We start from the raw sequence: 111641 nt of genomic DNA on the forward strand, positions 1-111641 counted from the left end.
CTATTGCATCAAATTATTTTCATTGAATTTACCATAAAATACATCTTGGTGTATTTATTTGGTATTGTAGATCTTAATATATTTTTCTATAAAGTTAGCTAAAGTTAAAAAGGTGAAAGGATCGATGGACCAAGAAGGGGGGTGAATTGGGCCTTTTTCAATTTCTAAAACAAGGTAAAGCAACCTTAACCTATGCAAAGCTAGAAAGACACCAATTCACCAACCGGGTAACTAAACTACCTACGCAAGCTAGGATAGATAAAAAGAGGTAAAGCCTAGCAAGGTAGAGCTAACTAGTGATCCCTAAATCAAGCACATGAATGAATTGCATGAAAGATAATGCTTGAATAAGTAAAAAGGGACAAGAGACAACCGGATTTTTTTCCGTGGTATCGATGTGTTGGCACACACCCCTAATCCACGTTGTGACACTCACAAAGAGTATTGTCACCTCCCAAGTCACCAAGACGAGGGCGCTCACTAAGAGTCTCCGTTCACCATCCCGGTGTGGTGGAGATCAAGCCACGTACAATCTTCTTCTCCGGGCTCCCACAATCCTTGGCAAGCTCCGCGAGAATCACCTCGATCACCAAGATCGCCTAGGTGATGCCAATCACCAAGAGTAACAAGGTAAGGCCTTCACTTGAGCAAGAACCGATCACCAAGAACGGATGCACACATGCTTCTCTCTACTCAAGTCCTTAATCTTGCTTCTTGAATGATTGAATGAACAAGTATATAAAATGATGAAGCTCAAAGTGGCTCTTGACTATAGTATGAGTGTTTGGATGTTGCCTGGTGTCAAGAGTGGTAAAATGACCCATTGGAGGGGTATATATAGGCAGCTCACACGAATAGAGCCGTTGGAGAAAAAGCTGCCAGAAAACTGCGTAGCGCCGGTTAATCCGACGTCCATCCAATAGTCATCGTCGGTTTAACTGGTGAATGTAAACTACCCCTTCTAAAAACTAGCCGTTACAGCTTGGGCAGATTAACCGTCGTATCATCGGTTTAACCGGTGAGTGTAGTCATCCATTGATCAACTGGAAAACCACGTCTCTGGACAACTGCACCGACGTTCAATTTCAAATATCATCGGTTTAACCGGTGTATTGACTTATTCAGACTCTGCTGACCTCGTTTAACCGACGTATAGAAAGGTTGAGGCGTCGGTTAAACCGGTGTTAAGGGTTTTTCCTGATTTTGCCTTTTTCTGATTTGAGTCTTGAATGAAATCCAAATATTCTTGAGATATAAGTTGAGAACCACTTATTTGAGCTTCTAGAAACCTGAGTGACCATTGTGTGCATCCATTTTCAAATGACCATGTCCATGCTCAAGTTACTAAGCCTAAACCCCTCTTAATAGTGCGATCACTACAAAACTATAAAACCTATACTAACCTAAGCGTCCTTCTCAACCTTATGACACTTAGGACTAGAAGGATCCTTAGTCTTGACATATTATTGAGTTGAATGTCGAGATCGCCTTTTTGAATAATGAAAATTAGGAGCCTCTTTTGACATATAACCAAATGAGCGATAATGATCTATAAAGCTGCACAAACTCATTAGTCACAATAATGGTTGTCATTAATCACCGAAACATACCTTGAGGGCCTAGATGCTTACAATCTCCCCCTTTTTGGTGATTGATGACAACATAAACATAAATAACGAGAGAGCGAGAAAGATAAGGCAAGGATAGTCACAAGCAAACTCGGGAAAAGAGAATCAAAGAACTCAGCGGCTCAAACGAAATCCATAGATATGTCTCGAAAACTCAACATGCTCAAATGACAAATGTACATATCCATGAACTAATACCAAATATGATACAATATGAAACAACAAAGTCCTGATCACGAGCTCTCTCTAATGCTACCCTCCCCCTGACTCTCACTCCCTCTCCCCCTTTGGCATCAAAGCACAAAAAGGAGCGAGCTACGGATCCAGCTGACGAGGTACTGCAAGGAAGCGATCTGGGTCATCGTCGTCGTCGTCGGACGGTGGATCCTCAGTGACGGACGGTAGCTGCTGATCTGAAGGGCCTGCTGGCGCTGAGCTGACTGGAGGAGTAGCGGTCGTCGAGGCTCTGGTGCTAGCACTGCCGGGAAGAGGATCCGTGGAAGTAGTAGCCGGCTCAGCAGAAGATGTGTCAACATCTGAAGTAGTAAGAGCTGATGCTGCCGGCTGTGATGACTGCTGAAGCAAGGAAACCTCTCCGCCTCCCCCTGAAGGTAGTGGCTGTGGTACGACGGGGAGGCCGACTGACTGCACAACTGGAGGTGACTCCTGGAAGAGTGAAGTCGCTGGTAGTGGAGAGAAGGATGGACGACCTGCAGACCCGAGTAGTGCGGACAACGAAAACATGATCTCCGGGGTCGCGGAAGAAGCTGGAGCAGTAGAGGTTGGAGCTGGTGTGACTGCAAGTGGAGGTGCTCCAACGCTCTGAAGGCCTGGCTGACCCGGCTGCTGCGGGGCGAGTCCGGTGTGAGAGTATAGCTGTGAGATCATCCCGAACATCGCCATCATGCCCTGCTGCATCTGCTGAAACTGAGCGTCTGTCCTCTGAGATACTCTGTCAATGAGGCCGACAAAACGCTCCTCTGTAGCAGCTCGCTCTCGGGCGGCCTCTCTCTGTATCGCGGCAAGCTGGGCCTCATGGGCTCTCCTGGCCTCCTCCTGTGCGCGACGGTCCTCTCTCTGCTGTGTGACCAGCTGCTGCAGAAGTGCGGTGAGCTCAGACGGCTGAGACACCTGTGACTCAGAAACTGTAGCGGCAGCAGCTGTCACTGGAGCTGGCTCTCCGGATCCCCCTGCCTCATGATCATGACTGGCTGGGGCTGGCGCAGGGAAGTACTCCTCATCCTCGGAGGAGTCTGACTCAAGATCAGACCAATGAATCTCATCCTCTCCTCCTGGAAGCTGTGCCTCAGCGGCTAGCAATGCCTCATCCTCCTAGGCCACTCGGGCCTTTACCTCGGGTGCCAACTGTGCCATAGCAGCTCGATCGGCCTGTCTGCCTCTCCTCCTGTCTGAGGGTGCTGTCGGACGGTAGACTGGAAACCATGGAACCTCGTCCTGTCTGTAAACTGCACTGACGGGGGACTCAGCTGGCACAATCATAGAACAAATGAAGCTGATCCAGTGAGCATATGGAAACTGACGCACGACACCCATCCCGTCAGTGATGACATCCTCAATCTCAGCCAAAATGAAGTCAACAACGTCGAACGGCTCGTGAGTAAGGATGTGAAGAAGCAGTAGCTGCTGCAGACCTGTGAACCCCTCTGGATAGCCACTCCTCGGGAGCAAAGTCCTCCGAAGTGCCATGTGAACAGCGTAAGCCTCTGGGGTCAGTAGGCTAGGGACTCTGGCGTAGGAGGCCGGGAAGGGCTGGCGGAAGCACTGAGAGATCGCCTCGTGTGAAGGTGCAATCCCGCCAATCATAGCCCTGCGTGGTGGATCTGCATCACCGTAGACCATCTCGTGCAGAGAGACGTCAACCAAGTCAACTCTAAGAATCCCTGCAAGTGTCGCTCTGGACAAACCAAAGACCTGGCCTCCAAACATGAAATGTACAGCTCTGCGCTCTGGGGCTATCCAAGCTGTGGCATAGAAAACCCTGACCCAGTCCTCGATATATCTGTTCCTCTCAATCGAAAGCAACCTGGGCAGTCCCCTGAAATGAGCAAAGTGCTCCCTGACATCTGCTCCCCCTGCGGCTGTCCTCAGTGAAACCCAGTCAAGTACCCTGTGCGGGAAGATCCTGTGGCCCCGCCTCTGGTAGGTCTCGTAGAAACTGGCCTGAAGAAGTGTCCAGAATCTACGATCGACCCTGCTGTCACGTGTCACGGGGAACCACTCCTCCTCCTGTACACTCCACCTGAGCCTCTTGACCTTCGCCGCATTGGCCTTGGTCAAGTTCTGGAGCAGCACACCTGGCTCCAGACGCACGACAGTGTCCATCCGGAACACTGCGCGCTCGGCCGCTAGGGCCTCGGATCGACGAGCTGCTGCTGCTGCTGCGGTGGACCTGCGAGACTCCTGTGGCTGGTGACCTCCTCGCGTCCTCGGTCCGGTGCGACGCTCGGTCGCTGGCGAAGCGTCGCCTGCGGGGGACGTCTGCCGGGTGCGGCCAGAACGTCGTAGAGCTGGTGACTGAGTGCTCTGCCCCTGTGACTGCTCGGACTCCGCTGTCTCTGTATCTGAATCCGACTCTGCAGCTGAAGGTGACTCATCTGACTTTGCTGCTGCTGCTGTCGCGGCTCTGGTGGCCCTGGCACCTCTGACTCGGCCCATGCCTCTGCCTCTGCCTCTGCCCCTGGCTGGCGTGTCCCTGATGGCGAACGGACGAGCACGGCCTGATGCCTGCTCCTCGGCGGCCTTAGCCACCATCTCGGCCCTCTTGGCCTCTCTCGCTGCGCGAGTCCGCTTGCGAGCGGGCTCCTCGACCACGATCTCCTTACCCTTCCTCTTATCACGACCCATCTCGATCACCTGACAGTGACAAGAATGCGGCGCTGCGAACTAGGGCTAGCGAAAGGGAGCGCGGCGTGAATGCGTGAGAATGGTGCAATGCGCGTGTGCGGCGGCACGGTGGAGGTGCAGTGCAGTGGTTACGCACGGGCGCAGGCGGCAGCGGCGGCTACGTGAAAAACGGTGACGGCGGCGGTGTGGAAGGCGGTGACTGTGGCGCCGGGCGACTGAAGGTGAACGAGCAACGCAATGTGGGAGAAACAGTGCGGGCGCAAGCGGCGGCGGCGCGGAAAGCGGTGGCGGTGGCGCGATGGGCGGCGCAAAAATGCAGCTGCGCGCGGGCGTCGCAGGGCGAGGTCGACGGCGGCACGGCGGTGGTGGTGAGCAGGTGGCGGACGTCGACACGCACGGGCGGCGAGCGGGCGGCGGACGGCGGTGGTGTGTAGGAGACGGCGAAGGCGAGGGGTCGAGCGGGTAACGAAAGCGAGTGAGGGGTTGAGAGCGGTCAAGAGAGTAATATGACATGTGGACCCCGCAGATTTTCTTATCGCCGGTTGATCCGACGCTTAGGTTTTGAACGCCGGTTGATTGCGTCGGTGTAGTTTACCAGGAACCCTGCCAAAACTGTATCTGTACGCCGGTTGCACCGATGTTTCCACAAATGAACTCGTCGGTTGAACGATGCAAATAACAGTTGATTTTCAGGTCAAATTTGTGATCTGTTCACCGGTTGATCCGATGCTGCAAACTTTGTATACACCGGTTGAACGCTTGAAATGTCTGAGCTGAACCTGAAACTTAGTAACGTCGGTTAAACCGATGGGTGTAGATCCATTGAACGTCGGTTTAACCGGTGAACCCAAAAACACTCTCTCAGCTCTCTCTTCTATGCTAAGTCCAATGAACTTATAAAATTCAAATAAACTCAAGTTAATGGACTTGCATAGGCGACTTTACCCCTCAAAATAAATAAGATAGCTTCCTAGCTTAAATAATTTTCTTTTCAAAATCAAGAAGAAGTCGCAAGAGTGACAAAGCGCCAAATTAAAATGTATGAGCTATGTCGAAGGAATATTGAAGAAAGAAAGCTTCAAACTCACCATGACATTGCGCACTAGGCAATAACGCACCTAACACTTTACTCTTTTCACTTCTCATGAATTAAGATCTTGCACGTAAAACAAGTCTCATTTTCATCAAGTGATCTCCTTTGTGACCCTTACGCATGCAATGATAATGCAAGCTACAACCACATGCAAAGGAAAGGTAAACATGAAGTGCATATCTATATGACAAGAAATGTATAGCGAGAATGTAAGTTCTACTTGTCAAGTTTGATCCCATGGAAAGCTTCATCATGATGAGCCTTTCTACAAGCCTATAGGAAAACAAGTGGACCACCACCTCTAGCTAAACCCTTGCTCATCACTATCTTACCATGGTTAGACAAGTGTCCTATATGTATGCATTTTTTTATATGACATGGCAAATTACATGACGTTTGCCGCATCTAACACATTAAGCTCATTTCTTAGCTTAATAAAGGTACTCTCATCTAAAGGTTTTGTGAAAATATCCGCCAATTGCTCTTCGGATCTCACACCTTGAAGGGAAATGTCCCCCTTGGCTTCGTGATCACGCAAGAAGTGATGGCGAATATCAATGTGCTTTGTGCGAGAGTGTTGAACCGGATTCTTGGCAATTTTTACGGCACTTTCATTGTCACAAAGGAGTGGTATCCTGTCTAGTTTCACACCATAGTCCAAAAGGGTTTGCTTCATATATAGAATTTGGGCACAACATGCACCGGCTGCTATATATTCTGCTTCCGCGGTGGACAAAGCCACGGAATTTTGCTTCTTACTCGACCAAGAAACTAGAGAACGCCCAAGCAAGTGGCAACCCCCGGAGGTACTCTTGCGATCCACACGGCTTCCGGCAAAGTCCGAATCCGAGTATCCCAAGAGATCTAAGCTAGCGCCTTTGGGGTACCACAAGCCTATGCTAGGAGTGTGCTTGAGATACCGAAGGATTCTATTCACAGCCGAAAGGTGTGATTCCTTAGGGTTAGCTTGAAAACGGGCACACAAGCACACACTAAACATTATATCGGGCCTAGATGCGGTAAGGTAAAGCAAAGACCCTATCATAGAACGATAGAGGGATTGATCAACTGGTTTACCGTCCACATCCAAGTCGAGATGCCCATTTGTAGCCATAGGTGTCTTAATTGGCTTGCATTCATCCATCTTGAACTTCTTCAAGATATCTTTAGTATATTTTTCTTGATAGATGAATGTCCCTTCCTTCATTTGTTTGACTTGAAAATCAAGGAAGAAAGTCAATTCGCCAATCATGGACATCTCGAATTCGCTAGATATCATGGTAGCAAACTCATGACTTAGTAAATCATTAGTTGAGCCAAAGATAATATCGTCAACATAAATTTGACAAATGAAAAGATCCCCGTTGACGTATTTTGTGAACAAAGTGGTGTCCACCCTCCCGATCTTGAAGCCTTGCATGAATAGGAAGTCACGAAGCCTCTCATACCAAGCACTTGGAGCTTGTTTGAGTCCATAGAGTGCCTTGTGCAATCTATAAACATGGTTAGTATTTCTCGGATCTTCAAACCCGGGAGGTTGCTCAACATAAACAAGTTCGTTAATAAAACCATTTAAGAAAGCACTTTTCACATCCATTTGATATAACTTAATATTATGATGTGAAGAGTAAGCAAGAAGGATGCGGATAGCTTCAAGTCTTGCGACCGGAGCAAAAGTTTCACCAAAATCCAAACCTTCGACTTGAGAAAACCCTTTTGCCACAAGTCTTGCTTTGTTGCGCACCACCACCCCATGTTCATCTTGCTTGTTTCGGAAGACCCACTTTGTGCCGATGATGTTCTTGTCTTTCGGAGGAGCTTCGAGAACCCAAACTTCATTGCGGGTGAAATTGTTCAATTCTTCTTGCATGGCCATCACCCAATCCGAGTCCTCAAGTGCTTCCTCTATGCTAGTAGGTTCAATACAAGAAACAAACGAGTGATGTTCGCAAAATGAAGCATGCTTAGAGCGAGTTTTTACTCCTTTGGAAGGACTACCAATGATTTGACCAATTGGATGATCCTTGGAGATGCGACCATGCTTCACTAGCGGTATTTGCGTGGATGCTTGTTGGGGTGGATCATGGGTGACTTGTGCTTGTGGTGGAATATTTTGCTCTTCTTGTTCTTGGACTTGGGGTGTTGGCGTTGACACATTTTCTTGAGGTGGTGGATCAACTTTATCTTGATCTTCATCCACTTTGGGTGCCGTGGAGGTGTTTGGTAAAGATAAGGAAGTTCCTCCCCCTTGATCATTGTCTTCATGCACCTCCTCCGGCTTGATATCTCCAATGGACATCTTCTTTCAGGCTTCTTCAATCTCTTCATCCCCTACATTTTCATAGCCAACAACCTCCTCTTGGGAGCCATTAGATTCATCAAACTCCACATCACATGTTTCTTCAACTAACCCGGAGGTTTGATTGAATACTCTATATGCTTTGGAGTTTGATGCATAACCAAGAAAGAAACCTTCATCACATCTACTTTCAAACTTACCGAGCCTTTTCTTCTTATAGATGAAACATTTGCAACCAAAGACTCGAAAGTATGATATATTTGGTTTCCTCCCGGTGATGAGCTCATATGGAGTTTTGTTGAGGAGTCGGTGAGGATACACTCGGTTGGATGCATGACACGCCGTGTTGATTGCTTCCGCCCAAAACTTCTCGGATGTGCCATAATCATCCAATATTGCTCTTGCAAGGGTGATGAGTGTCTTGTTCTTTCTTTCCACCACTCCATTTTGTTGAGGCATGTAGGTGGCGGAAAACTCATGTTTGACTCCTTCTTCATCGCACCATTCTTCAATCTTCATATTTTTGAACTCGGTGCCGTTGTCACTCCGGATCTTCACGATTGGGGAATTATATTCCCTTTGAGTTTTTCTTGCAAATGTCTTGAAGATTTCCGGAGTTTCACCCTTATCGCCTAGAAACATGACCCAAGTGTAGCGTAAAAAATCATCAACAATTACTAGGCAATAGAGGTTACCACCAATGCTCTTGTATGAAGTTGGACCAAAGAGATCCATGTGTAGTAGCTCGAGCGGCTTGGAGGTAGACAACATCGTCTTGATAGGATGATGTGTTGCAACTTACTTCCCGGCTTGACATGCTTTGCATAGCTTATTCTTGTCAAAAGTGACGTCCTTTATGCCAGTTGTAAGCATCTAGGCCCTCAAGGTATGTTTCGGTGATTAATGACAACCATTATTGTGAGTAATGAGTTTGTGCAGCTTTATAGATCATTATCGCTCATTTGGTTATATGTCAAAAGAGGCCCCTAATTCACTTTATTCAAAAAGTCGATCTCGGCATTCAACTTAATAATATGTCAAGACTAAGGATCTTTCTAGTCCTAAGTGTCATAAGGTTGAGAAGGACACTTAGGTTAGTATAGATTTTATAGTTTTGTAGTGATCGCACTATAAAGAGGGGTTTAGGCTTAGTAACTTGAGCATCGACATGGTCATTTGAAAATGGATGCACACAATGGTCACTCAGGTTTCTAGAAGCTCAAATAAGTGGTTCTCAACTTATATCTCAAGAATATTTGGATTTCATTCAAGACTCAAATCAGAAAAAGGAAATCAGGAAAAATCCTTAACACCGGTTTAACCGACGATTAAACTTTTCTATACGTCGGTTAAACAAAGTCAGCAGAGTCTGGACAAGTCCATACACCGGTTAAACCGACGATATTTGAATTTAACGTCGGTGCAGTTGTCCAGAGACTTGGTTTTTCAGTTGATCAGTGGACAACTACACTCACCGGTTAAACCGATGCTACGACGGTTAATCTGCCCAAGCTGTAACGGCTAGTTTTTAGAAGGGGTAGTTTACATTCACCGGTTAAACCGACGATGACTATTGGAGGGACGTCGGATTAACCGGCGCTACGCAGTTTTCTGGCAGCTTTTTCTCCAACGGCTCTATTCGTGTGAGCTGCCTATATATACCCCTCCAATGGGTCATTCTACGACTCTTGACACTAGGGCAACATCCAAACACTCATACTATAGTCAAGAGCCATTTTGAGCTTCATCATTTCACACACTTGTTCATTCAATCATTCAAGAAGCAAGATTAAGGACTTGAGTAGAGAGAAGCTTGTGTGCATCCGTTCTTGGTGATCGGTTCTTGCTCAAGTGAAGGCCTTAGCTTGTTACTCTTGGTGATTGGCATCACCTAGGCGATCTTGGTGATCGAGGTGATTCTCGCGGAGCTTGCCAAGGATTGTGGGAGCCCGGAGAAGAAGATTGTACGTGGCTTGATCTCCACCACACCGGGATGGTGAACGGAGACTCTTAGTGAGCGCCCTCGTCTTGGTGACTTGGGAGGTGACAATACTATTTGTGAGTGTCACAACGTGGATTAGGGGTGTGTGCCAACACATCGATACCACGGGAAAAAATCCGGTTGTCTCTTGTCCCTTATTACTTATTCAAGCATTATCTTTCATGCAATTCATTCATGTGCTAGATTTAGGGATCACTAGTTAGCTCTACCTTGCTAAGGCTTTACCTCTTTTTATCTATCCTAGCTTGCGTAGGTAGTTTAGTTACCCGGTTGGTGAATTGGTGTCTTTCTAGCTTTGCATAGGTTAAGGTTGCTTTACCTTGTTTTAGAAATTGAAAAAGGCCCAATTCACCCCTCCTCTTGGTCCATCGATCCTTTCAATTGGTATCAGAGCCAGGTTGCTCATTTGGATTATTAGGCTTCACCGCCTAGAGCTATGGCCAAGATGGGTGGTTCGCCGCCTCACTTCGAGGGCAAGAACTTTGCTTATTGGAAAGTTCGCATGGCCGCATACCTTGATGCGATTGCCCCCGAAGTGTGGTCGGCAACTAAAGTCGGGTTCACCGAAACTCCCAACCCCGAACAATTAAAATGGAATGCTAAAGCTAGAAATGCAATTTTCGAAGCTATTAGCGAGGAAGTCTTTACTAGAGTAAATGGCATGGACTTAGTAAGTGATATTTGGAAGGAGCTCATTGAAATTCATGAAGGTTCCACCAAAGTTCGTGAGCAAAAATATCACTTGTTTAGAGCTAAGTATGATTCATTTAAAATGCTAGCTCATGAAAATTGCAATGATATGTACTCTCGCTTGAATGTCATTGTCAAGGACATTAATGCACTTGAAATATCCAAAATTGACAGTGCATCCATCAATCGCAAGATCCTCATGCTCCTCCCGAAGCCCAAGTATAACATCATCAATGCTATGCTTCAAAAGGAGGATCTTGACACAATGGAAGTAGGAGAATTTGTGGGCGAAATTCGCGCTCATGAAATGAGCATTCTTGGTATGTCCGAAGAGCCAACTTCAAGCAAGTCAATTGCTCTAAAGACCAAGACAAAAAAATCCCGCAAGCTCAAGATGGTCAAACAAGACTCAAGCTCAAGCAATGAAGAAGATGATCATCATGAGAGCTCATCCGATGTTGAAGATAATGGAGAACTTGCTCTCATGATGAGAAAGTTCACACGCTTGAATGAGAAGATCAATAAGAAGGGTTTCCACTTTGACTCCAAAAAGAGAATGTTCCGGCCAATGGATGTCAAGAACAAGATTTGCTACAATTGTGGCAAAAAAGGTCACATCCGTCCAAATTGCTCCAAGCCGGACAAAAGAAATAAGGATAACAAGAGCAAGCATCGCCATGATTCGAGCGATGATGAAGAAGAGGAGAGGAAGAACAAAAACAAGAGATTTGGGAAGAAGAAGACCCATGACAAGAAGACCAAGCTTTTCCCAAAGAAGAAAGGGCACACCAAGAAAAGTTTCTTGATGGAAAAACAAGAGTGGGTGACCGATGTCTCATCAAGCGAAGACTCAAGTGATGAAGAAGACATCATCACCATCGCCCTCACCAATAAAGAACCATCTCTACCTCCGCCTCCTATGTGCCTCATGGCAAAAGGTAACACCAAGGTATGTGAGGTAGACAGTGAAATGATAGTGATGAAGAGCTTGATCCTAATGAATTCACTAACCTCATCAATGAGTATACATCCGTCATCAAGAGGGAAAAGGGCAAAGTCAAAATTCTTGAGAGCACTCATGCCAAGTTAGAGCTTGCCCATTCTGACTTACTTGGTAAGTACAATGACTTGCTCAAAAAGCACAATGAGTCACTTGTACTTGCTAAGCAAGTTGAAGAAAGCCACAAAAAGCTCAAACAAGAGCATAGGGAGTTGGCTCACAAGTATCAAGAACTTGAATTTGCTTATGAAGTTATTGACCCAAGTCTTGAGAAATTTGCTCATGAAAAAGCCAACGCTTCTACTTCATGTGATGACCTACTCATTGATGCATATGCCACTAATGTTGTGCCCAAGCTTGCTCCTTCTAGGGAAAAGGAATTGATGGATCAAGTGGCAAGCCTCAAGAGTAGTGTGGAGAAACTCTCAAGAGGAGAATACATCCACAAGGAGATTCTCTTCAACAATGCCCGTGACTATGGCAAGAGAGGTCTTGGTTCATTTTCGGAGCCAAACATGGCTACAACTCCTTCTCCGGAGATCAAGACAAGCTTCATCAAGGAAGTGGGTTCATATTGCCAACATTGCCAAGTCACCGGGCACCACACTAGGGAGTGCACTTTGCCATCACATCCTCTTCCTAAATTACCCTAGAATTATTCATCAATGTTCCAAAATAACCATTTTCTCTTGAGTAAAGTGAAGGGCAAGGTGAAAGCCAAGTTCGTTGGCAAAATTGCTAAGGAGTCGAAGAAGAAGCTCCCCAAGCAACTTTGGGTCTCAAAAGCTCTTGTCACACATGTGCAAGGCCCAAAGCTCGTTTGGGTTCCTAAAACTCAAAAATGAATTCTCATGTGTGTAGGTGAAGTACAAAGCCGGTGGAAAATATTGGATACTTGATAGCGGTTGCTCTCAACACATGACCGGCAATGATAGCATGTTCACCTCTCTTGAAGACCCCGGCGATCATGAACATGTCACCTATGGTGATAACTCAAAGGGGAAATTCTTAGGTTTGGGTAGAATTGCAATTTCAAAAGATTTATCCATTTCAAATGTTTTGTTTGTAGAAGCACTTAGTTTTAATCTTATTTCTATTGCATAATTATGTGATCTTGGACTAACGTGTGCCTTTGACAAGAATGGTGTTGTAGTGACTCATGAAAAAGACAAGTCATTGGTATTCACGGGGTTTAGGCATGGCAATATCTATTTGGTGGATTTCTCTTCAAAGCAAACAAGCACCATGACTTGCCTCTTCACCAAGTCGTCTCTTGGGTGGCTTTGGCATAGAAGAATTGCTCATATTGGCATGAGCAACCTCAAGAAAGCCCACAAGAAAGGGATGATCACCGGCATAAAGGACGTCACTTTTGACAAGAACAAGCTATGCAAAGCATGTCAAGCCGGGAAGCAAGTTGCAACACATCATCCTATCAAGACGATGTTGTCTACCTCCAAGCCGCTCGAGCTACTACACATGGATCTCTTTGGTCCAACTTCATACAAGAGCATTGGTGGTAACCTCTATTGTCTAGTAATTGTTAATGATTTTTCACGTTACACTTGGGTCATGTTTCTAGGCGATAAGGGTGAAACTCCGGAAATCTTCAAGTCATTTGCAAGAAAAGCTCAAAGGGAATACAATTCCCCAATCGTGAAGATTCGGAGCGATAACGGGACCGAGTTCAAAAATATGAAAATTGAAGAATGGTGCGATGAAGAAGGAGTCAAACATGAGTTTTCCGCCACCTACACGCCTCAACAAAATGGAGTGGTGGAAAGAAAGAACAAGACACTCATCACCCTAGCAAGAGCAATGTTGGATGATTATGGCACGTCCGAGAAGTTTTGGGCGGAAGCAATCAACACGGCGTGTCTTGCATCCAACCGAGTGTATCCTTACCGACTCCTCAAGAAAACTTCATATGAGCTCATCACCGGGAGGAAACCAAATATATCATACTTTCGAGTCTTTGGTTGCAAATGTTTCATCTATAAGAAGAAAAGGTTCGGTAAGTTTGAAAGTAGATGTGATGAAGGTTTCTTTTTTGGTTATGCATCAAACTCCAAAGCATATAGAGTATTCAATCAAACCTCCGGGTTAGTTGAAGAAACATGTGATGTGGAGTTTGATGAATCTAATGGCTCCCAAGAGGAGGTTGTTGGCTATGAAAATGTAGGGGATGAAGAGATTGAAGAAGCCTTAAAGAAGATGTCCATTGGAGATATCAAGCCGGAGGAGGTGCATGAAGACAATGATCAAGGGGGAGGAACTTCCTTATCTTTGCCAAACACCTCCACGGCACCCCAAGTGGATGAAGATCAAGATAAAGTTGATCCACCACCTCAAGAAAATGTGTCAACGCCAACACCCCAAGTCCAAGAACAAGAAGAGCAAAATGTTCCACCACAAGCACAAGTCACCCATGATCCACCCCAACAAGCATCCACGCAAATACCGCTAGTGAAGCATGGTCGCATCTCCAAGGATCATCCAATTGGTCAAATCATTGGTAGTCCTTCCAAAGGAGTAAGAACTCGCTCTAAGTATGCTTCATTTTGCGAACATCACTCGTTTGTTTCTTGTATTGAATCCACTAGCATAGAGGAAGCACTTGAGGACTCGGATTGGGTGATGGCCATGCAAGAAGAGTTGAACAATTTCACCCGCAATGAAGTTTGGGTCCTCGAAGCTCCTCCGAAAGATAAGAACATCATCGGCACAAAGTGGGTCTTCCGAAACAAGCAAGATGAACATGGGGTGGTGGTGCGCAACAAAGCAAGACTTGTGGCAAAAGGGTTTTCTCAAGTCGAAGGGTTGGATTTTGGTGAAACTTTTGCTCCGGTCGCAAGACTTGAAGCTATCCGCATCCTTCTTGCTTACTCTTCACATCATAACATTAAGTTATATCAAATGGATGTGAAAAGTGCATTCTTAAATGGCTTTATTAACGAACTTGTTTATGTTGAGCAACCTCCCGGGTTTGAAGATCCGAGGAATCCTAACCATGTTTGTAGGTTGCACAAGGCACTCTATGGGCTCAAACAAGCTCCAAGGGCTTGGTATGAGAGGCTTCGTGACTTCCTAATCATGCAATGCTTCAAGATCGGGAGGGTGGACACCACTTTGTTCACAAAAGACGTCAACGGGGATCTTTTCATTTGTCAAATTTATGTTGACGATATTATCTTTGGCTCAACTAATGATTTACTAAGCCATGAGTTTCCTACCATGATGTTTAGGGAATTCGAGATGTCCATGATTGGCGAATTGACTTTCTTCCTTAGTTTTCAAGTCAAACAAATGAAGGAAGGGACATTCATCTATCAAGAAAAATATATTAAAGATATCTTGAAGAAGTTCAAGATGGATGAATGCAAGCCAATTAAGACACCTATGGCTACAAATGGGCATCTCGACTTGGATGTGGACGGTAAACCAGTTGATCAATCCCTCTATCGTTCTATAATAGGGTCTTTGCTTTACCTTACCGCATCTAGGCCCGACATAATGTTTAGTGTGTGCTTGTGTGCCCGTTTTCAAGCTAACCCTAAGGAATCACACCTTTCTACTGTGAATAGGATCCTCCGGTATCTCATGCACGCTCCTAGCGTAGGCTTGTGGTACCCCAAAGGCGCTAGCTTAGATCTCTTGGGATACTCGGATTCAGATTTTGCCGGAAGCCGTGTGGATCGCAAGAGTACCTCCGGGGGCTGCCACTTGCTTGGGCGTTCTCTAGTTTCTTGGTCGAGTAAGAAGCAAAATTACGTGGCTTTGTCCACCGCGGAAGCGGAATATATAGCAGCCGGTGCATGTTGTGCCCAAATTCTATATATGAAGCAAACCCTTTTGGACTTTGGTGTGAAACTAGGAAGAATACCACTCCTTTGTGACAATGAAAGTGCCGTAAAAATTGCCAAGAATCCTGTTCAACACTCTCGCACAAAGCACATTGATATTCGCCATCACTTCTTGCGTGATCACGAAGCTAAGGGGGACATTTTCCTTCAAGGTGTGAGATCCGAGGAGCAATTGGCGGATATTTTCACAAAACCTTTAGACGAGAGTACCTTTGTTAGGCTAAGGAATGAGCTTAATGTGTTAGATGCGGCAAACGTCATGTAAGCTGCCATGTCATATAGAAAAATGCATACATATAGGACTCTTGTCTAACCATGGTAAGATAGTGATGAGCAAGGGTTTAGCTAGAGGTGGTGGTCCACTTGTTTTCCTCTAGTCTTGTAGAAAGGCTCATCATGATGAAGCTTTCCATGGGATCAAACTTGACAAGTAGAACTTAAACTCTCGCTATGCATTTCTTGTCATATAGATGTGCACTTCATGTTTACCTTTCCTTTGCATGTGGTTGTAGCTTGCATTATCATTGCATGCGTAAGGGTCACAAAGGAGATCACTTGATAAAAATGAGATTTGTTTTATATACAAGATCTTAATTTATAAAAAGTGAAAAGAGTAAAGTGTTAGGTGCGTTATTGCCTAGTGAGCAATGTCGTGATGAGCATGAAGCTTTCTTTCTTCAATATTCCTACGACATAGCTCCTACATTTTAATTTGGCGCTTTGTCTCTCTTGCGACTTCTCCTTGATTTTGAAAAGAAAAATTATTTAAGCTAGGAAGCTATCTTATTTATTTTGAGGGGTAAAGTCGCCTATGCAAGTCCATTAACTTGAGTTTATTTGAATTTTATAAGTTCATTGGACTTAGCATAGAAGAGAGAGCTGAGAGAGTGTTTTTAGGTTCACCGGTTAAACCGACGTTCAATGGATCTAGACCCATCAGTTTAACCGGCGTTACTAAGTTTCAGGTTCAGCTCAGACATTTCAAGCGTTCAACTGGTGTATACAATGTTTGCAGCATCGGATCAACCGGTGAACAGATCACAAATTTGACCTGAAAATCAACTGTTATTTGCATCGTTCAACCGACGAGATCATTTGTGGAAACATCGGTGCAACCGGCGTACAGATACAGATTTGGCAGGGTTCCTGGTAAACTACACCGACGCAATCAACCGGCGTTCAAAACCTAAGCGTCGGATCAACCGGCGATAAGAAAATCTGCGGGGTCCACATATCATATTACTTTCTTGACCACTCACGACCAACCGCTCGTCTTCAGTTTTTCACCGCCCCCTCACCTTCGCCCTTACCGCCGTCGCTTCCGCCACCGCGCTGCGCCGTCGGCCGCCGTCACTCCGCCGCCCGTAGCGCCGCCGCGTGTTGCGCCGTCGCTCGCGCATTCTCGCGCCATCTGCCACCCGCGCAACCACACCACCGCCATTCACGCGCCGCCGCCGTCTGTTGCCCGCGCAAAATCGCGCCGCCGCCGCCTGCACTAGCGCACAACCACCGCCTTGCAGCTCCACCGCGCGCCACCTGCACAGCATTGCGCCATTCGCACTCCGTGCACCGCCCTCGCGCCATCACGCCATCGCCACTGCCACCTAGTGCCGTCCACGCACAACCGCGCCGCGTGTCTGTTACTGTCGGTGATCGAGATGGGTCGTGACAAGAGAAAGGGAAAGGAGATCGTGGTTGAGGAGCCCGCTCGCAAGTGGACTCGTGCAGCAAGAGAGGCCGAGAGGGCCGAGATGGTGGCTAAGGCCGCCGAGGAGCAGGCATCAGGCCGTGCTCGTCCGTTTGCCATCAGGGATATGCCAGCCAGAGGCAGAGGCAGAGGCAGAGGCATGGGCAGAGTCCGAGGTGCCAGGGCCACCAGAGCCACGACAGCAGCAGCAGCAGAGTCACATCAGTCACATTCAGCGGCAGAGTCGGATTCAGATTCAGATACAGAGCAGTCCGAGCAGTCTCAGGGGCAGGATACACTGGGGTCACCGATTCCACGATGCTCTGGCCGCACTTGGCAGACGTCCGCAGCAGGTGACACTTCACCAGCGACCGAGCGTCGCACTGGACCGAGGACGCGAGGAGGTCACCAGCCACAGGAGCCTCGCAGGTCCACCGCAGCAGCAGCAGCAGCAGCTCGTCGAGCCGAGGCCCAAGCGGCCGAGCGCGCAGTGTTCCGGATGGACACTGTCGTGCGTCGGGAGCCAGGTGTGCTACTCCAGAACTTGACCAAGGCCAATGCGGCGAAGGTCAAGAGGCTCAGGTGGAGTGTACAGGAGGAGGAGTGGTTCCCGGTGACACGTGACAGCAGGGTCGATCGTAGATTCTGGACACTTCTTCAGGCCAGTTTCTACGAGACCTATCAGAGGCGGGGCCACAGGATTTTCCCTCACAGAGTACTTGACTGGGTATCTTTGAGGACAGCTGCAGGGGGAGCCGATGTCAGGGAGCACTTTGCTCACTTCAGGGATCTGCCCAGGTTGCTTTCGATTGAGCGGAACAGATATATTGAGGACTGGGTCAGAGTCTTTTATGCCACAGCATGGATTGCCCCAGAGCGCAGAGCAGTACATTTCATGTTTGGAGGCCAGGTCTTTGGTTTGTCCAGAGCGACACTTGCAGGGATTCTTGGAGTTGACCTAGTTGACGTCTCTCTGCACGAGATGGTCTACGGTGATGCAGATCCACCACGTAGGGCTATGATTGGCGGAATTGCACCTTCTCACGAGGCGATCTCTCAGTGTTTCCGTCAGCCATTCCCTGCTTCCTACGCCAGAGTCCCTAGCCTGCTGACCCCAGAGGCTTACGCAGTTCACATGGCACTCCGGAGGACTTTGCTCCCGAGGAGTGGCTACCCAGAGGGGTTCACAGGTCTGCTTCTGCAGCAGCTACTGCTTCTTCACATCCTTACTCACGAGCCGTTCGACATTGTTGACTTCATTTTGGCTGAGATTGAGGATGTCATCACTGACGGGATGGGTGTCGTGCGTCAGTTTCCATATGCTCACTGGATCAGCTTCATTTGTTCTATGATTGTGCCAGCTGAGTCACCCGTCAGTGCAGTCTACAGACAGGATGAGGTTCCATAGTTTCCAGTCTACCGTCCGACAGCACCCTCAGACCGGAGGAGAGGCAGGCAGGCTGATAGAGCTGCCAGCACCTCCACTTGCAGTCACACCAGCTCCAGCCCCCACTGCTCCAGCTTCTTCCGCGACCCCTGAGATCATGTTCTCGTTGTCCGCACTACTCGGGTCTGCAGGTCGTCCATCCTTCTCGCCACTGCCAGCGACTTCACTCTTTCAGGAGTCACCTCCAGCAGTGCAGTCAGTCGGCCTCCCCGTTGTACCACAGCCACTACATTCAGGGGGAGGCGGAGAGGTGTCCTTGCTTCAGCAGTCGTCACAGCCAGCAGCGTCAGCACTTACTACTTCAGATATTGACACGTCTTCTGCTGAGCCGGCTACTACTTCCACGGACCCTCTTCCTGGCAGTGCCAGCACACAAGCCTCCACCACAGCTACTCCTCCAGTCAGCTCAGCGCCTGCCGGCAGTTCTGATCAGCAGCTCCCGTCCGTCACCGAGCATCCACCGTCCGACGACGACGATGATGATGACCCAGATCGTTTCCTCGCCGTCCCGCGACAGCCGGATCAGTAGCTCGCCTTTTTGGGTGCTTTGATGCCAAAGGGGGAGAGGGAGTGAGAGTCAGGGAGAGGGTAGCATTAGAGAGAGCTCGTGATCAGGACTTTGATATTTTGTATCTCATTTGATGTTAGTTCATGGATACGTACATTTGTCACTTGAGTATGCATGCTGCATTTTGAGACATATCTATAGATTTCTTTTGAGCCGTTGAGCTCTTTGGTTCTTTTCTTTCGAGGTTGCTTGTGTTTTATCGTGCCTTATCTTTCACGCTCTCTCGTTATTTATGTTTATGTTGTCATCAATCACCAAAAAGGGGGAGATTGTAAGCATCTAGGCCCTCAAGGTATGTTTCGGTGATTAATGACAACCATTATTGTGACTAATGAGTTTGTGCAGCTTTATAGATCATTATCGCTCATTTGGTTATATGTCAAAAGAGGCCCCTAATTCACTTTATTCAAAAAGGTGATCTCGGCATTCAACTTAATAATATGTCAAGACTAAGGATCTTTCTAGTCCTAAGTGTCATAAGGTTGAGAAGGACACTTAGGTTAGTATAGATTTTATAGTTTTGTAGTGATCGCACTATAAAGAGGGGTTTAGGCTTAGTAACTTGAGCATCGACATGGTCATTTGAAAATGGATGCACACAATGGTCACTCAGGTTTCTAGAAGCTCAAATAAGTGGTTCTCAACTTATATCTCAAGAATATTTGGATTTCATTCAAGACTCAAATCAGAAAAAGGAAATCAGGAAAAATCCTTAACACCGGTTTAACCGACGATTAAACTTTTCTATACGTCGGTTAAACAAAGTCAGCAGAGTCTGGACAAGTCCATACACCGGTTAAACCGACGATATTTGAATTTAACGTCGGTGCAGTTGTCCAGAGACTTGGTTTTTCAGTTGATCAGTGGACAACTACACTCACCGGTTAAACCGATGCTACGACGGTTAATCTGCCCAAGCTGTAACGGCTAGTTTTTAGAAGGGGTAGTTTACATTCACCGGTTAAACCGACGATGACTATTGGAGGGACGTCGGATTAACCGGCGCTACGCAGTTTTCTGGCAGCTTTTTCTCCAACGGCTCTATTCGTGTGAGCTGCCTATATATACCCCTCCAATGGGTCATTCTACGACTCTTGACACTAGGGCAACATCCAAACACTCATACTATAGTCAAGAGCCATTTTGAGCTTCATCATTTCACACACTTGTTCATTCAATCATTCAAGAAGCAAGATTAAGGACTTGAGTAGAGAGAAGCTTGTGTGCATCCGTTCTTGGTGATCGGTTCTTGCTCAAGTGAAGGCCTTAGCTTGTTACTCTTGGTGATTGGCATCACCTAGGCGATCTTGGTGATCGAGGTGATTCTCGCGGAGCTTGCCAAGTATTGTGGGAGCCCGGAGAAGAAGATTGTACGTGGCTTGATCTCCACCACACCGGGATGGTGAACGGAGACTCTTAGTGAGCGCCCTCGTCTTGGTGACTTGGGAGGTGACAATACTATTTGTGAGTGTCACAACGTGGATTAGGGGTGTGTGCCAACACATCGATACCACGGGAAAAAATCCGGTTGTCTCTTGTCCCTTATTACTTATTCAAGCATTATCTTTCATACAATTCATTCATGTGCTAGATTTAGGGATCACTAGTTAGCTCTACCTTGCTAAGGCTTTACCTCTTTTTATCTATCCTAGCTTGCGTAGGTAGTTTAGTTACCCGGTTGGTGAATTGGTGCCTTTCTAGTTTTGCATAGGTTAACATTGCTTTATCTTGTTTTAGAAATTGAAAAATGCCCAATTCACCCCCCCTCTTGGTCCATCGATCCTTTCACCGGTGATCATCCCTCTCTTGTGGGCTTTCTTGAGGTTGCTCATGGCAATATGAGCAATTCTTCTATGCCAAAGCCACCCAAGAGACGACTTGGTGAAGAGACAAGTCATGGTGCTTGTTTGCTTTGAAGAGAAATCCACCAAATAGATATTGCCATGCCTAAACCCCGTGAATACCAATGACTTGTCTTTTTCATGAGTCACTACAACACCATTCTTGTCAAAGGCACACGTTAGTCCAAGATCACATAATTGTGCAATAGAAATAAGATTAAAACTAAGTGCTTCTACAAACAAAACATTTGAAATGGATAAATCTTTTGAAATTGCAATTCTACCCAAACCTAAGACTTTCCCCTTTGAGTTATCACCATAGGTGACATGTTCATGATCGCCGGGATCTTCAAGAGAGGTGAACATGCTATCATTGCCGGTCATGTGTTGAGAGCAACCGCTATCAAGTATCCAATATTTTCCACCGGCTTTGTACTTCACCTACACACATGAGAATTCATTTTTGAGTTTTAGGAACCCAAACGAGCTTTGGGCCTTGCACATGTGTGACAAGAGCTTTTGAGACCCAAAGTTGCTTGGGGAGCTTTTTCTTCGACTGCTTAGCAATTTTGCCAATGAACTTGGCTTTCACCTTGCCCTTCACTTTACTCAAGAGAAAATGGTTATTTTGGAACATTGATGAATAATTCTTGGGTAATTTAGGAAGAGGACGTGATGGCAAAGTGCACTCCCTAGTGTGGTGCCCGGTGACTTGGCAATGTTGGCAATATGAACCCACTTCCTTGATGAAGCTTGTCTTGATCTCCGGAGAAGGAGTTGTAGCCATGTTTGGCTCCGAAAATGAACCAAGACCTCTCTTGCCATAGTCACGGGCATTGTTGAAGAGAATCTCCTTGTGGATGTATTCTCCTCTTGAGAGTTTCTCCACACTACTCTTGAGGCTTGCCACTTGATCCATCAATTCCTTTTCCCTAGAAGGAGCAAGCTTGGGCACAACATTAGTGGCATATGCATCAATGAGTAGGTCATCACATGAAATAGAAGCGTTGGCCTTTTCATGAGCAAATTTCTCAAGACTTGGGTCAATAACTTCATAAGCAAATTCAAGTTCTTGATACTTGTGAGCCAACTCCCTATGCTCTTGTTTGAGATTTTTGTGGCTTTCTTCAACTTGCTTAACAAGTACAAGTGACTCATTGTGCTTTTTGAGCAAGTCATTGTACTTACCAAGTAAGTCAGAATGGGCAAGCTCTAACTTGGCATGAGTGCTCTCAAGAATTTTGACTTTGCCCTTTTCCCTCTTGATGATGGATGTATACTCATTGATGAGGTTAGTGAATTCATTAGGATCAAGCTCTTCATCACTATCATTTCACTGTCTACCTCACATACCTTGGTGTTACCTTTTGCCATGAGGCACATAGGAGGCGGAGGTAGAGATGGTTCTTTATTGGTGAGGGCGATGGTGATGATGTCTTCTTCATCACTTGAGTCTTCGCTTGATGAGACATCGGTCACCCACTCTTGTTTTTCCATCAAGAAACTTTTCTTGGTGTGCCCTTTCTTCTTTGGGAAAAGCTTGGTCTTCTTGTCATGGGTCTTCTTCTTCCCAAATCTCTTGTTTTTGTTCTTCCTCTCCTCTTCTTCATCATCGCTCGAATCATGGCGATGCTTGCTCTTGTTATCCTTATTTCTTTTGTCCGGCTTGGAGCAATTTGGACGGATGTGACCTTTTTCGCCACAATTGTAGCAAATCTTGTTCTTGACATCCATTGGCCGGAACATTCTCTTTTTGGAGTCAAAGTGGAAACCCTTCTTATTGATCTTCTCATTCAAGCGTGTGAACTTTCTCATCATGAGAGCAAGTTCTCCATCATCTTCAACATCGGATGAGCTCTCATGATGATCATCTTCTTCATTGCTTGAGCTTGAGTCTTGTTTGACCATCTTGAGCTTGCGGGATTTTTTTGTCTTGGTCTTTAGAGCAATTGACTTGCTTGAAGTTGGCTCTTCGGACATACCAAGAATGCTCATTTCATGAGCGCGAATTTCGCCCACAAGTTCTCCTACTTCCATTGTGTCAAGATCCTCCTTTTGAAGCATAGCATTGATGATGTTATACTTGGGCTTCGGGAGGAGCATGAGGATCTTGCGATTGATGGATGCACTGTCAATTTTGGATATTTCAAGTGCATTAATGTCCTTGACAATGACATTCAAGCGAGAGTACATATCATTGCAATTTTCATGAGCTAGCATTTTAAATAAATCATACTTAGCTCTAAACAAGTGATATTTTTGCTCACGAACTTTGGTGGAATCTTCATGAATTTCAATGAGCTCCTTCCAAATATCACTTACTAAGTCCATGCCATTTACTCTAGTAAAGACTTCCTCGCTAATAGCTTCGAAAATTGCATTTCTAGCTTTAGCATTCCATTTTAATTGTTCGGGGTTGGGAGTTTCGGTGAACCCGACTTTAGTTGCCGACCACACTTCGGGGGCAATCGCATCAAGGTATGCGGCCATGCGAACTTTCCAATAAGCAAAGTTCTTGCCCTCGAAGTGAGGCGGCGAACCACCCATCTTGGCCATAGCTCTAGGCGGTGAAGCCTAATGATCCAAATGAGCAACCTGGCTCTGATACCAATTGAAAGGATCGATGGACCAAGAGGAGGGGTGAATTGGGCCTTTTTCAATTTCTAAAACAAGATAAAGCAACCTTAACCTATGCAAAGCTAGAAAGACACCAATTCACCAACCGGGTAACTAAACTACCTACGCAAGCTAGGATAGATAAAAAGAGGTAAAGCCTAGCAAGGTAGAGCTAACTAGTGATCCCTAAATCAAGCACATGAATGAATTGTATGAAAGATAATGCTTGAATAAGTAATAAGGGACAAGAGACAACCGGATTTTTTCCCGTGGTATCGATGTGTTGGCACACACCCCTAATCCACGTTGTGACACTCACAAAGAGTATTGTCACCTCCCAAGTCACCAAGACGAGGGCGCTCACTAAGAGTCTCCGTTCACCATCCCGGTGTGGTGGAGATCAAGCCACGTACAATCTTCTTCTCCGGGCTCCCACAATCTTTGGCAAGCTCCGCGAGAATCACCTCGATCACCAAGATCGCCTAGGTGATGCCAATCACCAAGAGTAACAAGCTAAGGCTTTCACTTGAGCAAGAACCGATCACCAAGAACGGATGCACACATGCTTCTCTCTACTCAAGTCCTTAATCTTGCTTCTTGAATGATTGAATGAACAAGTATATAAAATGATGAAGCTCAAAGTGGCTCTTGACTATAGTATGAGTGTTTGGATGTTGCCTGGTGTCAAGAGTGGTAAAATGACCCATTGGAGGGGTATATATAGGCAGCTCACACGAATAGAGCCGTTGGAGAAAAAGCTGCCAGAAAACTGCGTAGCGCCGGTTAATCCGACGTCCATCCAATAGTCATCGTCGGTTTAACCGGTGAATGTAAACTACCCCTTCTGAAAACTAGCCGTTACAGCTTGGGCAGATTAACCGTCGTATCTTCGGTTTAACCGGTGAGTGTAGTCATCCATTGATCAACTGAAAAACCACGTCTCTGGACAACTGCACCGACGTCCAATTTCAAATATCATCGGTTTAACCGGTGTATTGACTTGTTCAGACTCTGCTGACCTCGTTTAACCGACGTATAGAAAGGTTGAGGCGTCGGTTAAACCGGTGTTAAGGGTTTTTCCTGATTTTGCCTTTTTCTGATTTGAGTCTTGAATGAAATCCAAATATTCTTGAGATATAAGTTGAGAACCACTTATTTGAGCTTCTAGAAATCTGAGTGACCATTGTGTGCATCCATTTTCAAATGACCATGTCCATGCTCAAGTTACTAAGGCTAAACCCCTCTTAATAGTGCGATCACTACAAAACTATAAAACCTATACTAACCTAAGCGTCCTTCTCAACCTTATGACACTTAGGACTAGAAGGATCCTTAGTCTTGACATATTATTGAGTTGAATGTCGAGATCGCCTTTTTGAATAATGAAAATTAGGGGCCTCTTTTGACATATAACCAAATGAGCGATAATGATATATAAAGCTGCACAAACTCATTAGTCACAATAATGGTTGTCATTAATCACCGAAACATACCTTGAGGGCCTAGATGCTTACAAAAGGCATAACTTAGGATATAACTAAAGTTTTTTATAATTTGGAATAAGGGAATATATATTATTAAAAAATACTCACATCCTATTGAGTAAGAGCTAAATCCCTCATTACCTACTGTAATTGACGGTGGGGTTAGTCCCACATATCAATAGACACATCATCACATCGATGGTTTATAAGGGATTAAGAATTTTCTTTATCGCATATAAGAAAACTCCGTGTATGCATAGCTTGTCTTAGAAGGTTGCTGCTTGGATTTCTGCATTATTACACATATTATAATGTGTATAATGAAATAATCTACAACAATTACTTTTATTCAAATTACGGCCATGGTACTACCTCGCCCACCATCCTCGTCTGTGATGGGAATGATTTCCATCACCTGAAGATGGTCCACGAAAAGCAGCCCACGAACTACTCTTCCTCTTCCTCGCCCATTATCCTCGTCTCTGACGGCTCCACTAGATCATGTATGCTTGAGAAACTGAAGAGTCGATAATATATATCTGGAAAATTAGTTGCTTAAGCATATATGATCTAATGAGTATGAAATTTTTACTACAGCTCAAGCATATAATGATTATCCCACCATAATAATTTCACCATAATTGGACTATGGAAACTATATCTATGAATTAATTACAGAAAAGTATATATCTAAAAGTACAACAATTTTTTTTCTAAATTATATCATATCATATGTTCATTGCATAGATCTATTCATGTGGAGTCCAAAAAAATTGGATTTTCCATTTTATGATTCTTTTGTGATTTACTATAATTTTTTAATGAGTCAACCAAAATAAATATAAAAGAAAAGGAGAAAAACCACTGAGAGAAACTGGCCAGCAAGTCATGTGTTTGGTATCGTGAGTCCGAGAAATCCAGGCGAATGGTTTCATTGTCTACGGAGGAAACGCGGATTCGTCCTAACGTACAGGGAGGTAAAAAAAAACTTTTTTTCTTTTTTCCAGAGCGGTGTGGGCAAGTAAGTAATAAGCCCAACGGCTGAGCAGAGACGTGGCTAGCCCATAACAATCGTTCCAGTGACTTGCCTAGTGGGAAATATTTTTCTACAGAAATATTGCTACAGAAATATTTTTTACCTGACTTTATTATATGTATGTATGTAGTATCAACATAAGTTACCAAATTGTCTATACATAAACTGGTACTTTTCTCCTATATAAGTTATTACGCTGTCTACAAATAAGTTTGTAATTGCGTTAAAGGTGTCGCATGTCCTTTTATAAATTGATACCACTAAGTTGTCATAGTTAGAACATAAGTTAAATGCGCTGCTTGACATACAAGTTATTACGGTATACAGCATAAGTTGCTTCATGTCTATGCATAATTTTTCTAGACAAGTTTCTTTCTCTAAAATACAACATAAGTTGCTACATGTTTTTTATACAAGTTAGTACTATACATTTAATACAAGTTGCTAGCCGCATAAAATAACTTTAAAACATATCACATATGGATCTTGTTTCGTAGATCATGTTGCAAGGAATGCAATGGTGTAAACGGATTTAAAAATGGATGCTTGACGAGAGAATAATGCTCATTTGAAGAGAATTGAGAATAGGACATACTATGCTCGCTGATGTCAGCGGTGATGTCACTGAAAATGACGTCTATGCATGGCGAAAGCATTTCGTGGATACAGCGCTTCTCTTGCGCTGGGAGAGGGGGTCGCGCGCTCCGCTTGTCGCGTAGATAAGGCGGTCGTGCCTCAGTGTGCTCCCGATGCAGAAGGCGTGAGGTTAACCAACGCAGGATAAAGGCACGCAGCAGTCACTATATATACAATTATACATGATTTTGGATTTGTTTGTTCTTGCCCTGTCTTTGATTTTTGTCAAACTTTTCTTGCCTAGTTGCCCTGTGCCCTGTGAGTAGAAAGTGTTTTCCTGGGTGTTAGTTTCCTTTTTTCATGGTTCACGAGATGCTTTTGCTGTTTCTAACTGATCTCTTCTCCAGGTTACAGGGATCATCATCGCTCGGCGGCGCACCGAGCTATCGATTCCTCTGACGAGCAAGGCGTCGCCGTTTCCGGGTACCACTGCTGTGATCAAAGAGGAAGATGAAGAGAACGGAGGTGTATCCGGCGGCCTGGTCCCCAGCGACCAAGAGCTGAGGAACAAGTTCTGGGAGGACGTCAAGCGCCGGGCCGAGCTCAGGAAGAGGGGCCTGTGCGCCTCTGGCAGTGCCCAGCCGCCGCCTCTCCCACCACCACCGGTGAGGCACAATCCATCGCTTCCTCCTTTTCAGAACAAAGCATGTGAGTTTTGTATTACGAAAGTCATTGTCAGATCTTCGCATTCAAGCATGTGGTTTCGCATGTGGGCTTATATATTTGGTTTATGCCAAAGTCTAAGCATGCCAGTAATGTCACCTCAGAGAAAAAGGTCGCGTAGCTTCTGCGGTAGCATTGTTCTGTTAAGGCATGAGGTGAAATTGCTCTGCGGATGTTTCAGATAAACTGAATACTCTTGTTCCTGGACTGCGTCTTTTTTTTTTTGAAGCATGGACTGCATTTTGTTTCATTCTAATTTCTGCATTCATTTTCGGTTTAATCTCTGAGTGCCAGTGTGACATACATCCCATAATTGAATAGCAGTAGCCTTGAAAAGGCACAGTTTATGCCACAGCTAGAACTGTATTCTTCAGCAAACAGCCTCGATCTTCATTCTCTGTTTTCATCATCTATCAGTGCCAAACCTGAAACATAGTTCAGTTGCCTCGTGATGGTGCCTTCCCTCGAGTGACACTAGTAGTTCTAAAGTGGTAGCATTATCCTATGCAGATGCATTTTTCAGTTAAATGAACAAAAGTATTGCACTTAATTATGGACAATAGTTTATTGTTACAACAAAGTCTGACTTTTCAAATCAAATACTACAGTTCCTCCTTTCTGCATTCTTTCTTTATTCAGAGGAAAAAGACCACTAACTGTAGCACTGTAATGTGTAAGGTTCTGCATACGGTTTGAAAACAGCATGCTTCAGTTCACATCTTAAACTTACCTATTGTCACATTTTACTGTTACTACTACTACATGCTTACTTTTCCTTACATATATCTTCTAAAAAAATGATGGAACTATGCAAATGATCCGATATTGCTGAACTACGAGATCTTCAGCCAACAAATAATTAGAGCTGTATCCACCTGCATTCATTTCATCTTCGTTACAAATTGCATTTGCATACCACTGATTTTTTGTATCTTCTACTGTTGTGTGACGCTCCTCAGGTACAACCACCGCCTCCGCCCCCACCGGCGCATCACCCATGGGCAAAGAGGCCGGCCACCGGCTCGAGCTCGCGGGTGTTCGCCAGCCGCCGCCGAAGCAGTACCAGCGCAGGCCACCAGGGCAGAGGGCGTCGGTGCAGCCGCAGCACCCGGCGCCAAACGCATGCCGCGCCCTGGCCCCGCCCGCCCCGCCGCCAGCGCACGCCGCCGGACCCGGCGCCATGCCCCCACCGCTCCATCGAAGGTCCCCGCCGCCCAAGCCGCCGCGGCACCCGGCCGCGAAGAAGAAGCCCACCGTGCCGTGCGCCTTCTGCCGCGTGCTGTGCATGACGGCGTGGCACCAGGAGCAGCACGAGAAGGGGCGGAAGCACCGGAACAAGGTGGCCTACCTCGCCGGGGAGATGAACGTGCAGTGCCCGGTGTGCGACGTGCACCTCTCCGGCGCGCTCAACGTCGAGCAGCACTTCGCCGGGAAGCAGCACATCTGGCGGCTCAAGCTCAAAGGAGGAGCCTGAAGAATGCACGGCCGCGTTTGACGCCTCAGCGGCGTTGGGTGCTCTCATGGTTTGCAGTATCTGCTGCGTTCATAACGCTATTACGAAATGCATATATGACTGGAACTCGTGGTGTCAGGCGGCGATGTCATGCTGTGAAAGCTATGCCTCTAGTCAATTGGCGTCAGACAACCGATCGCAGGCAGACCTCGGAATGCACCGAACATAATGGTGGTGCGAGTGCATTTGCACGTGTAACCGTGTAGTGGAACAAATGACCAGCGATGTGTGCTTGTGCAGCCACCAGACCATGGTTGTTAAAATCATATGTTCTAAATCGAATTGAATTAGAGTTCTTAAGTAGGATCACTAGCAAAAATTAAGCATAACAATCGTAATGACGCGGATTCAGATAACTAAAATCGTAGAATCAAGACTCTAAAATTATGTGACCGAATTGAGATTTTGACAACCATGGCCCAAAAAAGAACCAAGTCCAGGGCACCTGAGATTTGTGAACCTGGGCAGCACCTTTCTAGGCGAAACAATTTCAGTATGCTCAAATGCTCGCTCAATCGATCTCTCTGTCCGTTGCTCTGTGATTTGGCCCATGGAGTGTGGTCACGATGCAAAAGGTGTGAGCCCAACCAACGAGTGACAAAGACAAGCAGTATATAACACGTGCTTTTATGCGCAAGTCCGTCTAGTTGAGTGCTTCTGTTCCTACGGAGCTTGCGTAGCCATTGGAGCATTGGATGATCTGAGCTGCATTCAAGAGTTTACTGGTGACCTCTCTCTCTCTCTCTCTCTCGCCCCCCCCCCCCCCCTCCTCCCTCCCTCCCCCCCTCTCCCTCTCATACCAGTTTACTTTCGTTTCCCTCAGAAACTTAGATTAGCACTACGATTTCATGGCAATTTCTCGATTCTCATATTTAAATTTCTTGGAATTTTCTTTGATCTTGTCTCTAGCCTCTTGCTTCCATAAACTGATTCTTACCCTTTGAGTCCGTTGCTTCGCGCCTTCAACTTGGTTTTCTTGGATTTTCTTTTGGGGCCTCCTGAAACGCGCTTAGTTTTCTCACTGAATGATGCTTCAGATAGCAGAGGTTTTCAGCGACCCTTGGCGGCGCATCGCGCCATCACCTGCTCTGCGTATGGCGACGCCATTTCGGAGGACGGTGCCGAAGGTTATCAAAATTGAAGATGAAGGCGACCTTGCTCCAGGCGGGCAGGCCTCCGGCGTCCAGGTGCTCATGGACAGGTTCAGGAACAGTGGTCCGTCCACGCCGGTGAGGCACTGTCCATAGCGTCCTTCTCTCACATTCTCTGTACAAACCTGTAGATTTGAATTTGTGAAGCCATTTGAGAAGTCCAGTAGTTCCTCTGCAGTTTCACATTGCGATTAAGAGTCACAACAGATAAGGTAGTTCGCTTGCAATTGGTTTAAAGAGAAAATGGAGTCAGTTTCGCACTACAATTGTAGGACAGTCAATCTACACCACTGAAATATGTTCCAAAACTTTTAAATGCTAAAATCCAAGTATTTTGAAATTTACTGTAATATGTGAAGAAACAATTTGAAGTTTACGATAGCGCATTGGTTAGGCTAACTCACTGTCTTTTTTTGACACACGGCTACAGCTGCTCATTATCATACATTAGTTCATAGTGAAATACTAGCGTTATCCTCTGCAGCTGCACTTTTCAGTTAAAACAAACAAAGGGATAGAAGATAATACTGCACTAAATTATGAAGGAACACCAATTGAGCCCATTGGCACAACAAAACACAAACATTGTCTTCTCAGAATCAAAGACCACAGATCCTCCTCTCCACATTTTCACTCTGTTCAGAGGAAAGGAAAACTCTAATTATAGTACGATAAAAGGACACTTTACTATTCTTGAAACCCAGGTGTACCTCTGACAACCGCTGTGCCCGGGCCTCTAGTCAATTTGTCGTTACTCGTTAGACAACCAATCGCAGCTACTTCCTCTGAACGGGACGTGGCTGTGGGTGCGTTGCAGGTAGAACAGAAAAAAGGACTCCAGCGATGCACCGAACCAAGATCCTTGGATTCCTGGCTGCTGGTTAACGGTAGGGCGCCTGAGTTTCTTTATCTTTTTTCGGAGCGTCGTTGGACACGCGGCGTTCTGTTGTGCACGTTACTTTTCACTCCGTATGCATGCACGTGGCGATCACGTCAGGGTCGAGGTGGCTGCATCATCTCTCTTCGAGCGCGAAACCTTTCCAAAGGGATGGCCGCGCATCTCTCAACTTTCATCCAGGGGCCGGTGCGATGGATCACCTACGAGGAACGAACTTCCGGATAGATACAAATTACGCGACGAGGCCGAGAGGTCATCAGCACGAGTCTGTCAGAAGCAACCGTTCCATTCCACTGTCCAATCATATCAGACGATCGAGCAAGCCGGCCGCTCGTGACCTGGTGCGGCAGCAGCTGCACACGCACGCGATGTGCCGCGGATGCCGACGTACCAACGTGTAACGGCCAGCGTCTTGCTGATGACTCTTTTCTGACGGAAAAAAAGGGTTCTGACCGCTGGGCGCCAGATGACGTGACCCGGCCACGAGATGTCGAGCGTCACGTCGGTTTCCACGATCTAGCTCAGCGACCCGGCGACCCGCGCCCGCGCGGCCGCGCGTCGCGTCACCTCCGGAGCGAGAGCAGAGACGTGCGTGGAACGCAGCAAAAAACGAGCGTAAACCACGGGCGGGCCGGGCGGCGTTCCGCCCGGGCCTCCTCGTGGTCACACGCACGACGACGGACACGAGCTGCTAGTTTACGGCTCGGGAACCGGCGGCGGGCGGCGGAGGCGGCATGCAGTGGCTGGCCTGCAGGCTGGGGCAGAGGTTGCGTTTGGTCACCACTCGCCACCGCCCGAGTGGCACCCGACCGAGCGGGAGCGAGACGTACGGGGGCCTTCCGGCTCCGGCCCCCGGCGCACCCAGCCAGCCACCAACCCCAACCCGCCGCCTCCATCCGCCCCCGGCGCGCGCGCTTTTTTCCCGAGGCTATCTATCGCGCACCGCTCCTCCGGGTCCAATGATGACCAAACTTTCGGAAAGGGAAAGCGCGGCTGGTTTAATACTTTAACCATACGCGAATTAGCATGTCACGGTCGCGCGAGTAGCGTCCCTGCATGTACCGCCCGGATGCGTGGGCTTTAGTGCTAGACACGGGCACTGCGCGCTCACATAGTCACATGCACTACCTATGCATGCAGAGACCACTTGATCTTTATGAGTTTCCTGGTATCTGAACGGTTACCATCGTATTTTCTTTTCTTTTGAACAGCACGTATAAATTTCAGAGGAAAAAAACCATGGGAAAATCGGTCGATTCTAGTAGGAATGTATGGTGTTTAGAATGCTTGTCCTCTGAACAGGCCAGCAGGGGTTGGTCGCCGGTTGTCGATCGAATACGGCGATCTTTCAGAAAAGTTGTCGCACGTGTACGACAGGATAATGGGATGGTGCAAGTACGGGCACAAATTAAGCACTGGCAAGCGACGCTCAAGCCCGCAGGATTAAGCCGGTTCCGCGGCGGGCTTAGCGTGGGGATTAAGCTCGCGCGCGTGACAAAAATCAGGCCGTCGCGGGACTGCGGGAGTGAGTTCGTTCACGCACAGACTTTCAGCTCACCTAATCAAAACGGCCCGTACGTTGCCAGCAAGCAACCTCACTCACCGGCGTCGTCCCACCTATATAATGGAGCCACCCCCAGACAGAAGCTCGATCACACACTCCCTCCCTCCCTCCCTCCCCTCACACAGCGCGCAGCAGAGCCACCACCTTTCTCCGCCCCCGGCCTCCGTGCGAGCACGCCATGACCATGAGCGGGAGCGGCGCCATGGACACGGCCGCCTCGCGCAACGCCACGGCGGCGGCGGCGCCTGGTGCCGCCGGCGGGCTCGCGGGCCTGCTGCCGGAGGTGCAGACGCTGGAGCTGCTCGTGGCGGTGTCCATCTTCGTGGCCATCCACTCGCTGCGGCAGCGGCGCGCGCAGGGCCTCCCGGCGTGGCCGCTCGTCGGCATGCTGCCGTCGCTGCTCCTCGGCCTCCGCGGCGACATGTACGAGTGGATCACGGGCGTGCTCCAGGCGCGCGGCGGCACCTTCACCTTCCGCGGGCCGTGGTTCACCAACCTCCACTGCGTCGTCACCGCGGACCCGCGGAACCTGGAGCACCTGCTCAAGACCAGGTTCGGGAGCTTCCCCAAGGGCCCCTACTTCCGCGACACCGTGCGGGACCTCCTCGGCGACGGCATCTTCGGGGCCGACGACGAGGTGTGGAGGAGGCAGCGCAAGGCGGCCAGCCTCGAGTTCCACTCCGCCGAGTTCCGCGCGCTCACCGCCAGCTCCCTCGTCGAGCTCGTGCACCGCCGCCTGCTCCCCGTGCTGGCGGACGCCGAGGCCGCGGGCGCCGCCGTCGACCTCCAGGACGTGCTCCTCCGCCTCACCTTCGACAACGTCTGCATGATCGCCTTCGGCGTCGACCCGGGCTGCCTCCGCCCGGGCCTCCCCGAGATCCCGTTCGCGCGCGCCTTCGAGGACGCCACCGAGGCCACCATCGTGCGCTTCCTCACGCCCACCGCGGTGTGGCGCGCCATGCGCGCGCTCGGCGTCGGGAACGAGCGCGTGCTCCAGCGCTCCCTGGCCGGCGTCGACGAGTTCGCCTACGACGTCATCCGCAGGCGCAAGGAGGAGCTCGACGCCGGCCGCGGCGCCGCCGACGCCGGGCGCAGGTCGGACCTCCTCACCGTGTTCACCAAGATGCGCGACGAGGACGGCCGCCCCGCCTACTCGGACAAGTTCCTCCGCGACATCTGCGTCAACTTCATCCTGGCCGGCCGCGACACCTCCTCCGTGGCGCTCGCGTGGTTCTTCTGGCTGCTCGGCAACAACCCCGCCGTGGAGGACAGGGTCCTGGAGGAGATCGAGGGCATCGTCGCGGCGCGGAAGGCGCAGGGGGAGGTCGAGGAGGAGCTCGTGTTCCAGCCGGAGGAGGTGAAGCGGATGGAGTACCTCCACGCCGCGCTCTCCGAGGCGCTCCGGCTCTACCCCTCCGTCCCCGTCGACCACAAGGAGGTACACGCACACGCAAACACACATTTCATATCCTGAATATTATTAACTCGATATCTACTTTAATGTTTTTTCATGACGAGAGGTAGGCACATATCAATTTCCTTTTTTTTCTAAAAAAATTAGTATACCTACCTGTCGTCAAATACATGCGCTAGAATGCTAGATACTATATCTAGTAGATCACATTTTTTTTTAAAAAAAACGAGAGTTTATCTCCTAATGAAATGCTTGCCCAGGCAAGTTCTCGAGATTAAAATGTACACGAGTTTCTTCAAAAACTATAGGTTTTGAGTTGCTTCGCGTGAAATCCCTAAGTTCCAACAAACAAGTGCAAGCATCGTGACATAAACGGGCACACCGCACGCGCTTTACATTCAAGATCGAGCTAGGGTTGCACTCCGCGTTGCCGTTCGGTGAAACTAACTCGTCCTTGTAGCGTCGAGTCCCCAAGTGTGTGAGCAGCTGGCCCTATCCGCATGAGGTACGGCTACCATGCTTATTGTTGGAGACGGCAACCTGCATGACTTGCAGCAAGATTAAAGGAGTCAAAACTAGTAGATCCAATGAAGGAAATCCGAGGTTGATCTGTGCACACTGGGGATAGAAGAGCCTTAGTACAAATTACAGAAAAAGAAAAGAAAAGAGAATTTAAGTTGTTGGAAACACATGCCAGTGTGTTGCTGCAGCTAGCACTGGAGAGACTGCAGAGACAGAAACATAAAGTAGCAGCTGGGAAGCTGGGCACTATCCAGCTGCATGCACGCGACGCGACAGACGCGATAGGCTGATTCGGCATCTCACCTACACAATAAATATCCTGAAGCTGCTACTGCTTGTAGTGGTAATGTGGCATGGCCCATGGCCATGGGGAGTTGGGCACTGTGGAGAGAAGGGGACGGGGGAGAGCAGAACGTAAGCAGCAGGAGTTGACGACAGGTTGCAAGTTGTTCATCTACATGTCGCCTGCATGCATCTCCTGTTCTTTTTTATCCTCTTTCTTTTTTGGGCATCTTATGTGGCCTCTGATAGAGACGCGCGTCGATCGGGCCAACCCACTACTAAGTAGCTCAGTAGTTGCACGTACCCGTCCTTAGTTTAGCTACTCGATCCCATCTTGAAACAGTAGTCTGAGAGCACAGCTTAGGTCGCTGACTGGTGCACCAGATCGGCTCACCATCACCTCCTTTGGACTAGGTGAACGAAAAGAAGGCACTGTTCGGCGACAAGCCATTGGCCGACAAGCAGCCAGCCTTGTCACACAAGTTTCCGCGCGCTCCTTTTTTTTTTTCAACCTTGGCTTGCAAAATAAACCACACACCGATCGATAACCAAGTCAAGAAGAGCTTGATTTCTTTTGCAAATGAGACTTTGGGATCATCTTTATTAGTTAATTACTTAATGGCAGCTGCTAAATTCCAGTACTGATCACGATCTGCGAACCGTGTGCCCACGTACGTGCAGGTGGTGGAGGACGAGGTGTTCCCGGACGGGACGGTGCTGAGGAAGGGCACCAAGGTGATCTACGCCATGTACGCCATGGGGCGGATGGAGAGCATCTGGGGCGACGACTGCCGGGAGTACAGGCCGGAGCGCTGGCTCCGGGACGGCCGCTTCACCAGCGAGTCCGCCTACAAGTTCACCGCCTTCAACGGCGGCCCGCGCCTCTGCCTCGGCAAGGACTTCGCCTACTACCAGATGAAGTTCGCCGCGGCGTCCATCCTCCGCCGCTACCGCGTCCGCGTCGTCGAGGGGCACCCCGTCGCGCCCAAGATAGCGCTCACCATGTACATGAAGCACGGGCTCAAGGTGACGCTGGCCAAGAGGGACAAGGGCAGCAGCAGGCTCTGAAGCTTGACACCGTTCGGAGTCTGCTTTCAGATGTGGTCTGCAACTTGTGCAACTTTGTGGGAGGAAGCTGATGATGATTCTGTGTGAAAAGAAGTCCTCTGTTCTCATTATGTGTCGTCTTTTGTAGTGCTACTTTTATTATTAAGTAATTAATTTGTTCTGTTTACATGTAGTGTAGACAAGTACGGGGAGTACAGAACTTCTGTATATGTATATGTGCGAGTGATGATGGCAAAACGCTGAAGCTTCAGATGATGTAAACGGTTTATTTTAGCAGTATAGTTTCAGTACAACAGCAGCAAGATGCCATGGCATCTGGGTGTACCATGTACTTGGCAGACCAACGCCATCTACGGACTCCAGACAGATAGGTTGACTGCTTATCACAGGGGCGTATCATTGTTCACCAACTCATAGGCTTTCACCAGCAGAAAATAGGCCAGATAGATGGACATCATCATGAGTTGTTGAGATATGGTTGGCCAACTGCACGCTCTCACACAGAAACAAATCTTGGTTGTTCAACTTCAAGCCCTGCCACTCCACTCTTCATAGAATTCAGTAACAAAGTCCTCCATGAACCTGTGCCTTTTCTCTGCTCTCCTTCTGCCGGCCTATGCGCAGAGTGAAACTATGTGTCAGTATGCAGACAAGGGAATATTAGAACGAGTATACGTTTGGGTAAACTAGTGCTGATACTATGGCACATGCATTAAAAAAATGAATTGGGAACAAATAACAGGCGACTGCTAATCATGACAACAGTCCACAGGAACAGGAGTAGGGTAAGCAAATCTAATTTTCATACACTCTTCATAAATAAATCGAAATAAATCCCCCCCCCCCCCCCCCCCCCGCCCACACACACACCCACCCAAAAAAAAAAGAAGGGAAAAACGAAGCAAGCTAGTCCTAACATCACTCTACAGCTCTTAGTAGATTCAGTAGGTGTAGAGACAGCACTATCTTCATGCATTTTTATACGAGGCACATACACAGAGCTACAGAAGTAAGAAGACTCCTATAACAAAACTCAACCATTACCTCTGTCTTCATCATGTCCTTCAATTTAAAAAGCTTCTCATGAAAATGATTAATTGACGTCTGTTTCTCCTCCTTGGACATGTACTTTTCCTTTGACAAGTTGTCACGTGGCAGTATTCTAGGATCATGCAATGCGCTGTTCTTGCTCCCGCCATATGTAAAACATCTTGCAATACCTGTAGGTTATCACATAAGAAGATTAAAACATGGAATTCTTATATGAAACTAAAAAGGTAGACAAACATATGAGCATTTTTTATCTTCTTTGTGCAGACGTGTAAGCATTCCTGGTAAAAGGCAATGTAACAAGATCCACATTCCAAAATGAAGATGTACAACCATGAATACTAGTATTATATTGTATGTTTTATCCTTTTTCTCTTTGCTCATCAAAGGTAAGATGTACCTCACGCCTCTATGCTAACAGTAATGTCTAGTTCAAGCTTCATATGGGTAGGTGGTACAATATTGCAATAAGCATACCATTACATATCAGATAGGCGAATAGCTATAGTAAGTTGTATTTAGAACAAAATCAATGTGTATGACAACTCTTAAGAGAGGTTAGAGTGCCTCTGCAAGTAGGTGTCAGAAAGCTATACTACGGGTTTGCAATGCTTTTAGATGTACGAGTAATGGCATTGAGGGGCTGAGCCAGGAATGCGTTGGACCCTGGGATGAACCACCTCAAAGCTTTAAATATGCCAAAAATCCCTACTGATTCAAGATGTTTCTACACAAAACCAAGTAAGCTTCCATGTATATTTAGGCCAAGAATCAGGATGGTCTTCTTCCACAATAGTCCCGGTAAACTAATGGTGAAGCAAATGTTAGATGGACATGTTCTAGCATAATGCAAATAAATAAAAAAATGCCACTGCTTGGGAAAAAATTGTATATCTAGATTCTAGAGTTTGCTAACACTTGGGTTTCATCTCCATATCCTCTATTACATATATAGCCGTTTTCTCTTTAGTTTCCTTTTATGTTGGTGGCTCATGATGGATTACGGCTCTAGCCTGCCCCAACTAGCTAGGGAATAAAAGGCTTTGTTGTTGTTGCTGTAGAGTTTGCTAACTTGTATTACATTATAGAGTTTAAAACCCTGCTTATGCAGTACTTACCAATTGCACCAATTGCATCCAGGCGATCTGCATCTTGTACAATTGCAAACTCAAGAGTTGAATCAACGATAGACTTCAATGAAACTTCATTTTTGAATCCTGCAGTTTATTTAAGGATTAGACAGAAATTTTCGCAACCATAGATTCAAGAATATCTCGCTAAGAATGAATTACAATGCTCTGCTGCACACTGCCGTATAGGAGAACAAACAAGTGCATAAAGAGAAATAAACTGAGATGTAAGATTATAATAAAATGCACACATGCATAATGAAGACGAATAAGCCTTTTGAACTAGATTGTGCCCACGTGAGTTTTACCGCTGATGAAACATGAAGTGAGATGCATAAATGCAAACGAGTCAGTAACTCACCCATCCCCTTAATAATTGACACTATTTCATCCTTCTGCCCTGCCTCCAATCCTACCTCTTCAAGAAACATCTCGACGACGCTCATATCCTCCATATTGTTCCTGTCCGATATCCATTTATGCAATCAATTTGATATATCCGGAACGAAAATCCCTCCTCAACAACAGTCAACATATATCACTAATGGATATTACCCACGGCACAATGGATTCACTGACTCTAACTCAACTTCATTTCACTATTTCATAATGTAAGTAGCAAACTCAACAAGACAGTAGAATCCCCCTTACTTGGTGTACTTGTAGTCTCCTGCATAAGGAAAAAGGGGAAAGAAACTGATCGTATACCAATGGAGAGCTAAAGCATATGAAATTGAGAAAGGATAATTGGGGGTCAGGAGTTACCAACGTCATGCAGGAGAGCGGCCAGTTCCACCTGGGTAAATCAAACGGCACGCGCATCAGAAAATCGGATAGAACCTGCGAGAACAGAGCGGAAGACTGGGCCGAGCAACGAAGGGGAGGCGAAGGAGAGGCAAGTGGTTGGTTACGGTGAGGAGGCGGGCGGGCGCGGTGAGGCCCTCCTCGGCGCCGAGCGAGAGCGCGAGGTCGCGAACGCGGAGCGCGTGCGCGGCGTCGTGGGACGCGTCGCGCCCGGCCATCTCCCTCTCCACCAGCTCCTCCGCGCGCCGCACCGCCACGGGCTTCTCCGCCGCCGCCGCCGCCGCCGCCATTTCGACCTCCGGAGTTGGGTTCGGAGTTCGGGCTAGAGCGAAACAAGCGGGGCGGTCAGGTAGTTCGGCCGTGCGAGTCCACGTACCCGACGCGTCAGTCAACGTGCAGCGCGACGCCCGTCCGATCACGAATCAAAGGCTGCCGCGTTGCTCATGGTGATAATGGTCTGAGAACTAGACCATAACTATTCAAACATCTTACATGATTTTTTTTTTAACTGGTGCTCATTCAGCCCATGTATGATGACCAAATTATTACCCCTGCAGTATAGGCTGCAGTTACACAATCTATCGATAGAACTGAGAGGCAAATGCTGCAAGATTTGAAAGAATAAATGTTGCAAGATCTGAAAAAGGTTCAGTACTAATCTTCATCTAGTCAGTTGCACAAATCAATGATTAAAACTTAAAATGGAATCTGAAGGACTAATTACACTAATCTACTATAATACTGAATAGTGTACTACAGAAACTAATAATGCAAGCTGAAGCAAACACATGGGAAGACCTAGCAGAAATAGGACTACGAGGCAAGGATGCATGTTCGCAAGGACCTAGCAGAAACACATGGGAAGAACAGTAAGGGTCTTTTTGGCTGCTGGGATGAGCAGAAATGGAAATGGTGGAACGGAGCGGCTGCCGCAGTGGAATATAGGTCCTGTTTGGCACACAGCTTGTAAACCAGCTTCTGATCAATTTTAAGCCGCGGGCTGGCCAAACGCTAGGCTTCTTGGCCGCTTCCCCCGCCAGCGCTTACGCACCTCCTTCACAAAATGCGCGTACGGTGACGGTCCTGTTTGGCACAGCTGAAACTTGTTCAAAAGCCAGCTGGTGGCTAGCTGGCTAGAGAAGCAGCTGGTTAAAGAAGCAGCTGGTCACGGACCCTGTTTGGCACAGCTGAAACTTGTTCATAAATTATTAATAATTAATATATCATACAATTAATCATAAATTACTCTTAAATAAGATAATGATAACTTAATATAAATTAGATAACATAATAGAGTGTCATTACACAAATAAATTAGGCCGGCGCGAGGGGCGGGGGGCGGAGGCAGCCGGCGCGGGGGTGGAGGCCGATAAGCTGCAGAAGCTGGTCCGCTCCCGCTGCTCACCGTACGCGCGTTTTGTGAAGGAGGTGCGTAAGCGCTGTCGGGGGAAGCGGTCAAGAAGCCTAGCGTTTGGCCAGCCCGCGGCTTAAAATTGATCAGAAGTTGGTTTACAAGCTGTGGGCCAGCAGCGGGAGCGGACCAGCTTCTGCAGCTTATCGGCCTCCGCCCGCCGCGCCGGCTGCCTCCGCCCCCGCGCCGGCCTCCGGCCTCCGCCCTTCGCGCCGGCCCACGCCGCCCCCCGCCCCCCGCGCCGGCCTAATTTATTTGTGTAATGACACTCTATTATGTTATCTAATTTATAATTAAGTTATCATTATGTTATTTAAGAGTAATTTATGATTAATTGTATGATATATTAATTATTAATAATTTATGAACAAATTTCAGCTGTGTCAAACAGGACCTGTGACTAGCTGGCTCTAGCTGGTTTTGTGAACAAATTTCGGCTGTGCCAAGAAGGACCGTTGACCCGAAGATGCGGAACGAGACGGTTCAGTAAAAACGAGCGGACGCGAGCGCTCGCCTCCCACGCGCGCGCGAGCCCCGGTGCCCATCACCGCCCGCCCCTCTCCCCTCTGCAAGAGGTGAGTGACCGCCCCTCTCCCTCCCCTCTGCCGCGCGGCGCCGCCCCCCCGCCCCCGGCCGGCGACCGGAGCCCCTCCCCCCCGCGCCGGCGCCGCCGCCGCCCGCGCCAACCCCCCCCCCGGCGCCCGCCCCCCCCACCCCGCGGCGGCTGGAGCCCCCCCACCCCCCGGCCGCGGCCGCATGGCTTCGCTGGGCACCGCCCCTAGCTTGTCTCCCGCACCGCCAGAGCCGCCCCCCCCTCCCGCCCCCCCGCGCGCCTGGCTTCGCCCTGTCTTGATCTGCTTGTTGATCTTGATCTGTCAGTGATTCTTTATCTTTGATTTTGGCAGTTCGCAGGAGAAATTTGGCTGGAGGAACGAAGGCAGCGTACACGCCTCAGAAGGTAGAAGGTTACCGCTAAATTAATCACTAAATGTCCAATTTATCACTGAATGTATGAATTTAGAAGTGAGATTAAGAATTTAAGATGGAGCAGTACACACCAGAGAGAAAAACTTGCCGTGCGCCTGCTGCAACTGGCAGCCGTCAGCGTCGGGGACTCGGCGAGTCGAGCAGTTGGCTGAGGGGTTAGGGCGCGCTGGCCCCTGCCTAGCTGCGGGCTGTAGCCTGCCGCGCGCCTGCTGCAGTGGCCACCGCTGGCCGGTGGGAGGCGACCAGTGGGGCCGCAGCGTGCCAGCGCCCGACGGCACGCGACAGCCTGGGCCGCCGCCGCACAGGGCGGCGGGTGGAGCAGCCGGCCGCGCAAACCGCACTGCACAGGCGCGCTGCGTGTAGAGCAGCGGCTGCCGGGTGGAGCTGCCGGGCTGTGACCGGAGGGAGCCAGGAAGGGGAGGGGAGGGCGGCCGCCGGTGCAGCCCCACGGTGCAGGCGAGTGGCGCACGGGCAACCCGCAGCCCACAGCCCACAGCCCCAATTCAGTACCATTCGGCAAGTTTTTCTCTCTGGTGTGTACTGCTCCATCTTAAATTCTTAATCTCACTTCTAAATTCATACATTCAGTGATTAATTGGACATTTAGTGATTAATTTGACGGTTGGACACTTTCATGACCATGAGGAAGCGTAAAGCAAAAGCCTTAGACTAGATGCAGTATTGTAATCTTCTATTTATATAAGATTTTATTATTGATGCAACTCTTTATATAGTAATTTATTTGAGTTCCGAACTAATTTGTTGAATTAGACTTATTATGGAATCTTTTTAATTATGTTAGTGTAAGTTTTGTTATTATATGCTGTACTGTTATCAAAGTGCTATCAAATTATACTGAATTGCGCTTTAAACTTTTTAGCTAGGCCTACCCTAGTTCCAAATCCTGGGTCCACCACTGCTTGGATTGTTGGCAAACTCTTTTCGGCTCCTACTCGCGATTTGGTCGGATCCGTAGGGCGACGGCGATGGCAGGGTCGGCGGCAGGGAGGAGGAAGCGCGCGGCAGTAGTTGTGCTTGGGGACATTGGCCGTAGCCCGCGCATGCAGTACCACTCCCTCTCACTCGCCAACCAGGTAAACCCTTCTTAAATTCACCACTGATCTTAGTTCTATTCCCTTTGGTAGTGTGTTGGGCTGGATGAGAGTCGTCTCTCCAAGTCTCCAGCCTCATACGTGAGGTTGGTTCTGCTTCCGCGAGGCAAGTTGTTTATGTATTGGCCTTCGGTCATGAAAGATTTTGTAGTGACAGGAAGGGGAATGAGTATTTAAAGTTACCTATCCCATGTTGTTCAGAACATCAAGCATGCCATTCTAGTGGGAGTAGCATATTTTATTCCATTCTATCATCCTTGATCCTCTGTTCATCTTCTTCACAGGCTGGCATGGAGGTGGACATTGTTGCAAATGGAGGTACTGTATTCTTCACAATTCCATTTCACTTTTTATGACTCTGTTCAATCTCTAGTCAGAATCTATTTATACCCCTCAATGACACAACTTAGGTTGTATTGTGCAAGGCAAGTTATCTTGGCCTTTGTTTCTTGTAGAGATCTGACATTCTGCAAATGAACAGGAAGTGATCCTCACCTGTCATTGAGAGAGAATCCATCAATTCACATCCACGAGATGGTATTGATATTGGAGACTATTCTGTTCTCGTGCATTGTCTTTTATATTACTATATTAACTTGAATATTTTCTCTTCAGAAAACAGTGAAGTTAACTGGAATTTCAAAGATATCTGGTGCCCTGGCACTTTTACTTAAAGCCGCTATCCAGTTCATTATGCTGGTTTGGTTCCTTTGTTTTAAGATTCCTCGGCCTGATGTCCTTCTTGTTCAGGTTATTTTCGAATTCCTTTCTATGTGTATTCAGAATTTCATGAACTGCTCAGTCACTACCAGTTTAGACATCACGTCCATCCTTCATGCAAAGTAAACTCATGTCTTCGTGCCTGGCTGAAGTTGGAGATCAGGCTATGCAGCAATTATGGTGTCCTATTTCTGTCATCTTTTAGCGCATTTGTGAAGTTGTTTAATCCAACTCGTACCACCTTAGTTGCAGAAGATGCTCCAGTCTCATCTTCTAGCAGATTATATTGTAGATTTGTACCACGAGGGATGTAGATTTTAGTTGCCTACAGTCTCTTTTGTTCGATATTTACTGAAGTACTTTCTTGTTTGACATAGACTCAAAGTTTTCAACAGCATGATTTGCAATATAATGGGATACCATATTTCAGTTATCTGTTTATCTTTTTCTCCAATAGAATCCACCCTCTGTTCCAACACTTGCTGCTGTAAAACTGGCAAGCTGGCTAAGAGGTGCCAAATTTATTGTGGATTGGCATAACTTCGGATATACATTGCTGGGATTATCTCATGGCAGAAGTCACATCATAGTCAAAATCTATTTCTGGTAACCCATCTGCCCTTTTTGGTTAGCTGTTCTTAAGATTAACATAGCATATTGAACATGGTGTTCTAGAAATTTGTTCCTGTACTTGAATATATGTGTTAATACAATAGCCTGTTCTGTATTCTAGGTTCGAGAAGCACTTTGGGCGGATGGCTGATGGTGCCTTTTGTGTTACAAAAGCAATGCAGCATGAGCTTGCCCAAAATTGGGGAATCAGGTTTAGTGATCAAACTTCAACATAGTTTTCTTTTTATATATGAAGGACTGGTGCTTTGTAATTTGTACTAACTAAATTTTCAATTCCAGAGCGACGGTTCTTTATGATCAATCTCCTGATTTTTTCCACCCTGCTTCGTTGATGGAGAAACATGGGGTGAGCCTCTATTTTGAGTTTTTTCACCCACCTTGCTGTACCACATGTGACCTTAAGACACGTAATAGTTGTTTAGCAGGTTAGGTAATACCATTTGCAGTGCTATGGGCAATGCTGATTGCATATCAGTGGGTATGTTTTTCTTCAACAAACCAGAGCATTTTGATGTTTTAAGTTTATTTCGCTTTGGTTTATTTCATGTTGCCTGATCTTATATTACAGAGAAAGAAGTGCAAGACATGAACACTACTGTCTTTACCAGTAAGAATGATGGCGAAATTTTCCTGAAGCCTAACAGACCTGCACTTGTCGTGAGCAGCACAAGCTGGTCTATTCTCTTGAACTGTGCAGTCATTGCTATAGTCTTATTTATGTTCACTGCCTGTGATTATCAAAATATGAGAAGGATTATATGTTTCCAGGACACTGGACGAAGATTTCAGCATTCTTCTGGAAGCAGCACTGATGTATGATAGACGCGTTGCTGCAACTTTAGGTGAAGATGATTCAATGGATGAGGGGCAGCTTTGGATCGATATCAAGAATGGGAAACAATTTGTCTATCCAAGATTACTGTTCATTATCACTGGTATAGTCATTTCAACTATATTAACTTGAATTACCAAAGTTTAGTCATTGTTTATTTTTTCATGTTTTCCAATGTTCTAGGTAAAGGACCAGATAGGAAGAAATATGAGGATCAGATAAGAAGGTTGAAATTGAGGCGTGTTGCCTTCCGGACAATGTGGCTCGCATCAGAGGACTACCCTTTATTGCTTGGTATGCCAGCTGATTACAGCCCATCCCAACTTAAAGGCTTTCTAAGCGTGAAGACTGATTTTTTTTAATAATGCAGGGTCAGCTGATATAGGAGTGTCGTTGCATACATCTTCATCTGGGCTGGACCTACCTATGAAGGTTACTCTTAAATACTTGTTTTAACTAAAATTATGAAGAGTTTTTATTAGCTTGATTATAACCTGAATGTTTTAGGTGGTTGATATGTTTGGATGTGGATTGCCAGTTTGTGCTGCTTCTTTCTCCTGGTAACTCAGTTTCTTAGATATTTGATCTGCAATATATTTCTTTGAATAGTTTTCATTTTTCACTAAAGCATTAAGCTTTCTGTTCCGTTTGCAGCATTGAGGAGCTTGTAAAAGTAAACAAAAATGGTCTTCTTTTCTCAACATCTTCAGAGCTTGCTGATGAACTTATGGTCAGGATCACTGAATGATTGCTTTGATATATTTGGAACTTGAATTTATGAAAGCTTTCTTTTTTCTTAATAAAAGTAGGAGCATGTCTGCATCACGACTTAATTTCTACCATGAAAACTGATGCTAATGTTTACTGCTTTGAAACAATGCAGATGCTCTTTAAGGGTTTTCCAGAAGAATGTGATGCCTTGAAATCTCTCAAAGAAGGTGCCATAGATACAGCGTCATCTTCCAAATGGTCAACAGAATGGGAAACTAATGCACTACCTTTGGTGAACCAGGCAAGTGCTCAAACGTCGTTACTAGAATTGTGATTAGCACTCATAAGCTTAGGCCTTATCTACTTTCATATCCAAATTTGCAGGTCAGTGGATAAGATGTGTGCTATCATATACCGTGTAAAACGGACAGTTATTTGTTTCAGAGAATCAGAGATAGGTATACTAGACTACTGGAGTGAGCAGATGTGCATCAAAACTCAAAAGGGGTACTCTTTGCTTTCACCAGCTGCTGCCAGGATCAGTTGCTACAATGTATTTCAGCAATTCTAGAGATACAGTACAAAGCTCTTTCCTTTTAAGACCGGAAAATGTACTCTTTGCTGAGCACATGTTATACAACAATAGATTGTTTGATGTGGTACCATATACTGGAACGTCTCTAGTCTGTTGCATGATAAGCGAAAAAAATAGAAAACCATATTGTTTTCCATGGCGTTGAAGGCCATCTTGTAAGCTGATACGCAGACATGCAAGTACCAAGCGAAGTTGTACAAGGAACCCGTTCTCTTTGCTTCCGTCCTGAAAGTTCAGATCTCTAACACGATGTCTGGGGAATCGAAAGCACATGTCAGAATTTTTTTCGGAATGATGGAACGTGTCAAAATGAACTATGAATCTGTTCTGATCCATTTGCTCCCTTCGTCCTCGACCTCTGCCTCGCCTTTCTGGGCCATTTGTACCAGTCGATCATCCCTCATCACAGGATAAGTGAACGCCGAGTTTTCAGGATGTGCGCTCTTGAGGAGCAATCCCCAGATAATCTGTCAAACAAGAAAACGATACATGATTACTCTGAATCCTGAACCAATTCAGTTCTGAATGCCCAGAGAAGCTGAACTCTGTAGCACCTCGTCAAATCTCATTTTTGGTACAGTTTCCCTGAAGCTCGGCCTGGGCAAGAAACCACCGAACCGAAGGCTCTTGTTGCAAGTTTCCTGAACGATCTTTGCCTAACAATGCCTCCATTCTTGGAGTTCGAAGAGCAGCTGAGAAGCCTCTCGAGTTGCAGGTGATGTACCCTGCTCAGTTCGTCGGCTGTGGCTTCTCCTCTGGCTGTGACAAGCGATTTTAGTTCCTCCTGCAGCTGCTGCTGAGTTCGTCAAGACGTCCATAGCTCTTCAGCCTGTGTCCTTCCCTCATCCCAAACCGTTCCGAGACCGCTGCCGTCCAGCCGTCGTTGAGCTTGTCGGTCTGAGGAAGGCCGCTGGAGGAATCGTCAACTGCAAGACGGGGAGTGCAAGTGTGAGTTTCAGCTATAACGAACATGAAAGAATGCCGTTTCAAGCTTTCAGCTCTTGAGATATGCTGAAACTCTGCAACAGTTTTGTTTTCCTCTTTTGGAGACTGAAATTTTGAAACTACTATAGTCATTAGTTCGTCGCTGCCATCGCAGCATGTCACTTACGCCAAGCCGGGTCAGCGATGAACTCTGATTTCCTTCTGCCGCCATGCAATCCATGAAGCTTGGTCTGCATCCAGTTGAGAACCTGCAGCCGCAGCAATAGCCAGAATTAGCACCTACCATTCAGCAACACCAAATTCAGATGAAACAGAGAATGCATGCGTACCCCCATATTTACTACTGCCCTCTCGAATAAGAAGGATTGCTACTGCCCTCTCGTATAAGAAGGATTGCTACTGCCCTTCTTGTTGAATTGATTCTATATCTCTGCGCACTATATCTAAAGGTGCTCACATACTAGCACCATTCAGAATTTCAGATCAATGTTTCAAAATATGCTGACATCCTAGCACCATTCAGATCTGCAGTCACTGGTAGAACAATTGGAGTCCCTAAACCATTCATCGTCTCATGGTGAACTTACATTAATATTGATAGTCGTTTATACATGCAAAAGATCAAACGCACAACTAAATTCTGCTGGAGCAGGGTGGAGTTTGCAGCAGTGCGGCCAGGTTTGTCGATGCAAACCATCAGGCCGGGTTCCTCGCCGGAGGCGTCCTGCACCATCTTCGGCGTTACCGCCAGGAACAAGCCCTGCTCCACCGCCGGACAGATTACTGCTCTACACCGGGAATGCGGGCATCGCCATGGTCCCGCTGCCCCGCGGGTCCTCCACCCAGAGCGTGCACTTAAACTGGGCGACGCCCGCCGCCGCGTCGCCGTTCGCCCTCACGCACACTTCGGACACGCATGTCGCCGGGCCGAGCGCGGACGAGGACACGAGGAACACGCACCGGTCCTCCTGACCGACGAGGACGTGCAGGCCCTGCGGCGAACGTGGCACGGCGATCCTGCACGGCTTCCCGTAGCTCACGTCGGTGACGGGCCAGGTCGGGTGGCCCGCGTGGAAGTGCTCAAACAGCCTCGGTGGCGAGGTGAAGGCGCCGCAGCCGAGGTCAGGGCAGTAGCAGGGAGCCCACCGGCGCGCGCGCTCGTGGTCGCTGGCCTGGTAGTAGACGACGTAGCTCGCGCACCCGTGCTCCTGGAACGGGACGGGCAGCTTGGCGTCGGGCACGAAGGCGTCCACCTCGGCGCAGGCGGCGTAGGTGGCGGCGCCGCCGCACGCCTGGCCGTGGCTCGCACTACAGTCAGATAAAAATCAAACATTTTGTTTCACGGAGACGATAAAGTTGAGCAGATTAAGATTTCTTCGCAGCCTGCGAACAGATCAGTGCAGGCTCACCTTGAACGTGGGAGGTTTGTTGGGGAAGCAGGCAAGCTCGGCAATGGAACAAGGCGAGTCCCATCCTCAAATTGTTGAGCTGCGGCTCCTCCATGACTTCTTCCATCGCCACCAGAGCCCCGGCACCGCCGCCTTAGCCAGCTTCTCCTTCCTCTAGCTCTCCTCCTCTTCCCCCTCCTTCTGGCAGCTCGCGCTTGACCACGGCGGTGGGCTAGGCCTGCCCTCTCGGCTTCTTGCTGCTTTGGGCGGGCTCGCCATCGTCCAGCAGGGATCCCCTCTTGTGCTGCTTAGCCATCGCCTCCGATCCTCGATCTCACTCAAGCGCCAAGAACGACGAGAGGAAGCGATCGACTAGTGTTTGTGAAGAAGATGAGTGCACGCGAACACGAAGCGTGACCAATACGGCGGATAAAAATCGAAGCCCCTTGCGGCTGCGGCCAGGCGTGGGAACGCGCACAAATGAAGCTGAGTCGTCGACAGGCTAGGTGGGAAAGCGCATCGGGACGTACAGCCAGCCCTACCAGTGCGTTTGTCACGTCTTCTGAGTTCTTCGTCGCATCATTGGCTATTTTCATACGAGTAGCCGCGAGCTAAACGGATGTCAAAAGTCCGTTTAGCTTATGCCTATATAATCTAGACCTCATTTACAGCGTATGATACTACCACTTAGTAGTAGTATAGAGAAGATTTATTAGAAAAAGTAAGATTATCATTAATGACTTAATATAAATTCAGGAGAACTTTTTATCTTTTTTTTTTTCATTTTAGCCCCCCTCCCCATCGTGCATCTGCATCTGGCTGCTCGTCATCCACTCGTCATCCGCCCGTCATCCAGGCCGCCGCCTCTCTCTGTGTTCGATCGTTTCGATCCCGACGGCCGCCGGGCGCCGTCGTGCGTGCCCGCCCTTCACGCGGAGGACCTCCTCACGCACGCTGCCGCCGCTTGCCTCCTCCTCGTGCCCGCTACGCCTGGTGACCTCTTCGGCGGCGGCCTGTACAGGTGCCGCCGGTCCTTGCCGCGCGCGGGTGCGGGCGACGCCGGGGCGCCACCTCCTCCCCTTGCCATCCTGCGCCGGGCGTTCTCGTGGGCGCCGGCCTTACCGTGCGCGCGGTCGTGGGCGCGTCGCCGACGGCCGGGCCTTGCTGCGCTCGCACCTTCGCTTGCAGTGCAGGGCCTTAGGCTGTTGCAGCGCGTAGTCCCGTCTGGTCGTCCTCGGGCATTAGAGGTTAAGCTTTTTTTTTATTCGCTAATGTCAGTTCACGTCGTCCCCAATTTCAGAGAAGTCTCAATGATTGCATCGAACTAGTTAATGTGTCCAGGATAGCTAAGTTGTAGATTTGTTGCTAGTGCATCTTTACATGGTTCCGTGAGGTAGAGTTTAGCACTTGCTGTATATGTTGGATTTCAGCCTTCGTACTCTGATTTCAGGCTTCCTTGTTTCTCATCTTTTCATAGTTATCTGTTGTCTATTGTTAGAAATTATTTTTGTGCAAATTTATTTGATTAAAATCTTCGATTAAATCTGATTGTTGTTCGCATGGGGAAGCGCTGACAGGAGCATACGGCAAAACCGCATGCTAAATTGCTTCTGTTGATCACATCTTCCTGAGCAGAAATATGGTCACGACGCATGTTTTTTCAGAGTGGCTGCATTTTTTTATAAACTATGAATGGGAATGATAATTATTCCTTTTTAGCATATAGCATATAAAATTATTCTGGGTAGGGAAAAGATAATTAAGCAAGAGCTAGAGCGTTGCTTTTTTGAGTTTTCTTCCATGCATCTTTTACTTATTAAATCTTGGAATGACATTCGTTTTTTTTTGTCATTCGTGCAATGTACTGAATGGAGGCGAACGGGTATGTTAGCCTGGAGGAAATTGAGGAATATAACTATGTGGCAAATCAGACCTTTAATACGAAGGAAGATTTCTTCAAGTTTTACGATGCTTATGCACTCCATAAAGGATTCAGTGTCAGAAAGGATAAGGTTAGCTACAAGCCTAGCACCAAGGAGGTGATATGGAGGAGATTTGTGTGCTCATGTGAAGGATACAGAATGGAGAAGCATTTTGAAACAACGGATCAGAAAAGACAGCCACGTGCCCTGACCCGATGCGAATGTAACGCTAGGCTTGATGTGCAGAGGAGCGCAAGCAATGGCATATGGTATGTGATTGATTTTGTGGATGTGCATACTGAGGGCTTAATGATCCTCAAAAAGCGGAGGCAGTGGAGCTTTGGCTTGGTGGGCTTCGTCCACGCCAGATTATGGAAGTAATGGAGACCAGCCACGGTGGTTCAGGAGAGACTGGATTTCTTTCGCAGGATTTGTACAATTTTTTTGGGGCAGAAAAAGGGAAAGGTAAAAAGGTACAATGCGGAATTCGTAATGAACCATATGCGTTAGATAGAAGAGAAAGATCTAGAGTTTTTTAAAGTATAGTTTGGATGCAGAAGGTCGCCGCAGCTCCAGCGTGTGCACCGTCCATCGGGGATCGACGCAGCCGCCGCTCCGGAAACTGCAGCACAGTCGCCATGACGAACGGATCAGAGGCATCTCCTGCAGCACCCAAGACAACATACTTTAGGGACCCCTATAGACCCGAAAACACCAGCGCCGTTGAATCCAGTAAGTTCCTTTTTTTTCCTTCTCCTGTGTTCCTGCATAATTGTATAATACATCTGTTAGGTAGTATCAAATATTGTTGGTATTTTATGCAGAATAATTTTGATCAGACTGGTGCACATAGTGAATCACCACGCGTAAATCCAAACGTAGAGGTGTTGTATGATGGTCCAACGGAATTTGATCCCGATGACGATGAGGACCCTACTGTGGCCTATGCAAAGAAACCATACATTTACCCATCTACGATTGGAAAAAAGTCGGTATTCATCCTAACTTTATATAAAAAACTTTTCTCACACCTCATCGTGTGGGCTATTCATGCTGATATTTATGGAGCTTTGGACAGGAAGTAGGTTGTCCAGCATTTTCACCTAGGTACTTTGCAATGTTCAAATATCCTGTACCAGTCTATGCCCCATCTTACACTACAAATTAACCATTATTTCTATTGGTAATGCACAGAAGGACATGACTAATTTTAGGCTCAAACTAGCGGTCACATTGGTTGACTATCCGTGGAACAAGGTGAAAGCGAGTCCTAGCTACAAATCTACGGATTGTCGAGAAAGCCTACAAGCTGGAAGATGTAGAAAAAAAGATTTAATTTCAAGTTTCAGTTTATTTCAACTTAAAGCTTTAAATGTTATTACCAATATCAAGCAATGGTCTTTGCATTGTTCTTCCAGGGGGGGAAGAATTAATAGCGCAAAGAGAAGCATCTCGTGACACTGAGTTAATTAAGGATAATATCTAGGAAGATACTTAAAGTTGAATGATGAAAAAGGAGGCTTACCTTTTTTCGGAGTTTTCAGTTTTGAAGATGCACAACAACTGATCCTAAAGTCCAGGGTGTTCCTAACATTCACTTTACTTGAACCATCCTGGTAGTACCAATTCAAGCATTTGCTGGTGAGCATCCAATACTGGAAATTGCTACATCAGTAACTTACGGCAAAATTGAGTAACCATATTCTCTGAAATGGAACACCCAATTGATCTGAACTAAAAAAAATCCAAAGTTGCGAATGATCGATTCTGAAGACCAAAAGCGCCCTAACATTTCTTCTTCCACTAGCTGAACTGTTATGGTACCAGTATAAATAAAGGAATACATAGTAGCAGCAATTACCTGATACGGCATGTTTTGAGTGGCGATGAAGGATTCAGAGCACAACGCGCTGCCTTGCCTCTCCCAGGCCTAAGGAGGCTAGCCGCCAGCGTGGCCGCAGCCGGATAGGGCCCGGCGATTGGGCGCAAGGAGGGTTGCTCCGAAGTCGCTTTCCCCGCGGGTACTGGCCGCCATCCCCAAAGGACGCCACGGATTGCAGGAGCCGTCGCCGCCAAGGAGTCGAGCGTCGAGCGAGTCCCGATCCGAATTCCTGGTGGTGAGCGGCGGGACCCGGACCTCCATGCGGCGTGTCATGATGCCTTGCACCACCACCACCGCCAGTGGGCTCCAAGAAAGGGGCCGAGCCCCATCCGCCGCACGGATGACTCCCCGCGCGCGCGAGCGTGGGCTGTGGGGGCGAGCCGCCTGCCATCCCTCCTCCAAGGGGACGAGCGTTGGGGCGACACGCGCCACCTCGCCGGCGGCGAACGAAGGGCGGGGGCCAGATCCTCCGCCACTGCCCGGACCCGAGCGTCGGCCGTGGGGGCGAGCGGCTACCTGCCCTCCTCCCGGGGGCCTTGCGTCGGGTGCGGGATGAGCCGCCTCCTCGGCGGCGAACAACAGACGAGGGCCGATCCGCCGCCACGGAGACCTCGCCGGCTGTGAGCGTCAGCTGTGAGGGCTGAGCGTACGGTCCGGACCGCCGGAATCGTTGCGAGCAAAGGAACCCCAGCGCCGAGCTGAGCAGTCTAGCACCATGAGTAGGAATGGGGACCAGATAGAGAAGAAAGGAAAACGTAAAGAAAGAGAAATAAAAATAATTAAAATAAAAGGGCTGATATCAATAATCATTTTCCCATATTACCCTTATACACCTACCTATACTACCAACTACCTTATACTACTGATCAATATTTTAGTGGTATAAAAAAATCTGAACCGTCCGATGTTTACATACGAGTCATTTTTAGACGGTAGTATATGGTCGTATTGTGCACCATAAAAGTTCTCATAATCAATCCTTATAAAATCACTTTGCCAAATTTCATATTGACCCGTCGATAGATATTTGACTCGGTGAATCTTGAGATTCCGTTTGTATTATGTGTCTACAATGAACCCGTATAAAATTACTTTTCCAACTTTCATATGTAGATAAAAGCGTACGAGGGATGATAAAACGGACTTTGGATGATAAAACGGACACAAGGATGATAAAGTGTATATAGAGTGATACAATGTACAGTTAGATGATGAAATTTGTGGTCGATGATAATATGCACCTGGGCAGATAAAACGCACACTTTGGTGATAAAATTTCAGTTGGATGATATGCGTCGATGCGATGATAAAACGCACACTTCAGTACTACGGGGGGCAAGAGCCGATGCGATATGCATCGCCTTTAGAGCAAACATTCAATGCATCCACAGAATTTTGGAGATAAGAATAGATGTGCAGATACAAACAAAAATTGTTCATTCATTGAGGCCCCTCAGATACAGTCTAACGACCAAAGAAAACATTATTTACAGCACCATCTTCATCAACTATATTGCCAACGGCCTCTGCAGCTCCTTCGAAGTCGTTGATCAGCTCGTCGTAATCTGCTGGATCATCCTCCCCTGGGAAGCCAGGCTGCAAATAGCGAAGCTCATGCCCGAAGCGGACCTGTGCAATGGACAGAGCAGTTGCAGCCCCCTGGCGAACCCCGTGGGTGGCGACCTCCCTGACGCGATTTGGGATGTCCTGCAAGCGGTCGATAAGCAAGGCACCTCTGGCATTCACGGCCTCGTCCGCGCTGTTCGCTGCTTGTTGGAGGGCTTGGAGTTGTGCCTCCAGAGCTGTTCGTGCCAAAGAAGGATTGTCAAGATGGAATAATGGGGAAGTCCTATTCAGAGAAAAAAGAACCTACCGGCCACTCTGGCGTCGGCGTGGGCCAGCATCGCCCGGCGGCGGAGAGGGCAGCCTGGGTGGCTGAGGGCTAAGTAGAATCTAAGTAATCAGTCGATCCCTGCATTTCTGCATAAGCCTGCTTGCACTCATCTTTTGGGCTCCTTCGGTTGCTGTATTTCTGTGGGGAGGGATCGAGTAGAAACATCATGCATGTTGCATGTGGGTGGCATTCTGCATTAAGTAGAATATTGTTTCTACTCTCTGTTTTTTTTTTCAGTGCGTTAACAGGTATGCAAACTATCTCGTCATCGTAGTTGTACATCCATTTTGAACCTTTCATCACCTAGAAATACCCGATTACGCCGTGATCCATTTCCACGCCACGAAAGACAAACAGCTCTGTGAACGTATACGGCCTAATTTGGCCCAACCAAACAGCATCTAATATGCAACCTCTGGCGAGTGGGAACTGGCCTTTTCTGATAAGACCGGCTGAAGGCAGCATGCTAAAATATATGATGTAACAGCAATTTCTTTCCGCACGATGCCATGAAACTTTATATGCAACAAATATAACAATTTTCATGTCATAAGATACACGATTGCCTAAAAATAAGCAGCGACAAGGATCTATGCACCAACATTACCTGTCCATTCAGCACCAAAAAGGCATTCAGCAATACAAAGTCCTTTTATTGACTTAAGACATGTCCCACTTAGCACCATATTTCAAAATAGCAAACTTCAGAAACACAGCTCAATGAACGTCAAATGCTAACTGAGATCAATAATTTCAACATAACAATCACAACAATTTGACTCCAGCTTCTCTAACAGAATCTATTACAGCCTTGACTTTCCCGTGGTACTTCTGTTCTCTCTTCATGTGGATGGACACTGCAGGTATTCCCTTGAGCAGAAGGCGCTCACCGAGCAATTTTCCGATCTTCGCCGCCGCTGAAACATCACGGGTTGATTCCATGTTTGGTCTCAGGAGCTTCTCCTGCGAGCTTGCTGAACATGCAACAGTCGCTGTTGGGGTATGGATGACCTGAGCGGATACATATTTGTTTGAGAAATGCATCCTCAACAGGTAGGGCTTCAGAAAACGGGTGACTCTAGCTGCCCTTTCTGGTGGAGGGATCACCATGTCACCGGTTTCACTGCTGCACATTAACAAGAAGAAAAGAACTATTATTTGCCATACATTTCATTTTTTCAACAATGAGGAACCGATGGTCAGACAAGGGGAGTGCAAAAGTGCAAACCAATTTTGAGGCAGTAGTGGAAGTTTCAGAAAAAAGGTTCCAAACAGTATATTAAAAACAGGGTTGACAATGCTTGATGAACCTCTCAGTTGCCTGGGCAGCAGGCGGTAATCTGGTGTCATGCTAGTAAACTTTCTAGAAGTCTTGCTTATACAGGTATGCTAACCAGCATGATCAATATAGCAGCCATTCTGCTTTGAACAAATAAATCAACAATCAACCCTGATATTACTACTCGATTGCTCAACTGACACGGCATACTGCTGAGATACTAACTTAACAGTAATTTAGAACTTAGCACAGTGAAGCTTAGTGCATCAGCCTAGGAGAAGACCGAGATTCCCGCATAACCCGTTTTTAGCCAACCTTTGGTGTGGCAGAATTCGAATGGACCATGCAGCCTGCAGAAGAACAGTAGCCAACTCCAAATTGCTGCAGGGATGTGCAGACTACAGGAACAGACCAAACCAGGACCTGATTTTGGGGTGTTGAACAAATGGAGGCAGGCCTAACGGAGAGTGTCTCCCAAATTTTCTTTAGAAGCTGCACAAAACAACTAAGAGAAAGGGGGACACCAAGAAAGGTTGTCCAAGCCCTGACGGGCAATGGTAGCTACAGAGCAACTTGCGACGATAGCATTCAGACCGAACTTTGCACAACTTGCGACGATAGCATTCAGACCCAACCTAGTGAAGTTCAGCACTCGTCCACAGCACAAGATACCAACAGGATCCTTCCCCATACATCCGTGGCCTCATCATCACTCCATCTCAATCCACCGCGGCACCTCAGGATCCAACCACAACCGACCATTTCACCCATGTCTTAGATCCAACCCATAAACTACAGAGTCGGATCAAACGAGAAGTACACTAGGAAAAACGCACAGGAGAGAGCCGACCTACCTGTGGTGAAGAGAGCACGCGCCGCTCTGCCGGAGGGCCGGGGACGGAGCAGGCGGCGGCGCGGCGCGGCGCAGCGTGGCAAGGCAACGGAGCGTGGACGGACTGGGTGGAGGAGGGTTAGGACTAGGTGAGGAGACACCCGATGGGCCGAGTCGCGTCAATTATTCGCCGGGCTTACGATCTATGGGCCGGAACAACTTCGATGGGCCCACGCTGACCGAACCGCTTCTGATCCAATTCCAAGCCCGCCCTTGTCGAAAACCGCCATCCGCCCTGTGCCCCTGTGAAGAAACTGGCAGGTGGGGCCGGACGGGACAAGACGAGCCGCCGCCTCGAGGTTCGAAGGGAGCGGAGCGGACTGGAGCAAGCCGGCGGCGATGGCGACGATGGCAGCGGATGGATTGCCGGTCGAGCCGCAGTCGTTGAAGAAGCTGAGCCTGAAGTCGCTGAAGCGCTCGCTGGACCTCTTCGCCCCCGCCCAATCCCTCCTCTTCGCGCCCGACGCCGAGAGGTAAACCTAGCTCGCCCCATTCCCTTCTCTTCCTTGGCAGCCGCAGAACCCTAGCGCGGACGGAACCCTAACTGCGTGTTCTCTTGGTCTCATTGCTGCTCGGGTGGGGGCAGCAAGAGGATTCGCACCGGGTGCAAGGTGAGGTCCGAGTACGGGGCGGTGAAGGATCTGCCTGCTGAGCAGGGGCGCGGGCAGGGCAAAAGGACTTCGGCGCCGTCTGCAGCGTTGGCGTTGCCAGGTTAGCTTCGCTCTTTCCTTCTTTCATGTTATGACAAAAAAAAAATGACCTTTTGCTCCTCGAAGAACTATTTTTAGGTCTTTTGGAACCTTTATGGTTTCGTGATTTTTCTGTAGTTTTCTAGAGCTAGCGCAACTGATTGATTGTATGTTGTTTACACAGTACCACCTCTTCTCTAATTTTGACCAAATTTATAGAAAATTATATTAACATCTACAATATCAAATAAATGCACTATCATGACATATTCATGGTGGCTTTAATGAAACTAATTTGATGTTGCAGATATTGGTGCATTTTTCTATAAACTAGGTCAAAATTAGAGAAGTTTGACTTAGGAGAATCGGACAAAACTAAAAACGCCTTACATTTTGGAACATAGGGAATACAGGAATCAGGGTATATCTTGTGAAAAATGCAGTTTACAGGTATATGACTGCAATCTGCATAACTCATTAGTAGCAAAAGACAGGCTACACGCCCTGCTTAAATTACCCAAAACAAAAGTGGGCAACCTTGGACGATACTGAACTACCACCAAAACAAGCCTACTAGTATTGAGTTATTTAGGCAGTCATCTTCAGGAACTGATCCTGTGGTCTGATTCCCTCATTCAGCAAACACAGTCACTGCTGCAGGAGAAAAAGTGTCTTACACAGAAGATTGATGAGGTTTAAAGCATTACCTCAATTCTCATTCTATTGCAATGTTTCCTAAAGGGTTCCATTTACGTCAGCTAAACCCATCTGGTGTAAACTTTTTTCCCCTGCTCCTTCTATGTATCGAACACTCAGGAGAGCTGAACTGGTACGGACAAGGGGAATCCGGCTGTTTAATTAAAACAAATCATTGCAATTGTCCCTGATCGTTCTATGTATCACAAAGGAAATCATAAAAAACCTTTCGGGTTTCATTCTGAATAGCCTGCCACAAGTAGTCTTCATTTTTCAGATGTAGTTAGTTTTGCTTTTCTCGCAGAGGCTGGATATTATTGCATTTTCTAAAAAAATGTTAGTTTTGCTTTTCATAATATCTTAGTCCTGCTGGCAATATGTCTCCGGAGCACATCTGAATATATATTGATCAGATACTACAAGAACCATATTTTTGGAAGCCACTTTCACCTCATATTTCCATTGGAGAAACTGGATATTTTCTAGATTGTCTGTCCAAATAGATGATTCCTAGTCGTGCAGCTCATCTTCCCCAAACACCTTATGAACTAAAAGTTCCATTGTCCTTCTATATAGCATTCATTTACTTTATATCGGGACAGGAATAAACTGCAATAATATATTTGGGACAGGAGCAAACTGCTTTCTCGGTGCTGAAATTTCTAGCAAGTGTCTGCCTAAAATTCAGTATTTTTAACATTGTAAACGTGATGAATCGCTCCTTGGTGAAGTCAGTGTTTTAATATTTTTTTTGTAGCACCTTTGGAATTGTGATCCATTCTGATAATTTGAGCGGAAAAATCAAACCCTTTGGCAAACTGCGGTCTCCTGTTAGCAGCTTTTATCTGAGCTTGCAATTATCTTTTCAGGCACACAAGATACAGAAGATGCTCACAGAGAAGGCACTAGTAATGCCATTGTCCCTGCACCTCTTATGCTACCAAAAGCACCGTAAGTGCATTCATGTTGCCTTGCTTGTTGTTAAACTAGTTTAACACCCTAATGTTTTCCCCTTAACTAACTTCTCTGTTTGAACTATCTTCAGTGAATCTACAATTCCTGGCAAAAATACAACTTTGTCAATTCCTGGATCATCTGACAGGTTTGTTCACTTGTCTTTGCTTCAATGGTTATTGGCCCTTGTACCATGTAGCATGACATGAGTATTGTTTATGGTATTGCACTGGTTGCATTCACAGTGAATAATTGTTTTCTGTTTATTAGTTGATGCTAGGCAAACTTCGAAATCCGGTGTAACCATCTTGCTGTTCTTCTAGTGTCCTTTTCTTTTGCATGGATAAATGCCATCTTTTGTATTTTCGTAATATATGTGCAGCCATATTGCTCTATCCAAAAGTGCTTTATATGCTCTCAAGAAACAAGCAAGTCCCCTAGATATCTGTTCACTTCTCAATCATTACTTTTTGATGCATTTTATAACTTACCAGTCACTTGTGAATTGCTGATTTCTTGATACATCCTACAGATTTTCTACATCGGCTCTGATGGAAAGGATACCAAGTAGATGGCCACGGCCTGCATGGCATGCTCCTTGGAAGAACTATCGGGTATATTCATCTTTCATTCAAGCGCAACCTTCCATAGTTTATTACCTAATAAGTTTGGCACATTTGTGAATGGTTTCTGGAAATTTGATTCCACCTTGTTACTGACATAGGTTCCATCTTTGTGAATTCATGTTCTACTATTGACAGCCTAAACCACTAACACAGGGCGACTGGCAAAAGCTTTCACTTTCCATGTTCTTTGCTTCCTAATAAATGGTTTTCATTTCTCATTCTCAAAATCAATGGTTCTTGCAAATATATACAGGTCATCAGTGGCCACTTGGGTTGGGTGCGTTCTATAGCGTTTGATCCGGGCAATGCGTGGTTCTGTACAGGTTCAGCTGATAGGACAATAAAGGTGACGTCCACTATCTGAAGTACACCTTTTTTTCTTATACTATTCTATTTGGCTATTTGCATGTCATGATTTCAATTCTATTATGGAAACATGCTGCATCTAGTAGGATTCTAGTTGAGAGTACCATGTTGTGGATGCATTTGTACGGTTTGATAAACTAGATCATACAGTAATCAGATCTTTGTGGAGATTGGAAGAAGTGAAAAACTGTCAATTTACAGATTTTCGAAAGTGATTCAGAATTTTAGGATCATTTTGGGATATTTTGTAAATATTTCTAATGGCTATATGAATAGATGACAAGTTGGTGGGTGTTTAAAGGGTGAAACCGGGTCCAAAAACTGACTGCAACTAAAGCTGATTTGCAGTGCTTTTTGTACCTACTCCAGGGAAACTAGAAACTAGTGTGTATTTATAAACTACCACTTCGTCTAGTGCAATATCATAGTTTGTTGTCAATACTTTTAACTGTCCTAGGAACGCCTTGGAATTCAAATGATATTTATGTTACATCTCAGCATTTTCTCCAGCTTCTTGCAAGACCTAATTCGCTCTTACATTAAACCATCAACCCAACATGAGTTTGTTCATTCTTCCTCCAACTAATGTCATGCTGTAGATATGGGATCTTGCATCAGGAACACTGAAGCTTACTCTGACTGGTCATATTGAACAAGTTCGTGGTAAGTTTCTCTTGGTTTTGGTTAGCCAGGTCTTCTCAACATCCTTACAGTACCATTTCCTGCCCCAGTTTGAAATTTAGTGATTGATGGTGGATGTAATTCACGTTTGATGTAGGACTTGCTGTCAGCCAACGGCATACTTATTTATTTTCTGCTGGTGATGACAAACAAGTAAAATGTTGGGACCTTGAACAAAACAAGGTTAGTTTTACCTCTTAATCCAGTGTAATTTATATTGCATATAAACATCTGTTGACATCTTCTCCATATTCTATGTTCAAGGTTATTAGGTCTTACCATGGGCATCTGAGCGGTGTTTACTGCCTCGCTCTCCATCCAACTATTGATATATTACTGACTGGCGGTCGAGATTCAGTTTGCAGGGTATGAAATAATCTCTAACGATTGCACGTTGTGAAAAAGGTATAGCAGCATACAGTGCTTTATGATTTATCTGATTTACTTACCTTCATGTACAGGTGTGGGACATCCGGACGAAAGCGCATGTTTCTGCTTTGACAGGTCACGATAACACTGTCTGTTCAGTGTTTGCGCGGCCTACGGTAAGAAAACAATTTCAACATTTCACATTCTTGTAACTCATCTGAAATATTTTCATCTGCTACACAGTATTCTCTTCATCTGATCATGTGTAAAACACTCGTGAAACTTCTCTTCTTTGCCAAATTATAGGTTAAGGGATCCGATATCTGTGTCACATTTTAGTTTTACTCAAGTCTGATTGGCAACAGTGAACAAATGATCTTGACACGTTATATGCTGTGTATATTGTGCGTGTCATAAATTTTGGAGTACTTTTCAAAAACTACAACTATCAGTACTCACCTATAAATAAACTACAAAGGACCAGTTTCACAGAACTACAACTATTTGCGCCCCTAGTAATACAAACCTACGACTTTTGCACAAAACTACAACTATTTGCTATGTTTTTCACCGCACAAAGTTGTAATTTTTTTTAAAAGTGCAAGTGTTTATAATTTTCTGTAATTTACTCTACTCTAAATTTTATTCCCTATCATAATACCTACTCTCAGATACATTTATATTCCTGATTGTGTCTCAGGATCCTCAAGTTGTAACTGGCTCACATGATACAACTATCAAACTCTGGGATCTTGTTGCTGGTAAGTTATCTATCAAATTAAAAAAAGAAAGCGAATGTTTTCCTGTTTCCTTTTCCAATTCAGTTCGTTCTTTGTGCAGGGAGGACTATGTGTACTCTTACACACCATAAGAAGTCTGTTCGGGCTATGGCACTGCATCCAAAGGAGTTAGTTTTTTACCCAAGTTCAGTTCCATATCATCTATGATGTTTTAGACCTTTGCAATAACATCTCATTTACAGGAAATCATTTGCATCAGCATCAGCGGACAACATAAAGAAGTTTAGCCTGCCCAAAGGGGAATTCCTCCACAACATGCTGTGAGTCTCTTATATTTGCGTTTGTGTTATATGTTTTTTTTTATCACATTCTAACTCGGGACATCGCACTATATGCTAATTGCTACTCGATTGATATTCAATTTCAAAAAGTGTATAGTATGATGTTAGGTGGAAATGTTTTTTTAATATCAATAAACATAGGGTTGTGTATCACAAAGCCAAGACACCTTGCCTTTTGTACAACATTGCAAATAAGTGGTCTATATATGTGCTGATTGTGATTATTTCTTTATTATCTTTTTGTAATTTTAGATGATTTTTATCACCTATCTGATAAGTAATGAATTTGAATATCCATGTGTAATTTCTACTGCAATTTGGAGTCTAATGTGCCATGTATCTGTGCGGTGCTCACCGGATAGTAAGATCTAGACGAATCCTTATAGTTTCAGTTTACTAAAAATTTGCTTAGCAAAAATGTAGAGGCATTTGCGTGGTTTTTTCAGATAGTATGATCTAGACTAACAATTCTTATCAATTACTCGAAACCCCACTGAAGAAGTCTGTAATACTTGAGTTTGGATAAAACCACGAAGCAGCATATGGTGCAGGACTAAAAACATTCAAAAAGGAAATCGATGTTTGCATATCGTTTTTTGTTGTTGCAGTGTAATGCTGATTTCCGGTGAGCTATCTGTCCTTACTACATAACTAGGAAGTGGGGGTTCAGGGGTCATACATGATGTATGATCACTAGATTGGACTAAAGTACAGTATTTATAATACCCAGATGCTGGAACGTTTTAAAAGAATCTCTTTGAAAGATACTTAGCCTGTTAAAAAGTTTGGTTTTAACCTCAATGGCTTTACACTGTTTGGTCAAAAAGTACAAGGTAGTGGGTTGTGTGTTTTGGAGGATAAAAAGCTATTTTCTCCTTGTTATTTTCAATTAAAAAATCAACAGAGGTGAAACAAATAATCAGTTTAGAAGGGAAACAAATTTGGCCTCTCAAGGAAGCTAAACCCTTGTTATTATTCTGATTAGTGATGCTTTTAATTTTAGTCATAGTGTCTCTGGACCTTCAGTCGTTCTGTGCAACGTGCAAAGGGAACTCATTAACTCCCTCCTTGACTTTTGAATTTTACCCAAGATAAATGCAAAAAAGGTTTACCAACTAAAGAATACAATGGTGGTTCCTGAATGAGTAGAGCTTTAAATGCTGCCATGATGCATATGTTCTTGTGTGGAATATCACTTCATTATTTAGCATTGTAGTTTCTCTGGACTGACACTTCTCATTTCTATTATTGTTAGGTCTCAGCAGAAAACTATCATAAATTCTATGGCTGTAAATGAGGATGGTGTCATGGCAACTGGAGGTATGCACTGTAAAATTTGGTGTATTCTATTAATTTGATTTTATCTCTAGGGACCTCCCTACAATGAAATTTCATGTCATATTGGACATACATGCAATCAAACTTGTGAAACCTGACTATCACTGTCGTTAAATATTTATATTGGAAGCATGAAAGATCAAATTTGCATTGATAAAAATGTTTCATTAATATAATGATTTTTATATGTTTTAGTATATAAAATAATTATTTCCCAAATTTATGATTTGGAGATCATACAGTTGTTCAGAACAGTGTATTTGCATCATTTAGTTTGCCATTCTATACTTGCTGTAGGCATCATATTCTGCTTTATGTTTGTTTCTTTACCACTTGTAGAAGAGCAGTATTTGAACAACTTTCAGCAAGTTTTGGTTTCTTCTGGTGAAAGGATCATTGCCTTTGTCATCTCATTATTCCCCATAGTTTCAAATCACTTGGAGAGAGCATTCATATTATTTGTTATAGGCAGTAACACTTCATCAGCAAATCTGCTCATATACTGTTAAATTCTTCCTAGTATTTGATTTTATTTTTCGTTTTGAGCAGGGGACAATGGAAGCCTGTGGTTTTGGGACTGGAAGAGTGGCCATAACTTTCAACAAGAGCAGACTATAGTCCAACCGGGTAAGTATTGCTTTTCACCATGCATTGATTGGTAATAGGATAAGCAACAGGCAGAACTCATCTGTTTTTCCCCGCAATATTTCTTGTAACGAGTGGAGGTTGAGAACATCAGTTGTTTCAGAAGTTCTGGTAGCAGTGGTTATACTTGCTTATATCAATCATTGCTGAAATTTTCACCATGAGTTCTAGCTAGAAATTTGCCAAATTCTAGGCTTTGCATGTAATGTATATGTTTGTTTAAACTTGAATCTCTATCGGTCATGCTTACCATCGATATCTCCAATTTCAGGATCATTGGAGAGTGAGGCATGCATATACGCCCTTTCTTACGATGTCAGTGGATCTAGGCTTGTGACTTGTGAGGCAGATAAAACTATAAAAATGTGGAAAGAGGATCTAACCGCAACACCAGAAACCCATCCCATCAACTTCAAACCACCAAAGGACATCCGGCGATATTGATTTTCCCAGGCTGAGGATTGTTGTTTTTTGGAACAAAAAGTTACAGGATTGTTGTAGATGCCATGAAGCCCAACCGGTTAGTTTACTGGACCCAGTTCAAATTTGGGCACACTTCCCCTGTGCACGTTGCTGGGGCTGTATGGATGCTGCAGCTGTAGTTGTCATGCTGAATTTGTATCACTTTGACATGCCTACTTCAATTTTGTGGATTAAACCTAATTTGCTTCGGGGAGTTACATTTGGAATTTGTTGGTGCCTATTTCAGCTGCTTCATTCATGCACATCTGCTGATTCATTCATCCTCGTCCTAACGTGCCAGACGTGCAGCCCTCAAAGAAAAAAGAAGTTCCAGACGTGCATGTATAGCTGTGGCTTGTCTTTCTAATCTGTCGCTGCCATTTTCCACAGATTTGCTATGCTACTGCTTGTTAGGCTGTTCGTTTGAATCCGCTTGATTTCCCCTGGCTGTAGGATCTTGATCCAATTGCCCGTGCCTTTCTTCCGCTTCTGCCTCATCTTCCTTGGTGAGCTTCCTGCCTGCCATGGCGTCCACGATAACCAGCAGCTTGACGCTCCGTTCTGCCCTCCACCGCTGCACCGATAACTTGTAAAGGTCACAGAAACTCACAGGGTTAAAGATAAAAGACACGGTTTCTCTAATTGCATGCAAATGTCGCTAAGTAATGGAGCCGCGTCCGATTTGAAGACTCCACAAATCTGCCCGTCGCGTCTTATTCAATCGTCTTGCACATACATTTTTTTAAGCAAGCACATGTACACATATTTTAGATGACCGCTGCTGCTTTGATCTGTTTGTTCAGCGTGCAGGGTGCCTTCTGCACATGGACATTTCATTTCATGGGCGTGCTGTTTCAGGTGACTTGTTAGACCAAGCAAACTGCCAAACTGTAAGCACAATGATGCTCGATCTACGAAAACATGGACAGATTGGTGCCAAACTAATCACTCTCTTAAGGAATAGCCACTTGCTTTAATCTCAATCTGATAGAAAAGAGCAGCATGAGATCACCCAGGAAATGGTGATGACCACAGGATTAACATTGGCGCATTTGCTTGGACACCAAGGCGAGAAGTTTTCTTGATGAAGAGGGAGTAGAAGTTTCTCTTGAAATGGAACCACAACAAAATGTGTTGAGTAGTTGACCAAACCATTATCCCTCTCTCATTTAATATAATAGAAGCATAGCAATAAGAAAAAAATCAACCAAGTAATGCAAACATCAGGAGAAATTATTTTGCTACGGAAAAATCCATTTTACTATATAGTTGGAGGAAGTAATAAATCGAACCAAACTTCTGTTTGGGGGTTTTTTTTTTGGGGGGGGGGGCTCAGGGTAGTAAATGGACTTTATCTTTTGCTATTAACCGGCAGTTTTCTTTCTCACCAATGGTTTTTTGAAAAACATCTGTTTTTCTTATTAGTTTTTAAATAATGCTACGAATGAGCTCAAGCTTTATATACTGCACAGTTTTTTTTGTAAAAAAATATTAACATGGCCATATATTTATGGATGCAAATTAGATAGATGATGGTAATTTCACAAAGAGTAGTGGAAAGTTACCTGGTGTGGCATTGACTACTAGCGTCCAGTCAGCATAGCTGATGAGAAGATGGGCAACTAGGATTAGTCAAAGTGGAGTTGTTCTACGCCAGGACATACATCCATACCGGTTTCCCTGAGATCAAAGTCTGCTCGAAATTTCCCTGAGCTTCAACGTCACAATAGTTAAGTGGTAGGCTATTAGGCGGCGGACTTTCATTTTAACAATTGATTATTTTCTTTTCATTTTCTACCTTCTAGAATGGTTTTGCGCTCAATCTTCCTACTCCTAATTTCTATACCTCCTTAAAGATGATGCGTTTATCTAACAAATTCCATTGGAAAATAAACTTAAAAAGAGAATTCTACAAAGGTACATGTTCACTCGCGTCCTTAGGACAAAAACGTATATGAATACAGATACCACAGGCCTTGTTTTTTCGGGGATTCACCTCTGAACACCCCCCCCCCCCCCCCCCCCCCGGGGCTTTGAGAAGCACATATAATCCCTACTTGCCCTCCAAGGTTTGAACCATCGATTAGCAAAGCAAAAAAATCACTCAACAACTAGTAGAAACAATAAAAGAAATCCAGTGAAAGCAGGGCGGTTATAAAGTAGTGTACCACCTTTTATTTTCTTCCTTAACTTTTTATACAGCGACTACATAGTGACGGCACTATTTTATTATTGCGTTTGTCATGGAAACTTTATTATTGCGTTTTGCCAAGAACAAAAGAAGAGAAAACATGTACTGGAAAAACCAGAAAAATTCAGGCACATAACATATTTTAGTTAGGAACTTCTATGGATTTTATTCTTCTTTCCGGCTCAGCAGAATCCAGGCCATTTAACAACTTGAAACCAAAAAAAAAAGGTTTCTCTCTTAGAACTGTTTGTGCTGAAACAGAAGCTGGCCGTACATACTTTGGAGCTAGCTAGTACTAATGTGTTTCGCCGTAAGGCCTGACGACGACCGTGCCGAAGCGACATGAGCTCCACGCATGATCTAGATTCTATCCATCTTCTTCTTTAATAAAGAACAGCATAAATTTCTACGATGGATTCGCCTGTTTCAAACATTTGTAAACATTTTCGCTGCAAGCTTGCTCGCAGCTTGAATAGACTAGATCCAGTGCTCCCCTCCTCACTGGCACCCGTCTGCTTGCGCGGTCGCTGCAAAGCGGTCTCCGCCCGCTCCTCTTCCGTCTTCTCCCGTGTGGGCGACCGGCCGCGACTTAAAAATTCCTCCGCGCCTTAGCTTTCGCGAGCTGCTGCTGATAGCTCTTCGTGCGCCGGGGCCTGTTCCATTCCATGAGTTGCAATCATGACCCCCGAAGCAACACCGCGTGCGCCTTGTTAGAAAATTATATTGGTCTCCGAAATATAAACCTCCTCTTCCAAATCTCCCATCGAGGTCGACGCAGCTCACACATAGCCTAGCCTGAAAATTCATTCTGTCTCTTGATCAAGCCGCCAGGCTCATTGCAGGAGCAGAGGCGGCATGTCTCCGCGGCGCCGGCAGGTGCCGGTCACGGCGCTCTGCTCTAGTTAGCTAGCTAGCTAGCGCCGGGGATCATTGGACGACCATGCCTGTGCTCGACGAGGACTGCGATGGAGCCGGCAGCGGCGGCGGCGTTGACGATTCCGACAGGCGACGACGGTGCTCGTGCCTGCCGTTCTGCTTCTGGGGCGCCAGCTCCGCGGGCGTGCCGGCGAGGAGGACGCGGCGGCGGCGGCGCAGGCTGAGGTTGAGGCTCAGGCTGTCGTGGTCGTGGCTCGCGTGGCCGTGGTTCTTCCGGAAGGGCGGCAAGCATAACGGCGCGGGCGGGGACGGCAGCAAGAACAAGCGGAGGGGGAGGCCGCTGCTGCTGCTGCTCACGGCGTCGCTGCAGCCCAAGAAGGCGCTCGCGTCCGTCGTCTCCGGAGGCGGCGGCGCCCTGCTCCCGGCCAAGGTACGTACGCGGAGGCCGATCGCCATAGACGCACGCCCATGATCTTATATATCTCGAGCAGCTGATCGGTTGCTAGCAGCTCCGTCGTCGTCGCGAGACCACGACTGCTTGATCGATTGATCGATCGTGCGCTTGATTTAATTACTGGTTAATTACTAGTTAGTTTGCGGTGACTGGTTTAACGGGGTCGGCGTCGTCACGGCGATGTGCGCGGGGCCAACCGCGGGAGGCTGCGTGGTTGACCCACCAACGCCGTCGCCGGCCGGCTTCTTCTCTCCATCTCTGGCGCGTCGCTGTTGTGAGGTTTTTGGCGCGCGACTATGGCTCGTCACGTGGTTTTACTACGAACGAACCTCGTGAATGGAATCAAGCAGCTAGTACTGCTCACGGGTTAGAATCCTAGCTAGGAATCATGGCGGGTTTGAATTTGAACTTCTTTTGAAAAACCAAAACAAAAGTTGTTTCACGCAAAGGGGGAAATAAAAGAATCTAAATCAATCAAGAGACAAGGTGGATACGAAGGTTAAAGATACTCTCAACTGCAGTCTCAGATCTTAAAGTTCATTCCACGCCGCCGGACTCTCAACTACAGTCAGTTTCAGTATCCAATTTGCTCATGCGCCTAGTAGGATTTATTAACCTTGTCAGTTCTTTGTTAAGAAAATCGGCAAAGATACGAGCCATAGAATCCTACGTCCACCCCGGACTTTTCAATTCGAGCTTTTCGTGGGCGACAACACCAAGCAGCGCAATACCAGACTTCATGTTGTTGCTTTAGTTGGGCCCATGCGCAGGTGACGATAGGAACGCTCTTACCTTCCTGCCACTGTGCTACTGGATGACCCGAGTATGCACCTTCAATTCTTTTTTTAGTTCAAAATAAGATCATATTTTATAAAATAGCACAAATATTTAAACTAAATAGGGTTGGAGGTGCATGTAAGAATCACCAATCTGCACTCCTAAATCTGCACTCCTAGTACATGGCATTATGCCAATCATGCAGACTCTGATCAGGCATAACATTTTCATGCCATGCTGCCAATGGTCAGCATTCATTTAAAAAACTACTGGACCGAGACCAAAGCACTATGTTGTTCTTTAAAAAAAAATCAAAGCATTCTGTTGTAAAACAACGGGAGCTGTCTTACTAGGAAAAGTCAACTAAATTTTGTAGCTCTGCAAACTGCACCTTCTTCCCAAAGGAGTATTTAAAGAGGACTATATTAGGAAGAAAAGAGTCCAAATTACTCAATTACAGCTTAAGTCCCGACAACCCAACTATTTTTTGTTCCATTTACTCCCCCCAACTGTGGGTTTCTTCTTGCACAAATCCTTGGCTGAGTCCAGTGATGGGGGGAGATATCTCCCCGCCACGTCAGCTCTCACCCTCACTCTCACCCCACCCCTCCAATGCATAGGCTATACTGCTAGCTCTCACTTCTCTCTCCTCCACATCAGCTTTTCTTTTCCAGATTTAATTATTTCACTCTCTTTTGTTCGTGTACGCAAAATAATTCAATAAAATAATTTTATTCAACTAAAAAAATTACCGATTACATCGTAATTAAAAAAGGAAATTACATCGCAATTAAAAATAGCAAAAATACATAATAATTAAAAGAAAATTCTAATCCTCCTCCAAATCCTCATCTAGTCCAATCTCTTTTTCCACCATCTTGACGGCCTTGAAATGAGTACATTTTTCTGCTTCGTCCATATCCGCGGTTGATCGGAATTTCATTATGTTCCGTTGCTTGAATAGTTTAGCCTTCACTAAACCCTCTACATGTTCTTCATTGCAAATACTTTACTTGCTACCGCACTGCTTGATGAGGATTCCTTCCCCTTAGCCTTCTCCTTCCGCTTAGCCGCCTTGGCCCTATCACGGCCTATTGGATGAGTCTCATTGTCCTTCTCGGTGTCTTCTGTTCCGCCAAAGCTGTACTCACCCGAAACTCCGAGACGGGTTCTCTTGCTACTCACATCGGATCCACTGCCAGGACCATGTTTCGCTACCCACTTGGGTTCGTGGCGAGCAGCTCTCCACCAATGATGGCGCTTGAATGCTGTTGTCACTTTCGGGTCGTTCTCGTACCTCGCCATTGCCCCCTCCATGACCATTGCATCGTCTGCTCCATTCTGACGTACTCTTTCTTCTTGGATATAGTATCCATTAAACAGGGTCACCTCGCGGTTGTACACGTTCCAATGATCCTTCAGTTGCTTCGCGGTGCGACGACGGGACGGCTCCGTGGTAGAGTTGAAGGTCTCCGCTATTTGGCCCCAAAACTCAAACCGGATTGCAGAGGAGAGAAATGAGCTCAAATGGGATGTGGAAGGAGTGAAAACCAGGTGGGGTATCTATAGGGGGGTTGGGGATGAAATTTGGGATTTTTTACAATTTTTTCGAATTTTTTGGAGTTCAAACAGTCAAATAACGGCTAGTTCAACGGATAATCTGCTTGGACCAATCGAAACACGCCACGTCACTCCCGCCCCACCTCTCTCGCCCGCGCACGCCGATGCCAGCGCGCCGCCTCGCTCCCGCCCCCGCGCGCCTGCCAACGCGGGCGAGAGCGAGACGATAGCGCCCGCTCCCACCTAGCGGAATCCATCCCGCCCTCTCTCTCCCACTCGCCCGCCTCCCGCCTGCACCGCGCCGATAGGGGGCGGTACCGCCCCCATTGGCACCAGCTAAAGCCATTTCGAAATGACAGCGGCAGTGTACAATCCGGTGGGTGGCTGTATAAAGGGTCTGATATTACGCTTTCTCGATCGTGACACCATATTAACACCAACCAGGAGACCTGCGTATGCTGGTTGGCTCGCACCCTGGCGATCACACAATTCCACAATCATATCAAATCTTCAATGTTATTTCTTTCGGTCCACGGCATCGCTCAACCGCTCAATGCTATGGTGTCTCTGCACTCTGCAGGTGAGCACTTTCGGCGACGCCAAGAAGCAAAGCAACCGCAAGCCACGGCCAGCGGCGGACGACGGGCCAAGCGGCAGCAGGCAGCCGCAAGCCTCGGCCACCGCGAGCACCAGATGGACGAGCACGGCGCCCGCTCGTTCCCGGACGGAGACGAGCCAGCCGAGCCCGAGACCACCAGACGGGGCAGCCGTCGCCGCCGGCCGCACCTGGCGAGCCCCGTCGAGGCGGCACTCGTTCCATCATCGGTTCGATAGCACCGGGCGGCCGGGCGGCGCCGGCGGGCTGTGGACGGCGGCAACGACGCTGGGCGTGATCGTGCTCTTCGGCCGCGTCACCGCGGTGGTCTTCCTGTGCTCGTGCCTGTACGGCGCGCGCTTCGTCCGGGCGAGGGCTGCCGGCGCCATGGCCAAGGCCAGCAGTGGTGGTACTGGCAGTAGCCGGCGGTTCGGTGCGGTGGGGGTGGCGGCCGAGAAGGCCGTGGTGGAGCCGCGCGCCGCGGAGGAGTTCAAGAAGAAGGTGGTCATGGCGGGGTTGCTCGACAGGGCAGGCCAGGCGCCCTCGTCGCGCTTTGGTAGGTGATCATCAGAAGCTGACGTTGTAAATGATGCCTTAGTTAGTACGGCGTGGTGTGTGCCGGTGGTGATCCAGTTGTGCTCTTGTTTTCTTCTTTGGTGAGATTGGCATGGAGTAGAGGTCTCAGGTCGATCTGTATACGATTGGATTGGTTTTTGGTTATGATCAGTGATTGGCAATTTGGCATGGCATTCTATGGGCCAAAAAAAGAAGACAAAGGAGCTTCAGGCGTTTTGGAACAGTAGTGGCTCCACCCTTGTGGTTATGATCAGTATCAGTTTAGTTGGATGACTCATATAATGATATTCTGTCAGTTAAGGTCCTAACTCCTCAGGATCCAAATAATCGGATAACTCTAGCTTGGAGCTAACAAGATGGTAACACTTCCACAAGGGACTAGAAACAAAGACGCCTAAGATGGCAATGTCTTTTTTTTCCAAATAAATTGTACTAATAGCTGTTGAAGCTAAGAGGTTTAGGACTGCATAATAGTAACATGGGTAAATTGCACCAATATTAATAATTTTTGAAAAATGTTTTGCTTTATCCATCAAGTGAAACAGTGGGTCGTGAACTTTGAGAAGGCAGAAACAGTACTAATGGAGCTTCCAGTTTCTGTAGCGCTCTAGCCTGCTTTATACAGTACTAGTATTTTGGAGTAGAGACTACTCCAGAAAACCCAAGTGGTCAGGTATTACAGCTGAGGCTATAAAAGGTAATATACCATTGCACTAACAGACTAACACATCCTATAGTTAGCCTACACATGTTTCAGATACATCCTATAGTCACTCTGGGAGGGACACGCGCCCATGTTAACTTAACTGATGTGATCCATGCCGCTTTGCTGCTGCATCTTGCATATGCAGACCTTGAGTTCTTGGAGCTTCTCGAGCATTATCAACGATGCTGAATCCTGAGAACTCTTTTTGTCAGTTCGTTGATCACCTTGAAGCGTAATGACTGTCACATCAGGTATGTGCAAGGTGATGGTTGAAACAAAGCTATTGAAGTTTGTAGTTGTAACCCCATCCAGAATAATAGGAGTCCTGTTCCAGAAAAAAATAAAATAAATATCTTGAAAATACCCCCCCTACTGCTTAATTCATTGATCAGAAGTATGTGCAGCATTAAATAGCTGTTGCTCAGATGATTTGTATGGCTTCATGAATACAAACACCTATATCATGTATAAGCATTAAACTAGGCAACCAACCATACCATCTAATATAGTATTAGCAATCTGCTATTTTCTGCAGGAGTGCAGGTAGTCATGTAATTGTGATGCTTAAAAAGAAAACACAATGAAGAAAAACGAAAAGCATAAAATTTCTGCAAAGACCAAATGAATAAGCATTACCAAGGTTCATGTGAATGAAATTTTCATGTTCTTTTAGTAGAAAGTACTATGTTGTAATTTTATTATACATACCTAAACCTTTGTTCCACAAATTCAAATTTCGGTATTGGCCACTGCAAAATCTTGCATAGCCTAAAAAGTGCAGTCCGAGGTCCACCTTTATCCATTTTGAGAGGAAGAACAACTGAGAGCATATGAAAAGGCATGGTAATCTGAGTACTGTAAGTATTTTGTGACAGATAGAAGTAGGTAAACAAATTTAATTTCTAGTATTTCCTATTTGATAGCCTGCAAGCCAGTGACTACATATAACAACCAAAACAGGACACACCTGTTTCTCCCACTGAGGAAAGACCTTCTAGGCTAAGACGGCCATCCACATCAGGATAACCAAGTCGTGTTTCCAACTGCAGAGATGCAATAATGTTCATAACTCAGAAATTCAGAATTGAATTCAATACTTTGAAGTGCTATTTTGTTGAGAACTCTCTAGAAGCTTACACTTGTCAATTGAGATTGCAGTTCTGAAGAGACAGTATCCAATTGCTTAGCCTTAGATAAACATTGTTTAAGTGAAAGACCCCTTTTCTGCTTTAAAAAATAAAATCATTATCGAGCATGGTAGAATAAATATCCAACAAAACAAAGCATCTATTACCAAAGCAGCAGAACACCAGTTGTGTCTTTATGATACTTGCACACCCTAGGAAGAGTGTGCAAGAGATAGGAAAGATCCCATTGCAAAAGGCAACAAATTTACACCCAAGGTGTGTCGTTGGGCTACCCATTAGCATCACCATGGAGCTGCCCCACCCCTTGAACTAGACACTTCTTTGCTATTTTTGTTTCTGTTTGAGAAAACATACCTTCAGGTGGACCAGAATTCGGGCTGCTGCCTTTGCATTTGCACTCTTCCTATTTCTGTCATGCCCTTGTGCTATCAGCAGTTCATCTCGTAACTGCACCGTCATCTCTATAATTAATTCTTCTCCTTTACTGGTACATTTTGAATTTATGAAGCAACCAAGGTGGCTACATAACTCCAGCAACTCACGATAAGGTGGCAACGCAAGCTTATCAGGGGTAATCATTGGAGAAAGCAACGGCTCAACAATCTTCCAAACCATATCAACATTAAAATTTACATCTATAAATATTGCACCAGTAATACTTTCCATGATGTCTCCAAGAACCTGTGCAGGAAAAATAAAATTAGCTTGCTAACTTTTATGGACACTGTTGGCTTGGGAAAGCTCCACATTGCGGAGTAGAGAGAAATAGACATCACGTTAACAATGAAAACTCATATTTTAATCAAGAATATGCAGGAGATCTGTGCATCATTCAATCAAAAAGAGATAAATTTACAGCATTGAAAATAGGTTTCGAACCTTGGGTACTTTGCATGTAGCTTGTTGAAGGAATTCATTCTCGTTCCTGGTGCACTCGAAACTGAACCTGAGATACTCTGTTATTTGCTCCAAAAGTATTCCAGATCCATGCTGTAGATGATTATGAATGTTGTTTCTGACAACTGCTTGTGCAAAATTTTCATTACTAACCAAAGCGGAACGTAAGTCTGTTAATTCTCCAGGATCAACATCAGTGTGGGAAGCATAGAGATGCCGTGTGATTAGTAGGTCCAGCACAGAATCACCAAGAAATTCCAGCCGCTGATGCAACGAAAAAGTTAAGACATGTATCTATTTTCAAGCAATTGGGTGATTTAAATGCAATAATCTAATATAGTAAAAGACTAAAGCTGCTACAGCTATGACAAGAACTACTATGTTTCACTAACCTGGTAACAATAGTCGACCCCTAATTCCTGCAGAGATGGATGTGTTATGGCTTCAAGCAGAAGGCTCTTGACTGAGAAGTTGTACTTCAGTTTTGCTTCCAGTTCCTCAATATCTTTCAATTTTGATAAATAGCAGAGATGAGATGCATTAGATTTCACTTTCTGCACTAGATTCATATCACATCTGATATCAATACCAAACCACCGCATAACCCAAAGTGCAGCAGTGATGCCACCACCAACATAATATGCTCCAACTAGCGCTTCAACACAATCAGATAGTGTTTTCGAGCATATCCATCTGTGACCTCTGTCACATGGTTTTCCCACGACAAACGATGGATCGTCACTGATATATCTTCCACAAAAAGGCACAGATGCAGTCTCAACTCCACAGGTACAAGGAAAAGGACGCAATGATATCTGTCCAGGGGCAACCCAACGACGTGGGTCGAATGCACTATCACGTACATAACCCTGAAAGCATGAAACAGATGGGCATTGAAAATTAAAATCTAATAAAAATGAAAGATTGCAAAGAAATCAATCAGATGACACCAGGCCTCCGGTATAACTTTAGGAAACTACATGAGGGAAAAGTATAGAAAACAATGAAACTGTCAAATATTTATATGCTTTATATATATAAAAAAGATGACTCTCTTTTAAAAAAGAGAGTACTAAAAAACTAATGTAACTGGACTCCTATTTTATTGTAGCATGAATACGTTCATGCATTTTTATTCCATTTGGACTAAGTTTCTAGGAAATATCAACTTTTGTTACATGATAAGGAATTTATTGGTGTCATTATCAAACAGAACTGGTTGAATTATGATGTAAAGAATATTGACAGAATCAATTATAAACTTCAGCGAATTGACACCATACAAATGGACTTAGGATTGAAAGCAGAAACCTGCAAGGATCGCCATATTCCATGTTTATGCAATGTCGCATTGCATACGGCTGTGGATCTCATATCAGAGAGATGACCTTCATGTTTCATTGGATACCTTAGGAACAGGTCACATCCTATTACATATTTCAGTACCGAATCTCCTAATAACTCCAGTCGCTCAAGAGAAAATGTCTCGCAGCACCTTAAAGTTGTGATAGCTTCCAATATCTGACATGAGAGAAATCAGATTCTTGAGGTATGCATTATTATCTTTACAAAATAAAACGATTTGTAATATCATGAGAGAACGAACCAGACTACTCGGTATGTGTAGAGTGTAACCAATGTCACTGCGAAGCTGGCTCGCTAGCATTAAAGACTGAAGCCGATGCATTACAGAAGGGAGTAAATAAAATGATTTAAGAATATCAGTTGTGACATCAATGTGGATGAGTAGTTCAGGTGGGACTCGGGCATGAATTTGCTCTTTCTCCAAGAGCAGAGGATTGCCAGTTGAACCATCTACCATAAGTTAGGTGGAATGTCATGTAAAAGCGAAGTCAATAGTAACGCAATAATCTCGAAGACTTAAAGTTTATTACAACAGAGTAAGAAAGAATGTTACTACATTAGAATTACAGTACCTAGATACTTCAATTTTGAGAAAAGTAGATTGTGTGCATTGTGGCTTTGCTTTAACAGCAACAAAGGTTGCCCTGGGTGTTGAATAACAATACCGTACCTACATAGATAAAAACAGAGAAATTAGTGAGGAAGCATAACAGAATGGATCATTCTTGAAACTAAGGCGTAAAAACAAACACCTACTTTTGATGGTAGTAGTCCACGAATGAAGCAAATGGCGAAGCTTTCCCATTATACATCTCATCGAATGAATCGTCTGCAGTTGTGTCTAAAATCAAGTCGAGAACAGAATAAATCCTCCCAGTGTGAAGAGATAGCACAACTGAATTTTTGACACTGGAAAAATGAAGAGATCTGTTCGCCAGATGAATGATTTCTTCTCCCTTGTTTCTTTTATTTGGACTTAAATTTTCATAATTGAGATTCCCGTCTTCCAGATACAAATTTCTCAAATGCTTCACTGCATCAGAGCAAGATGCAACAGCTTCCCACTGTATGTTTAGATCACACTGTACATGGGAGGTATGCCTCAAAGGCAAAAGTAAGTACATGTTGTCTGAGCTCCATTGTATTTCATAGCCTTTTCTAAAAATAAATTCCCTTTGTAGTCCACTCATTCGGGAACCATGAAATAATTTACCAAATATACCGTTGAAGAAGAATTCTTGGAATAATTTTCCTTTACGCAGCTGAAGAAAACTAGGAAAGGTAAGCATGGGTAAACTTTATAGAATTCTAACAAAAGTAGTACTGTTTCATGAACAACCTGCTCTTTGTTCAGTTGAATTTTTCCACAAGGAGTTACAGTGGTGTAGACCATCTTATTAGGTATAAGGAAGAGATTTATTTTTGAATTGGCCACATCATCATCAAGTGCTGATTCCATTAAGAGAACGAACCCAGCATAGACTTCATCTTCTTGATCACAAACAAAATCAAATCTGTAAGTATTCAGAGTGACAGTTTCACTTTCATGGATCCAATTTCCAGATAGACCGTGAACATTTATAGTTCCGTGAAGCTCCTTTCGTTTAGTTGTTCCTGCCGAAATGGTGAAAGGGCAATTAAAAAATAAAGAATTTTCTTTCAAAGGAGAAGCGCTCATAGCTGTTTGTATACTTTACGGGAATGCTGCTGTCAGCTTTCATTTTTGCAGACTAATGTGTACCGTGTATGGCTCAACTAAAGGCTACAAGTGACAAATGAGAGAGTAGCTACATAAAGGCAACTGAGCTCAATGGCCTGGAGACTTTTTCTTTAATAAACAAGTCCAAAATATAACACTATATATGAAGAGAGTTCCTGTAAAAGTAATTATGATGCAACATGCAAATGCAAGGCAGCAAACACATTCTACCAGCACAGGTTCATCAAGTTTTATCTTGCTATGCAAAAATTCAGGCCCATTCCGAATCACAATCATTGTAAAAAGTATTTTATTAGTGCTGAAACTTAGCAAAATAGACAAAGAGACGTTAGCCTCCATGAAATCTTGATATAAGCATATGTGCAAGACTTCAAACACATTAGGCCCATACCTGGTCCAGAAAGACATTTTCCATCTGTTACAGCTGTATCAATATTAGTAGGTTCTTCAGTCAAGGGTACTAGATGATCATTGAATTCTCCCAGCTGGTGCAATTTCTTGCATGCCTCAAGGGATACTAGCTGGTTAGCTAAATTACATGTACTGCTTGGAGGTCCAACTATAGTTCGAAATGCAGCATTGGGAGGCATTATCAAGGTACATTGATATGACCCATCTTTGAGAGCCACATCAAATGAAGGCTTTGGCATGTAATACCTGCGTAAGAGTGCTATGATGAACAACCATTTTTTATGCGAGAAAATACAGAAAAACCATGGGGGTAGGATGTATAGTTATTGTATTACATCTGATTTTAAGTCTTTTTTTAGATTAAGAAATAAATCCGGTCTCAGCAAACGTGAACCGAGAGCTTACAACCGATTAGAACCACACGACCTGCAGCACTTAGGCTACTGAACAGACTCAAAGACTCGCAACTTGACAGAAACAAAAGGGAACCAAAGTCTGGAAACAAAAAACTAGCACTTATTCTCCACAGGAGATTCTGATTTGAAGTCTGATCAACTTTTCATCCTGCAAGCAAATGCTACCCACCAACAGCAACAAAACCAATTGAAATTCTAAGCATCCAAACAGATGAAAAAAAATCATTAATAGAACACCAAACGTTATAAATAATTACATGGAAGTGTAAGTAATACCTATCTTTAGGTAACTTCTCACAATATTTATAAATTAGATTGACACAGCAGCCTGCGGTGATAGTCGCTCCTGTTGAGTCAACATGGTATATGTACTTCTCTTCGAGAGGCACATCATGTGATGGAATATTGGGCGGTTTATGCAGTGCGAAGTTTTTAACATAGTATTCAGTTCTTATTATACGAAATATATGTTCCTGCTGCGCCAAGTTTCCCCTGAAAGTTCCAGCAAAGCATCAAGAGAAGAGAAGATTTATGCATGGGTGCAACTGATGGAAGCAGATAGCAGTGACCATGAAAACCTTTTTAAAGCTAAATAACCTATATCACTTTTTTTAAAAAAATATATCAAAATGCAATTGATTAAGTGTGGCAATCTTTGTACCTCTCAATCATAAGAACATAACTCGAACTGCTTCTTCTGGCACGCCCACGAGACTGGACATAGCTACAAACAGTTCTCGGAAGGTCAAAGCGTATCACACAAGAACAGTTAGGTACGTCGATGCCCTCTTCAGTAACATCTGTTGTGAAAAGCAAATTCACCTAGATATTGACACAAAAGTTAGCATATCGTTTGAAATCCTATTTAAAAGCAAATATGACAAGTAACAAGTCATACCTTCCCAGCTCGGAACAAATCCAAAGTAAATCTCTGTACTGCTGGGCTCAAAGCATCTTTTGATGTACTCCCTCCAGTTAAGTAAGAAATTGAAAAATGAAAGAAGTTCACAATTCCTCTCATAAACCTTTCAACAGCTTTGGCTGTCATAATTCTTTCTACAAAAATCAGGCAAAGGACTTCCTCTGATGAGCTGTGGAGAAAACACACATAAATGTATCTTTATACCAAAAAATAAAAAGAAAAATAAGCATCTTGAGTGGTGTAAGGTATTACCCAAATGATTTGAAAATGTTGATCAGTGTCTCCACTTTAGAAGAAATATATCCCCTCTTAGTTAGTTCCTCAGAACCAGATTCTAATTTCATCAGTTCCTCATAACCTATTATAGGACGATGCCATAAGAATTAGAAAGCATGTCGATGCATTAAGTGTAGTTTCCTAGCTGGTGATAGTACAGTGAGAGTTCAGCAAAATAAAAGCCTAAAAATGATGAACCAGAAAACATGCAGATTAACAACTTCCATATGATGTTCTTTTTATCGAGCATTCATGGGAGCTGCGCCTCTTTGTATTAGAGAGAGATAAGAAGCCAAGCTTCTCACAGTGGACCGGTTAGAGCCTTGAATTCCGGGAGTTGTTGAAACTCCTGTTCTGACCCAGGTTTGAAGCACAGCACCTTTTTAGAAGTTAGAACAAAGCCCGGAGGGAGTCTCCCCCGTGGTCGAGTTTTTTTGAGAGAGATAAGAAATAACCAGTACAGTACAGTGCTCCAAGGGCAGTGCATAAACCCAAGAACGCACACAGACACACACCATGCACACTGTCACACTGGATTTAGTCCAGGAATCTATAGATCCACACAACAGGGAGTGCTGAAATTTGTTTGTGGCACGATTGTATAGAGCATCAAGCATGCAAGAAACAGAACAAGTGAATAGAAGCATGTATTTATCTTCCTTTTATCTTGTAACATGACTTGCAAATTAAAGATATTAACTAAACACATGGAAAGAAATATTACCTTATCATTAATAACTAGGGAAGATATTGTAAGGTTTTCAATGTAGGATATGTAGTTGCAAGCAAAAACAGTAAGATATTAAACATACTTTCGAGATATAATAACTAGTGCATGCTTGCTTATGCAATCATCATCAGAAATAAGAAACTGAACAAAACATATAAAGACCGCATCATACCCTGTGGCAGAATTTCCTCTATCAAAAACAAAGCTTCTTTAAAATAGGACACCTGTAAGTTCAGGCTAGCTTTAGAAAAGTGGCAACCTTCAGAATCACCAACTGTATTGATGCTTTCATTATATATTTTCACCACCTGTTAGGAAAAAAAACTACAAAAAGTTAGCATAAAAGCATTTCAAATTATACAAGTAGCTACTCTGGTTAATAAGATTGCAAGGCAAATGCTTGTATGTGTTTTCTAGAAAAGAACAGCATGATCCTTCAAAACAGAAATATACAATCTGAAGAAAAATGCTATAAGAAAACACTTGTGAAAATAGGATTAGGACCACATATTTTCTAATAAAAATGGTGGTAAGGTGAGAAGTGCAAGTGCTACACAATTAAGACTGGCGCTTGGCAGGGAAAGAATCAGAAGATTTTCATAAAGGAGGGCACATAGCAAAATGTATCCACTGTCTGGAGCCATTTTTTTCTTTTTGTGATAACGTGCGCGTAGCGCAGTGGTATGGCGGCAGCTGTGCACGCTGCAGGTCGGGAGTTCGACTCCCCATTCTCGCAGAGTAAAAAAAAAAGGCCACTTGCTGGTGCTATTAAACAGGAAATGCATGGTCCACTGGCGGTTGCAGCGTGATACGCGTCCGCAGGCGCGCCCTCGCCGTCAGTGCCACATCCTAGATAGCCGGGGTTTGTGGCCTCAAACCACGAGGGAGGTCACCCCCCAGGGGTCGAGTTTTTTTTCCTTTTTTTCTTTTTGTGAAACAGGAGAAAGGGTATGGTGTTCCAATGGTATATCTGTTACTAACCTTGGTAATTTCGGAAGATAAGATCTCCATTAGAGGAGACAACAATATATAGAGGACCTCATGGGCCATATGGGTCTATAGTATATGGGCTTTAACAATATCCTACAGCAAACATGACCTATTACATCACACCTGCCATTTTTTAATCCAGTATACTCCCCGGCTGGGCAAGAGTCAATAGAAACAGTTAACAAATGTGTAGGAAGGGCTGAATCACTCCGGACAAAGGAAGACAGAAACTTATGCAGCTATTAGTCAACAAATAGGACACGTACTCGATGCTTCAATAAAATATTACCTCCAAGGTAACAATGGGACCAAGAGTATTTAGTCCATACAATATCTTCCCATGGTACCTGGACAAGCTCTTTCTTGACATCTCCAAGATACAATCAGTGTCTTCAAATTTATTAGAGGATGATTCTTGTAGATTAACCAACAAACCATCAAACTGCCCAACAGTGCAAACGAAAAATAATATATTAGGTATTCTAGTGCCCGACATATTTTTCTAAGGCATCAGAAGAAACATAGTTGTTTAGTTGAATCACCTTCTCGTACAGTATCTGTAACTTAGATTCCAATTTATCCAAATCAAACAAGTAAGGATCATAGTATTTATTTACAATTGTTGCACCAGGTGAAAAGCTCTCAATCTCATTCCTATCTTCAACAACATATACCTGGGATAACATGTAAGATATTGACATCAATTTGTTGCTCCAAACTTGGATTTCCTAAAAGAACTCAATAAATTCAAAACTAAAGAAGTTTTGGCTGCTAGAAGAAAGAACCTTTGCATCCAATATCAGTTCAAGTTGAACGACCTGTGCTTCACAATCTTCTATGGTAGAAGCTCCTGACAAAAATATAGGGCTTCAATAAATAAAAGGTTGGAGTAAAATACTAAAGCAAATTAGAATAGCATGATCCATTTTATAGTAGAATTGCCATCCAAGGTGACAATATGCTCTAACAGGATTGCCATGCCACACTCTGCATGAACCTACCCAAGCAATAGTCAAGGATCGCCAAAATGGGCACCTACCACAATTAGTTGGAAAACATATGCCTAATGAAACAGTCATAGATCAGAAGCCAACTTTGATTCAGTAAATTGGTCATGTGTAGCCTTCAATAGGATGAATATAGCAGCGCTAAAAATAATTATTAACAAGGAAATTCAATGAGCACACAAGATTCAAGTCCGATGCATATTGAAGCAGTAACCAATAATGTACAGGTAGTAACCTAGAAATTTGTACTACTGAGAATGAGAAGTAGAGCAGCATTTGTAGAAGAGAAAGTGTCACAGTTCCAGCAATGCAATGATGCACACAACAATACGTGTCAGTGCCAGAATAAGTCTTGGCACCGATACGGCACCAAAATGGAGTATCGGTGTATCACAGAATTCATCAAAAGAGTTTTTCATGGAATATGACACAAAGAAAGGAAGGCAATTACAGTCAAACAACATGATAATATAAATAACTACAAAGCAAAATTTTGATGAAAGAGAAAGTACACATGATTGCCATGTACAGAACTCCTACCTTTTGTAGCAATGGGAGATGCCGTCATTCCAAATACTGCTGGCCTCCACTCAGAATCAGCGTAAAACTCCTTTAAACTCAAGCAGGGTATAAAACATTAGAAAATTTTGCGTGACACTTATTTAGAAAATGTGATTGTCTACAAACATTGCAAGAGGGTATAGAGCAAAACTTACAACAACAACTGCAACAATTTAGCCTTTTGTCCCAAGCAAATTGGGGTAGGCTAAGAGCAAAGCTTATATATGAATATTGTCAAATCAAAAAAAAAATATCTTCGAATCCCATTACCTTCATTATTTGTGAGTAGGGATGGTTTCCACAAGCACGATGACATTCATCAAATATTAGCAAGCTCATCACATCCATTGTTAGAAAAGCATGCCTCAGAGCATCCAACAATATCTGTGGCGTCATAACAACAATCTGATAGACAGAAAAGGGAAAGACTCATCACTCAAAGCAAACACATAATTCAAATCACAGATAGTAGATAAGAAAAATACGGGACTTTGAATTTCGAACAGATAATTGAAATATTTTGTAAATAATTGTGAAATCCTAGAGAAGAATATGGCAGTACGGCACTAGAAAGCCATAAAATCTCAGATAATTAAGTTGATCACAGTGGTATATTTACAAGATCTCGTGAATGTAAGTCGAGTATCTTGTAGGGTTCTGGCAGCAAAACCAATATGTGGCTTTAGCAAAGTTCAAGGACTATTTAGTCTACAACTCTGCATTTGTGAACAATAACCTCAGCTGTCAACACGCCAGGACGCTTGTTGGTCCCAAACCATTCATCAAGCACAGTGTGCATACAATTGCTCAATTACCGCCTCAGGCATAGCATGGGCTTCGGTGAACCCTGGCGCTTACCTCCTTAGTCCCGATTGCCTCCTTCCACTGACGAGCGCTCCACTCACCGACCCCTGATGCCCCATGGCACTCCACCGCGTCGAGGTCCGTGTACTCCCGAATCACCTCGAATTGCTACAGAACAAAACACAAACTTAACGCCACCGCCTCCCCATCAGAAACATAGCCTCCACCCCCACATTCCCGCGTGGAGGAGACAAACGGGCCACCGGACGCGCACCTGGTGGACGAGGTGCACGGTGGGCGCGAGGAACACCACGATCCGGCGCGGGGCGTCCCCGGCGCGCGCGCGGCGGGCGAGCTCACGCGCCAGCATGACGGCGACCATGGTCTTCCCGGAGCCAGTGTCGAGCACCGCGATGGTGTTCCCGCGCAGCGCCGCCGCGAACACCTCCACCTGGTACCTGCAGGCGAGCGAGCCCGCATCAGCTTTCAGCTCGGCTCAGGCGCCCGCCACGGGCCACGGCCCGCAGCGCGAGATCGGAGCGGTCGGTCAGTACCCCCGCGGCTGGAGCTTCTTGTGCGGGCGGCGAGGAGGCGGGAACTGCGCCGGCGGAGGTGGGGGCGGCGGGTCGGCGTCGTCCTCGGACATGGCGGCGGACACCATGGGGGCGGTAGGGTTGGGTGCGGGGCTGCGGGCGAAGCCGCGGTGGCGGTGGGGTGGTGAGAACGCGGTGGAATGGGAGGGGGAGCTGAGCTGGGGGAGGAGTTGCGGAAGGCGAAGTGCGTGAGGCGGTGGGTGTGGGTGGCGCCGTGGTGGTGTTCATTCGTTCGGTTCGGTGGCGCGGGGCGGCGGGGGGGATGAATGCTTTGCGTTCTCGGGAGGAGGCCGTTACCGTTGGCGAGGCGGAGGGACCAGGTACGAACGGATTCAGGCTCCTGGGCGGCTGGCATGTGGACCCATCTTGCCAGATGGCACGTGCCTGCAAAATGAACGCTAATGGGCGGTTCCGGCTCAGCCTAGTCATGCACTCATGCTGCTATCGTGATGATTGGCGAATCTTTCCTCCTTTTTATCTGTGATGAAGTATGATCCTGCTAACGTGTTAGCCAATTTTATTTGACCCGTTCAAGAAAAATGCATGAATCATGAGGTTATTACCTGTTGATCTAGATGCAGAAGGCGGATCCATGCTTGGCCAATAGAGTGGTTTTTCCTCTCCTCTACATCTACATTCACCTCTTTCTTCTCTCTTTTCTTCTTTCTTCTCCTCCACTTCATGTTCCAATAGAGTTTCTAGGTTGTAGGATCCCCGTGCTAGATCCGTCCTCATCCAGAGTCCAGACATGGTAACCAAATAGCAATATTGATACAACAATGATCATAATGGAGTGGGTTGTTTGAAAATTTACATTACTCCACCCCTTTCATGTAGTGTTATTAAGATTCGTAAACTCAAGAATTGAATGAGTTATATACAAATCATAAAACCTATATCAATAGATTCGTATTCCAAAAGTCTTTTTGACGCAACCTTAATTTTGTAGCCATTAATAGTATGTTATGAGCGAAAGTAATGGTCAAGATACATTTCCAAAGATATTTTCAATTAAACCCTAGTAACACTATGAGGTCTACCTCATTTCCCTATCTCGTTCCCTCCACGCATCCGAATGTCACCAAAGCGCTCATAAAGAAAAGCAACAAAGCCATCTCCAATGTGCTAACTCAAAGAGAGAAATACCTTTTTAATACTTCCAATGAGGTTAAGTCGTCCATTCGAGTAGAAAACCAACAACATCAATAACTAATGAATCTCGAGGGCTCTACCAAGCAGATATTATAATATCTAGCCTAGGACGTAAAAGCTTGTCCAGAAAAGACATAGAGCTGCTCTCTAATATTCTATAAACCTTAACATAATAAGATAGACAATGCGTACCCAAAAATCATATAGAGCATAGGCACATATTGTAGTAGGCATACCTGCCTTTGTTTTTTGCCCCGCTTTTTAGAAATACAGTGCACTTTCCCTAATTGGAGCATGGGGTAAGTTGGTCCTTACACTACATAGGGCTTTTGCTTGTCGCACGTTCTTTTTTTCCTTTTTGATAGGCAGCCCACACGACTTAGAGAAAAAGGGTAGCTTTCATGAGGTACTATATCCAATGTTTTGACTGCACTTAGTAATGAGAATCAAGATTTTGTTTTGTGTTTTCTTTATCAAATATAATTGATTGCAGGGATTGTGTTCTCAAGGATGTTTTTAGCATTGATCCACAACAACACGGGATTAAGCTCAATTAGAACATAGAAGTAAGAATAAGAAACATCCGTATTCTCATCAAAAATAGAAAAGAAACACCCGTATCATTCCTGACAACACTTGTCCAGTAAGCCCTGCACATATCGAATATGTAAATAAGTCCTACATAAGAAAAGATAATGACAATGAATGTTGTGCCGTTAAAAAAAAAGACCGTCCTAGTGCTTGTCGCCACATCTGTCAACCTAATCCACTGGGTCAAATGTGTCATTGTGTGTGATCACATCCTAACGGTGTACGTGACTGTTCCAATATAATGGAAATTTCTAATAAGATCTGCTTCTGGATCAACAACTTTTGCACAAAAAAACTTTAAGACAGACACAGAAACGGAGTCATGATCATTTTTTTTTTGAAAGAAACAGAGTCACGATCATTGATGGTCAGGACTGTATACATGCTTGAAACATAATTGTGAGCTGAAAATCCAACTTCGCCGCCACCGGCTTCAAGACTTTGTATGACATCCAATTCTGATGCCAGAATAAATACCAATAAAATCAAGGAACAGGCATACATGTTTCTTTTAATCCTTTATAATGCCACCCATATCTCCATATCAACGATTGGCAATATATACAACACGATCAAGTAATTTTCTTCAGGGTAATGGTTGCTGAAATGCAACCATATAACGACAGCTTTCTATGCCTATACATACTCACTACGCATCATTGCACATTCAGAAGTCCTGGAACATAGAAAGATATATGTCTAGAAAAATGACAATCCTAGAGCATCTTCACTTTGATTTCTTTCGAAATCGTTGGCGCTTCTTGCCTCCTGAATTGTTACTTCCATCCCAAGCACTTCCCCAGAAAAACAATGACATCCAGAATAGAACTGCAAAGAATATCCGTGCTCTATCCTGCAAACTTGACAGCCTCTCTTGCCAACCTGTCAAAAGGGAACTAAAATTAATCATATGCTCGGAGTTACAACTCCATCTTTAGCAATTTATGTACTCCATCAAAAACCTCGGACTTATCCTTCACAGTTCTCCTCTCATAATGCCAAATCCAATAGTTCGCAGCAACACCCTATTGGTGCATTGTATTCTTGGAACTGAATAGACCTCAAAAAGGGAAAATAGCTATGAATGGGTGCATCGGACCATGAAGCCAACCAACCAATAGGATACTATTACCAAGAGGGATAAGAATGTTTCAAGAAATATGTGTTCCATAAGTCGTCATATGTTCGGTAACACCACAAAGATGACCTTGCTGGTCTCTAGGACTGTCTTGTTTTCACTGGAACAAGAAAAAGGAATAGACAAGGACGATGGTAGGGCTATTGGCTAGTAGTTACTAAATCAATGGATTACTACAAGCACTAACATGGAAATAATGGCATGGAAACAAAGAAGAATAACTCAAAAGGACCACAAAAATGACAGTGGCCTTAATTCAAATAAGCTCTACAGTGGTCATAGGACAGCCACAACTTTGGTGGCTGTTGAATACAATTGCCTTCTATACAGTGGACAAGTGATGAATTTTGCATTAACTTAATTGATGTGAAGTCACCGGTTCTCATCTGCTCAAGTCTTAATTAGTTGACCTGATTACTTCAAAAATTATGCGCACACTTCTCCAACAAAAATTTCTCCACCCTAGTCAACCACCCGCCACCGAGTTCATTTCAATCCCCAATTCTCTACATCAAACATGTGTAGCGCACTCTTCGTTGATGTCCCACGGACCAACATCAAAACAGATATTCCCAGCCCCAGCACCGAGTTCAAACGCCTGATCAGTCAACAAATTGTGCGCAATTACAGCAAAACTAATCGCAGCTAACTGGCAGATGAATACGAAGCAGGAGAAATGAATACGAAGCAACATGCTTACCAGATGGAGTAGGAGGCTCGGAGGAGGGCGGCGGCGGCCCGGCGGCGGCTCGACAGCGGATACTGGGCAAGGGACGACAGCCCGGCCCCCGGGAAATGGGGGAAGCCGCGGCGGCGGCGGCCGATGGTGCTGGACACAAGCGGAGGCGGTGTAGGGAAGCCTGGGAAGGGCGTAGTGGCGATAGGCGCGGGACGGAGGCGGCGGCGGCGGCGGCGGCGGGGGCGGCTGGGGTGGAACTCGGCGTCGCCATCGGGAAGTTTCGTCCAGAAAGTGGGGAAACGCGTGGCTGTCTATGCAGAGAGACTCTGGATGGTTGGCGACTGAAGCCAGGGACCGGCTTCTGCTTGAAAGCCGGGGACGATGGTTTGCGTTGATTTACCATGTGGCGGTGAAAAAAGAATTCGTCAAAATCATCTCAAAGTTAATGTTTTGTACTAAATCAAATTTCTAATTTTTTTTTCAAATTATTATAAAGAAAGAAAATTACTATATCCGGTTAGTTTCATTAAATCATGTGAAATATGTCTTGATAATGTATTTTTCTTAGTGTTGCAGAAGTTGATATATCTCTATAAAACTTGATCCGAGTTGGAGAGGTTTGACTTTGGATAAAACTAATATTTTGGTAGGATTATATGAACTAGTTTTATTTTTAAAAAATGCTAAGCGTTTTATTTTATTAAAAAGAAAGAAGGTTCAAGTACAAGAGATAATCAAAATATAAAGGAAAGAAAAATAAAAGATAAGCGTTATCGGATGTTAAACCCAACACGACAACCTTCAAGGAGTGGATCTAAATACTCAAATCTCTCATGAAATTTCATATATTGGCAGTATCGATGATCCGTGGATGAAAGATCTCTCACCTGAAGTCTGTATAAATCCAAACAAAATGGGTGTAGAAGAACACAAACAAATTTAAATTATAAATTTAGAAATAAATTGACATGCGAAGAGGCAATCAAATCAGGAGAACTGCAGAAGGGCCTCACGTATAGCAATCGAGACGATGTGATAAAGAGAGATATGGGCTGGGTCCTCCTGGCTGTGAGCCGATAAACGGGGAATACGGGATGTGTGGCTAACGGCCGAGAATGGTTTTGCTGGTGCATGGTTAGTTCAGCAACCCCTTTATTCCGTTACTTCTCCTGTTACTTCTTTAGGAGGATAGCAATGTATCATGGCAATGGTTGGGCTTGCACGTTCTTGCAAAAGAAATGCACGAAAACTATTGTCCGCGTTGCCAGACAGTAGCCAAAGCTGCAAACTAATCACATGGACTGACAAGCATAAAATGGTATTGGCAGCGGAATTAAGAACCTAAACACACGCACAAGGGAAATTAAAAAAAAGGAGTAGGAACTGTAATCTTAAGTTAAACGAAGCCAATTTCTTCTATATTAGGGTATGGGATCACACATACAACACATATGTAACCGCCCTTTGATCCTCTACATTATCTCATTGTGTACAAAAGAATATCCTCCTCAAATATCGAAGTCTCCTCTATGTCATCTAACATCTATAATTTATATGAAGAATATTAACGCTGCTACTCTTGGCGCAACATGTCCAATATAACATGAGAACCATGTAAACCTAATCTAGAAACATCTGAGAACATGGATGCATCAGATCTTCAGTATGTTCCAAGTAGCAGGAACCAACCAAGGTCCTGCTTTGCTTCCGCAGCTGTGAAGACTGGCGTCAACCTAAGCTGTAAGCTCCTTCATGGAACTTTCTGGATCCCCCTGGAGTTCAGGGAAAATCATGCACATGGCCAGGATATAGCACATTATTAATCGCGAGCCGCCTTGTTTCTCCAAGCAGCAATTGGCTTTGGGATGTTGTCAAAGCGAGGGATGGGGAGAGGAAGAGCAAAAGCATCTGTATTTATGCTCCACTTGCTTGCTGACCATATGGACGAACTGGTGTTGCTCTCTGGCTCTTGGAACTCTGGAGTGCTGGATGATTTCCTTACAGTTTGCAGACCATTGCTGAACAAAGGCTCTGCCATTGCAAAAAGGTTCTGCTGACTCTTGTTCATGTCTGGTCGACTACTCGACTTCGGCCTCAGTGCCAAGCCTTTCCCAGCACTTGCCAGGAAGTCACCACCATTTTCCTCCCTAGGTAACAGCTCACCATCAGCTTTCTGGCGCCGCCTTATCAACCTTTCACTATCACCATTCTCATCAATATCACCATCAATAAGAGAAGAACCTATCGCCAAGCTTCTAGTTTTCCTATTCTGAAGAGGGAATGGGTCGGAATTTGGTGGCTCCAGCCATGGCTCAACATCCAAAAAAGCAGATTTTCCTTTTCTATAGACTGCCATCTCAGTGCCTTCACCTGTTTGATCTCTCTTTGGAGGTGGTGCAAGGCCATAGTATCCCTGCAGAAGACTCATGGCTGGCGAAACTTTGGGTTTTGGTGTTTTCAATATAGAATCCAGGATATCATCATGAATACGGCGTGGAGTACATTCCCTGAAACAATAATACCATTATATCAGGTAAGGCAAATCATAGACATAGCAAAGATAGTCGCTAATCTATAGAGGACTCTATACAATGAAATTAACCAATATCTTGGAGAGCCTTATAGACTTGATAAGCTAGGAAGAAGCACTTGCAAGTTGCTACGGCAACTAGAGAATAAGGCTAAAATTTTGTGGTGTATGATGACTAAAAATACTGCCACTGTAGAATTTGCCCCAAAAAACTCAGACATGTCTAAAGGACACGCCAATTTGCCAACATTATTTAGATATGTGCAGATTACAAATGCTTAATGGAAGCGATTACACAGCCATGTAAGCACAAGATGACTAAAATATATTTACATGTTGCTTCACATGAACCTTTAGCTCCTATAGTGCTCTTCAATTGTTGATTTACTCATGTCCACAACTAATACTGCAGTCACTTGAAGCAAACTTAAAGTTGCCAAAAGAAATATGCTAATGACCATTTTAAATATGCCACATGAGCATCCATACACTCAGAACCTAAAGTATCAAGGTACACGCCCACCCAATTGATTAAAGTGCATGTCGCCAAAAGAAAAAGGTGGATAAAGAAAGATTCAAGGACTCAAGATTCCTTCAGTTACGGTCTATGCATAAAAAAGTGTGTACCCGCAGCTGAAAGCTCCCACACAAGGTTACATGCATGCATATTTAGTTCAAATCATTTTTTCCATAAAAAAATCAAATCAAACTCCAGGGTGCGTGTGGTAACTGGTAACTAATAGGCCAAATCATCTCGATAGTACAAAAGACCAAAACAAATCTCAATGATCAACGTGATGGGGGGAACATTCACCTGGGTGTGGAAGTTTATGGCAACAAACATGCAGCTGAAACTTGAAATGACAAGAAACATTTTGCATGAGACTACAAGGTTAAGATCCCTTTCAATTAATATTTTGAGTTACGTTATACACTTCAATTTCACATGGCAGTAGTTGAAAATGCATATGCATGTACCCAGCGATCTTGCATTAATGCCCTACTCTGACCTTGACCTTGCTACACATTTCCTGAGTGAACTTGTATCGGCTCCGTTAACTAGTGACTATCAATCAACAAAAAAAATGCTTGCTTAGAAGCACCACAACATGCGACACTGATAGCATGGTTTATGTGGCAAGCCATGCTGATGAACAATTTCACATTCCAGCTACCTTTCTTCACTCTCGAATGAACCATTCTCCTGGTAAGATGACGGAGGATGCCTCCCTTGGAGCGGAATCCGCAGTGTCTTGTGTGCAAACATCTGGAGGTCAGTTGAGAGGCCATTCAGCCTCTTAATGTCGGCTACCTACACAAACCGAATAGAGAAACCATTCCAATATCAGTTCACCAAAAATACAAAATCGAAGGGCGTTCCACCGAGAATAGCTACGAGTTAAGAATGCTGTTGTTTTATACCCCATCTGATAGTACCAACATAATATTAAAACCAGAGACCCTAAACAATACAGCAGGACATCACTCCCGTCGCATTACCTCGACGCCGTACTTGATGGCGACGCCCGCGAGGGTGTCCAGCTTGCGCACCCGGTGCAGCATGTACTGCCCGCACGAGGACATCGCCGCCAGCGGCGACGACGCCGTCGGGGACGAGGACTGCGAGGGCGACTGCTCGACGGCTACGGTGGCCGCCGCGCCCACCTCCTCGATCTCGCCGACGCCGCGGGCTCCGCCGTCCAAGGACCCATTGGCGCGCGGGAAGGCCGGGTCCTTGGGCAAATGGGGGCGGCTCATGACATCCGGAGGCGCGGAGGGGGGAGATCTGGGCGCGGGCGGCGCAGATTCGGGGCGGGGCCCCGCGGATTCGCCGTCGGTGGCGGCGGCGGGAGGACACAGGGGAGGAGATGGTGCGAGGAATCGGCGTGGTGAGAGGAGGGGAAGTGGGGAGGGAGACGGGGAGCTCTCACAAGGTTTGGTTCGTTTGCCGCTGATGCGGCTCGGGGAAGGAGGAAGAAGGGGCGCTGGAAACGTGGCGCACGGGAAGCTCCCTCCTATTTTCCCTCTCTATGAAGCTTCGACGTTTCTAATCGCATCATAATAAAATACTCAAAAATTTCCTTCAAAAAAATAAAATACTCAAAAAACATTCTCGATTTATTTTAGAAAAATGGAAGTCTCCACCTGATATTGATTCTCCGTGTTTGAAATTGGTCTTTTACTTGCAGATTCCATTGTATCAAACCATTGCAATAGATAGTTTTAGAGAGAGAAAAAATTATTGGATGAGCTTTAAGCCGACACAATGACCTAGGGAAGACAAAACTTGGCATCTCTAGTCAAGGTCCCATCAAGCACCAATGCAGGCATCCTTGACCCAATCCAGAGAAGAAACAACACCCTTGTCTCCAAAGCCAAAACTGAGACCTGGCGCAAGCCAACGACGACGATGACAGCTCGATCGATAACAAATACGATCTTTACCACGACGATGACATTTCGATCGGTAACAAATACGATCTTTTCCGTAACAAAACAAGACCATTCGATCAGTTCCGAGAAACATTGGATGGATATGGATCTTAGGTACGGCTCTGTCGTTTACGTGCGAAACAAGCACGCGAGTGGCACATGAAGCGTAGGTTAGCGCTTGCTTCAGCGACAGCATAGCCTTTTTCTACCCTTGCTTGTTGCCGAGGGGCCAAAAACTAAAAAAAAAAATAGAATGCGTAAGAAAAGGACAATGTTAAACAAACTTCAATATATAGGTAACAAGTCTGGTTGAGCTGCATATGCGCATCAGTCTACGCCTCTGCTGCTGATTGAAGTACATGTACAGTCAAGGTGGATACTGTTAATTGTAGCTCGATTATTTTATCATACTGCAAAAAAAAAAAAACTGTTGCTTTTTTACATACCAAGATACGGTCAAAACCTTGGATTATTTGTGGCTACATAACTTTACCTTTGTAGCTACATAACTTTACCTTACTAGGTGCTTTAATTCTACTTGTTCTGCGAAACACTGTTACTGCAGTTTTTATGCAGTCAAGTTCCTGAGTCCTGACCCGGTTGACGAGCTGAGCAGAAATGCGCACGGTCATCCATGTTGGCAGTATGCTATTCTCTTGTGTGCTCTTTTTCACGCTTACTGCAGGTTTTCAGAGTGGATGGACAAGCCAAATAAACTAGAGCACCATCCAGCGCCCTATTCTCCGCATTGGAAGCCCTATTCAGGGACTGTAAAGGCAGCCCAGACTCCAGTTGGCACCAAAGTCAACTATGTACATGTGAGACCGCAATGACCTGCTAAGAAGTACAGCAAATCTAATGTCAAGTCACCTATATTATGAAAATGTTACACAAATGAAATGTTGAGAAGGGCAGAAGGACCCTCGGCAAACAAGCAGAAAAAGAAACAGAACATAAATTGAGTTAAAACTTATAATCCTACTACACTCCATGCATGACTAAAAAAAATGATAAAGCAGGCACAATGCAGCTATTGTGCCTGCTTTATCTTTTTTTACTGTTCATTTACTGTCACAGCACTGAATTTACTATAAGAAATTATAATCGTTCTGCACCATAGGGGACACTTCCTTTACTGTTCATGTACGTGAATGGATGACAGTAAAGTACAGGCTAGCCAGTTCACAATAAAATAAACGAGTATCCAATAAATTTGTAACATCTACTGAGCAGAATGGGCTAGCATTCTAGCAAGGTGCCTCTCCAGCTATGGCACCAGTACCTCTGGGTGCATACATCCTAAATGCTCACCACAATAACCTTTCAATATATTTCCTAAGAAACATCAAATAGCCAGAACAATTATAACTATTTAGGATAATACACTTCCAGACCAGATATCTCCAACATAATGAAGTTATCAGGCAACAAATGATCAAACTAGTCCTCGAATTCATCAAAGACATTCATAAATATCAAGCCAAACCTGGTACGAGTCAGCAACAATGTTTCTTAAACTCCCTACCACTTTAGTAATGCCCAGAAAAACTTTTGAATTGACATGTTCTCGGCTTTGCAAATAATACAACTTTGATCAGAAGCAGGCAGACCACAAGAAACTCATGGTAACCAGTAAAAAGGTTCAATAGCATCACGAAACCACAGTGGTAGTATTTATGCTAAATAAATATAAAAAAATCCGTATTTTGTTTAGTTTTGGCCTTACCCAATGACAGCACCAACTCGTGTCAAAACAAAATTAAGTCAGTTTGATCTGTTTTGTCCATTTTAATGCTTATCAGGACAGCAAGAAGATGGACATTTAGGAAAAATATGGCATTTCCTGAAGGAAACTAAGCCAATTTGGATCAATGGTCGCATGCAACAACCAACAAGCATCACCTCTGAATGAAACAAATATCGGTGGTTGGCAAGCACAGGAAGACACAACAATGAAATTAATATGCTTTGATGCAATAATGGAGGAATAGTGAACCTACAAGATGAAATGCATACCTTCAACTACTTCTCTTAGAAGGGAACTAATCAGGAAGCCTCAACCGTCTAAAGAATTCGAAAAGATGAAAATTTGATGTCCAGTAAAAGAAAGCTATCACAGGACCATCTCTGATGAACTGCAAGTTGCACAACAGAAGTATGTTAAAAAAAAATAATATGGACCCAAGATGCACTTTGTTTACTGAATTCACCTTTCCATCTAGTATCAGAAGCTCCCCATCAACCCATCGAGGGTTTTGGACACCAGGGTCTGCAATTTTCCTTTGCCCCTTATACCTAGCAACCTATATCATGGTGAGTTGTAAGGTTTGATGTTTGCCGGTTAAAAGATAATATCACTATTCAGATTATGGAAATACCACTCCAAGTTCTCTTGGGATGATTCCCTTATGAGGAAGCTGATAGCGGTCACCAACTTTTGCACGGAACACAACCTGGCATAGGAATCATATCAGGTCAATCCGAATTATCATGTCTTTCAATGAAAAAGCACATTAAATAACTCTTTAGACTGAGAGTGGGCTACTCAAAACTGAAGGAAATCGACAGAGAAGTTTGTTCAAAAGAGTGTATGATATGATGACCACACTCCTTAGCAAACAATTGGTGAGTGAAAACTGCAAATTTGGATAGGAACATAAAAATGATGTTTTAACTATCCTTCAAAGCGGGAAGGGCTAAACCAGAACACACATATTACTTACAATCATTAAATATTTTTGTACATGGTAATAAGAACTGAGTGAAAGGCATCACACCTGACCCGCTGGCACAAGGTTGTCCCCTGTTAATTTTACAGCTTCAACGTACTCATAGAACAGTAGGTCGCTATGCTCCTCTGATGAATTATCCTCCCGCCATTGACCAAATTTCCGTTGCAAACTAATAATTTCTGAGTCAAATCCTGATGCAGTCACATATAAACCTGCCCAAAGGATGTCTTTCAGCCAATACCAAAAAAAGGAGAAAACAAGGATAAAGCTACCGTGAAAAGCTCAAGTGGAAGGTGTGTGGGATGGTTTCTTACAATCCCAATTCTCTCTCTTAGAGTATTTGAGAACAAGAAAAGTAAGTGGTATGTACAATTTAGAATATACCATTAAGAGGATCTGAAGATATAGGCGCCTGAATACGGCTGAAGTGGGTAACTCCATGCAGTTTTTGCTGAACCTTGTTATTATGTTGTTTGATGCCAAGTTGTAGTATCTGCATAAGATAAGTTGAAATGATATAATTTCATTATGCCAGTCTGCAATACCATTGAAAAATTCATTTTCTTTTTACTCCAAGCACACATAATGATATAACTTTCAATTGCTGAACTGAATGATATACTTGTGTCTGTGTGCATGTGAGAATAAGCAGAAAAGAGACATGAAGGATCAAAGGTCCACAACTACCAATATGTTCAAAGGTCCTTGATACAGATCTAACAATCTGACAATTAACAGCAGAATAAAAAAGCAGGTATTGCCAGTGAGATAATTGACAAATCCATGCTCTTTAACAAAAGGACAAGGTGGCATAGTTTACAGAAAGAAATGTGGTTCACAACGTTCACTAGGATTCAAGCATAAAAAGTTATTTTCGATGTTTTACCAGTTCATACAGATAATGAGTGGTCCGTCTAAAGAGACATTAAACCAGAAAAGACCGTTAACAATGAATCATTGATCATCATAGCCAAACAAGACTGAACAATTGATGTTCAGTTAGATGATTCAATCAAGCACAATGAAGGGCATCACAATATCAATAAAATACTTACCGATAGTTTCTTGTTGCTGCCACTCAACTTTACACGATCAAGCTGGACAAAACCATCATCATCCTGCTGACTGGTATGCAGACCAACTGTTCCGTTTGAAGTCTGCTGGCCTTTTCCCGCATCTAGTTTTTTATTGTATTCTTCAGTATAGAAGGAAAATGAGAAGCGGTCTGTTCTTTCTAATCTAGCTGGCATTCGTTCAAATGCTTCAGCTGATGAATGGGAAGCATAATCATTGTTATTCTCACTAACAAAATCAATTGAAATCAAGGCTTCAATATCATTTTCATCACCAGATTCATCACCATTCTCTTCTGCAGAAACTGTTTCTGCTCCTTCATTGTTATCACCATCAACAATATCATGTGAAGATTCATTTTCAACCTCAGAATCATCATGGTCATCATCTTCCTCCGAAATTTGATCAAAAATATTGATTATGTAGTCTTGGTTGACATTTTCCATGGGTACCACTTTCAAGATTTTAATCCTGGGAATGGCAGTTGAATCGCTTGACAAGTTTTTCAAACCAGCTGGGCCACCAGCAGTAATATTACTATCATCATTATCTTGATCATCCATGTTTACACTTCCATCGACTTCTTCATGCTTAGACCCTACTGAACTGCTAGATATGTTTATACTGTCAATGCCAAGTTTCTCTCTTAACATGTTTGGCAATTGGTCAGAATCAATATCATCTGGTCTCAGATGCACTGCCTGAAAATATCAGCCCTATCTTGTTAGAGAATGGATGGAAATAAAAAACACATTAGTTAACAAGATAACAGTTATTATGGCCTTGCCCATAGTTACGGAAGAATATACCTTTTAAAAAAACAAAACGAAGTCTTCAAATGGGAATTGAAGAAATATTATCTAGGAACTCATGCATGCGTATAATTCAAACTCCAGAGTTCAATTGCATGGATTTGTTGACACTGACAACTTGACAAAAGAGAACTAATGGGCAGCTATGATGGGAAGGCTGTTGGTTTGATTGAATGAATAAAGCCTATAACAGCGTACCAGACAACATAACAGCAACTGCAAAAGTGAAACCAGGTTTTGCACGTTTTATCAAGCCTGAGGGACATGGGCATGCCAGGATGGACAGGCCTACAACAATATGACCCAACCACACTGACCAATATGAGAATACGCAGAGCTTTTTTTTTCCAAACACGCAGGAGAGCTGCATATCTTTGTATCAAGAAGAAGGAAATAGTCCAATTACAAGAAAGAATATGCAAAGCTGATCAATACGACACTTACAAATTTATTTTATGACGTTATTATCATATCAAAAGAAATAAAAGGATGTCATCCTGAATTTTCCAGAAGCACATGATAGCTTGATATTCTGATCATGAAACTGCTAGAAAGTGGTAACATGTCTATGATATTGAAGATGATTTCGATTTTTTTTCCCATAAAAAGAGCCACCCCGAATTGCAGTACCAAGATGATATTCAATATTTGCATGCTATTTTTCTTATATTAAGCATAAAACATTGTACCTGCAGTTTGTATTCTCCATTTGCTTCTGCAAAGTATATTTCAAATATAGGAAAACCAGGGCCGTCTGAAGCCAGCTGCCTAAGAATAAGAAGAGAATTTTGAAAAGTCATTTAGCACGCACCATGAAAACTAAGTATTTCATACAATAAAGTAACCACTTTCAACATTAGTAAAATGCATATAAGAGTCATTATAATATGTACAAGGATGAACACATACATTGAAGAAAGTTTAAAAGTATAGTGCCGGTTGTATTAACTTATGAGACATATGCAGTTTTGTTATTGTTCTAGCAGCTTTGCTACACAATTCACCAACTACAAATGATAAAAGGAAATAGTTCTTGCAGTAGCAGTACTCCATAAGACATTTTTGATGACTTATGATTGGGATACTGAAACATGCTGTGCTAAAAAAAATAATAACTTCTTCATTGTTATGAATCCATAACACATTTTTCAACGGAGTATAATAATTTCAAACGGTTCTTCAAAAATAAGATTTAGTGACTGATTGATATATCAACTAGGCCAAGTCAATCACAAACAGACACACATCTCTACTGCTTCACCCATCAATTTCGAGCGCCACTCCTGATGTCTGAAATTTCTACAGAAATGACCCATTGCCAAATATGGCAATGCCAACAGCTCCTTAAACTGGAGCAAACTTTAGTAGGAGACCCACATTTTCATAGGCCTTGTTTCCACACCCATGAAATTGTAAAATGAAATGAATGAGAGCTTTCCAGCAATAAAAAGGAAAAAAAAAGCATAAACATGAGCAGAAAGTCCACTCATGGAATGATAAACTAAAGCGTAAACAATAAAACATTGTAATTATGCACATAAATAATAAGTAATCAACAAAATTAATACCTTGTATCATAACTTCTTGCAACATATCGACCATGTTCAGCACTTATACGAATTATAAGACCATATGGATCAGACAAATTTCCAGAAATTCCAGACCACCACCCCAGCTGCATGTGCTCTAATGGATCAGGCAATAGCATTGTTTTGCACAGATGGAAAGAAATAAGATGTAGAAATGGGTAATTGTGAACAATTTACAAAGCATGATCAATATTCATCTTTTGCGAAAGTATAAGTAAGATCTATTAACTTGGATGAAAAGAGGTTACAGAAACTTAGATGGCAGCGGGCACATGATATAGAGGAACTGTGTCGTACTGACCAGTCCTGCACCAACATGATCTCTGATATATGTTGCATCCCTGTAGCGCTCCTCTTCTATCGCCCTCTGCAAAACCCAAAAAAGCAGGCAATTATCTTATAACTAAAAATCTTAATCCCTCAAATTAATCATGGATCAATCCAGCTCCTCTAAAAAAAAACTTAATACTGATTCTTCTATATATGTGCTGTATTGCTGAGCACCCTTCTGTTAACAAGAAGTCAGACATATGTCATGTTATACAGCTTACAACGGAGGATGTAAATACAATACCTAACGGAATATGTGGTTGCAAGAACAACTAATTGTCCCCATAGTTATTTCAGACAGTTGCAAACTTATTAGCTACTGTTCCCTTCAGCCGCAACCAAGCGGTGGTTTGGATAATGATAAGATCTCAAAAACACCACTTTGATCATACATATTAAAATTCTAGTAATGTACTTTTATAGCAAATCTACACATATCATTTCTATATCCAATCTAAGTATTCATGGAAATATGGGAACAAATTTAAATTATCAGAAGGCAGGCATCCTAAAACATCACTTATTTTTACTGGAAGGAGTACATCTAAGCCACCAACTTTGCCTGACATTCAACCCTTTGTATCACAGGACCAGAGGGATATGCTTAGGGCTTAATGTATAGAGGGACAATTCGAAGATTGGATCAGAAGTGTCATTTATCAGTAATAACGGCATAAAGAAACAACAGGTATCTCTTACATTTAAGTCAGAGATAGCTCTGCCCACAGTGTCATTCCTTGCCGTAGCCGCAATAGCCAGCTTCAGTTTATGAGCACTCTTATAGTCTTCTCTATAAATAGCAGTTCGGAGTTGTAGCTGAAATTAAATATACAAGTATCAAGACATTTGCAATTTGACAATATAGACAGCAGAGCTATTACAAAATTTGAAGTGTGATACATACACAATACACAATGGTGGACCAGGCAAGCAAGCCATTCCATTCACACAGATAAAGTTCTACCACATGTACTTCATAAAGTTCTATTCGATATCACATGAATAGAAGCTCAATAATTTAAAATCACATCAGACATCACCCAAATGGAACATAAGCTGCAACGCTGGCATGAACCAGAACCAAAGACCTTTTTGATAATATTGTATGCTGAACCATGCAGCTTGATAGAAATTACAAAAGAGAAAAGGCAGTTTTCAGTCGTGTGACCATGGATTTCATGGAAATTGCTGCAATCATAGGGATTTAACACTGCCTTTGCCGGTCCCAAGCCCGCGATGAGAAAATGTGGAGGGTTGTGTTAGGTCTGGCGAACCAGCGTAAAAAATCAGCCACTCAAATGGAAATGAAACCCATAAGAAATTCGTTGGGGCGTAACCCTCTTAGCGACGCGCTACATCGGAACCCGGGTGTGGTGTTAAATGGGCAAGGGCCAGGTCGTCATCCCCTCAGGGGCGCGTCGTATCGTGATCCGGGTACGATGATAAGTGAGTAAGGGTCGGGTCGTCACAGCCTCTGTGGCGCGCTACATCTGCGCCCGGGTGTAGTGAAAAATGAGCAAGGGTCTTCGCATTTCTCTCGACGGGTGCGAAGGGTAAGGAAGCTAGCCGAGACAACTAGGATTCGTCTAGGTAGTTGGAACGTAGGGTCTCTAACAGGTAAGTTAAGAGAACTAATCGATGTAGCAATTAGGAGGCGTGTAAATATTCTATGCGTGCAGGAGACTAAATGGAAGGGCCAGAAGGAGAAGGAGGTGGAGGGTTCTGGCTTCAAGCTCTGGTACACGGGGACAACTTCGGGTAGGAATGGTGTAGGCATCTTGATCGATAAGAGCCTTAAGGATGGAGTTGTAGATGTTAGGAGGCAAGGCGACCGGATTATCCTAGTGCGGTTGGTCATTGGAGATTTGATTCTGAATGTGATCAGTGCCTATGCCCCTCAGGTAGGTCTTAGTGAGAGCTCCAAGAGTCAGTTTTGGGAAGACCTTGATAGCATGGTTAGTACCGTGCCTATCAGTGAGAAGCTCTTCATAGGAGGAGACCTCAATGGCCATGTGGGAGCGACTAATGTAGGATATGAGCGAGTACACGGGGGTTTCGGGTATGGTAGTAGGAACGAGGGGGGGAGGATGTTTTGAATTTTGCGGTGGCCTACGACCTGCTGTTAGCGAATACCCTCTTTAGAAAGAGGGAGTCCCATCTAGTGACTTTCTATAGTGAACAATACTCGAGCCAAATCGACTTTATCCTTGCTAGGAGAGAGGATAGACGTGCATGCTTAGATTGTAAGGTGATACCTGGAGAGTGTGTTGTCCCCCAACACAAGTTTGTGGTGGCGGATTTTCGTTTTCGGGTACGTGCCACCGGGACAAACGTGCCAAGATTGCGAGAACGAAGTGGTGGAAGCTTAGAGGGGAAGAGGCACAAACGTTTAAGGAGAGGATGCTAGGCGAGGGGCCTTGGGAAGAAGGAACAGATGTAGATGATATGTGGCTAAAGATGGCGACATGTGTTCGGAAGGTGGCCTCAGAAGTGTTTGGTGTGAGTAGGGGAGGCAAGCAGGAAGTGAAAGAGACTTGGTGGTGGAATGACGAGGTGCAAAGGGCTATTAAGGAGAAGGAGTGTTTCAAACGCCTTCACCTCGACAAGAGCGCAACCAACACCGAGGGCTATAGATTAGCGAAGAGGTCTGCAAAGCGAGCTGTAAGTGTAGCGAAAGGTCAGGCTTTTGATGACCTTTATCAACGGCTAGGTACGAAGGAAGGAGAGAAGGACATTTATACGATCGCTAGGACCCGTGAGAGGAAGACAAGGGACATAAACCAAATCAAATGCATCAAGGATGGGACAGATCGACTTCTGGTGAAGGATGAGGAGATCAAGGACAGATGGCGAGAATACTTCGACAAGTTGTTTAATGGGGAAAATGAGGGTCCTACCTTCGAGTTGGACGACTCATCTGATGATACCAACGGACGCTTTGTGAGGAGGATTCAGGAGGCAAAGATCGGGGAGGCTTTGAAGAGGATGAAGGGAGGTAAAGCGATGGGTCCTGATGGCATCCCCATTGAGGTGTGGAGATGCCTGGGCGAGAGGGCGGTAGTATGGTTAACTAAGCTTTTTAACCTAATTTTCCGGTCAAACAAGATGCCAGAGGAATGGAGGAGAAGTATATTAGTATCGATCTTCAAGAACAAGGGAGATGTTCAAAGTTGTACTAACTACCGGAGGATTAAGCTGACGAGCCATACGATGAAGCTTTGGGAGAGGGTTATCGAGTATCGCCTAAGAAGATTGACAAGGGTGGCCCAAAACCAGTTTGGGTTCATGCCTGGAAGGTCGACCATTAAGTCGATTTTCTTAGTACGACAGTTGATGGGGAGATATAGAGAGGAGAAGAAGGACTTACACATGGTCTTTATTGACCTAGAGAAGGCGTATGACAAAGTACCGAGAGACGTCATGTGGTGGGCCTTAGAAAAACACAAAGTCCCAACTAAGTATATTACCCTCATCAAGGATATGTACAAGGATGCGATGACTTATGTTAGAACATGTGATGGCGATACCAGTGACTTTCCAATTAAAATAGGACTACATCAGGGGTCAGCATTGAGCTCTTATCTATTTGCTTTGGTGATGGATGAGGTCACAAGGGACATACAGGGTGATATCCCTTGGTGTATGCTCTTTGCTGATGATGTGGTGCTAGTTGACGAGAGTAGGGCAGGGGTTAATATGAAGTTAGAGCTGTGGAGACACACGTTAGAGTCGAGGGGTTTCAGACTGAGTAGGACCAAGACCGAGTATATGATGTGCGACTTTAGCCCGACTAGGCATGAGGATGGGGACGTTAGCCTCGAAGGTCAAGTGGTGGCTAAGAAGGATACTTTTCAGTATCTAGGATCAATGCTTCAGAAAGATGGAGACACTGATGAAGATGTTAGGCATAGAATTTCAGCCGGTTGGTTGAAGTGGCGGCAGGCTTCTGGCGTCCTCGGTGACAAGAAGGTGCCACAGAGGCTAAAAGGTAAGTTCTATAGGACGGCGATTCACGCAGCGATGCTATACGGTGCTGAATGTTGGCCTACAAAAAGGCGACATGTCCAGCAACTGAGTGTAGCAGAGATGCGTATGCTGCGTTGGTTCTGCGGGCATACAAGAAGGGATAGAGTCCGGAACGAAGAGATTCGAGATAGGGTCGGGGTGGCACCTATCGAGGAGAAGTTGATTCAACATCGGTTGAGATGGTTTGGACATGTACAACGGAGGCCTCCCGAGGCGCCGGTGCGTAGTGGAGTTTTAAAGCAGGGTAAGGAGAGATAGAGATAGACCTAGACTAACTTGGGACGAGACGGTCAAGAGAGACCTTAAGGAGTGGAATATCGCTAAGGAATTAGCTATGGATAGGAGCGCTTGGAGATTAGCAATTAACGTACCTGAACCGTGACCTTTGTTACTTTTTGTTTAACCCCTAACTCTTCCTTTGGCTTGTACCCTTTTTGTATTTCTTATTCTTGTTTTCTGTGGGTTTTATCTCTAGCCTACCCCAACTTGCTTGGAACAAAAGGCTAAGTTGTTGTTGTTGTTATAGGAGTTCTATCTACAGATTTCAACCAACAGTATCATGCATGGTTCGTGAAGCTATTGTGTGATTGAGCCTATCATGAATTTGATTTTTCAAGCATTCAGCCTGCAACTTTAAAAGCGTATTGTTGACAACATGTTAAAAGTCTACAAGTTATTGGCGTGGCGACAGATAACATAACGGTTTTGGTGAATGATCCTTTCATCAGCCTACAAGCTGGTTCATGTAATACATCCAACAACCTCTGGATCTAGCATGAATAGTTCTTCCTGAGCTTCTTATAACAGCTAATAAGCATGATTGCAGTATGTAAAGTATCCACACTAGGCACTTTCTTCAGACTAGTGCCACTCAAATCACAAACCGTAATGCAGAAGCTAAACAAAAAAATGGCAAATAATTATGTACATCATATTCACTCCATGGGACACCTGCATTGTGTGCAACCGCCACTGTTAGTCGCATTACAAAAACCTAACCTGTTCTAAGCACAGTCCTCAGAGGTAATTTCTAAGGGTCAACTTCCAAGTTTGGTGACACTCATAAATGAAAATTTCTCTCCATTCAACAATGTATTCAAACTTATGCTAACCAGTAAATGATTAGTAGTGTCAAAAATCCAGTGTTGGATCGTGAGCAGGTTACGTCCACATGTGAAGCATTACAGGTAAGTACGATGGATAAAATTTAACCTGTAGCTCATCAACGAGGCGCTCGCTCTCCTCAATGAGAGCAAAGTGCCGCTTCCACATCTCCCAGCTCCACCTCCCTTCTTCCTCCTCCGCCTTACTCTCCTCTTCATCCCCACTCATCGCCTCCTCTTCGTGAGAACTCCCAACCCTCTTCCCCGTACCTGCCTCCTTCGCGGCGGGCGGTGGGGGCCAGTAATTGCTGACGTACTCGCTCCACCGCCGCACGGCGCCCTGGAACGCGTCGTGGAGCATCGCGTCCCAACCCCGCCGGCGCCGCTCACCGCCGGCGTCCGCGTCGGGGCTACGCGCGGAGCACCGGACCACCGGCGCGCGCCGCGAGGGGGCCGCGCCGGCGAGGCGTCGCACGGCGCGGAGGCGCCGCGCGGCGAGGAACCGGCCGCCGCTAGGGTTCGGATCCAGCTGCCGCGCGGAGGACGGGGAGGACGCGGCCGCGGGGAGCGGCGCGCGCGGCGCCGTGGACACGGACGCCATGGACGGGGGGCGCGGGGGAGCGCGACGGCGACGCGATGGCACTGGGTGGCGGAGGAGCTCGTGCTCGTGCTGGTTGTATTCGTGTGCGTTCGGTTGCTGAGGCTCTCGCGCGCTGCTGCGGTTGGAGCCGTGCTCGGCTCGTCTCTACTCGTGTGGATTAGAACGAGGCCAGGGGTGATAAGACTCGCGGGGAGCAGGCGAGACCTCCTGCGAGAGACCGTGACAGACAGGTGGGCCTCGAATGGGGACAGCTGTTTCTGGGCCCATGTGCTCGTGGCGGCGTTGCGTCCGAGTTTTAGCGGCTTGCATTTTACGGCCCTGCTTTTTGGTGTGCGTTGCTTGCGTCCACGGAAATGCGGGGGCCACGGGAAATGCTTCGCCTTCGGTGGTGCTTGTTCAGGGACAATGATCTGAGGGCCGCATATTTTGGGGGTGTTTGGGAGAGCTTCACTTCACATTTTGTAGCTCAGCTCCTCAAACTTATAGCCAAACATGTCCAGCTTCATTGACTCAGCTCCACAAAAAATCATGAATCTAGTCTCAACTTCACATTTTTTGGGAAGCAGCCCAAAGGGTGCTTCAAAAATTATAGCTTTGAACGTCGTCATGAAGTTGGCGTGTAATTACCCACCACTGCCATCGGTTACACACGTAACGATTCGTTTCTTTTCTCCACCCAGACCCGGTACTCCCTCCCTCCCCACCTCCTTTCTGTTCGAGCAGGAAGCCATGGAGGACGCCCTCCCTCCCCACGCCGCCGCCGCCGCCCTTTCCTCACCGTCGGAGCTCGCCGGCGAGCAGCCAAGCCCCAAAACGGATAGATCCGGTCATCCTCTTCCATCCCCTCCCAATTTCGACCCCGATCCACCATCCCCAAGACTCGGGCCATGGCCGGCCGCTGTTCCGGTCGCTGGGCGACCCTGCCCGCCGCCGGCGCCGAGGGTCGGCCTCTCCCGCGCTAGGGGAGGCGCGCGGGGGCCCTCCCGTGGCGCGCGCGCGGCGTCCCGCGGCGCGCGGCCAGGGGGCGCGGGTGGGGGCGCCGGGACAGGGGACGCCGGCGGGCTTCCTGCGGCATCTCGTGGCGCGCGGCCAGGGGGCGCGGGCGGGGGCGCCGGGACAGGGGGCGCGGGCAGGGGCGCCGGGGCAGGGGACGCCGGCGAGCTTCCTGCGGCCTCCCGTGGCGCGCGGCCAGGGGGCGCGGGCGGGGACGCCGGGACAGGGGTCGCGGGCGGGGGCGTCGGGACAGGGGGCGCGGACGGGGGCGCAGGGACAGTGGCTGCCTCAGGGCTTGGCTACGCGCCTAGCGCCGGCGAGCCAGCCAGCCATGGCGTGGCTGGCCGCGCCCCTGCCCCGGGGTGGCTCGCAGCGCAGAGAGTTGGCTCGCAGTCACAGTCGCAGGCGCCAAGCGGCAGCGGTGTTAAGCGTCGAGCAACTGCGGTAATTCCTCTCAATTCATGTTATAAATTGAGTGTTTCATTGTTGCAGTATATATGTGCATTAGATAATTAGTATTTAGACATAGGAACAATGGATATTTCTCTCAATTCAAAGATATGTTGTGTAATTGCACTCTAGGGTGATCAAATGGAATGGACTGATGAGTACAATGCCATTGTTTCTGAATTAATGGCTGAGCAAGTGAGAAAAGGAAATAGACCAAACACACATTTGAACACTTTAGGCTACACAGAGGTCATGGACAGGTTCTATCAAATGACCGGAATTGAGTTATCAAAGATACAAGTCAAGAATAAGTGGGATAGATTGAAAAATGATTGGTCAATTTGGCAAAAGTTGGTTCGGAAGCAAACCGGAACGGGTTGGGACAGCACAAGAGGAGTAATAAGCATGGACAATGAATGGTGGAAAAAATGAAAAAGGTAAGTGTTTATTTGCTCTTAAATTTTGAATTCTTTCTAATGCTCTTTAGTCTTGAAATGAAATAATTATTCTTATACTTCTTATTTGTTTAGGAAATTCCGGGATGTGGAAAGTTCAAGAAGAAAGCATTGCAAAATCAAGATTTTCTTCGAGAGATGTTCGGTGATATCTCTAATGATGAAACCGATCATTGGAATCCTATGAGTGATAACCCTATTATTCCTAATGATCCTATTGTTCCTAATAGCCAACAAGAGCTTGAAAACATTGATGAGGATGAAGAGCAACAAGGAGGAGAGGAGGAGGGTTGGGAGGATATGGTTCATGATTGGGGATATATGGAGGATAATGATACCGAGGCTCAGGAGGTTTCTCCTGTAGTTGGTAATCAAAAGAGAAGACCACGTGTCGTTCTTGAAATACCTAAGAAACAAAAAACAAGTACAGCTCTTGTTATTCAAGAACAGATTACAAAAATTGCTGACTCGGCTTCTTCTTTTACATCAAGAAAGCAAGCTGAGGTTGGCATCAAGGAGGTGATGGATCTTGTCTTGGATTGTGGGGCAGACTATGGTAGCAATGAGCATGATATTGCTACCCAATTGTTTGTGAAGAGGGATCAAAGAGAAATGTTCTTGACTCTTAATTGTTTCATGGAAATGGCAAAACATTTTGTTGTTCCAAAGGATCCTAATTTTCGCACAGTGCATCAAAGGATAAGAGATGATAGAAGGGCATATCCATATTTCAAAAATTGTATTGGCGCTCTAGATGGGACACATATTAGGGTAGCTCTACACCCTAATGAACAAGTGAGGTATATTGGAAAATCAGGGATACCCACTCAAAATGTCCTTGCAATTTGTGATTTTGATATGAGATTCACATATGTATCAGTGGGCCAACCGGGATCCGTGCATGACACGACTGTGTTATACAATGCAATGAAGGTGGACCAGCAGTTCTTCCCTCATGCTCCACAAAGTAAGAATTTTTCATTTCTACATAACTTACATTACTTATTATTTAGTGTTAATATGATGTATTATTTGTTTGTAGATAAATACTATGTTGTTGATGCGGGATACCCTAATAGAGTTGGATACCTAGCACCGTATAAGGGCGAGAGGTACCATTTACCGGAATGGCATAGAGGTATGGAGCCAAAATCTGCTAAGGAAAAGTTCAATCGTATTCATGCACGTGTTCGTAGCGTTGTTGAGAGGTCATTTGGGGTCCTAAAGATGAAGTGGCAAATTCTATATAAAATGGCAATCTATCCATTGTGGAAGCAAAAGATGATAGTTGTGGCGTGCATGGTAATCCATAACTTTATTCGTGAGCATAATGCTGATGATTTGGACTTTGAACGTGTGGAACGTGATGAAAATTATGTGCCTACAATACCAGAAAGGTATAACAAGTATGTAGTTCCCTCCGATGGATCGACTTCATTACCTAATGCGCCCACTATGGATGATTTCCGTGATGAATTAGCGACCGCTATTGCTACAGGTTGGAACTAGTGTATGTGGTAATGTTAGTATTTGATGGACACTTGAATGGATATGTAATGGTGTTATACCTTGATGGAGACCGTTATTTTGTAATATTTATGAACAAATATTCGAGTACAAACTTATTATTATCTATGTTTTTTATTCAAATTTAATTTACTTTGTACTGTTTTTCAATTTTTTATTGATAATACAAACATATTACATATCTCCAATGGTTTATACTAAAAAGAAAACAATCTCATGGATTATTCAAGGGTAGAAGAGACCTTTCCATATAAACTCTTATTTTTATGAAGCTAGAGTTGATCTCCAAGCCAAACACTTTCAAAAAATTCTCAACTTTGAAGCTAAGCTACTCTACTCTGAAGCTCGTGAAGCTGAGCTGAGTTCTATGAAGCTGAGCTCTCCCAAACATGCCCTTTGTTCCGGGGGAAATAAAGGGAGCTCGTGGCCTCCTGGGGTGCCAACAGTCAACAGACTAAGACGAGGATGATAAATCAGATCACTAATTTTATACTCTGATTTTACTCTGATTTTAGATTCTGAATATTTAGATAAGAATTAAATATAGTCTAATTACAAAATAAGTTAAACTATATTTTGTTCTGGCGTGGGTGGGACAAGCATGTCAGTGGCAGGGGGATAAAGGGAGCTCGTGGCCTCGTGGGGTGGGTGACTGGGTGGGTGTTTGTGTTGGTCCACACACAGTCAAAAGGCTAAAATGAGGATGACAAGTTGAACCACTGTGATCTTATGCCCTAGTTACGGGAAGTGAAAATAAGTTTCCGTCACATTGAATGTTTGGATATCAATTAAAAGTATTAAATATAGGCTAATTACAAAACTAATTGCATAAATAGAGACTAATTTACGAGATAAATCTATTAAGCCTAATTAGTCCATAATTTGACGATGTTGTGCTAAGTAAACATGTGCTAATGATAAATTAATTAGGCTTAATAGATTCATCTCGTGAATTAGTCTCCATTTATGCAATTATTTTATAGTTAAGTCATGTTTAGCCCCCCTACTTAGCATCCAAACATTCGATGTGACACGGACTAAAAATAAGTCATCGGATCCAAACACCCTCTTAGTTGGTTTGACGTGGATTATGGGACTATAATTCAGGAATTATGTATCCCATGCTATTTTTATGACAATCCCTGCACAGACAAATATTTGTGGAGGGTTTCAAATTTCACTCTCAACTAACAACTCATTGTTAGCACAACTTTATCTTTTTTTAATTTAGAGATTAATCAGGATTGCAACCTAGAGTTGTTGATGTGGAGCATACGAAAAGATCCGTCCTAATGCATGTCTCGTATAGATTTTATGAACATAATTAGAGTGTCATATCAGTGTTTTTGGTAATATGGTACGAATTTAATGAGGAGAGATGAAACAATGTATGCATTATTTCCAACATAGCATGTTTCTTGCATGTATTGTCTATACGACACCAAAATAGAACAATACATTGTATGAGCTATCTCATCTTAAACTTAAATGATTTTGTTGCTTATGCGCTTAAAATATAATAATAAAACCTCTTATTGGAAATAACCTTATACATTCACAACCGGCATCCAACGTGATCAATGTATATTGGATAACACTCCAGAAGGGTTGTAAAAGAAGAAAGAACATTTTATGCGTTTTGTTTATTAGCTTATGTTGACATTTTGATTAATTCTGGTAAATTCGACATTTACATTAGCATTTAGATTCATCATGGTAAATTGGCTATCTGGGAGTACAAGCATTCAACATGCATCAAAAATTTCGTTAACTAAAAATGCAAGGTGGAACACCCACACATGTGGTAATTTTGATGCACAAATCTAAAATATCTCTTCAGTATGATCTTTTCTTTAAATCTAAATGCAACTCTCTTTTCTGAATGCTGGCCGGAGGGTATCAGGACATTGCTGGTAATCTAGAAGAGATTGTTTTTCTCATTGGTCATATTCTATTTCGCGCAATGCTATTGTACATTGAACACTAATTGTACTTCTATCTTATAAGCATAATCACACGCAGAGATAATTTTTTTATCTTCATATATCTTTTTCGCAAAACACGTTATACATAGAGATGCTTGTATACACGCACACTCACATTTATAAATACTTAACCAATGAGGAGACTGGATTGACAATTCTTAAGGTCGACAAAGTTACCATATTTACCTCACTGTTAACGGAATATCAATTACCATTGTAACGAAAGTTCCTTTAATCTCAAAATAAAATTAGAAAAAATGAGCCCCTGTACTGAGTTGATATCTCAAACCCGCATTGTTAAGTCGCACCATAAGGAATCTAACCTAATTATGACATATTTTGAATATGGGGTTCAATTCAAATAGTTTTTCAGAAACCATGTAATATTTTGTATATAGTGTCACTTAAATCCCATGTGAAAAGGTGTACTTCATCTCCTCGTGGATAAATTTATATTACATATATAAGCGGGTCTTCATATCCATTACACATTGTATGTATATATTGGCTAGTTGTGCTTGTTTTTGCCCAAATCAATCGTATAATTATTTGCTACGCATTCACATTTTTTCAAGAGTATACCACTATTTAATGCTATTGATGGTAAAAGTTATAAACGTTCAGACGCTTCAGCACTTCAAATTTTTTATTCTATTACTTAATAAGATAAATTATAGATAAAATCATAACTGGTACCTTGCTCTAATAATATTGTATATTTTTTAATCCCTGTCGCCTTTTTAAGAATGTAGTGCGTAGTTGTTCAATATTTTATAAAACAATTAGCTTGTCCTAAGCATTATATATTAAAAAGAGACTTGCTAACTTAGTCACTTTTTGTTGTGGAAAAGAAATATTTGTGACATGAGAAAATATCATCTGCAGCTGCAACAATAGAAAATAATATTGATTTTGTATATAACAGATATTGATCTACTGGTTAAGTCCCTCCGAGGTGCTTGTACAGACAAGCTTGCATGTATGTATTCATAGAAGCGAGTGCAATGCGCCATGTTCACAAAAATAGAAAATTACCACCGTAGTTTGAAGTGAGTACATTGCTACATGTAAGCTATTTTTATATGTCGTTTCATGTAATGTTCAATATGATTTTCCGGTGATGTGGAGAAAAGAGAGAGAGCAAAGAGAGACAAAAAAAAAATCTTTGCTTCGCGAAATAATTGACTCAAGTGGAACTTTAGAATTATAGGGTCACACGTTTACCATTTTTATGAGTTTTTCTGACATGCAATTCATAATTTTCTTTTCTTTATACACAAATTAAGGAATTACAAAGATATTAGGGATACCATTTTTTTAAGAAAATACTAAGGACAACATAGAGGATAATTTATTGCACGTGCTATCTATCAAGTCATACTAATATTGGGATCGTTTATTAAACGGTGCAAATGTAAATGTAAGGGCCTATTTGGTTTGCATGGTCTAAAGATCAGACCTGCACTTTTAGTCCACTTTTAAACCTTAGAGAACCAAACAGGTGGTCTAAAAGTGCATGTCTAAAGTCTGGACCTCATTAGATTATTAGCCCCTCCAAAGTATGCTAAAAGGATCTAAAAGTGGTTCATGGTGGACAAAAGATACTCCTACCCCTACCCCTTCCACCCACTCCTCTCTCTTTACCTACACCACTCTCTCTGCCCCGTCCCGCAGACCCGCACTCTTCCTCCTCCGCTGTGCACCCTCGCGAGATCCCGGCCGATCCGCCGCGCCACCGCACCCCACGACGCTGGCCACCGCACCCCTCACTGCCTGTAGCTCCACCGTAGCCCTCGCTGCCGCCAAATTCACCGCCTCCTTCGACACCGCCACTAGCAGCGCCTTCCTTGCTGCCGCCAGTCCGACTTCCCCATCCTCCCCGAGCTTCCGGCGGTGAAGATGGAGGGCTACGGCAACGACGGCCCATCCCGCAACCGCTTGT

General features: G+C 44.8%; 13 protein-coding genes and 1 long non-coding RNA gene across 19 annotated transcripts; 6 read left to right on the forward strand and 8 right to left on the reverse strand.

Annotated features, from left to right (window-relative positions):
• The first annotated feature begins 32666 nt into the window (after window positions 1-32666).
• On the forward strand, window positions 32667-36085 carry LOC112874445 (cytochrome P450 86B1-like). The gene is made up of 2 exons (XM_025937761.1): window positions 32667-33982; window positions 35444-36085. Exons 1-2 carry the CDS (start codon window positions 32723-32725, stop codon window positions 35828-35830), a joined length of 1647 nt encoding a protein of 548 aa, XP_025793546.1. The 5' UTR covers window positions 32667-32722; the 3' UTR covers window positions 35831-36085.
• On the reverse strand, window positions 36077-39141 carry LOC112874447 (uncharacterized protein YpgQ). Its single transcript, XM_025937764.1, has 7 exons — window positions 38922-39141; window positions 38776-38806; window positions 38662-38680; window positions 38372-38472; window positions 37999-38097; window positions 36875-37050; window positions 36077-36444 (listed from the first exon to the last, which is right to left on the reverse strand). The coding sequence occupies exons 1-7, from the start codon at window positions 39102-39104 to the stop codon at window positions 36358-36360; spliced, it is 696 nt and encodes a 231-aa protein (XP_025793549.1). The 5' UTR covers window positions 39105-39141; the 3' UTR covers window positions 36077-36357.
• Window positions 39142-40755: 1614 nt separating this feature from the next.
• Window positions 40756-45949, forward strand: LOC112874446 (UDP-glycosyltransferase TURAN). Its single transcript, XM_025937763.1, has 19 exons — window positions 40756-40800; window positions 41131-41183; window positions 41277-41745; window positions 42093-42306; window positions 42609-42642; window positions 42806-42861; window positions 42940-43074; window positions 43502-43650; window positions 43778-43867; window positions 43957-44023; window positions 44092-44155; window positions 44246-44351; window positions 44446-44612; window positions 44693-44803; window positions 44880-44941; window positions 45017-45069; window positions 45164-45239; window positions 45393-45521; window positions 45652-45949. The coding sequence occupies exons 4-19, from the start codon at window positions 42199-42201 to the stop codon at window positions 45676-45678; spliced, it is 1434 nt and encodes a 477-aa protein (XP_025793548.1). The 5' UTR covers window positions 40756-40800; window positions 41131-41183; window positions 41277-41745; window positions 42093-42198; the 3' UTR covers window positions 45679-45949.
• A 183-nt stretch (window positions 45950-46132) lies between these two features.
• Window positions 46133-49235, reverse strand: LOC112872819. Its single transcript, XM_025935860.1, has 6 exons — window positions 49139-49235; window positions 48170-48452; window positions 47721-48068; window positions 46927-47008; window positions 46370-46741; window positions 46133-46282 (listed from the first exon to the last, which is right to left on the reverse strand). The coding sequence occupies exons 1-5, from the start codon at window positions 49233-49235 to the stop codon at window positions 46658-46660; spliced, it is 894 nt and encodes a 297-aa protein (XP_025791645.1). The 3' UTR covers window positions 46133-46282; window positions 46370-46657.
• An 800-nt stretch (window positions 49236-50035) lies between these two features.
• Window positions 50036-51051, forward strand: LOC112877804. The gene is made up of 3 exons (XR_003225560.1): window positions 50036-50535; window positions 50628-50802; window positions 50895-51051. It is a non-coding gene; the product is annotated as an uncharacterized LOC112877804 (long non-coding RNA).
• A 2365-nt stretch (window positions 51052-53416) lies between these two features.
• Window positions 53417-53894, reverse strand: LOC112872820. The gene is made up of 2 exons (XM_025935861.1): window positions 53826-53894; window positions 53417-53754 (listed from the first exon to the last, which is right to left on the reverse strand). The coding sequence occupies exons 1-2, from the start codon at window positions 53854-53856 to the stop codon at window positions 53417-53419; spliced, it is 369 nt and encodes a 122-aa protein (XP_025791646.1). The 5' UTR covers window positions 53857-53894.
• Window positions 53895-54439: 545 nt separating this feature from the next.
• Window positions 54440-56130, reverse strand: LOC112875231 (50S ribosomal protein L18-like). Of its 2 annotated transcripts, none has more exons than XM_025939001.1 (2): window positions 55980-56130; window positions 54440-54972 (listed from the first exon to the last, which is right to left on the reverse strand). In XM_025939001.1, the coding sequence occupies exon 2, from the start codon at window positions 54954-54956 to the stop codon at window positions 54612-54614; it is 345 nt and encodes a 114-aa protein (XP_025794786.1). In that variant the 5' UTR covers window positions 54957-54972; window positions 55980-56130; the 3' UTR covers window positions 54440-54611. The 2 variants fall into 2 exon arrangements, with proteins under 2 accessions (XP_025794786.1, XP_025794787.1); XM_025939002.1 differs by having other exon boundaries at window positions 54440-54969; window positions 55980-56119.
• A 133-nt stretch (window positions 56131-56263) lies between these two features.
• LOC112875229 (protein pleiotropic regulatory locus 1-like) lies at window positions 56264-64241 on the forward strand. 2 transcript variants are annotated; one of them, XR_003225156.1, is made up of 17 exons: window positions 56264-56490; window positions 56604-56728; window positions 58272-58353; window positions 58448-58504; window positions 58889-58970; window positions 59236-59328; window positions 59948-60011; window positions 60127-60212; window positions 60294-60395; window positions 60491-60574; window positions 61099-61159; window positions 61239-61305; window positions 61381-61458; window positions 62735-62799; window positions 63367-63444; window positions 63734-63982; window positions 64172-64241. XR_003225156.1 is itself a non-coding variant. In XM_025939000.1 (16 exons), the coding sequence occupies exons 1-16, from the start codon at window positions 56357-56359 to the stop codon at window positions 63904-63906; spliced, it is 1431 nt and encodes a 476-aa protein (XP_025794785.1). In that variant the 5' UTR covers window positions 56264-56356; the 3' UTR covers window positions 63907-64151. The 2 variants fall into 2 exon arrangements, 1 of the variants encoding a protein (XP_025794785.1); XM_025939000.1 differs by lacking the exon at window positions 64172-64241 and having other exon boundaries at window positions 63734-64151.
• A 2250-nt stretch (window positions 64242-66491) lies between these two features.
• On the forward strand, window positions 66492-71126 carry LOC112876432. The gene is made up of 2 exons (XM_025940546.1): window positions 66492-67421; window positions 70363-71126. Exons 1-2 carry the CDS (start codon window positions 67056-67058, stop codon window positions 70939-70941), a joined length of 945 nt encoding a protein of 314 aa, XP_025796331.1. The 5' UTR covers window positions 66492-67055; the 3' UTR covers window positions 70942-71126.
• A 355-nt stretch (window positions 71127-71481) lies between these two features.
• On the reverse strand, window positions 71482-83769 carry LOC112876792 (endoribonuclease Dicer homolog 3b-like). Its single transcript, XM_025940970.1, has 26 exons — window positions 83461-83769; window positions 83181-83364; window positions 82961-83074; window positions 82373-82507; window positions 82082-82151; window positions 81320-81384; window positions 81077-81208; window positions 80824-80976; window positions 79717-79852; window positions 78791-78896; window positions 78515-78707; window positions 78278-78438; window positions 77893-78108; window positions 77181-77446; window positions 76409-76683; window positions 75826-76331; window positions 75642-75739; window positions 75311-75519; window positions 75016-75225; window positions 74097-74573; window positions 73687-73968; window positions 73162-73488; window positions 72797-72883; window positions 72627-72702; window positions 72368-72479; window positions 71482-71984 (listed from the first exon to the last, which is right to left on the reverse strand). The coding sequence occupies exons 1-26, from the start codon at window positions 83565-83567 to the stop codon at window positions 71756-71758; spliced, it is 4926 nt and encodes a 1641-aa protein (XP_025796755.1). The 5' UTR covers window positions 83568-83769; the 3' UTR covers window positions 71482-71755.
• A 1947-nt stretch (window positions 83770-85716) lies between these two features.
• On the reverse strand, window positions 85717-87414 carry LOC112875937 (atherin-like). Its single transcript, XM_025939948.1, has 2 exons — window positions 87081-87414; window positions 85717-86124 (listed from the first exon to the last, which is right to left on the reverse strand). Exons 1-2 carry the CDS (start codon window positions 87328-87330, stop codon window positions 85970-85972), a joined length of 405 nt encoding a protein of 134 aa, XP_025795733.1. The 5' UTR covers window positions 87331-87414; the 3' UTR covers window positions 85717-85969.
• Window positions 87415-88450: 1036 nt separating this feature from the next.
• LOC112876991 lies at window positions 88451-91595 on the reverse strand. The gene is made up of 3 exons (XM_025941183.1): window positions 91090-91595; window positions 90765-90901; window positions 88451-89566 (listed from the first exon to the last, which is right to left on the reverse strand). The coding sequence occupies exons 1-3, from the start codon at window positions 91345-91347 to the stop codon at window positions 88879-88881; spliced, it is 1083 nt and encodes a 360-aa protein (XP_025796968.1). The 5' UTR covers window positions 91348-91595; the 3' UTR covers window positions 88451-88878.
• A 701-nt stretch (window positions 91596-92296) lies between these two features.
• LOC112876990 (protein EXECUTER 1, chloroplastic) lies at window positions 92297-104441 on the reverse strand. Of its 4 annotated transcripts, none has more exons than XR_003225423.1 (13): window positions 103798-104441; window positions 99259-99375; window positions 98531-98596; window positions 98209-98315; window positions 97330-97408; window positions 95810-96529; window positions 95139-95247; window positions 94800-94966; window positions 94401-94475; window positions 94233-94325; window positions 94039-94157; window positions 92538-92856; window positions 92297-92432 (listed from the first exon to the last, which is right to left on the reverse strand). XR_003225423.1 is itself a non-coding variant. In XM_025941181.1 (12 exons), the coding sequence occupies exons 1-11, from the start codon at window positions 104287-104289 to the stop codon at window positions 94065-94067; spliced, it is 2118 nt and encodes a 705-aa protein (XP_025796966.1). In that variant the 5' UTR covers window positions 104290-104441; the 3' UTR covers window positions 92314-92856; window positions 94039-94064. The 4 variants fall into 4 exon arrangements, 2 of the variants coding, with proteins under 2 accessions (XP_025796966.1, XP_025796967.1); XR_003225424.1 differs by having other exon boundaries at window positions 92538-92859; XM_025941181.1 differs by having other exon boundaries at window positions 92314-92856.
• Window positions 104442-105698: 1257 nt separating this feature from the next.
• LOC112872821 lies at window positions 105699-107696 on the forward strand. Its single transcript, XM_025935862.1, is given in 4 exon segments — window positions 105699-105726; window positions 105865-106173; window positions 106263-107154; window positions 107230-107696. Coding segments are annotated over 3 exon segments (1659 nt in total). The 5' UTR covers window positions 105699-105726; window positions 105865-105873.
• The last annotated feature ends 3945 nt before the right edge of the window (window positions 107697-111641 follow it).

Source organism: Panicum hallii, chromosome 9 (genome assembly GCF_002211085.1).
Source record: "Panicum hallii strain FIL2 chromosome 9, PHallii_v3.1, whole genome shotgun sequence".
NCBI classification, from domain to species: Eukaryota; Viridiplantae; Streptophyta; class Magnoliopsida; order Poales; family Poaceae; genus Panicum; species Panicum hallii.

What these genes read in the sequence shown, in the direction of transcription:
- LOC112874445 (XM_025937761.1), top strand. Translation starts at nt 32,723, where the DNA reads ATGACCATGAGCGGGAGCGGCGCCATGGACACGGCCGCCTCGCGCAAC. An exon ending in TCCCCGTCGACCACAAGGAG is followed by an intron (nt 33,983 to 35,443) that starts GTACACGCACAC and finishes ACGTACGTGCAG; the next exon opens with GTGGTGGAGGACGAGGTGTT.
- LOC112874447 (XM_025937764.1), bottom strand. Translation starts at nt 39,104, where the DNA reads ATGGCGGCGGCGGCGGCGGCGGCGGAGAAGCCCGTGGCGGTGCGGCGC. An exon ending in CGCCCGCCCGCCTCCTCACC is followed by an intron (nt 38,807 to 38,921) that starts GTAACCAACCAC and finishes TGATTTACCCAG; the next exon opens with GTGGAACTGGCCGCTCTCCT. An exon ending in AGGACATGATGAAGACAGAG is followed by an intron (nt 36,445 to 36,874) that starts GTAATGGTTGAG and finishes CTCTGCGCATAG; the next exon opens with GCCGGCAGAAGGAGAGCAGA.
- LOC112874446 (XM_025937763.1), top strand. Translation starts at nt 42,199, where the DNA reads ATGGCAGGGTCGGCGGCAGGGAGGAGGAAGCGCGCGGCAGTAGTTGTG. An exon ending in GGACATTGTTGCAAATGGAG is followed by an intron (nt 42,643 to 42,805) that starts GTACTGTATTCT and finishes GCAAATGAACAG; the next exon opens with GAAGTGATCCTCACCTGTCA. An exon ending in CTGATGTCCTTCTTGTTCAG is followed by an intron (nt 43,075 to 43,501) that starts GTTATTTTCGAA and finishes TTTCTCCAATAG; the next exon opens with AATCCACCCTCTGTTCCAAC.
- LOC112872819 (XM_025935860.1), bottom strand. Translation starts at nt 49,235, where the DNA reads ATGGCAAGGGGAGGAGGTGGCGCCCCGGCGTCGCCCGCACCCGCGCGC. An exon ending in ACAAACCTCCCACGTTCAAG is followed by an intron (nt 48,069 to 48,169) that starts GTGAGCCTGCAC and finishes ATCTGACTGTAG; the next exon opens with TGCGAGCCACGGCCAGGCGT. An exon ending in CTCGTCGGTCAGGAGGACCG is followed by an intron (nt 47,009 to 47,720) that starts GTGCGTGTTCCT and finishes CTGCGGCTGCAG; the next exon opens with GTTCTCAACTGGATGCAGAC.
- LOC112872820 (XM_025935861.1), bottom strand. Translation starts at nt 53,856, where the DNA reads ATGCTGGCCCACGCCGACGCCAGAGTGGCCG. An exon ending in CGCCGACGCCAGAGTGGCCG is followed by an intron (nt 53,755 to 53,825) that starts GTAGGTTCTTTT and finishes TGGCACGAACAG; the next exon opens with CTCTGGAGGCACAACTCCAA.
- LOC112875231 (XM_025939001.1), bottom strand. Translation starts at nt 54,956, where the DNA reads ATGGTGATCCCTCCACCAGAAAGGGCAGCTAGAGTCACCCGTTTTCTG.
- LOC112875229 (XM_025939000.1), top strand. Translation starts at nt 56,357, where the DNA reads ATGGCGACGATGGCAGCGGATGGATTGCCGGTCGAGCCGCAGTCGTTG. An exon ending in CAGCTGATAGGACAATAAAG is followed by an intron (nt 59,329 to 59,947) that starts GTGACGTCCACT and finishes GTCATGCTGTAG; the next exon opens with ATATGGGATCTTGCATCAGG. An exon ending in GGGACCTTGAACAAAACAAG is followed by an intron (nt 60,213 to 60,293) that starts GTTAGTTTTACC and finishes TCTATGTTCAAG; the next exon opens with GTTATTAGGTCTTACCATGG.
- LOC112876432 (XM_025940546.1), top strand. Translation starts at nt 67,056, where the DNA reads ATGCCTGTGCTCGACGAGGACTGCGATGGAGCCGGCAGCGGCGGCGGC. An exon ending in GCGCCCTGCTCCCGGCCAAG is followed by an intron (nt 67,422 to 70,362) that starts GTACGTACGCGG and finishes TGCACTCTGCAG; the next exon opens with GTGAGCACTTTCGGCGACGC.
- LOC112876792 (XM_025940970.1), bottom strand. Translation starts at nt 83,567, where the DNA reads ATGGTGTCCGCCGCCATGTCCGAGGACGACGCCGACCCGCCGCCCCCA. An exon ending in CCTACTCACAAATAATGAAG is followed by an intron (nt 82,152 to 82,372) that starts GTAATGGGATTC and finishes TTGAGTTTAAAG; the next exon opens with GAGTTTTACGCTGATTCTGA. An exon ending in GGGTCGACTATTGTTACCAG is followed by an intron (nt 73,969 to 74,096) that starts GTTAGTGAAACA and finishes TCGTTGCATCAG; the next exon opens with CGGCTGGAATTTCTTGGTGA.
- LOC112875937 (XM_025939948.1), bottom strand. Translation starts at nt 87,330, where the DNA reads ATGGCGACGCCGAGTTCCACCCCAGCCGCCCCCGCCGCCGCCGCCGCC. An exon ending in CGAGCCTCCTACTCCATCTG is followed by an intron (nt 86,125 to 87,080) that starts GTAAGCATGTTG and finishes CCCTTTTGACAG; the next exon opens with GTTGGCAAGAGAGGCTGTCA.
- LOC112876991 (XM_025941183.1), bottom strand. Translation starts at nt 91,347, where the DNA reads ATGAGCCGCCCCCATTTGCCCAAGGACCCGGCCTTCCCGCGCGCCAAT. An exon ending in CCATCAAGTACGGCGTCGAG is followed by an intron (nt 90,902 to 91,089) that starts GTAATGCGACGG and finishes CGGTTTGTGTAG; the next exon opens with GTAGCCGACATTAAGAGGCT. An exon ending in TCATTCGAGAGTGAAGAAAG is followed by an intron (nt 89,567 to 90,764) that starts GTAGCTGGAATG and finishes TTATTGTTTCAG; the next exon opens with GGAATGTACTCCACGCCGTA.
- LOC112876990 (XM_025941181.1), bottom strand. Translation starts at nt 104,289, where the DNA reads ATGGCGTCCGTGTCCACGGCGCCGCGCGCGCCGCTCCCCGCGGCCGCG. An exon ending in GCCTCGTTGATGAGCTACAG is followed by an intron (nt 99,376 to 103,797) that starts GTTAAATTTTAT and finishes ATTTAATTTCAG; the next exon opens with CTACAACTCCGAACTGCTAT. An exon ending in GCAAGAAGTTATGATACAAG is followed by an intron (nt 97,409 to 98,208) that starts GTATTAATTTTG and finishes TCTTATTCTTAG; the next exon opens with GCAGCTGGCTTCAGACGGCC.